At 53.8% G+C, this 137,424-nt stretch overlaps 2 protein-coding genes, 2 long non-coding RNA genes and 1 pseudogene across 7 annotated transcripts; 2 read left to right on the top strand and 3 right to left on the bottom strand.

The window, feature by feature from the left end:
- Positions 1-122: 122 nt before the first annotated feature.
- Positions 123-5,510, bottom strand: LOC144375535 (uncharacterized). The gene is made up of 2 exons (XR_013435602.1): positions 3,503-5,510; positions 123-1,223 (listed from the first exon to the last, which is right to left on the bottom strand). It is a non-coding gene; the product is annotated as an uncharacterized LOC144375535 (long non-coding RNA).
- Positions 5,511-7,650: 2,140 nt separating this feature from the next.
- Positions 7,651-9,121, top strand: LOC144366254 (uncharacterized). Its single transcript, XR_013425256.1, has 2 exons — positions 7,651-7,853; positions 8,963-9,121. It is a non-coding gene; the product is annotated as an uncharacterized LOC144366254 (long non-coding RNA).
- Positions 9,122-16,086: 6,965 nt separating this feature from the next.
- On the top strand, positions 16,087-91,140 carry Adamts14 (ADAM metallopeptidase with thrombospondin type 1 motif 14). Of its 2 annotated transcripts, none has more exons than XM_040272542.2 (22): positions 16,087-16,617; positions 18,155-18,588; positions 38,794-38,950; positions 43,069-43,259; positions 60,367-60,450; positions 61,043-61,190; positions 63,520-63,625; positions 65,131-65,274; positions 66,104-66,236; positions 67,461-67,574; positions 69,616-69,764; positions 71,417-71,592; positions 73,771-73,904; positions 74,285-74,408; positions 75,390-75,473; positions 79,787-79,950; positions 81,946-82,114; positions 82,564-82,696; positions 84,191-84,398; positions 86,568-86,697; positions 87,718-87,822; positions 89,255-91,140. In XM_040272542.2, the coding sequence occupies exons 1-22, from the start codon at positions 16,536-16,538 to the stop codon at positions 89,746-89,748; spliced, it is 3,663 nt and encodes a 1,220-aa protein (XP_040128476.2). In that variant the 5' UTR covers positions 16,087-16,535; the 3' UTR covers positions 89,749-91,140. The 2 variants fall into 2 exon arrangements, with proteins under 2 accessions (XP_040128476.2, XP_040128474.2); XM_040272540.2 differs by having other exon boundaries at positions 61,043-61,199.
- Positions 91,141-103,799: 12,659 nt separating this feature from the next.
- On the bottom strand, positions 103,800-115,273 carry Tbata (thymus, brain and testes associated). 3 transcript variants are annotated; one of them, XM_078040959.1, is made up of 9 exons: positions 115,092-115,273; positions 114,104-114,339; positions 112,474-112,629; positions 111,488-111,567; positions 109,973-110,336; positions 108,177-108,258; positions 107,353-107,497; positions 105,019-105,071; positions 103,800-104,032 (listed from the first exon to the last, which is right to left on the bottom strand). In XM_078040959.1, the coding sequence occupies exons 2-9, from the start codon at positions 114,213-114,215 to the stop codon at positions 103,831-103,833; spliced, it is 1,194 nt and encodes a 397-aa protein (XP_077897085.1). In that variant the 5' UTR covers positions 114,216-114,339; positions 115,092-115,273; the 3' UTR covers positions 103,800-103,830. The 3 variants fall into 3 exon arrangements, with proteins under 3 accessions (XP_077897085.1, XP_077897087.1, XP_077897088.1); XM_078040961.1 differs by having other exon boundaries at positions 110,163-110,336; positions 115,092-115,271; XM_078040962.1 differs by lacking the exon at positions 109,973-110,336 and having other exon boundaries at positions 115,092-115,269.
- Positions 115,274-125,212: 9,939 nt separating this feature from the next.
- On the bottom strand, positions 125,213-127,425 carry LOC101972300 (large ribosomal subunit protein eL21 pseudogene; annotated as a pseudogene).
- Positions 127,426-137,424: the final 9,999 nt, after the last annotated feature.

Raw genomic sequence — 137,424 nt, 5'->3', positions numbered from 1 at the left:
AAAGGAAATTCATTTCATAAGTGAAGGCAAACCAGAGTTGTTACCAATGCTGACCACCCCCACCCCAAACGGTCCTCTTTCCGTGCTGCAACTGTGGACCAATAAGTGAGACAGAGTTCTGGTTGAACAGAGAAGGAAGGTTTATTTTTGGCCACAGAATGGAAGCAGGAGAGACCAGCTCTCAGATCTGCTGCTGCTGCTGCTGCTGCTGCTTTTTTGGTACCAGGGATTGAACCCAGGGGTGCTTAACCCCTGAGCCCCATCCGCTGCACTTTTATATTGTATTTGGAGACAGGGTCTCACTGAGTTGCTCAGGGTCTGGCTAAGTTGCTGAGGCTGGCTTTGAACTCGCCATCCTCCTGCCTCAGCCTCCTGAGCCCCTGGGATGACAGGCATGCACCAGGGTGCCTAGTGCAGATCTGGGCAAGTGCAGGCTGGGCAAGTCCTGGAGGAGGAAGGAAGGACCGAGGGGAGGGACAGGCTAATGAAGGGGAGGAACGTTCACGTCTTTTCTGGGATGAGGCAGAGATTTTCCTGGGACTGGGTGCTACTTTTTTTTGCTTCTTTTATGCTTCTTCATGACCATTGCCAACTGTCATGGCCTGAGCGGCATGCCATCTGGCATGCAAGTGGAATTATGATGAAGTTGGAGGCTAGCTGGTGGTCACTGGTGGCCGTGTCAGATGGTCTAGCACTTGTGCAGAGGGACTCTGCCCTCAGAGATAAACAAGATCAGGGCGACAAGTCCCTCCTTTGACTTTCACTCCTCCCTCCTGAGGGGTGCTGAAGGGTGAAAGTCCATCTTCTGCCACTTTTTCAAGCTGACTTTGGGGGTCATTAGAGGGTCCCTTCGAGGAGTGAAATTTTCCTTAATTGGCCTCAAACAAGTTTTGATTACCATCTGGCCACAGGCTGAGCTGTTCATAACCCTGAGGAACTCTTGTTAGGGTTCTGATGGCCTCCAAACTCCTACTCACAAATGAGACCAAACGGTTGAGGACTAATGAACCAAGGAGCAGGAGGAGCAGCCCAGCTGCAGGGAGACCCGAGGCAGACTCCGGGTGGCGCTGGGCGAGACCCCTCCCATCAGCGTTCCAGCATCCCGAGCGGCATCTCGAGCCCGGTCCCAGCATTCCAGCATCCTCATCCTTCTGGGATCCCACTGGCGTTCACATAAAAACAGACTATGTCGGGTGTCCATCGTTGCTTCTGGGCAATATTGCCTAAAGAGAAGCCAGACATTTATTTCTGGAATAAGAAGTGTTCTCATAAACTCTAGGCAGAGCACAGGAAGGACCACCCCTGACAGGAAGCAAGGGAAGGATCTGGAAAGGGGAAGGGACATGGACCCCAGGGCCAGGGAGAGGCCCCTTTGTGACTTTGTCAACTTCACTTTCACCTGTTGAGATTGGTGACATGTAGGTCCCTTGGCAGGTGGGTTACTGTGCATATTCCTCCTGTGCTAATAAGCAGTGGAGAGTCCTCTGGTCCCTGAGAAGTACATGGCCAAGGGAGCGTGTTTAAACACAAAAACAAGAAGGATGACATCGGAATTTCTGAACAATATTCTTTTTTAAAAAAAAATTATTTGTTATTTTTAGATACACGTGACAGTAGCGTGTATTTGGACATATCATACATGCAGGGAGTAGAACTGCCCATTCTTGGGGTTGCACATGGTGTGGCGTCGCACTGGTCATGTATTCATGTTATAGGAAAGTTCTGTCCGATTCGTTCCACTGTCTTTCCCATTCCCATCCCCTCCCTTCCCTTCTCTCCCCTTTGTCTAATCCAATGAACTTCTGTCTACCCCCCACCTTGGCATCCACACATCAGAGAGAACTTCCAGCCTTTGGTTTTGGGGACTGGTTTATGTCACTCAGCATGATGGCCTCCAGCAGAACAATAGCGTCTGGCCACCACGATGAACAACAAAAGTGGCCTCAGTCTGAGGTTGGGTGGACGGTTGCCAGGCAGAGGTCCTTTTAGAAGACTCTGTACATAAGGTTAGGGCAGCCTCTGTGCAAATGTCATGTCACCGGGGGGCTGCACTGGGAGGAGAGTTGTTCTAGAGCCCAGAGTTAGGACTAGCCACTGGGTAGGAGAGAGGCTGACCTGAGATCAGGGGAGGAAACAACCGATACGTGAGAGCCGTCCTCGCACGAGGGACTTGGCATCTCCTCTCTCACCTGCAGAGCTCTGCACAGTTTACAAAGGGCTTCCCATGCAAGTAGATGCACAACAGGTGCAAGGAGGAGTTTTGTAAAAATACAGATGTTTAAAGAAGAAACGAAAGAAAAATAAAAAGACCACAAATAAAAATTTAAACAAACAAACAAACAAACAAAAAATACAGGTGCTAAACTGGACTCTGGACCTGCCAAATCTTTTTACTTGTTAACTTCAGGACACTCTTAGCATATGCTTTGCCTGTTGATGGGATGTTATCTGTTGTCCGTCTCAGAATTATGTTATATATTAAAATGATTTCCTCTGCATACAGCATGTTCATCCCATTTTATAAATAAGATGTAACCCTTCAATGACTTCCTTGAAAAAAAAAGGCTGAATCACAGTCCTTAAAGAAACTTTACTGCCCATTTATTGCCTGGCTTTGTCATCTTGATTTTCACGTCACATATTAAGCCAAAGTTGCAGGTCGGTTTCGTCGTTCTTGTTAATATTCTGGGCTGTGAAGTTGGCTACCTCACCGTGTCAGCTGGTCACAGCCACTTTCACCCTGGCTCTTGGCACAGGGACTGTGTCCAGCTCTACCCGCCAATCATCACAGAAGGTCTTGGCCATATTTGGGACGGCTTCCTCAGGAAAGCAAGATTTAGCTCTGGCTAGAGATAATGAGGGAGCCCTGGGTGTTCCGGGGGTGAGTGCCAGGGGCAGGTGCTGCCGAGCATCCCACACAGGATATTTTTACAAAGGGTGCAGGTGTCCTGGGGCCTCAGGAACCCTGTGTGTCCACCAGGAGGCTGGTCCCAATTGTACCCTCCCAGCCTGCCACGCACTGGGCCCAGACCTGCAAACACACAGGCACTGGGGCTGTTGGCTATGAGGCTGGGCCCAGGAGGGGCAGCAGCAAGGGGAGACCCAGGAAGAGCAGGTTGGTGGCCAGGAGCTGCAGATGGGGCACAAGGAGTGTAAGACAGGCCTCCCGGGCGTCTGGACTTCTTTCCCTCCCTTAACACCCAGGACTCAGCCACGCCAGCCCCCTCTCCACACCCCCACTTCCTGTGGGGAATGTGCGCAGGGCAGGTCCTTGACTACCATGGAGGTGGCGTGAGTGCCCAGCAGATGAGAGTGGCTCATTCAGGACACCCAGGGCCCTTCTGGAAGGAACAGGCTAAGTTCTGGAGCTCGTGGGCCTCAGTCAGGCTGAAAGTCAAGAACGCCCAGCAGAGGGACTTTCAGTGCTGAGCTGGGAAGTGTCCTGGTAAACCAGGAACAAATCAGTCACCCAGGCATGCACTCAGCCGACACTCACACTGACCTGTGACCTCTAGGACAGAAGCTGTCTAGATCCTGGGGACCGCCCCATTCTGGCCCCTCCATTCCTGAGACCCCGGGGCCTCTGTGGCGTGGGCTTCAGTTCTGGCTCTTTCTCTTCCTGTCCGGTGGCTGTGGGCTGAGGTCTCTTTCCACATCTGTAAACAGGGGTACGATATCCATCTGCCCAGCAAATCACAGGGGGTCGCTATGGAGGGACCAGGCGGGGACTTTGGTGGGCCTCACTCTGGTGGGAGACGCCTAGAACGTGAAGGTCAGCCTGTGGTCACCAGGGCCCTTAGCTGTGGCGCTAGCCACGGCTGTGCTGTCCGGCTTTCCGATGTTCTCTGTGTGATCCTGGTTGGATCTCCTCTCTCACTGGCAGAGCTTTGGACAGTTCACAAAGGACTTTCAAACTCATCCAAGATCTCATTGGCAAACTTTCGACTTCTCATTTGCTGAGCACAGAATCTACTGGAGCTCCCAGACATGGATGTCTGAGTACTTTGTAACCCTCACTTACAGCCATAGTACCAGCTGCCATCAGAGTAAGAAGAGGTGTGTCTTTGCCATGTCCAAGGCCCTCTGCTAAGCAATCTGCATATATTTAGCCCTCCCCAATGTCTTATAAACCAGGTCTGTGATTTTCTTTTCTTTGCACTTGGGGAAACTGAGGATCAGGAGGCTTGAGGAACATTCCCTAAGTCCCGGAGCTGCTAAGTGCTGGGACTCAAACTGACCAGACCTTCCTCAGCATTGCTCAGGGACAGGGACCGACCTGGGGCAGTGTGGGCCATCTCCCTGCCAGGGTATCTGATGCCTGGGCTGGGGCTGCAAGTCGGCTGGGGCTGGAGAGAAGTTGGAAAAAAGAAATTGGAGTTGGTTAATAGGACACCCCTGGAGGGCGTGGGTACCCTGGACAGGATGCTGAGTGCGATAGACACTGCAGGAAGGTTCAGAGGAGAAATGATTAGAGTATAAGAGCTGCAATTTAATCGCTAGATCAATCCATTTGATGCATTAATAATTGCAGTGGGTTCCTGGGTTGTCATCGTAGGCAGGTAGCAGTGGCTGGAGGAGGTCAGGCGGTGGCTGGAGGAGGTCAGAGGCTGGGACGTGCCCTTGGGAATTATACTTTGTGTCTGGCTCCTCTTTCTCTCCCGGCTTCCTGGCCTCCTTGAGCTGAGCCGCTCTCCTCACCACACCCTGCTGCCACGATGTCCCTCCTCTGTCAGGCCTAGAGCAACGGAGTTGTCGACCATGGGCTGAACCTGTGAGACCGTGAGCCAGAGTAAACTTCTCCTTCTCAAAGTTGTTTCTTGTCGGATGTTTCAGTCACAGCGGCAAAAAGCTGACTCACACGCAGGGGACCTCGGGTTGGAATGTCAGAGCTTGATTCCTCCTGCAGGGTGGCCTTGGCCAGGTCACTGTCACGTTCTGTCTTCAATTTTTCCACCAGAAAAAAAAAAAAAACAACTGTTGGGATAACAGCAGAAGAAGCCAAGGAGTCTCCAGAGCTGATGGTCCAGACGGAGCCCAGATGTCTACAGGACGGCCAGAACCCAGAGCAGGGGCACTGTCCCTCCTGAGTCTCCAGTCCAATTCTCCACGCGTGGTCACCTGGTTTGGGTGTTGCCTGTGGCTTTGTGGACCCTGAGAATGGCGCTGCTTCCTGGGGCTGCATGTCTGACCTGCCTCCGGCCCGCCCAGGTGGCACATTGAGTCACAGGGTGTGGGGCCCCCAGAGAGGGACCATCTCCTCCCAGTGCTCGCTGGGCAAGGGCTGGGTACTGTGTGGACCTATTTTGGAAACCCAGTGGAGGTCAACGGCTTCCAAGCGGGAGGACACTTCCTCTTGGCCTGTCGGGGTGGACTGTGGGAAGCACAGAGCTCGGAGGCCCTGGTTTTGCCTCTTGCAACATGCAATCTGGAGGCCATTTTTAGCGTGACCGGGCTTGGGTCTTCACACTGTACTTTAGTTCTCCCTACAGCCTGCTCTCTCCATGACCTTGTTCTCCTGCGGCTCTGGGAGCACTCCGCCCAAGGCCTCGGTGCTGGCCCTAACTAGCCATCTGGTGACTGAGTCAGGGGCCTTGGGAGGAATTTCTGACCCGGTTCCCACCCCACCAGCTCCCAGCCTCCAGTGCTGACTTGGCTAATTGATCTGGGGGCCTCGCCAAAAAAATGCACCCCCCCTTCCCCAGGCTGGAGGGCCTGGCTGCGCTCAGCTGCTCGCAGTTATAAAAAGAGCCACAGCACTTATGGTGGGCGGAGATGAGCAGCGGCTGCCGGAGATGTCACGTCTGTCAGCTGCGGGGTGAGGCCCTGTGTCTCAGCCCCCGTGGGTTCCCAAGCCCATCCTGGGGTGGCGGGACAGCCTGCCTCACCTCCCGGCCAGGCTGCGCGGGCTGCTCTGCCTCGGGCACAGGACTCAGGCGGCAGACGCTGGGTCTCCTGAGCGCTGGCGGGGGCCCAGCCCGATCCAGGCACCACACAGGCTTTGCAAAACCGGGAGGAACTGTTCTGAGGCTCACGCTCTGATGAGAAAGGATGGACCGAGTGTAAGCCCTAAGCCACAGGAGCTCGGGGAGTGGGGATTTTGGAGGCTGAAGAGCTGACTCCAACTCCCGACTCTGCGACTTGCTAGCTCTGTGACCCCGTGAAGGTCGACTTCTTTGGACCTCAGTTTGTCTTGTCTGTAAGATGGGGATAATGCCTGCCCCACAGAGCGTACGTGAGAAAGATGGTGAATCAGTTTTCACCTGATGCTGGGTCCCGGAGGAAGGAGAGGTCACCCGTGTCTGGGTCCCCCTCGGTGCCACTGTGAGCAGGATGAGCCCAGCCTGTTAGCAGCAGCCTGCGCAACCACACTGAGCTCCACAGACCTCATTCTTACCGTGATTAGGTTGGCAGCACAGCCTGCCTCCCCGGAGACCCTTTTCTTTATGCTTGGGTCCTCTTGGTCACCCTAGTGCTGCCAGGCCACCAGGAACCTCGCCTGCAGGGTCCCACATTAGAGCAAATAGAGACATTTTAGTCCTGATCTTATTGGTATGCTCTTAGAGGAACCGTTTCGCCCCCTGGAGAGGCTGCTTGCCCATCGGAGAGGATTGAGGCGGGACCACACCTCCATATGGACAGAGTAGCATATGTTAATTGAGCAGCTATTCTGTACCAGGCCCTGGTGAGGCAAAAGGTGAGCAAGAAATGGTCCCAACCCTCAAGAAAAATGTCAGAGAGGCAGCTGGGCGTGTAGCTCAGTGACAGAGCACTTGCCTAGCATGTGCAAAGCCCCAGGCTTGATCCCCATTGCTGCAAAATATAAAATAATAATTTACAAAAATGGCTGGGCACAGTGGCACATGCCTGTCATCCCAGCAGCTTGGGAAGATCGTGGGTTCAGAGCCAGCCTCAGCAACGTAGTGAGGCCCCCTGAGCAATTCAGCGAGTCCCCGTCTCTAGATGAAATATAAAAAAGAACTGGGGATGTGGCTCAGTGGTTACGTGCCTTTGGGTTCAAAAGAAAGAAAAAAAAATGTCAAAAAAGAAATGTGTAAGAGAGCCAGGCACAGTGATATGTGCCCATAGTCCCACTTACTCAGGAGACTGAGGCACGAGGGTCCCTTGTTCAGGAGATGACCAGCCTGGGCAACATAGTGAGACCCTGGCTCAAAAGAAGTTGATTCATGTATATTCTTTAAATAAGAAATGCTTCAACAAGAGACATATCTCTTTCCAGACCCTGTTAGGAATTGCCTAGCACAGCAGTAGCTTTAGAAACCATAAAGAATTAATTTGTGCATTCATTTGTGATGCACAAATATTTACAAAGACTCTGCCTTGATCCAGGCCCTGCGTCAGTCAGTAAGAGTGAACAGAGAGCCTCAGTTTGCAGCTACTCAGCCAGTAGATAAATCCAGCCCAGGAGCCCGGCTCTAGGTCTGTGTCCGAGGCACAGGCGGAGGGCAGGAGAGAGAGGACTGAATAATGTGCTGGAGGGGACGGCGCTGGTGCTCCGAGTGGGAGGAAGTGGATTTGAACGAAGCCTCTGCTCACAGGGAGACCGTGGAGAATGTCATCCCGGCGGAAGAGTCAGCCTGTGCAGGGGCCTGGGGGTGGGGTGGGGGTGGCCAAGGCTGTCGGGACTGAGAGGCACTCGGGGGTGATCTCATCCACCCACGGCTGCTTCAGATGTAGCTGCACGCAGAGGGCGGAAGGGACAGAGAGGGCTCCCCAGCTGGTTAGCAGCAGAGTTGGAACTGGAGCTTCCTCCCAGCTCCTGGCAGGACTTTTTCCTGGCTGTTCAAGGGCCAGGCATCATACACAACCCCATCTTGGCCATTTGTGGCTCCCAGGTAGGTTTGTGTTCAAGTCGTCAGCATGTAGGTCAAGGTGTGCAAATGGGAGCCGAGCTGGAAGGTCTGGCATTGGCTGAGGTCTGGGCGGTGCTGCCCACAGTGCTGGCCATATAGTAGGTGTTCAATAAATATCTGTGGCTCTCTCCATGAAAGGCCATCCCCTGCCGAGCGGATGCCACGCCACCCCTCACAAGTCCTGCAGTTCTGCAGGAACCAGAGCAGACGAGGCCCGTGCTGTTTGCATTTCTGCTTCCTCAGATTCAGAGAGCTGAGCTCAGAGAGGGACCCCGGCCCAGGTTAAGCTATTGGAGCGAAGTTGCCTTGGGCCAAAGGGAAAGTCATCACCCCTGTGGTGTGGCTTCAGGGCCTCAATATCATCAATGGCCTGTTCCCATGATGTTAAAAATGGATCGTGTGGAAGTACCCGGGCATCACCGGGAAGGCTTTTCAGACAGAGCCTGGAGGCCATCAGGGAGTGGGATTGTGTGACTCCAGCTGCTGCCCGGATGGGAACTTTGGTCACTTCCACCCCTTTGACCACAGGTCTCCGGAACAGCTGGACGATGACACAGTGCCCAGAGGCTCAAGGTGCACACCAAGGGCTGGGTGTGCAGCTTATTAGTGGAGCGCTTGCCTGGCGGGCCAGAGGCCAGGGTTCATCTCCTGCACCGGGATCAATCAATCAATCAATCAGTCAATCAGATAAAAAGAGGTTCTCAAGACTCTCACTGGGCGCAGTGGCATAAGTCTGCTGTCCCAGCTACTCAGGAGTGAGACCCGTTAAGACAAAGTCACTGGACTTCGGTGGGGTGGACGTTTCTTCTCCATTTATGCAGCCTTTTCTTTGCCTGCTTTTGGTGACCAGCCCTGTTCCTTCTTCACATTTCAACATAAGTTTCCTACGAAGGAACTTTTACTATGCTTGCCTATATAAATGTACGCTCACATCTCCCTGCTTCTTTGGAACACTGATTCAGAGTTTTGTGAAACTGTGTCTTTTTATTTTTTTTTTAAATACCAGGGATTGAACCCAGGGGTGCTTAACCACGGAGCCACATCCCCAGCCATTTTTGTAATTCTTTTTTTTTTTTTTTAATTTTGAACAGGGTCTCACTAAGTTGCTGAGGCTGGCTTGAACTTGCAATCCTCCTGCCTCAGCCTCCCGACCCTGTGGGATTACAGGAGTGTGCCACTGCACTCAGCTGAAACTGTGTCTTTTGAAACGCAATCCCTAAGACCCGAATAAAGTCCTTTTTACTTCTGCAGTTTCTGAATTTGGATGGATTGAGAAGGAAAATAGAATAATGTTCAATATTTCTTTCAAAGCCAGGTCTCTGTATAGGGTGTTTCCTTTTTGAAATATGTACATATTAAAACACATATGTCTATATTATATTTTAGATTGATATGTAAAATATTCATATATCTAATTATATATGATAGTAATAGGTTACATTAACTAATGATCATATACGCTAGAGCATACATATATCACTATAATACATAATATAATCTTTTATTATACATAATCCACAAATCTTAGAGCAAAGTAAAAATCATGTATACATCTAAGGTAGAATATGAAGATGCATTTGAAAAAAAATTTTAGCTGTAGATGGACACAATATCTTTATTTTTATTTATTTTTATGAGGATCGTACCCAGTGCCTCACAGGTGCTAGGCAAGCGCTCTGCCACTGAGCCCCAGCCCCAGCTGCATATTTTAAGATGTGCTTTACTTGAGAGGCTTCAGGAAGGCAGAGGACACTGACTACTGCTGCCTTACCAGGAAGACACCTGAAGACACCTGAAGACAGCAGTGGCAACCCCACCTGGCCAGGGTGCCTCAGGTGGCGAGGAATTTGAGAGCAGGCTGCACATCTCTGTAACTTCCTAAATCCTGGTGCTGCTCTGGCCCTATTGTGGAACCCTCCAGAGGCCTCGTCAGGGGGTCTGGTCCTCTGTGGTCTCTGGTCTCTTCTTTGTCCCCTTACCAGCCCTGTGGTTCTCTCTGCCTGAGACACCGTTCCTCCTCTCCAGGCCCAACTCCCGGCCGTCCTTCAGGCCTTGGCTGGAGCGGCCAGCATTTCCTCCGGAATCATCTTCCTGCGGCTCAAACCTGGGTTTGGCTTCTCCCAGGCCCCCACTCAGCTCTGTGCCTACCCCCGCATGTCACCACCAGCAATGCTGACACCCTGTCCTCATGTGACCCTCACCAGATGGTGAGCTCTGACACACGGCTGGCCTGCCGTGGTCATCTCCGCACCCTGGGGGTACTGCAGCGCGCAGGGAGAGGGGATACACTCAAGTGTTGGTGGAATGTTAAACACAAGTTGCGCCAGAGTGTCGCGGGGCCGAGGGTGCTGACGGTGAAAGCCCGGCGAAGAGGGCCCCCGCGGTTTGCAGGTGGCCCCGGGTTTGGAGGATGAAGCATCCTGGGTTTCCTCCCTGGAAACCATTCACCCCTTTCCTCCCCTCTGACGGAACCCAGTGTGAGAAGCAGCCCTGAGCTTCCCGGGACGGGGCTCAGCCCTCATCAGGGAGATGCTGATGTCGCAATCCCAGACCTGCAGGGTCAGGAGCGGAAATGGCAGAACCAGAGCTCAGGAGGGACAGCTGGCCTTTCTGGCCTCCATCCTTCCAAGGCTGAGGAGCCCTCCTCTCCTGCACCCCTTGCCACGCAACGATGACACACAGGGCACAAACAGCATTGTTTCTAGCTGATCTCATGGTTCAGCTGGTCTCAGGGGCATCTGCTGTTCTGTGATGCATGACAAGTCACTGTGGTTAGCTTAACCCTCGGGTCTCCTAGATACAGTCGTCAGACACTTGCCAAAAATGTGCGGAGGGAATGCTGGGGAGGAAAAGGAGGAGGCGGCTGCGGAGGAAGGCCACAAGGCATGCTCTCTCTGTGTCCATCTGGACATTCCTGGAGCTCAGAGAAGGGTCCATCCATCCCAGGCTTTGGAGGCAAGGATGGGAGATGAGTGTGGAGCCTTAATTAGGAGAAGTCACAGACGGAGCTTACTCTCAGAGTAATTTGACCCCAATTTTCAGGACTTTGCTTCCAATGGTGATTCTTAAACTTGAACATGCATCAGAGTCCCCTGGGAGCTGGTCACAGCACAGATTGCTGTCCACCCCCTTCCCCAGGGTTTCTGTTTGAGAAGCTCTGGAGGAGGACCCCAGAATTTGCATGTCTAACAAACCCCTGAGGGAAGCTGATTCTGCTGGTCACAGGGACCCTGATTTGAGAACGACTGGCTTCAAACTTCTAAAAAACTTTTATTTTTTAGTACTGGGGCTAGAACCCAGAGGGGCTTACCAACTGAGCCACCTCCCCAGCCCTTTTTTTTTTTGTATTTTATTTTGATACAGAGTTTCACTGATTTGCTTAGTGCCTCACTGAATTGCTGAGGCTGGCTTTGAACTTGTGATCCTCCTGCCTCAGCCTCCCCAGAGCTGGTCCTAGAGGTATGCACCAGGGGGTCTGGCTGTAGGACTTCTGTGCAGGACTGAGGCTCCCAGGCAGCAGGAGGTAGAGATTCAAACTCTTCCTCTTCCTTCTGGGCTGAGCCTCAAACCAACAATGGGTGACCAAAGGGCCCATGGTCCTGGGCCGGAGGAACCAGTGTCATTGACCCTTTAAGCTCATTGGACTGGAACCAGGAGGCATGGGTTGTCACTATGTGCCCTCAGTTTGCCCCTCTGTAAGATGGGCAGGTGGCACTTTTCTGGATGTATCATCATTTTCACAGCAAAAAAAAAATATTAAAAATGAGAAGGAGAAAAAAATGAGCTGGGTGAGGGCTGGGGTGTGGCTCGGTGGTGAGCACTGGCCTGGCAGGCGTAAGGCTCCAGGTTCAGTCCCCGGCCTTACAAATACAATCAAACGAAACTCCTTTAAAAAAAATGAGCGAGATGAGCTGGAAGGGGGTGGAGGTGGGGGGTCTCCGGGTGTCAGGGAGAATGACAGCTGACTAGGGCTTGAGAATGACTCTGCTGTTTAGCAGCTGCGGGTGTTGGGGAAACTGCCCCGGCTGGCAGCGCCTTGGCCTCCCCATCTGTAACCATCGAGAGAAATGCCTAAGGCATCTGGCCCACAAGTGTCAACCAGGGTGGTTGTTTCTATTTTCAAGATCTTTTCAAGGCTTACGGGAACAGGAAGTCAGTTCTTCTCCTCCCTGTGGAGACCGTGACCTTCACGTTGCTCAGAACTGCCAAGCAAGTCCCGCCCTGCAGGGTGGCACAGGCCTGTAATCCCAGGGACTTGGGAGGCTGAGGCAGGAGGATCACAAGTCTGAAGCCCTAACTAACTCAGCGAGACCCTGTCTCTAAATAAAACATAAAAAGTGGGCGGAGGATAGAGCTCAGTGGGTAGAGCGCTTGCCTCGCATGCACAAGGCCCTGGGCTCAATCCCCAGCACCACAAAGAAAAAAAAAAAAAAGGACTGGGGACGTGGCTCAGTGGTAAAGCACCCCTGGGTTCAATTCCCAATACCTAAAAATACTGCTCCCCCCAACAAAACAAAACTTCCAAGCTTGCCTCAAATTTCGCCCTGGAATGATGATCGTTCTGGGACATGCTTCATTCCCCCAATCTTCCATGCACTGTTCCTTCTCTAACGCTCACTTATTTGACGATTAACTTAATATTTATTGAGGGCCTATTATGTGCCCCAACATAAGACGGGCGCCAGGCACACAGTGAGGAAAAAGAACCCCTGAGACCTGCTCCCTGCTCCCTGTGGAACTCACAGGCTGGGGGAGAGCGGACATGAATCTGCAGATCACGCACAACAGGCTGCCGGGAAGGAGACGGAGACGGTGTAACATCAGGGGGATGAGGTCAGCCGGGGAGGCCTGGAGAGGCTTTAGGAAGGAGGATGTCTGAAGGTAGCAGCAATTGACTGTGTGAAGAGGGAGGGTGGAGGCTTCAGGCAGAGGGAACAGCCTGTGGAAAGGCCCTGGGGCAGGATAAACGTGGCACCCACAAGGAGCTAGGCTGGAGGGCCCGGGAGGCAACAGGGTGGGCAGAGGGCGTCTAGCCTTTATTCCAAGACCAACAGAGCCTGTGGAGTTCTACCAGCAGACAGGGCCAAGTGACATGAGATAGGTCTCAAATGTCTTCTCTGATGTTATTGCAAAGATTCTAGGGGACAAAGAGGACTGGGTCAATCTGTTAGGACAGGAGTATGGCAGTGTCCAGAGAAGGTTGCTGGGGCACAGCCGGGTCAGTGGGGGGCATTTGAGATGGAGGAAACCTCGCTGCATTTGGAGGATTCTTCGGGGTGGACTCCATGGGATGTGGAGGTGACGGCTCTGGTGGGTGAGAGGTGACCCAGCTGCTGGCTCCCCGACCGTCTAGGTGCTCAGTGGTGGCTTTCACTGAGCCAGGGGTGGAACTCTCCCGCGTCCTTCAGAGCCCTGTTGGTCACAGGACATGCCAGGGGCAATAGGACAAGGACCCTCTGCCTGGGTTTCGGAGTCCTTACCTCCTTCAGGTGTCGATGAATCACGTAAAGCGCTCAGCTCAGCAGCTGGTACCCAAAATGACAGCCACCTTGGTGCCCCCACCCCCAGCTGTGACAACACTGTGCCTCCGGGTCACCCACAGCAACCTCTCTGGGAGCTGTTGGCTCTTGCTACAGACACATGTACTTCCCCTGGGGGTGTCGGGGACTCCCCTTGATGTGGGGAGATTTTGTCTTAATCTCTGTCCACCTCATTCCGTCAGGGATGAGGAGGCCGGGAGCTGGGAACTGGTGGAGGCTGTGCTCTCCAAGGTGAGAGTGTGGGAGTCCCAGGTCTGTGGTCAGGGGCTCTGGCCCTACTCCAAACCAATTGTGACCAGAGGTGAGTCCCTTTTCCATTCTGGACCTCGGTTTACCTAACTGCAAAATGGAGCCAGGCATCGGATTGGAGACCGATCAGAACCCCCGTAGCTCCAAATCTCTGGGGTTCTGTCTCTGTTCAAAGCACTGCAGGCTGTTGGCCGAGACTGCCTTCCTCCTCAGTGCTGGGGTTTGGCCCTGCCTCAGCCTGCCCGTCTGATCCTTGAACTTGCTGCTGAACGCCTCAACCTTCTGGCTTCCTGAATCCACCGGTTCTAGCTGGTCCACTTTTCTTCCCCCTGCCTGGGTCGCTCACTCAACACTGGCCAACTCTTCCCTGGGCTGGGACCATCCATTCCCCAACCAGGACCCTTCCTCCTCTCCCCTCTGCTGTGGAAGCCCTGGCTCAGATCCAGCCTTTCAGAATTCCTCCCTTTGGGTCCCTTCTTTTTGGAATCCCCCTACTCCTCCCTGGTGGTCCTGTCATTCACCTGGGGACATTTCTCTAGCCCTGTCTCACCTGGTTTTCAGACTTTCTCTTGCTTGTGCCAGGTCCCCCCATTGGCTGGCTCGATGCAGCACCGACTTCCGGCTTCCCCCTGCCTCAGGGCCTTGGGCTGGGTGTTGGATGAGCGTGGGGAGACCACCCGCCAGAGAAACACCCAAGCCCTTCTCCCCTGCGCCAAGTCCCAAGGCAACCCACAACTTGCTAGTGGGGTCCCCAGCCAACGCCAGTGGACTTCTCTGCTTTGGCCCTGTCCATCAACAGAAATGGGCCACCCCGCCATTCCCCCACCTTCTGGCCCAGACTGAGTTGTTCCCCTGTGTCCCCTCTGCCTAACAAAGCGTCCTCAGTGGAGCAGAGCTGGGACGCACAATGTGTGCCAACAAAAGCAGCCATTGTAGCCCCAGGGAAGGGGGTGGGGGAGACGCAGGGTGAGGTTTTGCTTTCTGTTTGCCAACACTGGCTCCAGGGAAGGCCCCAGCCCACGGCTCATGAGTCAGACCTGGGGTCCCAGCTGCAATCTGTCCCTCTTGACTTGCCCTGCTTGAGGCAGGAAGAAGGGGGTGGAGTGGAGCCCCCACATTTTCTCTGGAATGGTCTTTCAGCAGGGAGAAAATGAGTGATCCTTATGACATGTGTCCCTTCAGTCCCCATTCTGCAGCTCGGAAAACTGAGACGGTGCAAAGGAAAGCCATTATCCCACCATGATTAAATGGGTTTGCAGAGACCCAGCGCAGGACCCTCCCATCTGGGCTCAGTCTTTCCTCCACGTGCCCCTCACCCCTGCATTCCTTCTCTGGTGGTCCTCACGCACATAGCCCTGTCTGGGTCTTGGCTTTACGGTTTTGCAGGACCAGAAGGAGGAGGAAGAGCAATTCCTTCTTCCAGAACTCCATATAAATCAGTTTGGTGGGTGGCGTTTCTAAACCGGATGCTCTGGTGTTGTTCAGAGATATAACACACTTCAGCCCTCCGATCCTACTTTAGAAATGAGCTGGCCTTTGGGCTGGGGTTGTGGCTCAGCAGTAGAGTGCTGGCCTAGCATTGCAAGGCCCTGGGTTTGATCCTCAGCACCACATAAAAAAAAAAAAAAGGGATTGAGTTCAACTACAACTAAAATATAAATATTTTAAAAAAAAAGCCAGCCCTCCAAAACCTCAGCATCAAAGATTCTTTTTATTCCATTTATAAAAACAAACCAACAAACTCCCTTTCTCCAGTTCCCATCTCTGGATCCCACCTTTGAAATATAATTTTTTTTTTCAAATTACCGGAACACATTTTCAGAATGAAGCACGAATATGGATTTTCTCTTGGATGTTGGTCTTGACCACTGACCTGGTCTCAACATCACCGCCAGACCAGCACCCACTTGCAGATCTCAGACTCTTGGATCTTTTCACTGTGGGCCATAGCAGATGCGACTGGTGCCAGGGGTGGAAATGGAGGGCACTTATTTATTGGGCATCTACTATGTGCTATGGTTAACACTCATTTTAGACATGAGGAAAATGAGGGTCAGAGCTGGGATTTCAATCAGGGCCGTCTGACTGCAAAGTCAGGGCTACCTCCTCACTTGGCTCAGTCCTGTTCTTGGCTAGGACACAGGACAGTCCGTGTACCCAGGGACCCAGGGAACTGTAGTCTGCAAAGTGGGTAGATCCAAGGGGTCCGTGGTTGGTGGGACATCAAGACCATTATGCAAGAGGGGGATGTCTTCTCCTAAGGGGCCCACCACCTCCCACCGTCCAAACGCAGTAGGACATTCCTTTGGCTCCGTGGTTCTGAGGCGGTCACAGAGAGCCAGCCCTGCGGCCGAGGCCAGGGAAAGCGGATTCGAACCGTCACTCAGGAGAGCTCTGGCTCTGAAGGGACCGTCGCCCCGTGCGCCAGGAGCCCCTGCTCCTGCTCCGCGTGGCACTTCCGATCCCGGCCTCACGCTGCGGCACTCCCCAGTCCCGCGCCCCGCCCCCGGGCGCGCGGCGCCCCCTGCTCCTACCCGCTCCTGGCCCCGCCCCGCCCGGTGTGCCCACCCCTGGCCCGCCCCGCAGCCCCCAGCCCGGCGCCCGCCGCATCCCCGAGCGCGGGCAGACGCACCGGCCGGCAGTTGGCACCCGGGGCGCTGGCGCGTCCGCCACTCCGCTCTCCCGCCGGCCGCCTCGGGCGCCGGGAGCCAGAGATCCAGGCGGCGGCGCCGTGCAGGGGTCGGCAGCGAGCGGGCGGGAGGCTGCGAGGCGGAGGCCGGCCAGCGCTCGGGCAGCCCCAGGCGCGCCCTGACCTTACCCGCACCCTGGGCTTGGGGCTCCACCGCCTGCCTGGCCCGCGACCCGGCACGGCCACATGGCTCGGCTCTGCGCGCTGCTGTCCTGCCTGCTGCCCTTGCACTGCTCGCTCTGCGCCGCTGTGGGCAGCCAGACCCCAGGTGCGTGCGGGTCGGGCGCGCGGGGACGCGTGGGGTCAGGGTGCATGCATTCAGGGTGGCCCAGGGTGCCTGAGCCACCCCAGCAGCCTGTGGGAGGAGGTGCGCACAGTCGAGGCTGAACTGCCACTCTTTTTCTCTCCAGTAATGTCACTAAAGATAGAGAGACCCCAGGAGGGGATTTAGGAACACCGAGTCTCTCCTTAGGGTGCAGATCTGTCCCTTTGTCTTTGAGGGTGTGCTTGTCTCTCTGCCTCCTCTCTCATCTCTGTCCAGTGAGTCTCTCTTTCTGAATCCGCTCCGGGTGCGCATGCATGTGAGCGTGCGTCTGGTTCACCACCCTCTCCCCCGCACAGAATCAAGCTAGCAGGTGATTTCCCTCCATCACAGAGAGCTCTGGGCACCCACACTTCTGCACAGAAACACCCCTCTAGTCCTTCGTGTAGCATTCTCAGACTCCACAGAAGCTTTCTCAGGGAAACGCCCTACATTGTCCTCACCTTGCAGTATGGGATACCTGAGCCTGAGGGGTAGGCTGTGGTCATTTCCACTCAGTGCCAAAGTGGGACTCTTCTTGCAGCCTCTTGGTGACCTCTGCTATCCTGGGGAACACTGGAAGAGAGGTAGCACTGGCTTGCCTGAAACTGTCTTGGGTGTTGGGGATTTTCAGGACGCCTCATTTTCTGTGTTTTATGGGTGCCGTGAACTGGGGAGGGAGGGGTAGAGCTGTGTAGGAATGGAAACACCTCCCAAAGTTGTACCCGTTGATCACCAGGCCTGGCAGCCAGAGCGCTGTCACTCCTGCTGGGCGCAGAGAGAGTGTAAGGATGGGGCCCTTGGGCACCGGGCCTGGAGCAGGGGACATGACCTCACACTTAATTCAGCCATGTGGGCAGGTCACCCCCTGTGTGTCCTTTTATTTTTGAAGGTCTATATTTATCCTGTTTGGGGCTGGGCCATGCAAAAATCTCAGCAGCCACTGTGTGGCTTTAAAAAGTTTGCTTTCTAACTTTGGAAAAATATAGAACCATGCGTTCCCTCCCCTGCTCTGCAGCTCCCCCTTTCTCCTTGACACGGCCTGCCATCCCCTGGGTTTCTAGGTGTGTTTGTTTTGCCAGCTGCATTCTTGGGAGCTTGGTGAGGAGGGCCTTACCCCAGGCTGGGCTGGTGACCTCAGCTCATTGAGGAAGTTTGGGCAGATCTCTTCTTTCCTCTCTTGCCCTGGGGGACTTCGGAGAATTTCAGTCCTTTCCTAGGCCGTGCCCAAGGTTGGGAGCCTTGTTACTAGAGTGACAGAACTGTTTGACATCATTTGTTTTCATCTGCTAAATTTAAAAAGGACCTGAAGGCTTCAGGGAGCATTGCATGTCCACAAAGTGCCTGAGCATCGTTCATCCAAGTGTAAGGATCCAGGAGCTCAGAAAGTGATGGGTGCAGAATGAATGAACTTGGGCTAAGGGATTCATCTCAGGTGACACTCAGGGTTGTCCCTTCGCCTGACCTCTGCCCACTGAAGTGACTCTTTGTTTACCTCTAACAGAGCTGCGCCTCTCTGGGAAGCTCAGTGACTATGGTGTGACGGTGCCCTTCAGCACAGATTTCCGGGGCCGCTTCCTCTCCCACGTGGTGTCTGGCCCAGCAGCGGCCTCCAAGGGGAGCGTGGTCATGGACGGGCCACCATTGCACTCCAGTCACCTCAGGGTGGCTCGAAGCCCCCTGCACACAGAAGGAGAGACCCTGAAGCCTGGCCAGGTGGGGCATCACTTTCTCTACTTCAACGTGACTGTTTTTGGGAAGGAGCTGCACTTGTGCCTGCGTCCCAACCGGAGGTTGGTGGTGCCGGGAGCCTCCGTGGAATGGCAAGAGGATTTTCGGGAGCTGTTCCGTCAACCCTTGCAGCAGGAGTGTGTGTACACTGGAGGTGTCACTGGAATGCCCGGGGCAGCTGTTGCCATCAGCAACTGTGATGGATTGGTAAGGGACTCACTCACTCTCCCTCTTCTGGAGCTGTAGGCTCCTCCCCCCCCCCTCCCTGGCTGCCCTGGGTTTGGGATTCCTACAGGCCTGTTGCTCAGTGTGGACAGAGTCAGGAGCTGTGCTGCCTCCAGGAGAGGTTACCGCATGCTCTTCCTGGCCACCAGGCTCCGGCTCAGCCAGATGGGAAGCTGCTGAAAGGCCCATGGCCTCACACTTCATTCAGCCAAGTGGGCAGGTCACCCCATGTATGTCCTTGGGGTGGCACCTTTATCTTGCTCGTGTCTTCACCATCCATGAACCCCCCCTGACCCAGGCATGAGCTACCTGGCTGGAACCTCTGGGCCCAGGCAGCACAGAGCTGAGGAAGCAGGCTCTGCAGTGGGAGGGCCAGGCTTGGAATCATGGCTGTGCACTCGCTAGCAATGAGGATTTGGGTACTGACATCTCTGTGGGTCCCTCCCTTGTGTGTAAAGTGGGAATTGGTTCATTTTGCAGGTATTTACTATGGTACATGACGGGGTTATGGTAGTGTCCCTGGCAGACATGGTCCCTGGCCTCACGGAGTCCATGGGCTAGTGATATCATGCGTCACGTGGTCGCTGTGTACCTGGCTCATGCTCAGGGCTCAGGGCTCAGGGGGAGTCGCTGATATGATTACCACTGTTGTTATGTAACGTCCTTATTCCTGCTCATCTCTTACCCGTCTCTCCTGTTCTGTCTCAGCCAGTCTGTTCTGTCTCTGCCGCCTTCACAGTTCCTGTCTTAGGTCCCTTGTCCTCCTCGGCAGTGTCCCTCCTGGTTGGCTCCACATTGCAAACCAGAAAGCCCTGGGTGGCTTCAAGCCGGTGCTTGTCCCTGCTGCCCGCTCCTCAGGGTGTCAAGCCCTCGTGAGCTCGCATGGTGGCCCCAGGGCCCTGGGGGCTGGCTCTTTCCAGAGTCCACACAGCCAGGTAGGAGCTGTCGGATCCTGGAAGGGATCCACGGACCCTCTGTGCTGCCTCCCAGAGAGGTCTTCAGCTTTGAGAGAGGGTGAGGGACAAGGGAGTCCTTCCTCACTAGTGGGGCTGGGGGCTTCATCCTCTCGAATTGCCATCCTCAGGGGTGTCTCGCTGCCCAGGGTCCTGGCTGCCCGCGTCCAGGCCTGTGCTTCTCAGCCTTGTTCGTTATCAGCCCCATAACAGGCCGCGTGAGATACTTTCCTCACTGTCCATGCTCCCTTCATGAAATCAGAATACCATAGGTATGGCGACATACTGTGTGGCAAACTGGGCTTTAGATATAAAAAGAGTCCTGTTTTTGGTCCTCCTTCAAACCCTGAATAAATGTTCACACCACTGCAGGCAGTAGGCCTGCCACGGAGCGCCACGGTCTAGGCACGGCTGGTTTTCAAAGCTGAGTATGTGCTAGGGTCTCCCACGCCCCTGCCAGCGCATCAGCTCTCCAGGGAGGACCGCGACACCTTCTATCAGACTCTGCAGGTGATCAGAGGCAAGGAGTCTGTAAGACAGACTCTGAGAGACCAGGTTGTAGGGTCAGCAGGAGATACTGCCCTGGTTCTGGGGTCAGCCTTGCTGGCAGCCCACACTCACCCCGAAGTCCTGTGCCACCGGCATCTTGGGTGCAGCAGCTACGCCGTGGCTACAGTTGGGTTGACAATTCTGAATGGTGCAGTGTCTGTGCAGATGGAGAGGCAGGAAGCTCTGGTGCACGCTGACAGCTGGGGCCCATAGAACCCCCTTACCTCTTCCCTTCAGCTCCCACTTCCCTGCCCTCCTGCAGTGAGGCACGGAGGAGTGGTCATCCACACACGCTGCGGACCCCCCAAAGGTGCAAGTGCACCATCATCATCATCACCACCTCCCTGGTTATTGGATGGGCTCCATGGTCTGTTGATAAGTTGCCGCTGACCGCTGGATGCTGCAGGGACAGAGCCATAAAGGGCTCTATCCAGTGCCCCATGAAGCCCCATCTCGTGGCCACGTGGGGCAGTGTGCTAGATGACACTGTGGTGCCTGGGGCTGCCGGGATGCTGGAGGTGGGGCTCTTCGGTGGGCCTGAGGCTGAGCGTTCCTGAGGTTATGTAGCTCACCTTTAGTGGCCTCTGAGTAAATGTCCTCCTTAGCTGTACGACCTTGGGTGACTTGTTCCCCACCTCCGGACTGGACTCCATGGACCCAAAGGGGGGCAGTACACGATGCCCCCTGGGGTGGGAGTTGACTCTGGGTCTTTTGCAGGAGCTGGGCCAGGTCTCAGAGACTGTCCTTGAGCGGGCCTCCAGGCCCCTGTCCTGCACCTTATACAGAATGGAGGCTCAGGGAGGGGCCTACCTCCGCCTCCCTGCCTTGGATGGGGGCAAAAATGGACCTTACTGGGCTAAGCCTCAGGCTGGGCCACCAGGCCACTGCTGTCTCCAGAAGCCTGTCCTGCGGTCCAGTGACTGGACGCCTCCCCTCCAGGCCCAGGGTAGTGCTCCCTGACTGCCTGTCCCCAGGGCCTGTCATCACGTAGCCTAGCCCTGCAGCCTCTCTGTGTGGGGGTTTCCTCACTCCCAGCCCAGGCCAGGGAAGTGCCCAGGTCCTGTGAAAGCAAGGGGCCATCTCACGGGACCCAGCAGGGCTCACCTCCAAGGCCAGCATTTCCAATGATAAGGTTAACTGCACTTGTATGTGGTCTCTGGATTTTAACCCCTTTTCCTCTAACATTTCAAAATGACAAAATGACTTTAAAAATCTGTTCTGAAATTCATTTCTGGAGCACTGGGCATGGACAAGGTCCACAGGGAGATCGTGAGGATCATAAGGAAATGACGGAGACCTGCAAAGTTAAAAGTGCCCTACCTCACAGCGTTAGGCGGAGTAACTGCCGTGCGGTCTGTGCCCAGTGCCCAGGCAGGAGGAAGGCTGGGGTGGGGCGACGGGTGCTGTCACTACTGCAAGTTCTGGTTGCAAACGAGGGTGCAGTGGCTGGTTCAGACGCCGTACTTCTCACCCGAGCAGTGAACGTGCCACATTGCTGCGTGTCTGTCCAAGAGGGCTTCCTCCAGACCCTTCTCAACTGCAGGCTTATGTGGCTGTGAGGGCCCAGCTCAGAGGCTGGCCTCTGCACCTGCAGCCCTGCCCAGGCCTGGCCCAAAGCTGCACCTGGAACCAGTCCAGAGGTAGATGACAATGGTGGGGTCACAGGGCCTGGCTTTACACTCCCTGGGCCAGGCCTGTCCCAGCTCATGAAGCACCAGCCCCAGAGCTGCACAGGGCTCCCTGGGGAGTGTTTGAATGTCATAAACGTGAACAAAAGTGCTGGGCCCTGGCCAGCAGAGCCACTCAGAGTGTCCTGAGGATGTTTGGGGCAGGAAGTAAGGAATGTGGGGAGACTGGTCCCGTTTGCAAAATGCTTCCTCTGGGGTCTGGGGCAGCTAGCCTGGGGTGCTGTCACACCTAAGAGCCCAGACTGGGAATGTGTCCAGGTGACAGTGGTGACCAAAAGGGGAGCTCCTCAGAACCACCGTTGCTCCATACCTGGGAGAAGCACAGAGGCCTGGCCTGGAGGCCAGTTCCTTGTGGGTCCTGGAGGGTCACAGAGTACAGGGATGGGGTCAGCAGGTTGGGTCCCACCTTCTTAGGTTCCTGATGCCCTGTGTTGTGTGGGCTGGGGCCTGGCCGGGCTGGGCTTCCCCTTTGCCCTGGTGCCTCTGTGAGTCAGGGCCTGGCACCGCAGTGGCCACACGTGTAAGATTTGTCACATCTGGTTCTGCTTTCCACTCCCGCCCCCAGCAGACCCTGCGTATTTGACAGGTTACTCTGAGGAGCCCTGGCAGGGTGCAGGAGCGGACGGGCGGGGGGGTGGGGGGCAGAACCCCAGCCCTGCCCCTTGCCACGCACCAAGTCCCAGAAGCACTCTGAGCTGCAGTCCTTTTGTCTTTGAAACGGACTGTATGAGGGGGTGGGCTGCTGGCTAAGGGTGAGGTCACGGGAATGCTCTAAAGTGGATCGTGGTGGTGTTCACGCCACTGTGTGCACACACCACAGACCATTGGGTTGTACATGTCGAGTAGCAAATTGTGTGACGTGTGAACTGTGTCTCAACAAGCTGTTATAGAAAGTGCCTGGCCTACAGAAGGGCCCCAGAAGGGCATAGCCAGTTCTCATTATGAGGAGGTGGTCCAGGGGATTGGGAGGTGCCGGCTCTTCAACTCTGGGGCAGACTGGCTCTGTGACCCCGAGCAAGTGGCAAAATCCCTCTGTGCGCAGGTTCCTCATCTGTAAGGAGGGGAATTCAGAAGATTAAATGAGATTATGTAATGTGTCTGGTTTATACCGGGGCCTTAAAAAGTGGGGATTCTTCCAGCAACAAAGTAACATTTGTTGCTTAGTACTTGTGGTAGTAATGATTAATAATGATAAGTACTACCACTATTGCTATATCCTTGTATTGCAATGCTATAGACATCTGGCTGTGAGGGCCAAGGGTTATCTTAGGGTTTCTTTTTTGGTACCAGGGGTTGAACCCAGGGGTGGTTAACCATTGAGCCACATCCCCAGCCCATTTTAAAAATTTTTTATTTAGAGACAGGACCACACTGAGTTGCTTAGGGCCTCACTAAGTTGCTGAGGCTGGCTTTGAACTCGCGATCCTCCTGCCTCAGCCTCCCGAGCTGCTGGGATGACAGGTGTGCGTGTACCTGGCCTAGTGTTGTCTTATGTAGGCTTGAGTCCCAGGCCACCTCTGCTTCTGAGGCTGGGCAAGCCTTGAGCCCCACCCCCACCCCACCCAGAAAGTGCTGAGGGTGCTTGCTCAGGGCCTGGGGATGAGTGTTACCACTGCTCTTAATGACCCAGAGGCCGGGACAGGCGTGCTGAGAGGTGCCCCGTGGGGCATCCTGTTAACAACCAGTGGCCCCCTGCTCAGGATCCTGAGGCTACAGGGATAAAACCCAGCCCACTGTTCCTAGATTCCGGAAGCCTGAAAATCACAGAATGTCTTAAATTTGTGCTAAGTGTGAGGCTGGGCTGCTGGGGTCAGAGGAACAGGAGGTGAGAGTTCAGATGCCCCCAGGAGTAGATGTGGAATGGGCGCGTTACAGGAGGAACCGCAGAGGCCGGGTGATGGTAGGAGCAGGCGAGATTGTGGCAAATGGGGGAGGACCTGCCCTCTCCAGTCCAGTCTGGTGTTGCTAGAGCTGTGAGTATTTTGGGAAGAAATCAGAAATAAGGATTTTAAAATAAAGTTCTAAGTTTTAAAACAGTTATGAACCACAGCAGGGCAGCTGTTAGCGGCCTTAGATTGCTATCAGAGACTTAGGCCTTGGGTGCTGCTGTCACAAACTACCGGAGACGGGACATTACAGACAGTAGAAAGGATTCCTCAGGGGTCTAGAGGCTGGGAAGCCAAGGCACCAGCAGCTCTGGTGCCTGGTGAGGGCGCCTCTCTGCTTCCAAGATGGAGCCTGGCTGCTGCGTCCTCTTGGGGGGAGGAAAGCAGAGGAGGTGGAAGTGGGGGAAGAACAAAAGAGCCTTGCTAGTTCCCTCTGGCCCGTTTTAGGGTTGCTCATCCTGTTCATGGAAACTCTGCCCTCCTGATTTAGTCACCTAAAGCCCACTTGTCATAATCCAACCCTGTTCGTGGTTAAGTTTCAACATGAATTTGGGGGGCCCAATCACACCCTAACAGTGGAGCAGTACATGCTGGGGATGCGTGTGTGACCCCTGGAATCAGGCTGCCTGGGTTGACCTGCCTGCTGTCCCACAGGGCCTCCCCTAAACTGCGGGGCCCCAGTTTGCTCCCCGGGAAAGCCTGTCGTGGTGTGAAGGTTCTGCGGTGCTCCGGACCGTCAGCCTGGCTACCGGCTTTATGGGTTGAGTCCACTAGGTCTGGGGATGGTGGCGGGAAGGAGTGGAAGTGACCAGCACCATTTATTTGTCTGACTGCTGCCCAGGGGCTCTCTGAGCCCTCAGCTGAGCAGGTGGGACCCAGCCTCGCCCCAAACTGTGTTTTTCTCAGGGTGCAGCTGGCTCCTATCCCCAGTTGTCATTCTTGCCGTGACCCTTCCCATTGGTGGTTCCCAAAGGCAGGGTGTCAGCGTGATCATCTGTGTGTCCCTTTGACCCCAGCATGGGGCCATCTACCAGGCACTCTCCAGGTGCATGTCAGGAAAGGAAAGTGGGGGCTTGTTCTCAGAGGTGACGCTGATTCCCATGTGTGTGCAGGATAGCGCCTCTGTCATCTTCTTCATGCACACCTGTCCCTGGGCCAGAGGTGACCAATGTGGCACGCACACCACCCCTTGCCCTCCTGCTCCGCAGCAGCTCCTTGTTCTCCCAGTGGTGCTCGGGGCTGTCACTCTTGTGGCCCCGTAGGCCGTGAGGGGACCCTATTTTCCTGTGCTCGGTACTCCACTGCCCAGGGACTCTCTGTCCCCAGGACTCACACCCTCTGGGCACGGGAGCTGGGTTTTCATATTCGTTGTGTAGATTTAGACAACCCGGCTGGCTCCCTGAGACTCACGGGTCTCCTGTGGAATTAAGTTTGCAGCTTTGCAGACCAGAAACGGATACTGGGGAGACATGGAGCTTCCCGTGACCCACCCCACTGTGGTGACCCTGGTCGGTGGCCTGCTTTCTGACTGTGAGCGTGTGAGGGCCTGGGCCACGGGCAGGACAGGACTCAGTATGGGGCGACTCCAGCCAGATCCCAGAATATACTGGGGAGGTAGCAGCACAGTGAACCGAGTGACTATGTGACAAAACAGCGAGGGCCGGGGAACTTCGACAGCAGCTGCTGCCCTGGCCGGGTCCTGCAGGCTGGCTGTGGGGCTCCTCTCCTGCTTGCTCCTGGACTCCAGTGTGGCTGCATTCAGCCTGATGGTGGACTGGGCCGGAGGGTCTCAGTGGGCCTCCTCAGTGCCAGTGTGTACTGGCTGTTGGTGGGTGGCCTTATTCTGTCACTTCTTGTCCCCCTGCAGGTGACTGGCTTCCTCCACTGCAGTCTGTGAGCAGCAGTCCAAGAGAGGAAGGCCCAAACGGGGGGACTCCTTAGACCCACCCTTGGGAGTTAGTTGCCTGACATGGTTCTGATCATTGTGTTGGTCAAAGTGAGTCTCAAGGCTAGGCTAGAATTTTTCCAGAATGGGGAGCTGGACTCCATCTCTTGAGGGGAAGGTAGGCAGAGAGACTCATTGCAGAGACTATGCACAAGGACAGCGGCAACCATCTTCGTAAACATTCCTCCATACTGACGCTAGGGGCAAGTAACTCGACTTCTCTGAGCCTCAGTTGTGTAAGGTGGTTGGAAATCATACTGTAGAAGTGTGTTCACAGAGCCAGGTGCGGTGGCACGTGCCTGTAATCCTGAGGCCGAGGCAGGAGGGTCACGAGTTCAAAGCCAGCCTCAGAAATTAGAGAGGCTCTAAGCAATTCAGTGAGACCCTGCCTCTAAATGAAACATAGAAAGGGCTGGGGATGTGGCTTAGTGGTTGAGCACCCCTGGGTTTATTCCCTGGCACCAAAAAAAAAAGTGGGGGGTGTGCAGTGGGGGATGTGCAGTGGGGGTGCACGGTGGATTTACCCCTGGACCCCGATGCCTATCCCAGGGCTCTTCCTCTTGCTTCCTGGAGGCCCATGCCCCGGGCTGGCCTGTTGAGGGAGGTGATGGGGCGCTGTGACTTTCCAGTCCTGAGGCTGTCTGGTCTTGCAGGCTGCTTCCCTGGCCTCCCCGTGACTGGCCTTGCTGTCTGGGATTAATAACTTATTTATGATATGGAGCAAGAGCCAGACATCACCTCACTGCTGCGCCGAGCACCTCCCCTTGCAGCGAGGGCTTGTTTGATTTTTCTTCCTGGACAGCTGTGGTGTTCCCTGGCGCTGGGGGCTGGTGAGCGTGCAGGGGCTGAGCTTGTTCTCCTCCCGTCCTGAGGGCAGAGGCCCGGGTGGGCTGTCAGCGAGTGCCCTCGGGGTTTCCCTGTTTCCCAGGCTTTAGAGTGGAAAGTTCTAAAGCCCTTCGCAGGCCCCAGCCTTCTGTTTCCAGCCCCTGGGCCTTGCCCTGCCTTCCGAGCCCTAAGAACCACCACCAGCAATGATCCCGGCAGCCCAGAGCTCCCTGTAGCACAGGCTCAGGGTGTCTGGCTCAGGGTCTTCTGCCGGCCGCAGGTCATGAAGCCTCCCTGGTGGGCTAAGGCCATCACGGTCCCACCCTCCCCCGACTCTGACCTAGTTGGAAACAGCTGTGGCTGGAAAAGGCTCGGGGGCCTCTGTGTCCCTCTTCATTTCCCAGCTGAGAGAGCGGAGGCTCAGGGGAGCCAAGGACTGGCCCAGGGTCACGCAGAGCAGGTGACCGTTCCATCAGGACTGGTGGGGCCCCACACCCCTCCCACGGCCCAATCTGAGTCAGTGGAAGAGGCCTGGTCTACGTAGTGGGGGTGCACAGTGGGGGTGGGAGCCCCTGGGTGGGACAGGGTACCCAGTGAGGTGTCTAGGAGGCTCCCCCTTCGAGGGGCTGCTCAGCTTCCCCGAGACTTGGAGGCCAGCTCAGAAGGAACAGGTGCCCACGGCCCAGTTAGTGGGATCTGAAGCACAAATGGACCCCTCTGGTGTTCCTCCACCCGAGTCACCATGGCGGCTGCTTTAACCATTTTCAAAATGTTGGGGGAGGGGGCAGGTGGCAGGGACTTGTGTGAGGTACATGTCACTTGTCATGGGACCGAAACGTCCTGAAGTGATGTGCTGCCGTGCCGCCGAGGGAGCCATAGACAGGTGCCTGGTGGAGAAAGATCTGAAGGTGAGAGCCTTTGTCAGGACTCGGCTGGTCCCCAAGCAGACTTGTCCCCAGCAGCTTGGCTTTGGAGCCACCCGCATATTTACACCTTCCCTCTGTCCAGAAAAAGCCTGTCCCCTGTCCAGGGCCCCCCACCCCCTTGAGGCTGACGGGAGCCCACCCACACTGCCCGGGCACCTCCCACGGGAAGTCTGCTGGCCTGGGGGTGTGGGACCTGGGATACCGTGTCACCATCACCCCCGAATGGGGAGGCTCTGGGTGAAATACGCTGTCCCCCAACCCACAGCCACCTGGTGGAGGCAGGTGGTGGTCTCTCCTAAGGGGCCCATGCCCAAGGGAGTCCATTTTGAAGTCTGGCCCAGAGGGTGCTTGTGTAAGGTGGCTCACCACAAAGCGGGTGGCATGAGGTGAATCAGTTCTCATCCCCCGAGAAGCTGGAACAGTACAGAGCCCCTGGGCGTGTGGAGGAGGAGCCATGGTAGGTGACAAGTGAAGGGCATCCTGGGAACTCGTAGCAGGGACAGCGGTGTGAGAACCCTGTGGACACGTGTGATTCCAGGTGTGGAACAGGACCCGGGGACGCTCCTGTGAGCCACCTCCTGTCCCCGGGGTGATAGCAATGCTCCTTACCAGACTGTCCTGTGCCTTGCAGTTTGGGCACCGTGGTAAGTGCAGGTCAGTCCTGGGGAGCAGCCAGCCGAGGCCGTCATTGTCCCTCCTTCCTGTCCTCCTTACTGCCTTCCCGGTGGGGATCCTGCTGGGCCAGGGCCTGCCTTCAGCCCCCTCTGGCTTTTGCCCCCCCCTTGACTCCCTTATTTAAATTTCAGCCTCCGTTCCCCACCCGGCCTTTGTGCCCGTTTTCTCCGGAGCTATTTCCACTTGGGGTTGGAACCAGCGGCCGAGCCAGGGAGCCTGCCCGGGTCCCAGCTCGCCCGACTGTAGAACATTCCTTTCCCATCGAAGGCTTATTTCTTGTGCTGGTGGGTGAGCGGCAGGATCTGGCCAGCTGGGATCCAGGTTCAGCCGCAGGTGACAATGCTACCGTTCGATTGTTTGAAGTCCCCTCAGCCCTCCACAGCACGGTGGCTCCACGGGAAGAGGGAGTTTGGGCTGCGTCCCCAGCACCTGGCGGGGCCTGCCCAGCTCTTCTCGGATGAGTGCGTGAAGGAAGGCACCGGGGCACGGCAGGGAGGTCGGGGAGACGGAGTGCTGTGCAGGATGAAGGCAGTGGGACCCTGGGTACAGCCAGGTGGCTTCGGGCATCTGTGTGCTGTAGCTGACCGCCGCGCTTTGGTGAGGAATCGGAGCTCTGGAAATCAGGAGCGTGTGCTTGAGGCTGGTCCCTGGCAGGATTAGGTGCTTCGCCTGCTTTTCCCACCCTCTCCTGAGGTGGTCCGGGGTCGGTGTGGGGTCAGGGCCCTGACGTGGGGCTAGAGTCAGGGGCATTGGGATTTGGGTGAATAGGCCACATCCCTTTCCCTCTCCTTTGCTTACTTGCCTTCTACAGGACACCTCCTCAGCCACCACCAAGTCCCTTCATCTGCCACTTGCTGCAGCTCTGTGTGTGTCGGACTTGGTGACAACCGTTACCTGTATGATCTCACCTGGGGCAGGCGGGGCGGGCAGCCCAGTAGCACCTGTCTGGGCCAGGCTGCTACGGGGCTGGATCAGAGGGGAGGCCTGGCTGGGACAGGGACCTCCTGGGCCCCCTCAGGCTGGCCCTCCCCTGCTGAGGGGCTGGCTGCTTCGTTTCCTGGTGCTGGCACCGGGGGAGCTGTGGGCTTCGGCTGCGGAGCCTCCGTGACAGGAGCCCTCCTCGGCCCAGGCCTGGCAGCCCGCCGCCTCCTGGCACTCACGGGCTTCTTCCTGTCTCCTCGTCCCGAAGCTACAGCCGCAGCCAGGACTTGGGGCCAAGCAGGGGGCTCGGCAGTGCTCCCGGCCGAGCATGGTGGGCTCTAATGGTGGCGCCTCCAAGCCACGTGGCTCCTAGGCACTGGGAAGTGGAAATTGGGGGTGGCTGCAGGCCCAGCGAGGCCCGCACCCTCCTGGGCTCCGGGGAAGGGTTTGCGGCTGAAGGCGAGCTTCTGAGGCCTGCAGGTGAGAGCCCTGCCTGTGCCGGGTGAGGATGGGGGTGGATGCAAAGTCACACCCCCTTCTTTAAGAACAGTCATGAAGCTTCGATGACCTGAGCCACTTATTTCTAGTTTGCTAGAGAACAGAGTTACTAGTCTCCACCATCACCGTCATTGAAAACATCAGAGGTGCCACTGATTATTGTCGTTAGAGAGCTACTGCTGAAGATTGTCCTTGCTGCCCTGTGGGCTTCCCAGCGTGGCTGGCTGTGGCATTGACTTGCCCTTGGCTACCAGGAAATCACAGCCCCTCATCCCTAACTCCTTCTGGGGTCCACCTCTCTTGTCGGGGCAATTTTGGCAAATTATTCTTCACTCACAGGAGAGTGGCACTTTGCAGGGAGGAGATGATTAGGGCTGAGATGGCACCGGGCACAGGTCCAGTGTGGTCTCAGGGCCTTGGTGGCAGCGGGAGAGGTGTGAGAACCCAGCCTGTCTGGACGCCACCCCTCCCCCTGCCCCATTCAGGGCACACATACGTGGTCCACTCATTTCCCCTCTTTCTTGTGCACTTCCTACCATACAACAGACTCATTCTGGTTGAGCCTCCACCCACCCACCCCATGCTGTCTTCTTTTTCTTTTTTCTTTTTGATCTGGGTGATTGAACCCAGGGGCCCTTAAACACGGAACCACATTCCCCAGCCCGACTTTTAAAATACTTTATTTAGAGACAGGGTCTTGCTAAGTTGCTGAGGTTGGCTTTGAACCAGTGATCCTCCTGCCTCAGCCTCCTGGGCGCTGGGATTACAAGCCTGTGCCACCATGCCCGGCTAATTCTTTCTAAGAAGAGACACAGACTGTCCCTTAGACATTCCTTTTAATGTCAGACATTTAATGTCAGAGTTTAGGCGAGTGGCTCTCGGCCCTGGCTGCACATCTGAACCCCTGGGCGTCTCCAAGAACATGCTGATGGCCAAGCCCCACCCACTGAGAGTTGATTCCACGGGTCTGGCGTCTGGCCTGGGTGACAGTTCTGCAAATTCCTCAGGTGACTTTGATGAGCATCAAGGTACCAGGACCACTGCTGTAGCCTTCCGGAAAGTAGACTGTTTGACAGAGAAACTAGGGTCACGATGTGGGGGGCAGGAGAGCCAGGCCCAGGAAGGAGGGAAAGAGAAGACTTCCTGCTGCGGCAGGCCGGGCCCAGGAGGGACGTCCCACAGGCCTTATTTCAGTTCATCCCCCAAAGCTTTGGCCTTGGATGTGGAAACCGAGGCTTGGAGAAGGCCTCAGGTGTGCCACCCATCTGGGAAGGGCCCCAGCTGGGGATGGAACCTCAGGTGTGTCACTCCCCAGCCTCTGAACCGCTTGGCGGGACAGTGGGGAACAGAAAAGGAGGATTCTGTTATGTGGGGGCTATGGGTTGAATCTGGAGCTTCCTCCAAAGGCCCGAGCTGAAGGCTTGGTGCCCAGCCTGTGGTGCTCTTGGAGCTGGTGGCACCTGGGGAGGTGTGGCCTGTAGAAGGAAGTGAGGTCACTGGGGATATTGGGACTGTGGTCCCTTCCTGTCTCTCTCTTTACTTCCTGCTGCTGTGAGGTGAGCAGCTTTGCTCCACCACATGCTCCCCACCACAGTGTTCTGCTTCGCCACAGGTCCAAGAGCCACACAGACTGGAACCACTGAAACGAAGCCAGAATAAACCTTTTCTCTTTTTAAATTCATTATCTCAGGCATTTTGTCACAGGGACAGACATTGAACACGAGTTTGTTTCCTCCCTCCCCCCCCAACCCCAAATGGTCTTAGGAAAGGGAAGTTACATAATTATTGCCCGCTCATTTCAGTAGGCAATCATTCTGTGCAGAATCGGCTTTCCTTTTGCAACAAGGAAAATATAGAAAAGTTAGATAATACCTGGAAATTTAAAGAGAAGGAAATTGCATATGATTCTGCCATCCAGGGACAACTCCCTAGCAGCTGGGTATGTCTCCACCCCACCTTTCATCTGTACATATTCTTTTTTACCTTTAAAATCACCCTCTTCCAGACTTTTCCCCTAAGCATGCTCAACCACTGGTACCCCCTCCTCCCCCAGGGATATCGTCCCATTTACTAAGCAGGCAAACCCAGGCCACATGCAGCCAGAAGTTAGGGTCAAACCCTCCTGTGGTTCCAGAGTGTTGCTTGCTCCCAGCCCTGAGCCCACTGCTCCCTTCTTGAGTGACAGGGGTTCCAAGCGTAGTTCAAGTGACGATGATGATGATCATGATGGCAAATGCAAACCCTTAACTTGTCCTGGGCGCATGGCCAGGTCCGTGCTAGGTCCCCAGGTACGATCTCTACAAGATGGTGCTGTTATGATCCCAGAGCATAGGATGTCCAGCAACTTGCCCCAGATTATTTGATTTGGACGGCAGAACCGGAATCTCAACTCTCCTGGCTCTGCCACTCGGCTCCGGGCCCTAGGGTCTGTGTTCACCCACCCACCCACCGTGTTGCCCACCCACCCACCGTGTTGCCCACCCACCATGTTGCCCACCCACCCACGGTGTTGCCTCTCCTAGAAGGAGGGATTCGAGCCACGCTGGGCTGGGCTCTGCAAGACCTCAGCAGCCTTTCACCCGGTCCCTCCCAGGGCCTGCTGAGGACATGACCCTGGGAACGGAGCCCAGTGGTCACCCCAGATGACCGCCTGCAGCTGCTGCGGCCTCGCTCTTCCCGGTGCTCCCCCCGGGTGTTGGCCCACTCTGGGAATGCTCCTGCCGCCCCTCCGGGGCATGGCAGAACATGCCGGTGGAGGGCAAGTCTGACTGTCTTGGGCCCCATCCTCCAAGGGCTCCTTGTTCCTGCCTGTCCCCTAGGGCTGCAGCTTGGTCTGAATCAGCTTGTAGACTTTCCTTGGCTGGGGCCAAGGTCTTGGCTGCCCCAGCCTCCAGCAGCGCTCCTGTGGTTGGGGCTTCCACATCAGGTTTGAATTATATGGAATCTCCGCGTCTGCGTGCTTTCAACCCAGCCACGCTGACTCACGCTGCACGGTGGCGGGTGACCTACGTGCTGGGTATGTGTCTCCCTGTGTCTCTCTTCTCCCTAATGTGCATTTTTTTGGTACCCGGGATTTAATCCAGGGGCATTTGACCATTGAGCCACATCCACAGCCCTTCTTATGTTTTATGTTGAGACAGGGTCTCACTAAATTGCTTTGGGTCTCACTAAGTTGCTGAGGCTGGCCTTGAACTCATGATCCTCCTTCCTCAGCCTCCCGGGTCGCTGGGATAACAGGCAGGTGCCACTGTCTCTGGCTATTTTTTTTTTTTTAAAAAACTACCTTAATGAGATGTAATTCATATACCATGTAACTCACCCTGTGTAAACTGTACAATTCAGTGGATTTTGTTGTATTCACTGATACATGCAACCATTCTCACAGTCAATTTTAAAAGATATTCATCAGCTCAAAAATAAATATGTGCCCTTTAGCTATCAACCCCACAACTCCTCCTTACCCAGCCCCTGGCAACCACAAACCTATTTCTGACTTCTATACATTTATATAAGTGCACTTATATATGGTCTTTGGTGTCTGGTTCTTTGAGGTGGCATAGTGTTTTCTGAGTTCATTCATGTTATGGTGTGTATCAGTACTTCATTCCTTTTCACGACTGGGTAATATTCCATAGTGCGATATGCCAGGCTTGGTTTATTTGTTATTTTATAGATGGGCATGAAGATTTCCACCTTTCAGCTGCTGGGAGTAATGCTTCTATAAACACCCACCGGCATGGTTTTGTTGTGGACATATGTTTTTGTTTCTTTGGGCTTGTTGCAAGAAGTGAAGTTTCTGGATCAGGCAGCCATTCCATTAAATCACTTGAGGAACTGCCAGACTATTTTCCAAGTGACCACACCATGTTACATTCCCACCAGCAAAGCCTGGGGTTCTGATTTCTCCACATCTTTGCTGTTATGGGACTTGGACTCTAGCCGTTCCAGTGAGCGTAAAGGGTGGTTTTGATTGGCATCACCCTGGTGACTAATGATACTGAACATTTTTTTCTTGTGCTTATTGGCCATTAAGATATATTCCTTGGAGACATGTCTATTCAGATCCCTTGCCCATTTTTAAATGGGGTTATTTGTCTTTTAATTATCAAGTTTTAAGAGTTTTTAAAATATATTCCAGATCCAAGTCCTTATTAGGAGAGCAGAGGCTGCTCTGGTGTCTTTTTGCACCCCACCCTGTCAGCCCTGGCATGCAGTAGGTGCTCTGTGCAGACGTGAGGACATGCCGGGAGAAGGGATCTGGGCCATCTGGAAGAGTCCTGGCAGGAGCCGGGTCCCAGGGTGTCGGGTGTGCAGGGTGGGGCTGCCCTCCCTGGTCCTGAACCACAGACAGCAGCCCAGCCTGACCCCTCGGGGGGTCTGCACCGTGCAGTTTACGCTGGGTGCTGTTTTCAGCTGAACCCATTTGCAGGAACCACCAGAGGTTGGGGGATTTGATCCCTGGGCTCACGTTTCCCCCTTGGTTTTGGTTTGAGCAAGCAGGAAAAGGGTAGTGCTGTTTGCAGAGTTGGGAAAGACAGGGAAAGGAGTGAGTCTGGGAGTCACACCGGTTTCCAAGGAGACCAGGACTCCACCACGGGCTGTTGGATGATCACCTAAGGACTTCCGTCAGGGCTGTGGATGTAATTTGGGAATCACCTGCGAACACCTAGTCTCTTAAGCCAGGATTGCAGCAATGCCCAGGAGAGTGTGTGGTTAGAGGAGACCAGAAAAATAAGTGATCGCTAGCTTTGGTCACGTAGTGGTCACAGGTGAGGAGCCTGCAGGAAGTAGTGGCTCTAAAAGTCACTTGGGGTGTGTAGAGGGGCACAGAGGGAGGGGGTGTGGAGGCAGGTGGTATACTGGGGTGGCAGCTGGGCAGGGACGGGGCAGGGGCAGAGGGGACAGCATGTGACGCTGGGAAGAGGGGTACTGACTACAGGAGCTGAGCCCTTGAGGAGACGAGAGGGAGGTGGCCCTGGGCACAGGGTGCAGGAGGAGGGCCCAGTGGGGGCGGGCTGTTCCTAGTCAGGTGGTGGAGCCCTGGAGTTGGGGCTGGGGCAGTGCTGGGAGTCTGGCCATTTGGGAGACTTGGAATGGACACGGACCCCAGGAATGCAGCAGGACCCCAGCCAGCGTCATGCCCACGTGCGATGTGTGGTTGGATTTCAGGTGAGAGCCGAGGATATCTGTGTGTGTCACCTCCGTCAATGTGTGACCGTCGAGTAGGGTGGTGTGGTTGGCTGGACCAGGGCAGAGGAGCTTCTCTGGGGGAGCAGGATGGGTTGGGGGAGAGAGTTATGGGTGTTCGTATGAGAATCTTGGAACTCAAGGTGTGAGGCATGGGGGAGGGGGTGAGGCCCTGGTGGGGGAGGGGGCTAGCTGTGCTGGGTCGAGTGAGCCAGGCGGTGGTGGGAAGCAAGGAGGCACTGCACTCAAGGTGGCCGAGGTTTTAGTAGTTGCAGGAGACGCATGGTCTAGGGAGAGAGTGAGGTGGAGGTGGCTGGGAGAGATGCAGGGTGCTGGGTGGGGGACATCCAGCGCCCCTCAGGAACCCGGTGGAAACCATCTCTGTTCCTCACCCCACACTCCAGCTTCCTCTCCTTTGTTCAGAGGAAGCAGCTTCAAGGCTAGATTTGCTGGAAGCTTAGAACCCGGGACAGCACCGCCAGCCCGGGGTTCCCGGTGGCAATAAGACCCTCGTGATGAAGTTTCTGGACCGAGTTCAGGAGGGATGGCTCTCCTTGGGCAGTGGTAGGATGGCAGGCTAGCAGGGAGCTTTTCCAGCTTTTTCTCTTCTGGGAGGCACAAGATAAGCCAGCCAGGCGAGGAGGAAGAGGAGGAGCCCCAGCCCACCCCGTGATTGGCTCCACGGACTGCCGTCTTGAAATGGGTCCCCTCTCTAGGTATATGGGGAAGGTTGGGGCGCCCAAGGGGACAGCAAGGGGACTCGGGACGCCCCTTCCTAGAGGGCCTATGGCTACCCTTTCAGAGCCATCTGGACCTATCTGGACTGTAGATTGTCCTTCCTCATTGTCTCTGCCCCTGAGGGCACAGTTAGAGGCCCCCGTGTCTAAGCCTGGACTTCTGGTCCATCCGACAAGGTTTCCGGTCCCCGTGGATCTCTTCCTCTGGCCTCCCTTGAGGTCTGCTGGTTGGCTCGGTGCACCCTTGCTTCCCGATTGACAAGCACGCATGTGCAGCTTTAGAAGCGAACACATCTGCGTGTACGCATGTGCACGCATGTACAGATCTCAAAATGACTTGGCTTTCACTCTGTGCTACCGTATTTGGGACTTCATTCTGCCAGTAGACATCTACTGACTGGTGGCCGATTGAATTTGCTCAGTTAGGCCCAGAGCAGGTCACAAGGGGATGTCTAAGCCAGCCCTCACCTCTCCACTGACCATGTGACCAGGTCTTCTTCAGTGCCCTGGAATTACTCCCTGGACTTGGGGCCTCCCTGAGGGGAGCCTGGAATGGAAAACCTCCGAGAGTGTGGCCCGGAGGCCTCTGGATCAAACGATGCACCAGTGACAACGGAACATTCAAACAGTCCTCCTCACCCTGACCCCCAATCAGCCACCCACCGCCCAGGAAAGACACCAAAGAACGGCCACATGAAAGGGAGTTTAGATGGAGGCTGGGGTGGCCGGGCCCGCTCATGGAGAGACTGGCTGAGGGCCGTGTGGCATGTGGCTCCATGGCATGTCATCAGTGATTTTTTTGTTTTGTTTTTATTGCATGAAGAGCCTTTCCAGGGTGTATTTCCTACTTTTGAACTGTTTGCAAAAAGTTGGTGAAAATAGATATGGCTGGCTTCTATTTTCCGGCCTACTAGAGTTTATATTCTCCCTTATTCTTGATTTCTTATCCCCAAATTTGATTTGATTTTAGTGCTTTCGAATTAACCACCACTTTTCAGAAATATAAACATCTCATGAATTGAGAGAAATGGGAGTGATTTAGTGAAGAGGCAGGGAGCCAGAAAGCGCTGCTTGCCAGTCTGTCTGCCCTGAGTGGTGCCTGGCTTCCTGGCCAGGGCAGAGATTCAAGGGAACTTGGGCCAAACCTCTCACGGTGCAGGGGGGAGCAGGGTCTGTGGGGCAGGCTGGGCCCAGGCCGCCCAGGTGGGTCACACCGAGGAGTGCTTGATGAAGTTTAGTGATGGCTGGCGCCGGGCGCCAGGGCCGACCTTGCCCAGCCGTCCTCTCCAGGACGGGCATCCCTGAGGCCCAGGGGAGCCGAACCTGGGCAAGGCCCAGGCAGGATGCACGGGCCGGACCAGGACAGTCTCTGGGAAAGGTCTGCCCTTGATCCCTGGAAAGGCTGGTAGGACACACAGTCCCAGAGGAAGTGAGAAACTCACTTCCCAGCTTGCTCGGCTCCTTTGTCCTCCACAGTCAGGGCAGGCAGTCTTCACCCTGGGGTGAGGCCTGGGGACAGGGAGGCTGGACCAGACCCAGGAGCCTGTGGAGTCCACCTGTGGAGGGGCAGAGTGAGGGACACCGGGGGCTTTGTGGGGATCAGAATCCTTTTAGGCCAAGGCCACCGAGAAGCAGGAAGGGATTGTTCCTCTTACGGGTCATGTGCTGTGGGGGGTGGGCCCGGAGCAGGAAGGCACATCCCTGTCACACAGAGGCCCGGGATCTGTAGGTGGGATTAGGGAAGGCCTGCTTCCTTGTGCCCAGTGGCCCACGAGGGCAGAAGCAGGGCCAGGGGTGACCTGAGGTCATGGAACAGAGTGGTTGAGGGCTGCACAGAGCTGGTCCTGTCCTGGTGCTGACCCTTGCTGGGTGACTTTGGGCAGATTACTTAATCTCTCTGAACGTGTTTACTCATCCACGAAATGGGCCTCACATTAGTGCCTGTGCCACAGGCCGCGCATACAACGATGGTGAGATGATCTGTGTAAACGTGAGTGGAGGGCACTACCATCAATAATAACGGTGACAGTAAGACTGTTTATAGAGGGCAGGATGTAGGGAGTGCTCTTTGGCTCAGTAAAATATGAGGAGTGACCTCATAGAGTGTGTTGTGGGAGGGAGCAAGCTCTCTGTCATGGGAGGCGTCCATGCCCCTGCTGGTTTTGTCTTTGGGGTCCGTGGGGCATTGTGGCTGGGGTTGTTGCTGGGGTGGGTGTTCAGTGGACTGGGAGGGACCTTCTGATGCAGCTCCACAACAGGCTGAGCTGGAGAAACGGGTGCAATCGAGTTGCCTAAAGTGGCTGCTTTAAAAAGAGTGTTCAGAGCCAGGAGCGGTGGTGCACACCTGTAGTCCAGCTGGGAGGCCGAGATGGGAGGACGAGGAGGTCAAGGCCAGCCTTGGCAACATGGCAACCTCCCCCATCTCAACAAAACAAAGCAAAGCAAGAAGCAGAAAGAAAAAGAAATGCAAATGGCCAGGGTCCAGTTGACTTATGGAAATTGACATGTCCCATGCCCCGAATGCTGTACGCACTCAGTGGATGTTTGTTGAATGAGTGAACAGTTCCCACACGTATTTGTTTATTAACGCCTAATCTTTTCCACGCACTGTGGTAGGTGGGCTGGTCTCACACAGTCGAGGTGTGTGTGTGCTCCTGTCTCCGCATTTGCAGGCAAACACACATATGTTAACGCACGTCTATTTCTATGTTTTATTGGCCCCTTTGATTATTGCCTTCCTTGGTGGCTAATATCACATTTGCCTGGCTTGGCCAAGATTATGTTTTTATTTCCAGAGCTGACCCCTGTTTTTTTTTTTTTTAAGGGAATATTTTGAAGCATGCAAAAAATTAGATGGAAAACAGAATGTGTGGTCTTGTGTGAAATCATTTCTCATGGGGGAGCATTAGCTGCCCCCTGCCCTGGCGTAAGTGCACACGTGCTTTACGTCTGAAACAGGGGCCCTTTACTCTGGAGTGGGGGCCACCGCCCACCGTAGGGGCGACCGGCCTTTGTTGCTAGGATTTCCCACTCTGCTCACTGGTAAGGCCAAATCCATGTGATGCCCTTGGGTTGGGACGTGGCCCTTGGTGTGTGAGCTCATCCCTTGTGACTTTCACGCTTCTGCCACTTTTAGAGCCACGGAACCTTGGTTCAAATAAAATCTTATCAGAGTCCCTCACAGTCAGCGTGGCTCTACTTTGCTCCAGGTAGGGATGGCCCCACTGGCTCCGCTTCCCACCCACTCCCTCCGCTTCCCTGACGTACGACGTCCTGGATCCCAGGCCAGGAGGCCTGCCAAAGGCCACCCGTTGGCCCTGATGGCCGCCCGCCCGTCTTGGGCCGTGTCTTCACATCTCTTCTCTTTCTTCCCTCCTGCTGGCCGCACCCCTGCCAGGCGGGCCTCATCCGCACAGACAGCTCCGACTACTTCATCGAGCCTCTGGAGCGAGGGCAGCAGGAGACGGAGGCCAGCGGGAGGACCCATGTGGTGTACCGCCGGGAAGCCGTCCAGCGGGAGTGGGCAGAGCCTCACGGGGACCTTCACAATGAAGGTAGGATGTGGGCAGGGCCCCAAACGCCACCCTGTCTGCACTTCTGGGGTAACTTCTGCCTCCATCTCTCAGTGCCTGGCCTCAGTTTTCCCACCTATAAAATGAGCCTGGGCCACACAGACCCGCAGTCCCAGTGAGAAACCGCACTGGGTTGGGGGAGCCTCTCCGACTGGCTGGAACGGGGGCCCCGGGAGCCACTCAGGTCCTGAACTCTGGGTCCTCTAGACTCGCTGAGGGGCTGGCCTTCCTCCCCAGGGCTATCTCTGAGCCAGGCGGGAGGTGGAGTGGCCCCTAACACTGATTCCACCCTGTAGAAGCTGCAGGAAGGCAGTTCTCAAGGAGCTTGGGGAAGCTGCCTGATGTCAGGCCATTGAGATCAGCTTAGCCTCCAGGGGCCCATTTCAAACTCCTGCCTCCAACTCTCTACGCTGAGACCTTTGTCAAGTTCCTGAGTGTCTCTGAGCCTCGTTTTCCTAACCAGGGAAGTGGGGACGATCGGTGTCCACCTGCTAGATATTATGTGTATTGATGAGAGTGACTACAGAAATCCCAGCACGGACTTGGCATACAGTAGGTGCTTGATAAATGGTAGCACTCATGCTTGTTCCTGGGGGTAACTACTGGCGTGTCAGGGTGGGCACCCCTGCATCCTGGTGGCCAACAGGGGCCTGCACGCGGGCGGCACTCAGGACCCATGCAGGGCTGAGTGAATGACACCAAGCGTGACGGGTGCTCGTCCTGAGCGCGTGGCCAACTTCAGGTCACACTCAGCTTTCTCGTGAAGCCCCTTTGGCCAAGAGTTGGTGACGAGACCTGGGTGGAATCTGGTCCTGGGAGGGCCACACCCTCATGCCTGGGCCCGTGAAGGAATGCCTGGAAGCCAGCTGTCCCCACATACAGTGCCTCCCTTGAAGCCCCAGCTGCTCCCTGAGTGTCACTCAGAAGAGGAACCACAGAGGGTCCTGCAGGCCTGGGGCGTGCGAGCTCCGAGGACTGGCACGGAGCTCAGGAGGCTGCTGGCGGTGGGCACTGTCCCCACCATGGCTGGGAAAGGCCATAAATCTCCCTTGGATTTTATTCGAGGCCAATTTTGAATCAATAGACCATAAATCCTCCTTCTGGGGAGAGGCCTGAGGGAAGTCCAGCCCCACTGCTGTGAACCGGAGTGAAACTCCTCATCTGCCCACTGGCCTGGCGGTGAGCGGCCAAAGTGCTGAGCTCCGGAGTCGGAGTCCAGGTGCAGGGAAACGGGGATGTGTCTCTTTAACACCTCAGGCTGAAACTCACGTGGGCAGCCCACCTGTGGCCCTTCCTCAGAAACACAAGGGACAATAGAGGACTTTCTTGCACACCTGTGACCTGATTTGAGAGCAGCCATGGGCGTGCACCCTGCCTGTGGGGACATGAGCCTGGGCCTGCCTTTCTCCATGTCCCCTGCTGGAGGGAGAGGAAAGGCTTCCTCCAGCTCTGGGTCTGCTTCTCAGCCTGGAGGGAAGGAAATGGCCCAGAGCAGGTCAGCAGCCAGCCCTTGGAGGACTTGCCCTCAGCCTGGGCAGCCCCATCTCTGCCTGTCCCCCTCCTGTCAGGTGCCCCTCCCCTAGTCCACCAGGCCCTGGAGTGCTGCTTGCCCCTTCCCCATGCAGGCCGGGAGGTCGCGGAGGACACATCCTCAGGCTCCATGGTCCCGTCATTCTGTGGCTCCTCTCCCCGTGCTGGGGAGCGGGAGGGGAGGCTCAGGGCTCCACTGGACAGGCTTGCTAGCTTAGCTGAGTCCCTGGGGGCTTCCTGCCTCCTGGGCCCCGACTTTAAAGGGGTCTTATGTATGCCCATGAACTGGGGGGCAGAGGGCACTATTCCTCTTGCACTCAGGATATGGCCTAGGCCGCTGCTTCTCTCTCTCTCTCTCTTTCTCTCTCTCACACACACACAGATGAACTTGTACACACACACTTACACCTACCTCCATGTCCACACTGTGTATACCCATTTAACCCCACACTTGCACACACACACACGGTTGCACTAGCACACCCACACACTCTCATACCCTGCATGCACTCGTGCCTGCACATGCTAACACACCCCTCTTCAGACTCACGTGCTCTCGCACGTCTTTGATAGGCCCCAAAGTAGAGGTGGGCAGTGCTCCCCTGGAGGGCTCAGTGAGAAATCCAGACCCTCCCGAGCCCAGAGTTGGGAGTTCGCTTGGCTGGACCTCTAGGTGCATAGCACCTCACTCAGACCCCTGGGACTGCCTGAGTAGTACTTTCCTTCTTCAAGCAGGGCCTGTTCTGTAACCCCGTTCCCTCCCCCAGTGCCCCCAGGAGGGAACTGGGCATGATCAGGGCGTGCAGTCTTGTGGCCCAGGCTCTGGCCCTGCCCCAGGCCTGCTGCCACCATTTGTTTATTTATCTGTGGCCCTGGGGATTGAACCCAGGAACCCAGGGGTGCCCTGGCATGGAGCTACAACCCCAGCTCTTCTTATTTGTTCATTTTGAGAGAGTCTTGCTGAGTTGCTGAGGCTGGTCTGGAACTTGCAATCCCTCTGCCTTAACCTCCTGAGTAGCTGGGATTACAGGCAGGTCCACTAGGCCCAACTCACTGCTGCTTTTTAAAAATTAAATCACAATTCACTATTTTAACTGTCTTAAAGATTCAATTCATTTTCCCCTGTATTCACAAGGTTGTCAGCCGTCACCCTCTCTGATTCCAGAACATCTCCATCACCCCATAAAAATCCCCTTTTAGTAGTCCCTTCTGTTCCTCCCCCTCCAGGTCCTGGCAACTTTCTATCTCTGTGGACTTCCTGTTCAGGATGTTCCTGCAAATGGAATCATGTAACCTGTGGCCCGTGGTGACTGGCTTCTTTTATTTAGCATGTTTTCAAGGTCCTTCCCCCTTCTGGTGGGCATTAACTCTTCACTCATTTTTATGACCGAGTGATATTCCGTTATATGAATACACCACCTTTTATGTGCCCATTCGCCAGCACAGTTGGATGGTTTCCACGCTCGGCTTTTAGGACGGTGCTTCTCTGAGTGTCTGTGTGCAAGTTTTATGTGAACATATGCTTTCGGTTCTCCTGGGTATGTACCTAGGAGTGCAATTAATGGGTCATATGGTAAGTCTAGGTCCACATTTTTGGGGGACGGCCAATTGTTCTTGCAAAGCAACTGCACCACTTTATATTCACTTGGGGCATCTTGGGTGGGCTCATTGGAGCCTCCCAGGTCTGGTGGGCCCCTGGTGTGGCCCTGAGGGCCGGATGGAGGAGGGACACATAGAAGAATGTGGGTGGGACATTTCCAGCATCTATAGCTGATGTCAGCTCCCTTTCCCTTTAATTCCCCACGTGACTGCTGGGAGGGAAGTCTGGGTGGGCCTTGGGATGGCTGGTAATGGAGGAGGGAGAGACATAGGTGTACATCTGGGCTCTTGCCTTTAACTTGCTGTGTGACTGAGGGTGAATCAGGTAACTTCTCTGAGCCTCTGTTGGACAGACCTGGAGGGTCCCAAGGATCAAGTCCAGTATTTCATTTGCAGCATTGAAATTTCCAGACTCTGCTCACATCGTGAGGTAGCCGTTATTTCTCCCCACTCCCTGGAGAGTGTACTTGCCCCTTATCCTCCCTTCTTAGGGCCTTTCCCTCTTTTTTCCTAGCAGTGTGTGTGTGTGTGTGTGTGTGTGTGTGTGAGCTGATGCACTCACTGGTGGGCAGAGCCATCAGGAGCCGTCACACTCAATTTTTGGATTCGGGATGCTCGACTGGCAAAGGCTAGATAAATATTCCAAAATCTGAAACTCTGGTCCCAAGCATTCCAATAAGGGATCATCCCCTGGTTTATTGTTCCCGTCTGACTTCTCTGCCACCTCCCCTAGGCCGTGGACTTAAAGGCAGGGCCCCCCCCCACATCACCCACCCCCATCCATCCATCTGGTGAGGGTGGGGCCCTCCTGCAGACTCACCTTGGTGCCTGCTGGGAGGGTAGTGGTGACATGGTGACCTCCCTGCCCTGGCCCCCCATCGGGGCTTCTCCCGTAACTGTGGAGAGGTGAATGTTCTTAGAAATCAGTTCCACGAGCAGCACAGCCTCACTCTCTTCCCATCTTGTTCCAGCCTTCGGCCTGGGCAACCTCCCCAACCTGCTGGGCCTGGCGGGGGCCCGGCTGGGCGACGCAGAGCGGAAGCGGCGCCATGCCAAGCCGGGCAGCTACAGCATCGAGGTGCTGCTGGCGGTGGACGACTCGGTGGTGCGCTTCCACGGCAAGGAGCACGTGCAGAACTACGTGCTCACCCTCATGAACATCGTGAGTGTCCCTGTGCCCTGGGGAGGGCGGGCCGGGCCGTCCTGCTGGCCTCTCAGGCCTGCGGTTTCCCAAGGAGGATGTGGGGGAGTCGCTGCTCGCTCCCCAGCCAGAGGGCACCCCCTCCCAGCCACGTGCTGTGACATGGCTGCCCGGCTGGCCTGACATCCGTCCCAGGCTGTGGGCACCTACCTGTGCTGAGGGGGCCCCCAGGCCATCAGCCAGGAGCCTGTGGACAGGAGGTTCTGGGCTTGGACGCTTCAGAACTTGGCCAGACATGCCTGCTCTGGAGTTGAAGGGACTTCCTCAGGTTCATCCCTTAAAACAATGCCCAGCTCTGGGCCGGGGCTGGGGCTCGGTGGTGGAGCACTTGCCTAGCATGAATGAGGCACTGGGTTCCATCCCTAGAGTCACAGAAAAATAAAAAACAACTAAAATCAAGGTATAAAAAATGCTCAACTCCTGCTGGGAGGCAGCAGAGAGCCGTCCATCTGTGGAGGGCTTCCGTCCCCAGGCAGGCTGTGATGTTCACAGGGACCCGCCAGGAAGGAGGGGGAGGCCGGCGGCAGATGGGTGGTGAGACCCTTGCCCTGTGCAAAGGGGGCTGCTGCTACTCAGTGCCACTCTGGTCCCAGCCCTTTCCGATAAGGGCTCCTCACCCTGTTTATTGTTACCATCTGATTGCTTATCTGTCACTTCTGTCCTGCAGATACGGGGCTCTGGTCACAGAAAGGCCAAGTTTTCAAGAAAAGCTAAAAATGTATTTTTTTAAAGGTATTTAAAAAAAGTTGTAATGGAAAGTTTACATCCATGTCTCTAACTGAAAATTCCCAACCTTTAAATTTTAAAATAAAAAACCACTGTGAATGCCAAACAGAACACCCCTCCGCGCCCCCTCAGCCTGCAGGCTGCGGAGCAGGGAGCAGAGAGCAAGGAGGGTCTCGGCGTTGGCGGTCCAGCTTGCGCTGCTTCTCTTCTGGGTGGGCGCCTTCATCTGGGTGCCTGTGGCCATGGCCCCGGGAAGGATGGGGACCAACCTGGTGAAGCCAGACCCCAGGTGGAAACAGTCCCAGGCAGGGCCCAGTGCTGTGGAGGGTGCAGGACCTCGGGCCCTGCTGAACGAGCCCTAGTGCAGAAGCACCAGCCGCAGCCTCTGCCCCTGAATTTTAGAGCAGCATCAGCCTGACTTACTACAGGAGGTTTCGGGGCAGATTAAATGCGGCTCACGGTGCTTAGCGTGGCCCCTCATGTAGCAGCTCTCTGTAAGTGGCTGTTGATAATGATGTGACTTCAGGGACATGAGTGGGAAGGGACGACTGAGGAGCATCACCAACTCCACGGTCATACCAGGCCTCCTGGAAACATCTGGAGGTAATAAAACTGCAGGGTGCTGCTGCTGCTGCCTGTGGTCCATAACTTGACTGCACCTTAGGCGAGGTGGCTTCTGGGAGAGTAGCCCCTAATTACCTGTGTGACCTTGAGCAAGGGACCTACCTCGATTAGGATTCTGTAGGTTGCAAGTGGTGGAAAATCAACTGGATCTAGATTAAGAAAAATAGGGTAACTTGGTGGCTCACGGGTCGAATTGCAGGAGGGACTGTTGGAGCTGGCTGAAGAGTTATTGGAAGTGGAGGCTCCCAGGGACTGTGTTTGTGTGTCTTTGTCTCTCTGTGACATCCTAATTCTCTCTGAGCAACGTTTCTACAAGACAGATTCTGGCCACTAGCAGCAGCTTGAGCCCGACTCCTATCCCCATAGCTCCCTGGCCAGAGATGAAAGAAGATTCTCCCCCAGTTCCCAGGCGAAAATTCCCAGCAGGACTCTTGTCTGACTTGGGTCACGTGCCTGCTCTTTGACCCAAATGCTATTTGTCAGTGAAAGAGACAATTTTCCAGAGGCAGGGAGGGATTGGATTCAGACTCCCCAGTTAGTGCTGTTAACGTCAATCCCCTTGACAGCTCCACTTTCCATCGTGGTATCTATTTTTGGGTTCATCATGCAGGTTAAATATGTGCACTTTTTTTTGGTACCAGGGATTAAACCCAGGTGTGCTTAACCACTGAGCCACCTCCCCAGCCTTCTTTTGTATTTTGTTTAGAGACAGGCTCTCACTGAGTTGCTTAGTGTCTCGTTTCTGCTGAGGCTGGCTTTGAACTCACGATCCTCCTGTCTCAGCCTCCAGAGCCTCTGGGATTACAGGCGTGCGCCACTGCTCTGTATACCGTTTTCGGCGTTATACCCAGCTCATCGCAAGTGCTCTGGTGATGCTGCCATCATTATCGTCAGCTATTCTATTTGTCTTTTTGTGTCTTCTGTATAAGTTGCTCTTTGCTCGAGTCTCTGAAGGTGAGTCCCTCAAGGGGAGGTACTTCTGGAATCCCAGTGGCACCCAACATGGTATCTGAGACCTGGCAGGTGAGTGATAAATGTGGAAGTGAATAGTGTCTGAGAGGAGCAGGACATGGGAAAAGAAGGCACATTTCTTTTTCCTTCGATTTAATTTCTTCCCCTCCCTTCCTCCTTCCCTCCCTTCCTTTCTTCCTTCTTCTCTCCCTCCCTCCGTCCCCCCCCCCTTTTTCTTTCTCTCGTGGTTCTGGGGATCAAACCCAGGACCTCACACACTGAACCTCACCCCCAGCCCAAGGCAGCAGATGGCAGTCCCTAGCACTGGCATGGATCAAAGGGTGGGGCTTGACATCAGCTCCAGTGACAGGGGCCTGGGGAGGGGAGTCTGGCCCTGGACACCTCTGTGTGGATGTTTATCACGTCTCCTCTGAGCCTGTGTCTGGATGCGAACAAAGGCTCCCTCAGGGAGAGGAAGAGGAAGGAGGAGATGACGGCCGCGAATGGGAACACATCGCCCCATGGATGCCCCACACCCTACAGATGGTGGGCCCAGCCCGGGACTGCATGGTGGAATCCCATTGGTGGGAGGCCAGCCTGAGAGCCAGATTGGGCCCTGCATGGAGAACAGGAGAGGCTGTGAGGACAACCTAGGGTGCCTGAGAGGGTCCAGAGCCCAGGCCCTCGGATCCAGAGCTGGGGCCCAAGACCCCAGGGTGTGAGCTGGACCCCGTCTCGGCCCGAGAGCTCTTCCGTTTCCTAGAGGATAATTCCCCAAATAAGATTAAATCATGACTGTCCTATGGAAAGAAGAAATGTGCGCTTAAGGTCTTCCTTAACCAACGAGAGAATCGGGCAGATGTTGTAAAACAAAACCCAAGAGCAGAAACAAGGATGGTGATTAGGAATTTTGAAGCAGCTACGCCAATGAACCGCACTGTGTTTGGGGTCAGGGGAGGCAGACACCTCACCCCGACGGGCCAAGAAGGGATCTGTGCAGGGAGATGTGAGTTTTGCCTGGTGGCTCTTGGTCACCTGCAAAGCCCTCTGTGTGGAGTGGCTTCCTCAGAACCTGACTCGGAGGTGGGGGTGGCGTGGCGTGAGGTGGACCCTGCCTCGTTTCCACTGAAGCTCAAGTCCTCGTTCCCTGAGTTGGAGGCCGACTAGGTGTGAGGAGCCTGGCTTGCCGTCTGGATTCCAGCTTGGGGCGGGGCCTGGAGAGTGCCAGGGCGGGAGGGAGCTCTTTCTTGGTTTTCTAAGGGACTTGCTGTTCTGGAGAGCTGGACTAGGCTTTCTGGGGCTCCACTCCCCGCCGGCCTCAGGCCTCATCTTGGTTGTCATCCATCCTGAGCCAGGTGCCTTGGTGCCTTGCTGCCTCAGTAGCCGCCCCCCCCTCCCCCCCGCGGCTGGGCAGGGTGGGGTGGGTGTTCCGGGCTCTTGTGAGAGAGGGAGTCTCCAGGGGGAGACTCAGCTCACACCCTCTTCAGCGGAAGAGGGGCCTATTGGGAGGAAGCTGCTCACATGCCCACAGTTCATGTAAGAGCTGCAGGACATGCCAGCTCTGGGGACCGTGGGACTGTAGCCTCAGGCATCCCCTCCCCTCTCTGTTCTTGGTGGAGGGAACCAACGCTCTCTCTCATGGTGGAGATGCTCACACCTCCTGCTCCTTGGACTTAGAGGCTAAAGGGACCCTCTGGTCCTCTCAGGGCACATCATGGCCATCCCTGGACTCACTGCTATCAGGACAGGGTTGACTCGAACGCACCAGGTCAGAGCCCAGCACTGCAGGTGGGAATGAGGTGGAGTCGGAGCCATTCCCAGGAAGCAAGCAGACAAAAGAAGAGTGTCTCTCGATTCAGTCACTCGTACCACCCCCCAGCACACTCAAATAGCTTGTGGAGCCCCGGCGCTCAGGGGTGGCATTGCCATGTGTCCCCGACAGTGGCCAGTGGATCGCTGCAGTAATTGTTAGAATGGTTTTCTGAGAATCGGATTCTTGATAAGCTTGAACTCACTTATTCAAGTCTCCCAAGAACCTCATGAGGGTCTGCGTGTCCTCCGGTTCTTGTAGAAACTGGGCTGCCACGGGCTGTCTGTAACTCGGGGCTCCCGTGGGCCTGGGATGGGGGTTCTGCTCTGTCCACGTAGAGCTCACCCTTCGGGGACCTCGGCCAGGTGGTGATGTCGTGGCTGACCAGGCATCGGGGGGAGGCCTTAGGTTCAGCCCTGGAGGGCCTGCTCAGTGAGTGAAGGGTGGTCTCCATTTGGGGATCCATAACTAACTTAGTAGGGAGAGAAATAGAGAGAGGAGAAGAGGCCCCCAGAAGGACAAATTGGCTTCTTTACACCAGGCAGATGGATTTTTAGGACAGAGGAGATGGGGAGGTTGTGGTGACCTTGCTTACGCAGGCTCCAGGGGTCATTCTTTATGGCATGAGGCTCCCCAAGAGGATTTCTGGGGGCCTCACTTTCTAGAACTTGCTGCTGTTAGCCAGGCGGGAGGCTCTGAGGAGACTTCTTTCTGCCTCTACTGAATTTCGAGCTTACAGTCACCTCTCTACCACTGAGGGGCCAGGTGGGTCCCCATAGTCCAGGGGCGGCCCCCAAGAAGCGCCCTTGGAGATGCATGGACCCTGGAAGGCCTTGACCCTGTGCTGGTCCCCAAGGTCACTGCTTGCAGTGGGCTGTATTTGTGGGTTCTGGGCCACTGTGTGCCCTTAGCTGTACCCGCCCCTGGCCACCAGACCCATTGACTGCTCAGGTCTGAGTCCCTCTAGAGGCCCTGAGGGGCTCAGGTGACCTGGTGGGTAGAGGCCTTGTCCTCAGGGGCTATGGCAGAAGGTGAAACCCACCTTGGGGGCGTAGGGCTGAAGGCGGAGCTGCCAGGAAGGCCGTGGGGTGGACAGGAACTTGTTCTCCAGCCGGGCGTTTGGGGGCTTCCCTTGGACAGGGGTGAAGGTCTTTGGATGGGTCACAAAAGGAGCCGTTTCTTTCCTCAGGCCAAAGAGCACTTTTGAAGATTGCCCAGACTAAACCACGACGACTCAGAAGGATCCGGAAGATCCTCAGACCTGGAGCTGTGGGGGGCTTGGACAGCCGTGGGGAAGGGTGGGAGGCTCCTCTGTCAGTCCTCCAGGGTCACGGTGCGGAGGCCAGCCACCTGTCTGTCCTTCCCCGGGCCCCGCCTCATGTCCCAGGAGCTTCACTGGGAGGAGGCTAACATGGCTCTATCCAGCTCTCTTGGCCCAATTATCCTGTTCTGGCTTTTGACCCTTGACCTCCAGCTCATGACTCACTAGCTTGGCCGGGGAGCACGCCAGCTTCCCCTAAAGACCGTGCCCTGAGGGCCTGCCCTGGAGACTGCTGTTTGGGTCGTCTGCCTGCAGGAGCAGGATGCGCAGGAGAGCAGTGGTCTTCCCAGAGCTTCCAGAGGGCTGAAGGCCAGGCGGTGGCTGCCCCTGAGAGTGGGGGAACGCGGAGCCTGCGATAGGCTGAGCCTGTTGAGCAGCACTTCCCACGGGCCCCTGATCTTCCAGGGAGAGGCTCAGGCCATCGAGACGGGCGTGGCCTTGCAGATCTGCCACTGCCACCTGGCTAAGTGGGTGGTGTGGGGTTGTGACTTCCCAGGCATAGTGGAGGGACAGCCAAACCGACTTCCCACCCTGAAGGTGAGCGGATGGACAGCCGACAGCCTCTCCCTCCCAGGGGACCCCTAGCTCATCAGTGTGTGTGGGCTTTCTTTGGCTGGAATGTGGTCAGCACCACTCCCCTTGGGACTTCACCACACCCATGGAAAGAGTGTCCCTTGGCTGGTGCCTCGTAGCTCCTGTCTGCCCATGACCCTGTCTGATCCTGCTTTGGGGGGCCAGGGCTGGCTGGGAGGGTTGGAGAGGAGCTCTGGTTCCCAGGATGGACGGCCCCATTGTGCTGACCTGGAGGAGGGCTGAAGCTGTTGGCAAGGTGCCGGTGATCACTTGACCAGGCCTGGGCACTGCTGTTGTCAGGGGCAGCTCTGAGGACGTGCCGGCGCTGGCCTGCCCTCCTGTTTTCTTTTGCATTAACTTAGAGATGGGCTGTGAATATTCACAGCTGCGCATCCCTCCGTCCATGGGTGGACCTGTCTCTGTGCCTCAGTTTGCCCATTTTACTAGGTCACTTTCCTGAGGGCTTCTAGCATTGAGTGAGTGCCCGTTGACACAGACTTCAGTTCTAGAAGCTTTGGTCTGGCTGCAGATAACCCTCAATCTGTAATAATTAGGGAACCATCGAGGACAGTGCCTAAGGGGCTTAGAGGGGGTGTGGTTCCTGCAGACTTCGAGGGAGGAGGGTCTTCTGGAGGGGTGAGAGCCAAGCCAGCCTTGGGGGAGGCAGAGAATGACTGGGGTGAGGAGAGTGCTGGCCAGGCCTCTAGGGACTCCTTGGGCAGGGCCTGGAGGCAGCCTGAGCTGCATGGGACAGGTGGCAAAAGCAAGCAGAGAGCTTTGGAGGTTGGGCTGTGGAGGGACAGTATGAGACCGCACAGGCTCAGGTGTCAAGAGCAGGAGGAAGAGTCCTGACGATGTCCCTTCTCTTGGGGAAGAGAGGGTAGCCAAGGCCAGTGGAGGGCCTGCTCCAGCCCGGTGTGGCCTGTGGAGCCCACGCTGACAGATGGAGTCCCCACCTGAGGCTTTATGTGGCCTCATCCTTTTTGCATCCTCTGAGGGTCGGGACCTGACCAAGCCCTTGCTCAGAGTCGGCACAGCTCATGAGTGACAGAGGCAGGCTTTGGGGGCCCATCTCTCTGAATCCAAAGATCATACCCCCTCTATTCTGTCGCCTTGCAGAGCTTGACCTCAAACAGCTCTCAGGACGGGGAGAAGGGAGACTCCAGCTCACAGAGGGGAGGTGGGAAGAGTGTGGTGACTTTCTAGAAGGAGGGTCTGCCTAGGATGGGTTCCCGTGGGGAGTCAGTTACCAGAGCCTCTCCCCTGGGCAGGTTCCAGTTCCTGGATCCTGGCTGTGCCTGCCAGGTGCTACCAGGACCCTCTCCTTGCCCAGGGGTGCTGCCTTGGATGTGGGGATCCAGGGCCTGGAGTTGGAGCAGAGGGAAAAGGAGAGGAGAGACAAAGAGGCCCCCTCATCCTTCCTCACCCACACAGGCTGCAGCTGGATGCTGCCAGCCTGTTCTCCCTGGGACCCCTCGCGGCAGCCCACCTGTCTCTGCCTCACCTGGCTGACAGTACAATGGGTTGGGGTCGGTTGCCTGGGAGACGTTGGCTGGTGCCTCTGCCAATCATAGTGAGCTTCCAGCTCTGTTGATCTGCTGGGACCCACCCAGGTGCCCGCTCAAAAGAGCTCCACACCCCTCCTAGACCTAGGAGGTTCACTGCCCATGGCTGTCGGACCAGGGTCTTGGTGGTCTCACCTATTAAGGTGGCATTTTTTTTGGCATGTGACATGTGTCAAATATCATGATCAAAGCTGATTTGGAGTCCCCCAAACACTGCTTCTGTGCTGAGGGAGGGTACATGAGAAACCTTTTCCTTTGGGGTGCAGGTAAACCTGCAAAGGGCCTCCTTATCCCTGACATTGGCGGGATGCAGACTTCAAATCCTCCCCTCCCTGTTTTGGTTCTTTCTGTTTTTTGTTTTTTTTTTTTTTGTCTCTTCAAATACCTTCCACGGCCTTATTAGAGGCAAAAGCACATTCACTTTAAGGCAGTGTGGGGTTCCCCCCCCCTTTTTTGGCAGTGCTCAGAATCAAACTCGGGGCCTCTAGGGTAAGTGCTCTACCTCTGAGCCACACCCCAAGCCCAAGGCACTGGTTCTTTTATTTTTTTCCTGTACCAGGAATTGAACCCAGAGGCGCTTAACCACTGAGCCACATCCCCAGCCCCTTTTTTATACTTTATTTAGAGACAGGATGTCACAGAGTAGCTTATCACCGTGCTAAGTTGCTGAGGCTGGCTTTGAATTCGAGATCCTCCTGCCTCAGCCTCCAGAGCTGCTAGGATTATGGGTGTGCACCACCATGCCTGGCTGGAGAGATTTTCATTGCTATTATTGTTGTTACAGCTGGAGGAGGGGATCTACTGGCATCTAGGGAGTAGAGGCCAGGAGTGCTGCTGAACTCCCTACGGTGGACAGGCAGCTCCCCGCTACCAACAATTATCAACCTTGTGGGTGGCGGCAAGTGGAGACCCCTGCCCTATGGTATTCACCGCAGTTGCTGTGTGCAGGTATTTACATCTTCAAAACAGTTGCTTATCCAAGAGAAAGGATGAGCTGCAGTTCTGTCACGAGAGACATTTAATAAGGAGTACTTCCAAGGGAAGGGAGTTTGATGGTCCACCAAGTGCTTCCCGGTCCTGGAGCCCACTTGTTGGAGGTGAGACTTCTGAAACTATTTCTGGGATGATCTAAAGGGCTCCCAAACTGGAAAGCAGAGTCTTAAACTAACAGAGCTTGTTGACTGAGCATGTGCTCTGGGTCAGCTCTTGCTCCAAATGATGACAGCCCTCGCCTTCCGTCCTCCATCCTTAGGTGTGTTTCCTCCACACCCACAGGTGAGTGCAGCTGGGCTCGGGGAGGTGAGCTCATGCAGCTGTGGTGGGTGGCAGAGCTCAGGCGTCCGGCCTTCAGGCTGCCTGTTTACACACAGGCCAGCTCCGCACATAAAGGCTGCCGCATTTTACAAATAGGTTGTGGGGGATAAATGCCCAGCATTGTGGACTTGTGAAAGGAACTCTGTTGGGCTGGGTGGTTCCGTCCCTGTGCCTTCTGGAGCCACCCTGCCCAAACAGCCTGGGTGTGAGGTGGACTGAGCATTTGGCTCCCAGGGGAATGGGCCAGGCCAGCCTGTAGGCTCCAGGGAGTCCTGGAGACAGCCACACCTTTCAGAAGTGTGTTGGTTAGAAGGCAGCTGACGCTGTTCGCTGTAGCCCACACCAACCCTTGGAAATACAGAGCCATGTCATGAACTTGGATGAGGGGACATGTATCAACAGGAAACAACTCAGGTGACCCAGCACCCTCCTCCTGTGGCCATGAGAGCAACCATATTCTCCAAGACCTCAGTAGTGACCATGGGGACAGGGCTGGCCAATGCGTCACAACAGGGAGTGTGGTGCCTGGTGAGGTCTGTGCTCAGACCCAGGGGAAACCTGGCCCAGCCTGGCTACAGTGTGGCTCAGCCCCCGGGCCAGTGAGGGCAGGGGTCTCAGGCCACAGACAGCAGCATATTGCTGATGCTTATCCACCACACACACACACAGAAACACACACACACACACACACACACACATTCATACACACGTGTGACATGTATGCCTGAGCACATGAACATATCTACTCGTCCACACGGGAAAAACACCTTTGGTACCTGTGTATTCCATACCAAATAAGAGGTGTGAACACAGACAGGTTCACACGTGTGTGAACACATACTTCACACATTTCATCAACTGTAAGACACGGTTGTCAGATGCCGCATTATTTTGTGCACCTAAGAAAGAAAAAAGGAAGCCGGGCACGGTAGCACATGCCTCTATTCCCAGCAGCTCGGGAGATGAAGCCAGGAGGATCTCAAGTTCAAGGTCAGCCTGGGCAACTTAGCAAGTCCCTGTCTCAAAATAAAAAAATTAAAAGCACTGAGAGTGTAGCTCAGTGGTAGAGCACCTCTGGGTTCAATCCCAAGTACGACAAAGAAAAAGAAAAAGAAAAAGAAAAAAAAATATGTGCTCCTGGTTAAACTCTGCTCTCATGCTTTACCATCCCCTAGCACGTTTCTGTCTCCTCAGAGGAGCCTCAGCCTCCCGGGGACTCAGGGTTTTGTCCTGTTATTCTTGGGAGTGTGCAGCGGTGATGGCACCAGGAGCTCAGGGTTTCCGGTTCCTTCTGCACTTTGAGGCCCACCCCTCCAGCTCCCTCTCAGCGAGCTGTTGGAGCAAGGGCTCCTCCCACAGCACAGTTGGCCGCCATCAGGAACAGGGCAGTGTGACTGCTCCACGGTCATCTCTGTGTTTTCATCTGAGCCACAGCATCCATTCTGCAAGCTTGGTGTGGGGGCCCACCTGGTCTCCCAGGGAGCTGTCCACGAGGTTTCCAGACGGCCTCCAGGACTCGCATCCCTCCTCAGAGGTTGTGGTTGCTGTGCAAAGCCACCAGACATAGGGAAGAGGTTCCGCCTTGCACAGGTGGTGACTGTCACATTGTAATGGCCACCTGTCACCCGTGATTATAAAGGCAAGAAAAGAAAGGCGTCTGAGACCAGGTGACATGCAGGGTGTCTCTGGTACCCAGGGCATCTGCAAAGTCCTTGTGTCCTGTGGTCAGGAGGGTCAGGACACAGAGACAAAGGCCTGATCTAAGGGCCTGAACCTCAACGTTGCTGTCATCTTTGTAAGCCTGAAAAAGGGCAGGAGGGATCATTGTGGCCATCCACCTGCCTTCCAGCCACGCTTCCTCCATCTGTCCTGTTCTGAGGCAGCATGTGACCGGGGAAGGTGTGAGTCCAGCCCCTATGGGTCTGGGCTTGGCCTCTGACTGTGCTTGCTGACCTTCAGCAAGCTTCGCCATCACTTGGGGCCACTTGCTTTTCAGCATGAGAATAGAGACAAGGTACCGTTCTCCTTGGAGCCTGGGAAAGGTGGGGGGGGCTCTAGAAATGGGGTGGGGGATGTACAGGAGGAGCTTGGAGTACTTTGTAGTGCCAGAAAGTAACAAAGACCCCAAAAGCCAAAAACCAAATGCACAAAAACCCCCCAAACTTTGGAGCGCTTTAAAGGTACACAGGAGTCAGTGGAAGGAGCCCCCAGTGGCCAGAACCGGGCAATTTGAACGAACAACAAGAGAAATCACTGAGCATTAAATTATAACCCAAAGTACAAAACAAATATCCCTGAGTCCATGCTGGTAAGTAGACAAATCAGGGAGATGAGATCCTCTGTGCAGAGGGGTTCTGGATAATTCATGTAGCTTCCTCACTGGTGAGGAGGTGAAGTTTAATCACTTACTCCTTTAATGTAGGCTGCGCACAGTGACTTTTTCCCTAAAGAGTTCAGTATAGAAAGAGGGAAAGAGTAACTTTACAGCAAGGAAAACCTGACCAGCACTGTCATAGGCTGGTGACCATGGTCAAACCGCAACAAGGATGTCATGCCACAGTCTGTAGCCTCGACCTGGTGTGAGGAGACAGTGCTTTACCTCGGAGATTGTCCTCTCCCGAGTCCAGAAGCCCAGTCTGACCATGAGAAGAACAGGCCCAAATGGAAGCAGAGTCCACGAAAGACCTGGCCAGTCTCCCACAAAACCACTAAGGCCGTCAAAAGCCAGGAAGGTCTAAGAAGCCACCACAGAGGAGGAACAGACCCAGGCAACCTTCAGAGACGGATCACAAAATGCAGTGTCACGTCCTGAATGGGACCCCGGAGCAAAAAAGGACATTAGGCTGGGCGTGGTGGCACACACCTGTCATCCCAGTGACTCAGGAGGCTGAGGCAGGCTCGTGTTCAAAACCAGCCTGAGCAACTTAGCGAGGCCCTAAGCAACTCAGTGAGCCCCTGTCTCTAAATAAAATATAAAAAGGGGCTGGGATGTGGCTCAGTGGTTAAATGCCCCTGGGTTCAATCCCTGGTACCTGGGGGATATGGAGGATATTAGGGAATAATTAGGGGGATTTACAGAAAGTTAACAATGTATCAGTATTGGCTCAGTAGTTGTAACAAATGCACCAGAGTTACAGGTGTTGCTAGTGGTTGCAGAGTGCATGAGCAATCTCTGTGCCAACTTTCTACGAATCTAAAGCTATTCTCAAGTTAAAGGTTTATTGCAGGTGGAAATCCTTTATCTAAGTGCTTGGGACCAGGAGTGTTTTGGGTTTTGGAATATCCACATAATGAGCTATCCTAGAGATGAGATGCATGTTTAAACATGAAATTCATTTATGTTTCAGATTCATCTTAGACACGTAACCCCAAGGTAATTTTATACAGCATTTTGAGTGCACCTGCATTTGACTATGACATGTTACAAGAAGCCAGGTGTGGAATTTTCCACTTGGAGCATCAGGCGGGTGCTCAAAAGAGTTTTGGATTTTGGAGCATTTCAGGTTTTGGATTTTCAGGTTAGGGATAATCAACCTGTAATTGAAAAGAGAAGGGTGAGTACAGCGCTCTGGGCAGGTTGTGGGGGAGGCACCCTGCAGGCTTGCCAGCCCTTGGTGTCAGTTAGTGTCCTTGCTTCTGTGTGAGCACAGGTGGTTTAATACCCCAGGGTTTCGCTTTCTTAGCGTTGTCCCCACCCGCTGTTCCCTTCTTGGTTGAGACCTGCCTTACCTGGCCACCACACAGGAGGAGGACAGGAGCAATGTTCCCTAGGAGAGAGGGAACTCTGGGTTCTCTGCCAGGCTCCCCCGGCCCCTGCTCTGCCAAGGAGCCCGGCCTTGGTGTAGGAGAGCTGCCCACTGCCTCCCTGGCGCCCCCTGGAGGCCTGGCTGCTCCCCACCACCACAAGTGAAACCCCAGCCTTAAAAGTGGCATCTGACCCTCCCTTTGGAGGAGGACGACAGGACGGAGCTCCTGGCCATGCAGGTTGCGGGGACCGGGGGGTGGGGTGCGGGTATCCTTGCCGTTTCCCTTGTCTGGCGTGTAGCCTGTTTGCTGAATGGGGAGCACCCCCCCCACACACACATTTGGAAACAAGGAGGCCTTTTTGTGATCCAGAAGTCTGTGTGCGAAGTTTTGATAGTGGGAGGAAGTGTTGGGGAGGAGATTCCAGAAAGCCCCAAGGCAGGGGATCCAGCCTGTCTCCCTGCCTGCCGTGCTGAGTTGTCCCCTGGTCCTGTTTCCCGCCCCTGGGGCGTTCTCTCCTTCCCCATCCAGGCATGTCCCCTCCACCTTGGCCTCTGTGTCGGCTGGCCCAAGGTCCCCAGGGCCCGAATCTCACATCCCTCCTCATCAACCCTCCTGTCTCAGCTGGACTGCACAGTTTTGAGGTCGGGATCTTCCTGGGTTTCCACCCTCACAGGGAGCCCCAACTTGTGGAGTAGGGCGGAGGAGACAGGGCTCGGGAGCAGTGTGCTGTGGGACAGATCGATTGAACCTATGGAGGCTGCCTGGTGGCCCCAGGCCCCTGAAGGCCTCTTTCTACCTGCTTCCTGCTGGTGCCACCGTTGGCCAAGACCAGGAGAAGGGCCTGCTTCCCTCCCAGCTCTGCTCCTCTTCTTTCCCAGGCCAGAGGAAGCCCATACTAGTCGATCTGGCCCAGAACAGCCAGGTTTGGAACATCTACTGAGTATAAATAGGGTCCACAGAACCACAGAGATCTGAGTTCAAATTCTAGCCTTTCCACTTCCCAGCTGGGAGGCCTTGGGCAAGTTACTTCACTTCCCTGAACCTCGGATATCTTGCCTATGAGGTGGGAATAATTCCTCTCTCTACAGGGTTGTTGTGAGGTTGCATTCAAAGCCACTTGGCCCAGTGCTGGCACATAGTAGGTGCTTGGGAAATATCAGCTTGCTCTTCAACCCCATCGCTCTGCTGTTGTTTCTCGGGCCAGAGTCCCGACCTTTGCTTGTTTTTCTAGTGCACACCCAGAGGCTATCTCAGGTTAATATACTGTGTCAAACCCTAACCTGGGAGGTTGGGGGGGGGTGTCCTAGCAGAGGTGACCTTGAACTTGGCTCAGGGAGGAGAGGCAAGAAAACCAGCAGCATTGTTCCTGCCCTGTGGGGGTGTCTTTTGGCTGATCTCCCCGGAGCTGGCTCCCTGGCCTTACCTCTGGCATTGTGGGGCAGCCATGGGAGGCTGTGGCTGACATGGCCAGGCCCTGGGTGCACATCCAGGCTGGAGCCCGTCAGGCAGCCTGTGAATGTGTTCCAGAGGGGCTGGGGTTCCGGGCGTCCCAGCTAGCCACACCTGGCTGTGGCGCCGTGTGCCAGCTGACCCCTGCAGTGCCCGCCAACACGGCAGCCCTGGCTGGCCACTTCCTTGGCTTGCACAAACCCCAAAACAGTTCCAGCGGAGCCAGAGCCAGGGAGGTCCCTGCTTCCAGGGTGAGCTGACAGCTGAGTGCAGTTGGGCGTGCCAGGGCTCCAGAGAGGGACCCGAGCAGGGAACTCGGAACGGCAAGGCCAACCCCACCAATAGCGGTCCTTGGCTCGAGGTGGTGGCCATTGGAACAAAGGCCACTGAAGTCCTCGATGAGTGGATTTATCCTGCTCAGGGACAGAAATGAATGACAGCCATCCCTCAGAGCTTGGGGAGGGGGACTGGGTCTAAGATCCCTGTGGAAACCAAAATCTGTGGGAGCTCAAGTTCCCTGTGTCTCCTGTGCAGTTTTTCTATGTACTTTGTCATTTCTAGGTTATACAGCCTGATGCATTTAAATGCTACATAAATAGTTATTACAGTGCACTGTTTAAGCAATAATGGCAAGAAGAAAAAAAAAAACAGGGAACATGTCAATATAGACAGTGTGTTTCAGAGATTTTCAGTCCACAGTTGATTGAACCTGTGGAGGCGGACAGTGGATATAGGGTGTCTGACAGGTGACAGGGCTCCTGGCAGCTGTCTGCATGGTCCAACCTGCTTGACGGACATGTGCAGGAAGGCAGAGACCCAGCAGATGCCCTAACCCAAGTCCCAATGACAGCTCTCCTCTGCTTCTCTCTCTTCTCTTCTGTTCCTGGTTTGTTCAGGACAGCTGGTGGGCTTTCAGGTACTAGTGAGGCATACACGGGTGCCGCAGTCTGGCTGGGCACAATTCACGAGCCACTTATCAAGCAGAAACGAAGTTTATTTTTAGAACACACACGCCACACCACACGATCTCTTCAGGAATTCCCTCAGAGCCCAACTGCCACCACCGGCTTCCCACAAGCCTCTCAACCCCCCACTCCTCCTGCTCTTGAGGCCGATTGGCTGGGTCGAATGGGCGGAGCCAAAAGAGTTCCCCAATGAGCAGCTCCATGGTCTGAAAGGGCGGGGAAACAGCCCAATGAGCATCACCGCAGAGGAGCCAATCAGCTGGCAGTTGGAAGTTTGCTGGGGCCGCTGTGAGCCAATCAGCTGGAAGTTTGCTGGGGCCCCTTTGGCTGTGGCTCTCAACACTGGGGTTGTTTTGTTAGTGGTGCATCCTTGGTCTGCTAACAGCACATCAGACCAGGGAGGACCACAACACTGACCACACCTCAGTGTGGAAGGAAGGCTAGTCCCAGCCTTGGGACGCAGGAGAGTTGGGTTTCGTGGAAAGTCACTCCACTGCAGGTGGATTATCATTTCAGCCGGCAGCCAAGCATCCTTGGGTTGGAATTCTGCTGTGTGGCTGGTGGGACCTGCAGGCCCTCCTAGGATACATCTTGGGAAGGCAGATCAAGAGGACACCATTTCTACACATTGTGGCTCTTTGTTCTCATGAGGTCTTCTCTCCTGCTGGGGAGGGCAGGAGGGTGGGAGGAGCCCTGTGCCCATTGGTCTGTCTGTCCTACCTTGTGGCGAGGAGTTGGCAGGGGCTGCCTGCCCACAGCGGGCACAAGCTTTGGTCTCATTACTCAACTGGATCCAGACATGGGCGCCAGGAAGGTTTGTGAGGAAGCCTGATGCTGGCTGCTGTGGAGTCCGCATGTTGATGAACTGGTCAGGTGCCAGTTCTGGGCACTGGGAGAGTGGGCAGGGCTGGGGCTCCGTGGTGCATGAGCTTCTGCTGCTGCAGCTCTGAGCCCACAGCCTGGCTCCAGCCTTGGCTGGCCCTGGAGGGGTGTGTCCACGGGAGCAGGTCTCCAGGTCCCCTCCAGCCTTCCCCTCCCCCATGGGACTCCCACACACATGTGGTGGGAAGCACTGTTCTTCTGTTTGGGGGACAACAGTCTCTTTGTAAGTGAGGTTTCTTTACTTATGAGTGGAAAAGAATTGATGACTGGATGGCTGGGGGAGATGGAAGTGGTAAGACTAGGCCATGAAACTCCATTTCTGCTCCTTGTGAAGCACGCCATGTGAGCAAGAGTCAGAGGCTGGCCTCCACTTCTGCCTCCATCGCTGATGGCTGACCAAGCCTCTGGGCTTATGCCACTCCTTCGTGGTTTCCAGATGTTGAGATAGCCATTATTATCCCCATTCTGCAGAAAAAGAAACAGAGGTTCTAAGGGATTCCCTGTTGTGTCCCAATCAGTGGGCTCACAAAGGGCAGGGCTGGGACTTGAACTGAGGACTCCAGGAGACACTTCATCATTGCTGTGTCTCTTCTTGAGCAAGTCATTTCTCTGTGAGTCTCTGAAGCTCCATCTGGGGAATTATTTATAGGAACGACAGCACACCCCATGCATTTATCATGCTTGTAAAGACACAGAATATTTTCCATGAAACAAGCAAAATGTGATCTCTGCCTGGCAGTAGGGGAAAAGCTGCTGCTCCAGGGGCAATTGAAAAGGCCGGGGGGCTCGAGCCAGGGTTCCCAGGCAGGGCCTCTTCAGGGATGTGGAAAGATGAGCGTCTGGTCAGGGGCTTGAGTTGGACACTGCCCACTTTCCCTCCCCACACTCGCTTTGGCATCACAGAAAGAGCTCAGCACTGGGATTGAGGGCTCCAGGACCCGACTCCCAGCTCCTGTTAGCTGTGTGTCCCTGGGCAAGTCAGGTGACCTCTCAACCTCAGTTTCCTCCCTGGTAAGGTGGGGATAGGAATGCCTGTCTGATGAGGCCATGGTGGGGTGAAGTGGGGTACCACCGGGGGATACCGGACCCAGGACCTGGCGTGTTGAAAGCTCCCGGTGAATGTGCGCTCTTGTCCTTGCAGGTGGATGAGATTTACCACGACGAGTCCCTGGGGGCCCACGTGAACATCGCCCTCGTCCGTCTGGTCATGGTCGGCTACCGCCAGGTGAGGCCCCGCCTATCAGCAGGTGGGGTTTGGAGCGAGGGTAGGAGCAGCCATGTGGGCCAGCATCCGGGAAACCAGGCTGCAGGTGTTGGGGAACCTGCCACGTCTTCGGGAGGGGAACTGACAGTCCTGGTCCCTCTTCTTGGGGAACTGAAGGGAAACTGAGGCACTGACCCAGGCAGGCCCTGACAGGCTGAGCCCCGGCTCTCCACTCTTAGGCCAGTCACTCATTCTCCATATGGGGTAACAGCTGAGCTTCCCTCCACGGGCAGCTGAGAAGACGAGAGGAGGAAGTGAATAGAGTGTCGTGTGACGCTCAGAACAGCTCCGCCTGGACGCTTAGTTGAGGGGTTGGGAATAGCATGTGTCATTCCTCAGGGACACACGCATGGGCACGGCACGGGGGTGGCTGGTGAACACCCCTGAAGCAGGGAAGGCTGTGTGCCAGGGGCAGCCACGTGCAGAGAGCTGGGGATGTCTGGAATGCGCACTGCCGTCCCCTGGGCCTTGGGGCCTCCAACATAGTGGAGGGAGAGCGGCCTCTGGCACCCGGGCTCTGACCACTCTGCTGTTGCTGCTCCTCCCCCCGCAGTCTCTGAGCCTGATCGAGCGTGGGAACCCCTCTCGCAGCCTGGAACAGGTGTGTCGCTGGGCACACTCCCAGCAGCGCCAGGACCCCGGCCACGCGGAGCACCATGACCACGTCATCTTCCTCACCCGGCAGAACTTTGGGCCCTCAGGTATGCCAGGTACCGTGGGCTGGGCCAGGGGGTGGACGGGCTTCCTGTGGGGCTTGCCCCAGGTCAGTGGGAGGGTTCAGGACCTGGGTGGACAGATGGGTGAACTTGGAGACCAGGGCGAGTCAAAGGGTCCCCGTGCAGGTGCCCATTCTTTTAGTTCAGCCTGCAGGCAGCTGGGAGTGGTCAAGCCCTGGGCCTGGTGCTTAATGTCCCAGAGCCTGGCTTCTTAAAGACCCCCCGGGTGACTTTTAAGATATTTCTGTCCACATCATGTCCTGCTATCCTTGTTGTAGATTGTGAGCACTTGGGGGACAGTTGTGTGGCCTGCAGGAAAGGCAGTCCACCCTGCTCCAAGCATCACTGCCCAGGGATCCAAGATCTCATCATCCTCTGGGTTATTCCAACTCTCAAATGGGGAGAACAGTACTCTATGTCTTCCTTCGTTCCATGGCTGCTCAAAGGGCCGTGGAAGGCATGAAATGTCCATGACAGTGTACCGGCAACTGAGCATCTGCAAACGTGTGACTTTGACCCCCGGGTTTCCCATATGGGGAAACTGAGGCAGAGCATGGAGAAGAGTCTTGCCCATGCCCCACCGCAGTTGGGAGACAGGCCTGAGCCCACACTGGCTCTCCAGGCCCTACGTTGAGGGCTTTCTAGTTTTTTCTGGTTTTAATGCTGGAAATAAGTGAGCCCACCCTGCCTATCCAAGGGTTTCTCATACGAATCACTGACAGCCCAAATGTGGCGGACAGACACATGCATGCATGCAGATGCAAGATGGAGCATGCACACCTACAGACACACATGTGGATACCCAGACCCATGTATATACCCACAGACACACACACACGCACACACACTTACGTATGTAATGACAGGGCAGGTGGCCAGTCCCAGACCTCCTTCCCACCACAGCTTTTCATTAGGCTCCCCAGACCGTGTCAAATGAGAGAGCGCTTAGCAGCTCTAGGTCAGGGGATGTTCTCTCTGCAGGCCCAGTTCCGCCTGCCCTCCCAGCCCATAACCTGGTGAGGAGTTTTTGTTTCTGTTTGGCTTGGTGGTGCTGGGGATGGAACTCAGGGCCTCATGCCTGCTAAGCACATGCTCTACCACTGAGCCCCAGCTCAGCCCCTGGGCTGGTCTTGAAAGTAGCGCCTTAGCACACAGTGGCACTTGGTAAGCGTTGCCCATCGCCATCGTTACCCAAGCCAGCCTGCTGCCTTGCCACGGTTCCTGTGTGGCCTGACTGCACCTTAGTCAGTATTTTGTGACCTCTAGAGAGTCATCTTTCCTGTCCTTTAGGCCACCTCTGCTGCCCACATGTCATTCCCTGCTCCCCTCAACCCCTGCATTGGAAGCCACTCCTTTCCCCTTCCTTCAGCTCATCCAGGACTGTCCCCACCTCTTGCTCTCTAACTCTAGCACTTCACCACCCCTCCTCCAGTCTAATCCCCGAGTCCTCCGGAAACCAGACCTCCCTTAATGGTGGGTGCTGGGGTGGGAGCAGGAGCATGGATTTGATTCTTCTCTGATTTCTCCATGATATCTAGAGAAGTTTTTTTTTTTTTTTCCCCCTGAGATGGGGTCTTGCTATGTTGCCCAGACTGGTCTCAAACTCCTGAGCTTGGCTGGGCACGGTGGCCCACGCCTCTAATCCTAGTGGCTTGGAAGGCTGAGGCAGAAGGATCGCGAGTTCAAAGCCAGCCCTGGCAACTGAGCGAGGCCCTAAGCAACTCAGAGAGACCGGTCTCTAAATAAAACTTTAAAAAGGGCTGGGGGTGTAGCTCAGTGGTTGAGTGGCCCTGAGTTCCATCCCTGGTACAAACAAAACAAAACAAAAGTCAACCAAAAAAACCCTCCTGGGCTCAAGCCATCCTCCTGCCTCAGCCTTCCAAACAGCTAGGACCTGAGGCACACACCACCGTGCCTAGCCCCCCCAATACTGTCTAACACAGTGTCACCCTCTACCTCAGCGTAGAAGGCCTCCCAAGCTTGTTTGCAGACTGACTGACTGACGCCAGGACTGGAGGGAGTCCGACTTGGAGTGTGCGCAGGCTCAGATCTGCCTGGAAATCCCGCCTCTGCTTAGAGGAAGAGGCAGCAGGAGCCCCCAGGCCAGGAGGGAGCCACCGAGCCCTAGGGTGTGGGGGCAGCTACCCAGGTCTGCTCTGCTGTGGGTAGGACTTTGGGAGCATCCTTCTTCTCTAGGGACCCTCCAGCACAGGCCAGGCTGTCCCTGAGGTGGCCAGGCTGGGCACCGACCCTGGCCTGTCCTGCCTCATGTGCCTATGACTTCTCTCTCTGCCCTCTCCCCTCTCCCTGGCAGGGTATGCGCCTGTCACTGGCATGTGTCACCCCCTGAGAAGCTGTGCCCTCAACCATGAGGATGGCTTCTCCTCTGCCTTTGTGGTGGCCCACGAGACCGGCCACGTGTAAGTGGCACCAGGAGGGTGGGCGGTACCGGTGGGTCTGTGCTGGGGGCTGGGCCATGAACGCCAGGGAATCCTGTGGGGGAAGGCTTTCCCCAGATGTGGTCCCAGCGTCCCAGGTAGACCTGTGAGGCTGGTCTACTGCTGAGGCCTGGGGTCTCAGAGTGCCCAGAGAGGGAGGCCCTGCCCTGAGGGAGAGGGAACAAGGGCCCCACAACAATTCTGGGCCTGGGGACCAGATGTGGCCCTGCCTTTGGGAAGTTCCGTGGCAGTGTCCCTGTCATAGGCTGGGGCTTGTTTTCTGGGTGGTCTCCGTCCCTGGCTTCCCTCCACCTGCCCTCGCCTCAAGGTCCTGGTGAGACCCGATCCAGCTCACATCAGGGCCCTGTGCTCACGGGAGAGCTGGCCCGAGCCCATCACAAACAGGCACACTGAAGCCCAGGCAGCAGGCCAGCAGGGGCTGGCTGTGGGCTCTGCACCGAGGTTGTTTACAGCAGATTCATTCATTCATTCAACCGGTGTTTCTTGCAGGCCCTGTTCTAGGAACAGGGCTGCAGTGGAGAGCCCGAGAGAGATACCTGAAACAGATGGACTGGAAAGAAAGAGCCACGTCCCCTGTGTCAGGTGACAATGTGCACAGGCCACGCGTCTGGGCTTCCATCCACAGAGGCACGGCTAAGGGATGCCCTTGGCTCCGTTTCTCCCACAGCAGTGGTGCCTCCTCTCCCTGGGCCTTGGTTACCTCCACTGTGACACAGGGGCTGGCACCAGCGACACGGCGGTGCCTCCCTGCTGTGGAAGCTGATGGTTGCATCTCTCTGGAGCCAGGAGTTCCTCTTCCTGGAGAGGACAGGGGCGCCCACTCTTCCTGAGCAGAGGCTCCTCCCTGTGGAGAGACAAGGATGAGCTTAGGGGGCCCATGTGTCTGCCTGGGGGTCGGGGCCAGATGCTGCCACCTGGAATTATTAAAAATATGGGGAGGTTTGGGCTTTGGCATTAAATACTAGCCACAAAGAGCAAAGTTTTAAAATTTAACTATCTTGGGCAGTACCTACCAAGCACGGAGCTCTGGGGTATGTCTGGGGTCTGGGAGAGTTTAAGGGTGGCACCTGGAGGGCTCAGGGAAAGGTCTAGATCTCCTGACCTAAGTCTGTGCCTTCAGCCTGGTGGGAGACGTACGTGGCGCTCGAGTTGATGGTGGCAGGATGGGGGGTGCTGTAGCCGACAGCCCACGGGCAGGTGGCCTGGGCTGGTGTCCTGGAGCAGCAGTGGGTGGGGCTAGCCATGGGAGATAGTGATGAGGGTGGGGTTTGAGGAGGGAGACTGGTGCTGGGAGGAGAGAACAGAGGAGCCCCAGGCAGACACAGCTTTGCACCTGGTGGCCTTGGAGAGAGAGGGCTCTGCCTCTCCAGGGCCCGCAGCCTCCTGCCTCCGGCCTGCCTGCCTGTCTTCCCTGGGGTGGGCACCCCAGCACGACTCAGGCCTCCCCTCTGTCCCCTGCCTTCCAGGCTCGGCATGGAGCACGATGGGCAGGGGAACGGCTGTGCGGACGAGACCAGCCTGGGCAGCGTCATGGCGCCCCTGGTGCAGGCTGCCTTCCACCGCTTCCACTGGTCCCGCTGCAGCAAGCTGGAGCTCAGCCGCTACCTCCCGTAGGTCACCTCTGCCCCTGGGGCTGGGGCTGGGGAGAGGGTGGCTACCTATACCCTACCTGGCCCTCTCCAGCCATCTGACATAAACACCCCCCCTCAGCATCACAGGGGGGGTGTGTGCACGGAGACGGCTTGCATTTAATTCTTATTAAAAACCCAGACCCCTGCCCCACCCAAGATGCTAATGAGAGTCAGCTGGCAGTCCTCCTGGGACTCTGGATTCACCGAGCCTGCAGGCAGTACCCAGGCTGAAGGCTGGGAGCCTCAGGCCCGGGCTGGGGTATCTCTGTCTCCCTAGAGGCCCAGAGAAGGGGCAGGCTGAGAGGGCATGTCCAGGGGCAAGGCCAGTGTTGAGATCCAGGCCTGAGAAGGGGCCGGAGTGGACAAGGTGGGCAGCTGGAGGCAGGGATGCGGTCGGGACCTCTGCAGGGAGCTGGCCAGGCTTCCCGGTGCACTTCCTGCCCAGGGGCTGGGCTTTGCCCCTCCCCTCAGGGCACAGAAAGCCCTCACGTTATCCACCAATCGAATTTAATCTTGGCCATGGTGTGCCTGTCCCTTTAACATGAGTCAAATTGGTCTCCTAGGCCAGCTGTGATGGAGTTCCTAGCCCCAGTCCTGGGTCCCTTGCCCTTCTGCTGATGGAGCCCTCCCACGCAGTCACTGGGAGAGACCAAGCCCCCGGCCAGGGCTGCTCGGGTCAGCCCTCCTCCCTGGAGGAGCGGCCTGCCATCCCTGCAGGCTGCGTGCCTGTTGGAAACCCCAGCCCCGGCAAGGAAGAGCGAGGGACCTCCTGCCTGTGGCCCGGCTCACCCCCTTGTTTCTCTGGCAGCTCCTACGACTGCCTCCTGGATGACCCCTTCGAACCCACCTGGCCGCAGCCCCCGGAGCTGCCCGGGATCGACTACTCAATGGACGAACAGTGCCGCTTTGACTTCGGCACCGGCTACCAGACCTGCTTGGCAGTGAGTATTCCCTGGGCCTCTGCAGGCCAGGGACGCCAGGGCCATGTCCTTCCATGAGCCAAGCTGTTGGTTCACAGGGTACCTTCCACCTGGACCGTCAGTCAGCCTGGTCCAGGGAGGAGCAGGGTGGACAGGTCGCAGGCCCTGCCCGGGTCGGCTTGTGGGGACAGGTATGTCAGGGGGCTTGAACAGCCTCTGCCCTGGGAAAGATGGTAGGAGTAGCCCAGGGAGGGAGGCCCTGGCTGGCTGCTCCCTGGGGGTTCACGTGGGGAGCCGTCCAGGTGTTAGATCAGGTTCTGGTCCTTGGGAGCACCTCTGTACCCGCATATCACCTCTCTCCAGGGGCGTCACATCCTTTCCCCCGCCCCCCATCCTTACGCCCGAGATTGCAGATACCAGGAGCAAAACCCTGTTCCACCCTGCAGGACAGGAAGGGAGGCCCTTAAGCCTAGAGATCAGCTCAAATCACCCGGGAAAGAACCAAACTGTGCTACCTGTGGCCCTGGCTGAGGCTCTGATAAGGTGACATCAGAGGGCAGGGCACTTTCTGAAGGGGAGGCCTGGGTGATCCAAGCGCTTTGTACCCCCCACGTAGGGTATTCAGAGCCCTCACCTGCATGGGACAGAGGCTCTCTTTGGTACCATGAGGAGCCCCTGTATGTGGTCACCTTCCCTTCTCTCCAGGCCATGCTGGGATGTGTGGTCTGACACAGCACAGCTTTGGGATGGAAGGACGGGGTGTGGGATTTCAGTGCCCAAATGCTGTGTTGGTGGGATGCTCGTCTGGTGGGTGGGGATGAGGCCCCTGGGGCTTTCCAGGACAGTCTAGAACGTACGATCACCCACCTCTGGCCTTGCTGGATGTCCACCTTAGAGGGAGATGGGGGCCTCAACCTTAGCGGTGTCCCTTCAGCATCCCCCATATGCACAGGAATCTGAGAACTCCTCAGAGCCTGAAACTCTTGTCCCAGGTCAGTGACGAGGTAGCTTCTGCAGATTAGGGAAAGATAGCCAGGAGAGGACGGCTCCTAATGGGGAGAAGAGGAGTCCTGGGAGCCAGTGGCACTTGGGGTGAGAGGAGCTTGAGGGTGTGTGAGCTCTGGTTTCCTCGAGGTTTCCTGGGCACCCACCACACCTCCCTCTCTCCACCGCCACCCCCTGCCCCCTGGACAACTTGTGAGGGCTGGAGAGTCAGCCTGGTGACCCAATCCTTTTGCCACACAGTTCAGGACCTTTGAGCCCTGCAAACAGCTGTGGTGCAGCCACCCGGACAACCCGTACTTCTGCAAGACCAAGAAGGGGCCCCCGCTGGATGGGACCGAGTGTGCGCCAGGCAAGGTAGCTGCAGGGTCTGAAGCGGAAGTGCTTCCCCGGGGGTGGGACATCCCTGGCCGGGACAGGTGCAGATCCTGGAGGCCCCAGGCCTGTGTATACGTGAAGGAGGGGCAGTGCCAAAGGACAGGGCAGCAGATCTGCCAGGAGTCTCCTGCAGCCTCCCACGCACTACGCTTCCCCTCCGCACGGGAGCCCTTCGCCTCCGCAGTCGGCCAGGTGTAGCAGGATCTCATAACCCGTCAGCAGGAATGCTTGCCCCGTTTTACAGATGAGAAAAATGAGGTCTGAGCAGGTCAAGGAATTTGTTAGGGCCATATAAGGAGTGATTAGCCTACGGGGGATTGAAGGAAGACTCCAGGCATCCACTCCCAGCCCCAAGCTGTCCCTTTCTCCCTCAGTGTTAGGTATTCCTGGTGGGTGTTTGCTCCCTTGTGCATGCCTGGGTGCCAGGGCTGCTTTGGTCAGGGGACCTCGTTCCTGGGTCTGAGGACCCTGAGCTGGGGTTCTGCTCTCTTGCTGGCCCTGCCCTGGTGTGTTGGTGACCTTGGGCCATTCATTGAACTTCTCCAGCCCTGCTGAGGCTGCTTATCCCTGACCAAGCCTTCTTCCCATGCCTCAAGATGGAGGTTATAGGGTCAGGTCAAAGCAAGTAAAGGAGCCAAGGAGAAGCAGGACGGTTCAGAGAGGTTTTTGCTTAGCATCAGCCATGAGCCCAGTGCCCTACCCCCAGCTTGCCCTCTGACCTGTGGCCTCTGCCCTAGCCAGGCTCAGCCCTCCTACTGGCCTTGCTGGGCATCTCCCAGGTTTGTGCCTTCACAGATGGATGGGGCTTCCTAGCCCTGGATGTGCCCCATGGGCTCCAAACCTGGTTGGTTCCCTTCCTAGACAGCTTTATCTACTCCAGGTCTTTCTGCTTCTTAAATTTCCCCAGGTGGTTTCAAAGTCCCAGGCCCTCCCTGGTCACAATTTCACATAAAGAGTTAATCTGTGAGTCTCAGTTTGGGCTGCATGTTGGAATCACCCAGGGAGCTTTTAAACTCCCCACCCCTAGAACAGGGAGTGACTGCACGTGGACCCAGAGGGTCTTTTGGGGGTGGTGGAAGTGTTCTGAAATTGGATTTTGGTGAAAGTTGCACGACTCCCACAATGAGTGACTTTTCTGCCTTGTAAGCCGTGCCCCACCATAGCTTCTGAGAGCCCTTTCCCCTGGGGATTTCGGCTTAGCTGGTCTGCAGGAAGCCCAGGCATCTGGAGTTTTAAGGGCCCCCCACCCCCTACCCTATGACTCCAAGATTAAGAATTGCTGAGCTCATCTCTTGAGAAAGGCCCAGAGAACTTTGCTTTGGCTCTTTCATGTTAGCCTAAAGCAAAAGAGAGGGTGTTTCCCTCCTTGGAGAGCCCAGCTCCAGCTCTGCAGGGGCTGGTGCTGCCGCTCTGCAATAGCCCTGGTGAGCAGGTGAGTGCACCCAGGCTCAGCAGGAATAGTGGCCCACCCAGTTGGTCATGGCCGAACTGGGGCTCCAGCCTGGGCCTCTGGGACTCCATGCTTCTGCTGCCCACACTGCAGGGCAGGCCCCCCTGGCCTGCTTGACTCCAGGGACACATCTGCTTGTGGCCCCAGGAAGGAAAGTCAAGTGCATAGCCAAGATCAGATCTAGATAGCCTGGGAAGGTTGGTCTCCTCCTCCTTTTATTGCTCCTGGCTGATGATTGAACTAATTGCATATTTATTAATCTCATTCAATACGCTCTGCTATTTCTGGAGCTGCGTGTGCTCCCTGCACTGAATTCTGTAGTGAGGGGCAGTTATCCCCGTGGTACTGTTGAAGATGAGGCTCAGGAAGGCGAACCCTCTGTCCGAGGTTGCTCAGCTGGTGACAGGGGTGGGACCCTGTCCACCCCCAGCTCCTCTCTCAATGTCTCTTTTTCTGGGCTCTCCCATGGTGTCCGGTGCCCAGCTGTGCCTTGTGTCCTCTTGAGTACCCACCCGAGCAGGCTCTGCTGCAGTGGTCCAGGGTGACCTCGTGCCCTCTACTTCACCCCAGTGGTGTTTCAAAGGTTACTGCATCTGGAAGTCGCCGGAGCAGATTTATGGCCAGGATGGAGGCTGGAGCTCCTGGACCAAGTTTGGGTCATGTTCTCGGTCCTGTGGGGGTGGAGTGAGATCCCGCAGCCGGAGCTGTGACAACCCTCCGTGAGTGCACTTGGTGGGTGGGCTGAGGGTCTTGGAGGGGAAGATGGTGGTGGGGGACAGAGAATGGCTCCTGTGTGTTCTATGGATGAGGACCCAAGATTGTCAGGGCTGGGGCAAGTCATTCCCCAGTGACCCATCATTTCTCACTCTTGTGAGTGTTTCGGAATTGGGATTCTCAAATTCTCATGTATAGAAGATTCTCCAGAGGGTCTGGGTGGACCCAAGACACTGTCAATCAAGTCCCCCCCTCCCCCATGAAATGTGTTGCACATGATCCCCAAGTTTATTTTCTACTGCATGGAACAGAACTTCCTTTTTCTAAACTTACCTCTTTCTAACAAGGTCCTTGTGCCCCTACCCAACCTCAGCATTCTGGAAAGATATTTGTCCCTTCTCATCCCCTCTGTGGGATCCCCTCCCCTGCTCCATGGTTTCAGAATTTCCCAGATCTTCATGGTCCCCATCTCCCAAGCCAAAGCAGCTTGCTTAGGGTAGCCTCATGAGAGATGGGGACTGGCAGAGGCTGTCTGGCGGGTCAGCTGTTCCTAGGGACCTTCACATGGACAGGGCCTGGTCCAGCTTCCTCCTGGCTCCAAGTGGTGTGATGAATACTGCCAAAGGACAGATCACAGGACCACAGTGGCTCTGGTATCCTCCTAGTTAGTGACCCCACACTCCACTGCTTCCCCGCGGGGATAGAGGCTCACCGCTTACTGAAACAGCCGTGCCTTCATAGACAGCTGTACTGACCTCCTGCAGATGGAGCCAAGGTGGACCTCCTTGTAGTCTTCACCTGTAGGAAATACAAAAGCCAAGGTGACGGGAAGGCCCAGTGGCACCCCCGCTCCATCACCTCGCAGTCATGACCTGCAGTTATCCCCTGGATCAAAGCAGCCGTCCATTGTGCTCCTTTGTAATAATAGCTGGTTTTATTTTTTGAGGCTTAAATGAAATAACATGTGCCCTCAGCACCATGCCCAGCAGAGATTAAGCACTTAATAGACACTAGCGAATATCAAGATAGTTGTTACAATTATTATTAACAGAGTACACTGAGCATTTGGTCGGGGCTAGACAGGATGCTAAGCACTTAATCGCAGACGCCCCTGTAATTCTCCAGCATCTGTGAGCAGGGTGTGATTAACCTCATGCCCTTGGATTCTTATATCAGTAGCTTTAATCCTCTTGACTTCTTATCATTTTTACAGACACCAGTAGGCAGGTACGATGGGCCCTCTTTTCAAAGGGAAATTCAGGCAAAGCCTAGTGACTTGATCAAGGTGCGTGGCCAGGACTTGGGCGCCATGCTCTTCTGATTCCAATCCAAGTCTCCTGGACCACTCTTTAGTGTATTACGAGATTAAATGGATGCGGATGCAAATAGACAGCATTGAGTTATTTATTAAGTGCCTACTGCATGGTTAGTGGGTCCTAGTGTCCATCTGCCTGCCCCCTCACCCCGGCACACAGTGGAACAGGTGACGTGTGCCCCAAGGAGGGGGAGGGAGGGTCTGGGAGGCTTAGCTCAGCGGCCGTGCTGCGGGTGGCTTGATAAGTTAGTGGAGCCCTTTGATGCTGGCTGAGCTGCCCCTGAAAGCCCCCACCTGCCCCATCAACCCGCCAGGTCACCTGGTCTCTCTGTGCCACCCTAGCCCAGCCTACGGAGGCCGCCTGTGCTCAGGGCCCTCCTTCGAGTACCAGGTCTGCAACCCCGAGGAGTGCCCCGGGCCCTACGAGGACTTCCGGGCCCAGCAGTGTGCCAAGCGGAACTCCTACTACACCCACCAGAACACCAAGCACAGCTGGCTCCCCTACGAGTCTGAGGATGGTGAGCGGCCCCGCGCCCACCCCCCGTGTCCTGGTGTCCACCGGGGCTGTGTGTTCCCAGGAAGTTCCTCCCTCAGGTGTTCCCATCCGTGGAGGTGTGGGACGTGGAGGTGCCGAAAGGGACATTGCCGTCATGAGTGTGGCCACGGATCTTCGTGCAGGCCTGTGCGTGGTGACCCTGGGGTCCCCATCTGGACCCTCCCTTGATGGCATGCTCTGATCACGGTGTCCCTGCAGATACAAGTGGCCGGGGGCGGTGGTGGGTGCCGGTGCTTTTCCCAGGGGTGCTGTAGAACCCCGCAGGCTGCAGTTGGGGCCGGTGCCTTTCAGACCTCTGGGCTTGCCTGCACGGGTGAGCATCTGTCCTAAGAATGTTCCAGAGAACACAGGAGCACTGTGCTCCCTAGGAAAAGTGAGGTTGGAGCTCACATCACTTCCTGGAATTTGTCCCTGGGGTCTCCCAGGCCTCCCCAGGGCCTCAGGTGCCTCTCGCTTCACGTGACCAGTGTCACCGGAAGCTCAGTTGTATCCCATGCCGGGTTCTTACCTGGTGCTGACCAGGTCTCCGTTCCAGCGGTCACTGGAGGTGATTTGAAAGGCAGGCAGAGGGACCCCTTCAGGCTGCCTTGGATGGTCACACGGGCCTCAGCACTCACACAGAGGGTCTGAGTTTGGGGACCGTGCTGGTGTCAGTCACTGTCTGCGTTGGGTACTCCTGTGGGGCCCATGTTCATGGCACCTTAGAGCCTTCAGGCTGGGGGGCCCTGCCCAGCCCTCGGAGCCCATCTCTTGCCCCAAGCTCCTGTGTTTCCCTGTCGGTAGATGCTGCTTGCCGTGCTGCCCTGGGCTCCAGACAGCTCCCATGAGAGTGGCCTCTCATTCCCTGAGCCCAGGGTTGACCCCAGGACCCCATGCTCCCTGGCTCATGTTTAGAATGACAGAATCCTCAAACTGGAAGGGAACTCAGGGGCCTGTCATGGCCACACCCTTTGGAGCACCCTTGCAGGGGATATCTTGGAAGTCGGCTGGCTCCCCTGGACTCCCAGACCCCTCCTGCCTGGTCGCACTGGCCAGGACCCTGCCTGACTCCCGTGCAGAGAAACCAAGGCAGTGTGTTGGGGGGGGGGCTCCAGGCTGGGGGCCTGAATGTTGGCGGCGAGTCACCGAGTGGCCTGGGAGCTCAGGGTCTGGAAGCAGGAGCCAGACAGGTTCCTTAGAAATGGGCTGTGGGAGAGAGAGGCTGGACTTGGAAGGCTTCCAGGTCTGGTCAGTAGCAAAATGGGGCAGGGAGGGGAAGGCTGGGAGGCCCTGGGCAGTTGGACTTTGGGCTTTTCCCAGGACTTCTAGACAAATTCCAGGAAGCTGGTTAAGCCCCCAGTCTCGCTTTTTCTAAGAAGCACAGCAAGTGTTTATGTTTTCTCTGGAACCTCCTTCTTAGGCCATCAGCAGCCCAGAGAGAGAACATTTTCATAGTTTGAACCAGAAAGGGCCCTCTTCCCTCCCTTTCTGCCGCTCCATTTACAAACCCCAATCCAGCCCACCACCTGCCTGGCTTGTCCACCACTTTTGAGGTGTATAAAAGTGTTCAGATGCAGGGTCAGACCACGGTGTGCTCGGCTGCTGGGGCAGGTCCTGCTGAATCACCGTGTAGCCTCTTCTCTCGGTTTCCTCCTCGGTCATTCTAGAACCTACCTCCCTGGGGTGTTGAGAGGGTTAAACGAGTCAGTTCACAAAAAGCATTTCAAGTTGTACATCAGGGTGTGCGTAGGCTTTGATACCTAGGACGCAGCCACTAAGCCTTGGCTTATTATTTTGGGTATTATTTTGTCACTTGATTTTTCTCGATATCCCGATGTGGCACTCTGCTGACCAGGGATAATGAAATAAGCTCTGAGAGGTCAAAGCACTTGCCCTGGGAGACGGAGATGTGACTAATTAGCACGCGCCAGAGCAGGGATTTTCTGCCCAGGCTCCACATACACACACACACACACACACACACACACACACACACACACACAGTGATCCCCCTGCTGTGCAGAGCCGGTGGGGGGTGGTGTACCGGGCTGTGGGGGGGCTTCTGGGCTGCACCGCAGGCTGATGGCAGGCTGATGTCGTCCTGGGCTGCCTGCTCTCTGCAAGCCCAGTGCGGGGATCACCGTGGCATTTCTCCCCACAGACACCCAGAAGTGTGAGCTCATCTGCCAGTCGGCAGACACGGGAGACGTGGTGTTCATGAACCAGGTGGTCCACGACGGGACGCGCTGCAGCTACCGGGACCCTTACAGCCTCTGTGCCCGTGGCGAGTGTGTGGTGGGTGCCCCCTCCAGGTCACCCACCTCTGCTGGTTCTTGGAGACTGGAGGGGGGCTCCGTCCCCGTCCCGTGCTCCTTAGGAAGATAAGCATGCCTGCACCTGCCGCACCCGGGACACCCCCTTGGTCCTTGACACAGCCCTGGGGTGCTAGAAGGGGTCACTTACTGTCTAGCCCATTCAAGGGGAGAGGAGATGTCAAGAATCGTCACCACACGGGGTTCAAGACCAGGTTGCATGGCGGATCTGAGGGCGACCTGTCTTTGGGTACCTTCTGCCTAGGGTTCCTCTCTAGGCCGAGGCCTGGGGACCGGGAGGGAGCCACGGGCTTCAGGGGCCGGGTGCAGGGTTCTTTCCGCTCATCTCACCTCTGGCCGCAGCCTGTTGGCTGTGACAAGGAGGTGGGGTCCATGAAGGCTGATGACAAGTGCGGGGTCTGCGGCGGTGACAACTCCCACTGCAGGACTGTGAAGGGGACTCTGGGCAAAGCTTCCAAGCAGGCAGGTGAGCTGGGCTGGGCCCTCCTCCTTGATCTGTGCCATGGTTCAGTGTGGGGTGGAGGGGCTCTGAGCCTGTCCCCAGACCTCCCCAGGCTGCCCAGGGGTTGGTGAGCCAGAAGCAGCAGCCCTCACCCCGTCTTCCGGGCACTGGGCCTGGGATCTCGGAGAAGCACCCTCCTGCTGGGTGGCGTGTCGTGCTGGGAGCCCCGCCGACTCATTGGCATCAGGGCTGTTGGTGGGGCGAGGGTCAGATAGGTCTGAAGGTGTGGCCATCTGTCTTCCTCTTCCTCTTCCTCCTCTTTCTCCTCTTCCTCCTTCTCCCCTCTCTCGTCTTCTTTCAACCTGTGGTACCTCTTGCTTTGGACTCCTGGTATCTCTGAGTTCCTTGGCTCCCCACCTCCAATCTGATCAAACTCCATGTGGAAAGGGTCAGCTGGTAGTAGTCCTTCACATGTTAGTGTGAACTAGATCTCCCTCTCGGTGTCCCCGGGGTGGGGATTTTATAGTTTCGCTTTGTCTTTCCTTGTATGTGACGGCAGAAGGTTGGCGACTCTGAGAAAGGCTTGGTTCTAGGCCTTGGAGTGGGAGGGCCACGGGGGCCCAGGACAGCCACCTGGGATCTTGTGGCCTATTTCATTGAAATCCTCCTAGTATTCTAAGGTGTGAAAAGAAGGGGAGCTGAGGCCAGAGGGGGGAAAGGAGGAGAAAGGGGAGAGTGAGAGAGCTGGGCCAAGGGAGGGGGCATAATAGCCACACCTTGCCCACGTGTTTATAGGGTGCCCGAAGCTGTGACCTGCCATTGGATCCCCTGGGGGAGCAGGTCCCATCCCTGCTTTGCCGAGGAGGACACAAGTTCAGAGAGGTTCTGGGGTGGAGTAAGATGTTCCTGATTAAGTGAGAGGTTCTACAAGTGAATAAGGTGGGGTGACAGGCAATGGGCCACCAACTCAGGGCGATTTCTGCTTTTCTGGAAACTTCTGTGCAGGAGCAGCTGCCAAACTGGTGCAGATCCCGGCAGGTGCCAGGCACATCCAGATGGAGGCGCTGGAGAAGGCCCCCCACCGCATTGGTGAGTGCTGGGTGCTGGGAGAGGTGGCAGGCCCCGGGCCCTGCCCGCAGGTCCAGGAATTCTGGGAGAACAGAGGACAGGTGGACGTCCACAGACTTGAATGATGACACAGAATCCCTTTTATTTTATTTCTAAACATATGCTGAATGGGTGACTTGTCCCTTGGTTCAAATTTCAGAAGGTCTAGAAGGAAATCTAGTTAAGAGTCCCCCTTGCACCCCTGTCACACAGAGATTGTTTTTTTCCTCAGGCGAAACCTTCTTGTCCATGTGGATGGCTTTTAAAGGAAAACCATTTTCACAGAGTGTATCTGTCAGCTTTTGCTGCATAACATATAGCCCTCAAAACAGTAGCTCCAAACAACAGTCATTTCTTAGCTCACAGTTCTATGAGTCAGTCTCAGGGCTGGGCTCAGCTGGGTGGTTCTGCTGCTGCTTAGATGGACCTGTGCAAATCCTGTCAGCTGGTAGGTCTGTTGGGGACTAGTTGGTCTAGGATGTATGAGCTGGGGTCATAAGGGTGACAGGGCCATATGTGACAACAGGCTAACTGGGATTATTCACAGCATGTTTCCAATGTCCCTTTGATCCAAGTCACACAGCCAAGCTCAGGTTCAAAGGGAAGAAAATCAGATTGTGGTTGGGAGAAATAGTCAAGTCACAGTCCAGGGGGGCCTTGCCTGTAGGAATGGGGGAAACTTGTAACATTTCTGCATTCCACCTTGGGGACCCTGAAGTTACTCCTGTTATAACAATACTTAAACACAGTCACTATGTGAGGTGTCTACCCTCCATGCTTGTCACGGTCACAGAGCTATGAAGCCAGGACAGATTAAAAATCAGAACCCTGAGAGAAATGAAAAGATTCAAATTAGTTAAAATAATTCAAACTAAGAATATTAACATAATGTAAGAGATATTTTTGTTGATTTATTTTGCTTTAGTTTTGATGAAACCAAATTGGGCAGTCAGAAAAATAAATGACTCCAGACCTTGGGGTGGGGACGTGTAGCTCAGTAGTAAAGTATGTGCTTAGCATGTGCAAGGCCCTGAGTTCCATCCCCAACAACACATGAACCAAAAGTAAAAGAATAAATCAGCGTATCTACATCCATGTAAAATAGATTTGTGGTGGCCAGGGCCCACGGGGAGGAAATGGGTAATAACTAATGGGTTTTGGGTTTCTTTGGGGGGTAATGAAAATGTTCTGGAATTGCAATGGCTGTGACTAAAGGATCTGACCAGCACAACTGGAGAGGAGGAAAAGTTTATTTGAAGGCTCTCGGTTTCAGAGTTCTTAGTCCATAGAAGCCTGGCTCCGCCAGCTCGGGGTTCAAGGGGAGGCTGACCATCATGGTGGAAGAGAGTGGCAGAGGGAAGCAGCTCACATCATGATCAGAGAGCAGAGGAGCCTCCACTTGCCAGATACAAATATATACCCCAAAGCCACGCCCCAGTTCCCACCTCCTGCAGCCACTCCCTGCCAATCATTTCTCCTCCAAACCTTCTTGCATTGTCTCACGTGTGAGCACTCGGGGGTCACCACACCTAAACCCTGACCCACGGCGATGTGGTGAATGTTCTAAAGCATCATGGAATTGCCCACTTCCTCAGGGTGGACTGTGCCACTGTGAACTCTACCTGAGATGCAGGCGTGTTGCTCCAGGGTTTGGAGCAGGGCCTGGGGGCCACCAGCAGCAGGTAGCAGGTGGGCTCTCCTCTGAACACGTGCCTGCGTTCAGAGCCCTCACAGAGGGCCCAAGCACTGCAATGTCACCTTGGTTTGTCACAGAGGCTCCTCTGTTCTATTATGCCCCTAGGTCGCACTGCGTGGCACCTTCTCCATCATAAACACTAACACGAAACATTTCTGGGTGAGCTCAGATATCATGAAAATGCCAACAGCCAGATTTTTAGATTATTGTTAATATAATGCTATAAAAATTTTAAAAATTTTCCTGGAGAACTTGCGTTCCCTGGAGAAGATGTTTGCCTCACCTGCTCTGGGAGGCCCCCCGAAAGGACACGGTACACACAGGCCATAGGCACGAATGGACACTCAGGCCCTCTGTGTGCTCCAGTTAGCCCAGGAGTGGGGGCAGAGCCAGTCTGGGTCTGTGCTATAGCATGAGCTTTGGGGACAGTTCAGAGATCTCCTGCAGGATGTAGGGGTGGGCTGGGGCAGGGGGGAGGCACGTTTTCCCCAGATGCCTCTCCTGCCTCCCTGCAGATGAGGCTGCGTTAGCAGTCAGCCCCTCTACCCTGCAGAAGTCTAGGTCCTTGACCCCCACAGGTGGGGAACAGTCCATGTGGCTGAGCTGTTCTTATGGGACCAGGCAAAGGGTGGGAACATTCTGGGATCCTGGAGGGAGCAGGAGCAGGGCGACCTTAGAGATGAGATGTATTTGTGTCAAGCACTTATGTGTGTAGGTTCATGGTGGCCCTCAGTAGGTACGCGAGTGAGAATAGGTACGTGCGTGTGTGTGCGCGTGCATGCACATGGCCTGCAGGGCGTGTGCTCTCTGCAGAAGCCGGGGACAGGTAGCAGCCTCTGCACTGAAGGCCAAGGCTCTGTCCAAACTTGAACCCTCTTTCTTCCATTATCTTATGTGAGCCTCACGACAATCTAGGAAGGCAACTGTGACCCCATTTTTACAGTTGAGGAAATAGGCTCAGAAAGGTTAGGTAGTGGCTGGTGGTGACAAGAAGCTCCGGGGCAGAGCTGGGTCTGGGTGGTGGAGTCACGCTGGCCCAACCTCACCCCTGGAATGAGAAATTACAGCCAGGTGACCGTGACAGTGGCCATGAGCTGCAGGAGTGGCCGAGGGCAGTGGGGAACTCGGGCTGAACCTGGCCTGAGGTGCTGCCCAGCACTAGGGCAGGCAGTCTGAGGGCAGAGGGACTGGGCAGCCGTGGAAGAGGCCCTGGAGGGAAGGAGGTGAGGGGCAGCTCCCAGGAAGGGGAGACTCTGCTCCCCTCCCCCTTCCCTGTGGTTGCTGCCTCCCCTCCCGCCAGGGCAGACCCCGGCCCCAGGGAGCCTCAGATCCCCTGTGTGGATTGTTGTAGCCTGGCCCTTAGGGTCTCAGCAAGGGGTCACCTGAAGAGCTAGCAGAGTGACCGGCTCCTGGTTAGCTCTTAGGTTGCAACTACCCTCTTATTATTTTTGTTATTATTTTTTGGTACTGGGGACTGAACCCCAGGGTACTTAACTCTGATCCACACCCCAGCCCTATTTTGTATTTTATTTAGAGACAGGGTCTCACTGAGTTGCTTAGTGCCTTGCTAAGTTGCCGAGGCTGGCTTTGAACTCGAGATCCTCCTGCCTCAGGCTTGGGAGCTGCTGGGACCTGTGCCACCGTGCGCGGCTTGATCATCCTCATTTTAACCTAGATGATGGGGCTCAAAAGGGCCTCCCATCTGGACACCCCAGGGCGCCAATCCTTTGCTCCCCTCTCGCTCTTCGGCTAAGGGGCTGGGGTCCCATGTTTCTACCCTTCCCCTACCTTGGTTGCTCCTAGGGTGGCCAAGGGAACACCCACGGGCCTTGGCTGGGCCTCTGCTTGGGCATGACTCCACCCACCTGCCACTCAGCCTCTTTAGTAACAAGTTCCTCACTGACTGGGACATATAGGGATAGAAATTCATGGATATTCTCAAACCTCCTGCTCCCTGTGGCCCTGGGCTGGGCGGGAGCTGGCGCTGTGCTGTCAGGCTGCTGGGCAGGGCGAGGCGTCTGTGATAACCCACAGCCTGTGAAGCCCCCAGGGCCTGGGCACGTGCCTCCTCTGCCAGGGCTCCTGCACCTGTGAACCCCTTCCCTGCCCAGCAGCCCCACAGGGGGTGGGGTATGCTAGTATCCGCCTGGGATGGCAGCCCGTGGAGTGGGGTGGATCACCAGTCCCGTCTCACAGGTGGAGAGGTGGAGGCAGCATCCAGGCGTGCTGCATGACTTCCCCCTGGTCCGTCTGGCTCCAGAACCTGGGCCCAGCCTCTGCTCTGCTGCAGAAGCTTCAGAGAGGGCCGTGTCCCTGAGCCAGGCTATCTGAGGAGGGGGTTATGCTGGGCCTTGGTGGTGGGCAGAAGTGAGTTAGTCAGGATGCAGGGAAGGCAGCGAAGGGGAGCCGTGGTGCAGCAGGGTCCAGAGGCAGAGACAGCGCATGCAGGGGGCACTGGGTTGACCTGTGTACAGAGGGCTCAGGTGGGAGGCGGGGCAGCTGGACAGGAGCCCCGAGGGCCCCATGGGAAGGCCTTGACTGGCAGGCACTGGCCCCGTAGCAGGGGATAGAAATCTGTGTGACCCTCTCCCCCGGCCAGTGGTGAAGAACCAGGTCACGGGCAGCTTCATCTTCAACCCCAAGGGCAAGGAGGCCACAGGCCGGACCTTCACCGCCCTGGGCCTGGAGTGGGAGCACACGGTGGAGGACGCCAAAGACAGCCTCAAGACCAGTGGGCCTCTGCCCGAAGCCATCGCTGTCCTGGTGAGCCCCGCTCCCTGAGGTGGCCCCTGCCCGCTCCTTGTACCCCATCACCGTCTCCACTCCACCAGTCCAGAGGAAAGAGCCCACTCCTGTGTCTGCAGGAGGCCACGGCACCCTCTGTTCTGGAGACAGCTCCTCATTTGTGCTTAAAAGCTGTCAGGGTGAGCGGGGCCCAGTGGGATATCCCTGTAATCCCGGCTTCTCAGGAGGCTGAGGCAGGAGGATCCAAAGTAAAGGCCAGCCTCCACCTCTAACTCTCAAAATAAAAGATAAAAAGAGCTGAGGGTGTAGCAGAGTGGGAGAGCACGTACGTGAACACACTCACACACAAGCTGGCAGGATGACAAGTGAGGAGGGAAAAGGAAATGGTTGTCCCCTCAATGTCACACCCCAGGAGGTCACACGCAGGAAGTCTGTTTTTTATAGCAGCATTGGAAAGGGTTCTGGTCAGAGGCGTGTGGTGAGGGCCGGGCTGGCTCCCAGGTCACCTGGCTTCATTGAGAGTCAGCATGCACACGGCATGGTCAGTACATGAGTCCTGACATTGCTTTCTCAGGACTTGAAGGCAGCTGACCAGGGGGTGCTATGTGGCAGTGTTGGCCTCCTAAAAAGGGGACATGGGGGCTGGGATTGTGGCTCAGTGGTAGAGCGCTCGCCTAACATGCATGAGGCACTGGGTTCCATCCTCAGCCCCACATAAATGTAAAATAAAGATATGGTGTCCACCTAAAAAAAAAATCTAAAAAATAAATATTAAAAAAAGGGGGGGACATGGCCATTGTCCTGGATGGGGCCCATCTCTGCCCACACGTCCTTCCTAGGCCTGGGCCAGGGCTTGTGGACCAGGCATTGTTAGGCCAGCAGATTGGCCCACAAGACCTCTGAGCACGTGCCCTTGGGTTTCGGGGAGAAACCTTGGGTGGCGGGGAGACCCTGGGTGGGCTTCTTCCTGTGCGGCCCCCTCCTGTCGGGGAAGCTGGAGGGCAGGCTTGGCCCGTGTCGGTGTCGGCGTGGAGATTCCACCCAACACAGTACTTTTCAGTTTGTTTTTATGGACCAGCCATTGATCTAGGCCAGCTGGTTTTCAAGGGCACAAAGGCTGTTCAAGGAGAAAAAAAAAATAGTCTCTTCAACAAAGGGTGGTGAGACCACTGGACATTCACATGCTGAAGGACAGAGTTGTACCTCCACCTCACCCCTCGGGGGCAGCTATTAGCTCAAAATAGATCCAAATAGATCAAAGAGCGAAATGGGAGGCCGAAACCAGACAGCTCTGAGAAGAAAGCAGAGGGGTAAATCTCCATGACCTTGGGTCCTCCTCGGCGTCCAAAGCACAAACCACAAAAGAAGACCTAGATGAATTGGACTTCATCAAAATTAAACGCTTACAGTTTATAGCTGGGCGCAGTGGCACACGCCTGTAATCCCTGTGGCTCGGGAGGCTGAGACAGGAGGACTGAGAGTTCAAAGCCAGCCTCAGCAATGGCGAGGCCCTAAGCAACTCAGCGAGACCCTGTCTCTAAATAAAATACAAAATAGGGCTGGGGAGGGGGCTCAGAGGTCAAGTGCCCCTGAGTTCAATCCCCAGTACCTACCCCCTCCAAAAAATTAAACACTATGTGCATCAAAGAAAGGAAAAGACCAGCCACGAGATGGGAGAAAGCATTTGCAATCCATTATTTGATAAGGATTTGGCATCGGCTGGCCATCTTCTGGGGTCAGCCAGGGAGCAGGTCCTGCCCACTAGAACCCAGGGAGGGAAAAGCACGCAGAGCCCTGCATGGGCTGCTCTAGGGCCTGACACACAGCAGGTGCTTAGTTTGGGGGCAGAAGTTTGTCACTTGGCTGCTGGTGTGAATCCTGCCCGTCTGCCGGTCCCAGAGCCGACCCCTCCCAATCCTGACCCTGTCCTTCTCTTTGGCCCCTTCACCCCCTCTACCAGCCCTGCCTCTCTCTCTGGTTCTGTGCCACCTCCTCCTTCTCGTCTCCCTTTAGGTACTGCCCCCCACTGAGGGTGGCCCCCGCGGCAGCCTGGCCTACAAGTATGTCATCCACGAGGACCTGCTGCCGCTCATCGGGAGCAACAACGTCCTTCTAGAGGAGACGGACACCTATGAGTGGGCGCTCAAGAGCTGGGCGCCCTGCACCAAGGCCTGCGGAGGAGGTACCAGCCCCCTGACCCTCCAGCTCCTGGTGGGGGGAGGAGTGGGGAGGCAGAGTGTGGGGGTGATGTTTCCACTGGACGTTTGACGCGTCCCTCCTCATGCCTCAGTTTCTCCTTAAAGATCTCCAGTGTGTGGAAACGTTCTGGGCAGGGCTTTGGGGCGGGGACCAGGGGCTGCTGGAACAGTCTGCAGGCCGGGGACCCTGCCTGGAAGAGCTTCCCCTCAGCGGGACAGGTGGCATCCAAAGCCACTTCCCCAGCAGCCCTTCTTGGGAGTGTGGGAGACCCATCAAGGAGGGTATTCTGCAGAAAGCAGCTCAGGCCGGAGGGGCTGTGGGGCCCAGAGGGAGGTAGGAGGAGTCTCCAGCGTCTCCAGAAGGTCCCCTCCTGAGGACTCGGACAGGCCAGTGGGAGCCTGGAGCAGACTCACAGCAGCCTGCCCTCCACAGGCATCCAGTTCACCAAATATGGATGCCGGCGAAGACGCGATCACCACACGGTGCAGAGACACCTGTGTGACCACAGGAAGCGACCCAAGCCCATCCGCCGGCGCTGCAACCAGCACCCGTGCTCCCAGCCTGTGTGAGTGCTCAGGGACGCTGGGAGCCCGGCCCTGCACTGCCTCCCGGGGACAGCCTGTGGCCAGGTCTCCCAGGGAGAGAGCAGCCCGTGCAGCGGGTTCTGCCCCTCTGTGCCTGGCCATGTACTCTGGGCTTTCAGAATCACTGACTTCCCCTCCGTGACAAGTTTTCAGTGCCTCCAGGCCCCTGGCTCTGGTCACGGTGGTGTCCACCATCTCAGTCTGGTCATCAGGAGTCCAGGGACACCTGCCAGCCCCAACATGGCCCAGCCTGATTAAGATTCCCTAGCCTGAGGGCACAGGCCCTTCTGAGCACAAGGTCATGCCCTTCGGGTTATTTGGAGGGACCTTCAGGGAGAGGTTAGTGCAGTGGTTTTTGGAGGACTCAGGCCCAGACCTTGGATCCAGCCTCAGGACCTCCTCAGCTCTACCTGGTGTCCCTGTGCCCCCACGCAGGACCGAGGGCAGCTGCCCATAGGGAGGTACAGAGGGCCTTGTCCATCATTCTCCTTTCCCCCCCCCGGGACGACTGGGGCAGGGTGGGGGTGCTGGCCGAGGCTCCACACTAGAGCCACTCCTGTACCCTTGGGCTGGACATGCCATCAGGGGCCAGGGCAGGAGCTGGGTGGCTGGCACTAGAGTCTGCTGTGGCTGTCCTGTGCCAGGGACAGCCTCATCACCAGCCCCTGTGCTTCCCTTCCACTTGTCCCTTTACACTGTCACTCAGACCACTGTCCCACAAATGTGGTGCTCACAGGGCCTGCATGCACGGTGAACCGGCCTGGGGTCCTGGGTGGGCTGTCCCCTCCCCCCAAATCTTGAGTCTTTTTTTTTTTTTTTTAAAGAAAGGGGTTGACTTTGAATATGTGCTTTAAAGAGCTCTAGTTGACTAAAAGAGACCTCAGGAAACCCAGGGGAGAAGGTGTCGGGCGGCCCTCCCCCATCCCCACCCAGCGGTTTGGCTTTTGTCTGTCTCCTCCGATGATGGCCATGGCCGCTTGAGATGCTGGTGGAAGTTGCTTTGCTGCTCCGAGATGTTTGCAGACCACCCGTGGAGCTGCGGGTGCTGCCCCCCTGAGGGTGGTGATGACGTACTACACACTTGCTCTTGTGTGGAAGTACGTCTTTGGTCTGTTTTAAGCACTACTCTGTCTCAGGACCCAGAACGGTACCTCGAATATTTATGGGATACTGAAATATCGTGACGTAAAGATGGGGTGTCACTAAGCTTATGGCCTTAGCAGCTGACCCCAGGACATGCGGGGTGCAGAATTTAAATATGCCTCTTTCTGGTTTTGCCAATGAGGAGACAGAGCAGTGGAGAAGAGTGGCCTCCCTGAGGTCACCCAGCCAGGCAGCTGCAGAGCAGGTGGAGGGTCATTTGAAGCTCACACCCACCCTGCACCCCTTCTGTGTGGCCTTCTTGGCGTGGGAGGTGACACCTGGAGGGAAGCATTCCCTTGGTCCCCTTCCCTCCGCCTCTTGCCCCCTCTCAGGTGGGTGACCGACGAGTGGAGTACCTGCAGCCGGAGCTGCGGGAAGCTGGGGGTGCAGACCCGGGAGGTGCACTGCTTTCTGCCCCTCTCCAATGGCACTCGCAAAGCCCTGCCAGCCAAGGTGTGCCCTGGTGATCGTCCCGAGGCCCGGAGGCCCTGCCTTCGCGTGCCCTGCCCAGCCCAGTGGCGGACAGGAGCCTGGTCCCAGGTGAGTTGGCCTCAGGAGGCTGGCCATGCTTGGGAAGGGGGGAGCCAGAGTGGAGAGGCTCCAAGGGCCTTGCTGGGGCTCCCTGGAGGCAGAGAGCTTCTGTCTGCACCTCTCCTGGCATCTGATGCTGTTTCTCTCAAAACAAAATGGAATGGCTCCCACACACAGGGACGCGGCTCTATGTGGGGCGTGTCCCTTTCCTTTAAGGCTCACAAAGCATCAAGAGGCACGGGTCCATGTCCCCAAGTCCCAGATGAGCAAATGAATGCATATTCTTACATGCTGAGTGCCAACTGCATGCTAGGCATGGTACAAGGAATGCCGGGAACAGAGCACCAGGCAAGATCCTTGCTCTCCTGGAGCTCACCGTCCAGATGGGGGACAGAGTAGACAAAGGTCGAGAGTACAGATCCAGGTGGAGCTGTGCAGGGTGACAGGGAATGTGACCCAGGACAAGGACAGAGGGTGGTCAGGGAGGGCCTACGTGAAAGAGTATTAACCGGGTCTTCTTAAAGAGTCCAATCCCACCAGGCATGGCTGTGCACACCTGTAATCCCAGAGGCTCAGGAGGCTGAGGCAGGAGGATGGCAAGCTCAGAGGCAGCCTCAGTAACTTAGCAAAACCCTAAGCAATTCAGCAAGACCCCATCTCTAAGTAAAATATAAAAAGGGCTGAGAATATAGCACAGTGGTTACGCCCCCCAGTTTCAATCCCCGGTACCAAAAGAAAAAGAGAGTCCAACCCTCCCACTACCCAGGGCTGGGGTGCAGCTCAGTGGAAGAGTACTTGCCCAGCATGTAAGGGCCTCTGAGTGCCAGCCCCAGTACCAATACAAATAAAAAGCAAAAGTAAATAAAAGGCAAAAATCCCTACTGGTGCAGATTTTATATTTATCTCCATAATATACAGCTTCATTCATTTTGATATAAAATAAAGATTGCTAGTCCTCCAAGGCCCCAGAGAGAAAACGGATGGTGAGCCTGGTGAACACTCAGGTCTGGAGGCTGCTCTTGGTCATTGTTCATCCTGGGGGGAGGAGCCACGTTCGTCCCGTGGTTGTCTGTGGCCCCGGGACCCTTGTGCCTCACCCAGCGGTCACACGCTCCAGGATGAGAAGTCAGCTCTGCAAGCTCTCCCGTGCCCTGCGCTAGGAGGATGTGGTCAGTGCCCAAAATGTGACCTGATTGGGCAGCCTTGTTCCCTGGGGGCCTGCCCCTTCACCCCGGAACTCCCCCCACCCCGTGACCCATTTATCAGAGTAGGAAGTGTGTCCGACCCAGAGGTGGCGTGTGTGACAGCCCGAGCCCCTGATACCTGTTACCTCTGCTCCTGGCACTCATGCCTGCGGGGAAGGAGACATTGGGCAGACCTCTGCAAGTGGGGTAAACTGAGTCACAAGATCATGGCATGTCAGAGCTAGAAGGGGCCAGAGAGACCCTGTCCCTTAGGTCTCTTGATTGACAGAGTTGGGAACTGAACTGACAAGGCTGCTAGTTAAGGCTCCTACGTGTCCTTAACAAGGTGCCATCGAGTGAATCATCCTGCCTGGGTCACACCATGGGGTGGGCTGCAGGGGAGCTTGCTAGGGGGATACACAAAATATTTGAGAACCCAGGCACAGGGCTGGGGCTGGGGCTCAGGGTTAGAGCACTTTCCTGGCCTGTGTGAGGCCCTGGGTTCGATTCTCAGCACCACATAAAAATAAATAAATAAAATAAAGGTGTTGTGTCCAACTACAACTAAAAATATTAAAAAAGAAGAAGAAGGAGGTGGAGGAGGAGGAGGAGGAGGAGGAGGACTAGGACTAGGAGGAGCATAGACCAGGCTCAATGGACACAGGTGGTAATAGCTGGAAGGGGGTCCCCGAAGTCCCCTCCTGAGATGAGAATTTACCGTGGAGATTGTGGGAGGGTCTTTGGAGTCCCAAGCTCAGGGCAGTTGCTCTTCATCACTGATTAAGGACAATCTGACAATGGTGTGGTGGCTGGGTGCGGTTCCTTAGAAGCCGTCCTTGCAAGTCCCTTTGGTCAGGTGAAGGCATGGCACCCTCCTTTGTACCTTTCTGTCCTTGGGCTTTAGCTGGATTCTGAGCTCACTGGTCCTCCCTCTGTCTCTCCTTCCACCTGTCCTGCCTGGCGCTGTCCTGGCCCCCCCGCCCTTTCCTGGCAGTGCTCGGCCACCTGCGGAGAGGGCATCCAGCAGCGGCAGGTGGTGTGCCGGACCAACACCAACAGCCTTGGCCAGTGTGAGGGGGACAAGCCAGACACTGTCCAGGTCTGCAGCCTGCCAGCCTGTGGAGGTGAGCCGGGGATGGGGAGGCCTGGCCCAGCAAGGCCTTGACCTTGCACCCAGACCTGCCTTGGATTGTGGCCTTTAGGAATCCCAGATATAGGCTAAGCATCCCTAATCCAAAAATATGAAATCCAAAGTGCTGTAAAATCCAAAACGTTTTGAGTGCTGGCATGATGCCACAGTAGAAAAGTCCATATCTAACCTCATGGGGCAAGCTATGGTCAAAACTCAGATGCACAGCTTGGCACGGTGGCACACACCTATAACCCCAGCCACTGAGGAGGCTGAGGCAGGAGGATCAAAAATTCAGGGCCAGCCTCAGCAACTTAGTGAGGCCATAAGCAACTTAGCAAGATCCAGCTTCAAAATAAATAAATAAATAAATAAATTTTTAAAGGGGGTTAAGGATGTGGCTCCATGGTTAGGTGCCCATGGGTTTAATCCCTGGACCAAACAAACAAAAAACAACCAAGTTCAGGGCTGAGGTTGTGGCTCGGTGGTGGAGTGCTCGCCTAGCATGTGCGAGGCCCTGGGTTCGTTCCTCAGCACCAAGTAGAAATAAATAAACAAAGATAAAAAGCAAACAAAAAACCAAAACAACCAAGTTTGAGGCCAGCCTGGGAAACTTGGTGAGACCCTGTCTCAAATAAAAGTTAAAAGGGCTGGGGAGCTGTGGATGTAGCTCAGTGATGGAGTACCTGGGCTCAATCCTCGGTGCTGCAAAAATAAAACATACATACAAATAAAAAATTCCTATGTAGAACATAGCATCCTCAAGGGGAATGTGATACACAAACTTTCATTCCCCAAATTATCTTTAAAATATCGTGTAAAGTTACCCTCTCACCATGTGTACACGGAGCAAGTGAATCTCGTGTTTAGACTTGTGTGTTCACCAATATATTTCATTATGTGCATGAAAATATTGAAAAATCTGAAATCATCTACACTGTGAACTATTTCTGGTCTCGAGCATTTTGGATAAGGGGTGCTCACCTGTACTAGAGCTGCTTCTCCTTGCTCCCAGGAAATCTCCGGAACTCCACAGTGAAGGCCCAGGAGCCTGTGACTCCAGAGGGGCAGTGGGTACCACAGTCAGGGCCGTTGCCTGCCACGAACAAGATAGCATCAGGTAAGTGACTGAACAGACTCCTCCCTCCCTCCCTCCCCAAACCTTTTGGGGGGCCCAGGCATCTAAGCATGGGCCATGCATGTAGCAAAGCGGACCCAGCCTGTCATCTGTCTTGTGATCTCAGCTTCTTGAGCCTCCAAGTCTGCAGCTGGGAAGTGGGATGGTCCTGTACTGGTCCATAACCTCCTGTCTGGGATTCCAAAATGCTTAGGAACAGCTGGGCACACACCTGCAATCCCAGGGGCTCGGGAGGCTGAGGCAGGAGGATCGTGAATTCAAAGCCAGCCCAACTCAGTGAGACCTGTCTCTAGATAAAGTACAAAAAATCACTAGGGATGTGGCTCAGTGGTTAAGCGCTCCTGGATTCAATCCCCAATACAACCCACACATAAACAAACTTAGAAAAGTTCGCTTCCCAAAATCGAAGAGGAAGGTCCTGGAACTTGGGCGCCATCTAGAGGCTACTGGGCTTCCGTTTTCTGTGATCTGTTCCCGTAGCCTACCCACCACCCCCGGTGTTCTCTGGCCGAAATTAGTAGCCCTCTCTGCTCTTGTCTTCCTATTCTGCCCAGAGACACCTGCCTGGATTAATCACAGAAACATTCGAGATGCCACTTAAAGCAAAGCAAATTAGGATGGGGAGCGCCCCTCCGTGCCAGGTGTTTATTATAATGCAGTGTTGTCATTCACTGGGACGGGGCAGGTGGAGAACCAGGCTTGGGGAATTTAAGGGATTTTCCCCAAGGTTTCACCGCTGTTAAGTGGCAGAGCCTGGATTTGAGCCTGGATTTGCCTCACTCCAGAGTCAGTGGTAGAGAGCTTAACGACCCAGCTGTCCCGGATGTGGCCGAATGTCCATCTGCTTGTTCCAGGTGTGAGCTCCCTGGACTCTAGCCTGGCCACTCCTGGAGGGGTCGGAGTCCTCTGGGTTGACTAGCAGGCAGGGGTGTAGAGTCCCACTTCCATCCAGAATGGGGCTCTCACGCTCTGCTGCAGGTTGGAAGCGCCTCTGTGCCCAGGTTTTCTGGGAAGGGCGCAGGCAGGGCTGTCTGTGAGGCTCCCCTCGATTCTGCTGGACGGCCTGTGATGAATGGCGCTGAGCACGGCTCTCGGGTCCCCCATCAGAGTCCCTGGAGGGTTCTGTTAAAGCATTGCAGGGGCTCAGAGTTCCTGGTGGGCCTGATGGTTTATCTGGCCACCCAGTGCCAGGGGAGGCCCATGCTGTGTGCAGGGGGCACACGTTGAGATCACCATTCCAGCCCACCAATTAGGGCTCTCTCCTATCTGGGGACCCGTGGTGGCCCCTCTAGGAAAAGCCCTGTAGTGAGTCTGGAGGGCAGGCAGGTGTGGGTGAGTGGGAGGTGGGGCCCTGTGGCAGGGTCGCCTGGCTGACAGGCACGCCCCGACCTTGGTCCTTGTGCCGTGTATGCAGTGGAGCCCTGTGCGGGGGACAGGTCCATCTTCTGCCACCTGGAAGTGCTCGGTCGCTACTGCACCATCCCTGGCTACCACCGCCTGTGCTGCGAATCCTGCACCAAGAAGGCCTCCGGCCCCGCCACTAGCCCGGACCCCATCCTGGCCTCGCCTCCTCCGTTCTCCACTCCTGGGACCTCCTTACCAGAACCCAAGGCCACTCCGGAGGCTGTGGAGCCCACCAGGGGGCCAGGAGAGTTGGATGGCCATCAGCAAGGCCGACCCACTCAGCTCCCGGGACCATGGGACAGGGGCTCCTCAGTGGCCCAGCTCCACATGGCCTCCCAGACTCTGAGCCCTAGAACATTTGGGGGCACCTCCCCTACCACTCCTCAGGGACCACCTTGGGGCTGGACCCAGCCACCTGTGCCAGCCTCTGAGGGCCAAGGGCAGCCCAGGGAGGACCCAGGGCATCCAGGCACGGGCCTTCCTGCCACCTCCCCGGTGACATGAGCCATGCCACACCCCTCCGGCCAGTCGTGTTTACACTCTGTGTGCTGCTCCCGTGTCCCCAGCTCAGGACACCCACTGAGGGACAGGGGTGAGCGCAGGCTTCCTTTTTAAGTTATTTGCCTTTTTGTTCTTGTTTGGGGCCGTGAGGCTCTTTCCCCCACGTTGGGGGATGGGATACCTCGGCCAGCCGGGCCCAGACGGGACCTCTCAGGGCCACCTGCGGTGGCTCCACCAGGACTGAGGGTTGGTAACGGCCTCCCCACAGCCCTGGGCCCAGGCAGGACCGAAGCCGTGCTGGGAGCTGTAGGGCTTCTGCTTTCCTAGGGCTGGGGGGCCCCCCCGCGCAGGCCCCAGAAAGGCAGAGTGGGGCCGAGGGAAGTTGGGGGGCTCCCCCGAGGACAGGCTGAGGAAGGGGCCAGGGTGGGCCTGGCGGGAGGCTCCCTGCTGCAGGGTGGCAGGCGACAAGTGCGTTGGTCTCAGGTCCAGCTCCCCTGGCTGAGGCCAGGACGGAGGCCCCTCACCTTTGCCAACTGGAGAGCAGCACTTGTGGCCACACTCTGCCCCTGCGGATGTCACTTCTATTTCTGGTGACTCCAGGTTAGATATTGGCCTTGCAATTGCAGACCCAGATGTCCAGAGAAGAGGGCCCAGGGCACCCTGACCCCACGTCCTCGTCAGGAGTCTCCAAACTGGTGCTTGATCCCTGGCGAGACCAGGAATGGCCACTTCAGTTCTTTCTCCAGGGTTTGGGGGGCCTGGCTTGGGACACGGGGAGATGTGATTTCCTAGGCCCTGTCCCTCAGTCTGCACCCTCCGTCAGAGTCCACTCCTGCTGGAGTCGGGGTCTCTCCCACCTGACTGGAGCCAGAGGCCTGGTGCTCCAAGGGACTCCCAGGCAGAGAGAGTCCACCCAGCCAGGCTCTGGGGATGACAAGACCAGGATGCCAGCCTCTGTCCCATGCTCGGGTGGGGGGACACATTGACCCATGGTGCTCTAGAGCCTCAGTCAGGTCAGCAGCCTCCTGGCCACCTCCAAGGGGCAGGCACCAGTCCTCGGCCCCTTGGCTCTCAGGTTTTCAGGCTGTTCCTGGGGGTCCTCACTCCAAGGTGCTGGAGGGTCTGTCTCAGACCCTTCACAGGGAAGAGGTGCTTGTGGTTCATGCCTTCCTGGGCTGGTGGGAGGGGAGCCCTGGGCCCTGACCTTGGACCTCCTGGAGAACAGAAGCTCTGGGGGGTCCCTTCCATAGACTGCTGGGCACACACGGAACATTCCTGTGAGAGCCAGCTGGGCCTGGGTTGGGGAGGTGAGCCCCTGGCCTGGGAGGTCAGGTCTTTTCAGTGTCGTGTATTTATTAACATTGCTCTTGGTGATTTGTTTTAACCTCCCACAAAGTGCTGGTGTGTGTGTGCTTTTTTTCTGTGTTTTGGAGGAAGGAGACAGTGAAGCCAGCTCTGAGGCTGGGCTTGTGGCAAGATCTGGGGGCGGAGACAGTCAGGGAGGGGACCTGATGGAGCTGCGCAGCCCTGGGCAAAGCACCACTCAGAGGGTGGCGATGCCTGGGAGGTGGTTTGGGGCTGCACAGTGAGAAAAGTATTTAAATGGCCAGAGCTTTCCAAACCTGCGTGAGGCGGCTTCCTTAAAGGTGATGCACACTCTTTCCTTGGGAGGGATCCCGGCAGGACTGGATTCCAGGTGGTAGGAAGGAATTCGGTATGTCTTATTGGACAAGGAGGGCTGATTGGGAGCCCGCTATGCAATTTAAAAGTGCCCATCCCACCTCACCCCCCCCTCCTGTCCGTGTCAGACATCACTAATCAATCACCACACTGTTTCACTGCACACACACAGTTCCCTTCTTAACACTTCACTCTAACTCTTGATCCAAAGAGTTCCCAGAGCACATGCTCCTTCTCTTCCCACCTCCAAGGACTGAACGTGTGTGTGTGGACAACCCAGCCCTCATGGCCAAGTGCCATTTACATCCTTCAGAAGACTGCCCCTCCTTGAGAGCTACCTGTTTGCAAATGGCGGCCACATGAGCCTCAGAGAACGCATGTGGTGACCCAGTCACACCCCAAGGGGACTGACGTTGAGGCTGCCTCAGAATGGCTGCGGCAGGAAATTCTGTGGGGCTGCTAAGATGGAGAGCATGGGCCCGGGATGGGAGTGTCCCTTGGCCCAGTACAATTTCTGCCATAAGAGGTCGTATGGGTGGATGGTGCCCCTGTAGCCCAGCTCTAACAGCAGTGCTGGTCCATTGCATGGGCAGGGACAACACATGGAAACCCGATGCTGATGTGTCTCCCCATCTTGTGCCCAAGGCAGACATTGCCAATCCATCACTGCGTTCTTCCCTCCCGAGCCAGATTCCCCTGAGAATCCTTTTTTCCCGTAGTGACCACTGATCTTGCTATTGTAGGGACAAGGAGCAGGGGTGGTGGGTCAGAAATTTATATTTTAGAGCACTGGAAACCCTCACTAATCAGCATCTCCAGCAGAAGCTTAATATCTAGAAGCAGAGCTGCAACATGGGCGTGGAGGAAGAAGGTTCTAGAAGCCATCCTGAGGAACCGCCATGGAGCTCCGGGGCCCACGGAGCCCAGTACGGGGAGGAGACATTGCCTGCGAACTTCAGGACTCTAGCATTTGTCCCATACTCGGGTGGGGGGACACATTGACCCTCTGTTCATCCAAAAGAGAAGAATGAAAGCATTTATTTCCTTGCCTCTCTGTGGAAGAACCAAGATAGAGCGACAGCTAATGCAGGCTATTATGGTGTCGTGGGTGCCTTCTGGGGTGGGATGGATCATTGGGTTTTCCTAAATAGGGATTGCGCGGATCAAATCACCTTGGGGATAGGGGAGCTTGTCCCAGAGCCCCTGACCTCAGCCTGTGGGGTCCTCTCCCTTCTCCAATCTCTCTTTGGTCCCCCTCTCTGCAGCTCCAAGGTGTTGGGCAGGCAGCCTGGGCCTTGGGACTCTGATGGCAGGTTTCCTACACCCTGCCTGAGGGCAGGGGGTGTGGCTCAGCTGCTGAGCGTGGACCTAGCGTGCACAAGGACCTGTGTGTCCACCCCTAGCACTGAGAAAAAACAAAACAAAACAAACAAAAAAACCCTCACTCCTCACTCTACCTTAATAATGAACAAAACCTGATAACCTACAGAGTTCTCTTTGAGTCCCTCAGAACTGAGGTTGTAAAGCCAGCAAGCTAACTGAATTCCAAAGGGTGACCAGGACACAGGCAGTGTTGCCCTGCCCTACGAGGTCTGCACGCTATTATGATGTTTCTTACCTGCCTTAAGAACAGGTAAGAAAAGCCACCTGAAATGTTGATAAGGTTTAATAGTGAATGTGGCCTTTAGAGGCATTGGCAGCCCCCGCCATGAGAGGAGTCTGTGTCCAACCGTGGCTCTCCTCTGCAGGCCTGCACGGATGTGCCTAAGAAAAATGTAAGTCAGGACAGGAACCCCAGGACAGCCCTGGCCTTCTTGAGACCCTGACCAAGTTTCAGAGGGAAAGTTTAAAAAGCAAAATCCATTTCCAGGAGCACCACGAACAGCAGACACGGGTATACCTGAATCTCTGCAGCATCACAGAGAACACTGAACTTAAGGGTGTGATTGTCTACATGACAGTAGACCGTGTTCGTAAGTCAGCAGCCCTGCCGTTGTTAAGATGCCACGCTTCCCCAGGTGATCTGGGTGCAGAATGGGCCTCCCTTACCGGGCCTCCACTAAGGCTGTCTTTGTCCAGCAGGCTTCTTTGGGACTTGGGCCTGTGACTTCATTTGGGTCTCAGCTAACAAGACCTGTGGGCTCTTGGTGGGAGAGGATGGGAAGGGCTGGAGCTCAGCGAGGACTCGCCTTCCCTTTCCTCCAGTGGGGGAAGACGGGCCGCTGAGCCTTGTCCTGTTCCTGGGGGGCAGCCTGGTCTCCACGGGGCAGTTTGGCCTCTGGACTCTTTCTTTTTGCAAACCACTGGGTTTGGTGGCAGGGGAAGCGGGGACAGCACAGAGTCTGCGTCACCTGATCTGGAACTCTGTGGGCTCTTCTTAGAAGCCCCTACTCCCTACCTGGCTTCAGGTGCCTGAGGCTTGGGCAAAGGTGGAGACACCCAGGGTGGAGGGATGAGGAAGAGAAAGGACAGGTAAGAACATAGCTGGTCAGTACTGTCACTAACTTGATATCTCCTGGGCCTGCCCCCCCCCACCTTCTTCTCTCTTTTAAAAAAATTATGAAAAAATTACATATTTGTGGCTGAACGTGGTGGTGGCATATACCCATAATCCCAGCAGCTCTGGAGGCTGAGGCAGGAGGATAGTAAGTTCAAAACCAGCCTCAGCATCTGAGCAAGATCCTAAGCAACTTAGCGAGCCCCTGTCTCAAAACAAAAAAATTTTTTAAAGAACTGGAGATGTGGCTCAATGGTTAAGCACCCCTGGGTTCAATCTCTGGTACCAAAACAACAACAAAAGCCCAGGGAAAAAATTATATGTTTATTATTGACAAAATTTAAAACTTGATGATAAAAAAATCCATTTTTTAATATAGCAAAAACCACATTAACAATTTGATCACCCTTTTAGATACATGTGCTTAGGTGTATATTCTCACACACACACACACACACACACACACACACACACACACACACACACACACAGACACCAACCAGCTATTAAGGCCATCAGCAACTTGTCCCCTCCCCCCACCACTGCACAACAATATAAGGACATATTTTCACCCTGAAACATGTCGAGCTGCATCTGCAATTCTAATGACCACACAGTACCTTACCCTATGGCTAAGTGATCATTTATTTAACCCAATCCCCTAGCACTGTCAATTTTGGTTATGTCTCAATTTTGGTATCATAAACAGCGGGGTAGGGAAAACTTTTATCACACCTAAGGAGAGTTCACCGGGTGCAGAATGCACCAAAACTGCATCTCAAAATTACTCCATACGCGTTTCCAAACTGCCTCCTACAAATTGTTGCGATAACCCCAAACATGGAAAAGTTTTATTTTTATCTTCTCTCAAAACACCTACAGAAGAAGACCTAGGCATCCGAACAGATGCTATTTCCAAAACCTTGTGAATTTGCCATCTGCATGGCAAGAATTGGCATTCATGGCCATGTCCCCATGAGCTGGGACATTCCTGGGCTTTCTGAATCGTCAGCATCAGCTGAGCTCCCCACGTGTGTTGGGCAGGATGCAGGGGTGGAGCACCGTCTGGGCAGGAGGCCATGGCTGCCTTCAAACCTGCAAGACGGGGGACAACCACCTCTGGCCTGATCTCCAGCCGTGAAGGTGGAGGTGGCTGTGACAGCCTTGGTAAAGGTCCCCTGTCCCCTGTATAACAAGTTGTCAGGAAGGTGGCGTGGTACTAGTAACGTGGCTTTTGTTCTAGATTAATTCCAGCACTGGGGAACACATGCTGATGTTGTATTCAGCAGAGACTTGTGCCAGGCACTATGTTATGCCCTTGACCTAATGTTTCACTAGATTCTCACCATAACCCTAGAAGTTGGTATTCTTATTGTCCCCATTTCCCAGATGAAGAAACTGAGGCTCAGAGAGATTGGGTCACTTATCTAAAGTTACACAGCCAGAAGAGCACAGAGCTAATCTCCATATAGGCAGCTGGGGAGAGACCACACAGCTGACAAAATACACACCTGGAACTCTGTACGGAGGACAGCCCCTGCTACCTAGGAAGTGACAGGGTTTGCAAAAAGAGAAAAAAGAACAAGACCTGAGGCTCCCAGGACAGAAGACAGGGCCAATTCTAATGTTCTGGCTGGAAACAGCTCCAAGAGAAGAGGGAGTAGCCGAGCCTGGCTCTGGAGCCATGGAGTCTGCCCTCCTTCCCGTTGGCCAAGGAACTACAGCACTGGCCACTAGACAAAAGCTGAGCCGTCACCAGACACTTTTTGCAATGGCTGAATTGGATCCCCTGCTCATTTCCTGTGACTTACAACGAAATAAAACACAGTTCACAGATCACCCTGCTGTGAGTGCAGGCAAAACCCTTCCCCTGGCCGGGGCCCAGCTGCTTCTATAAAACAGTGATTGACTGGAGGCTCCCTGGGCCACGGGTCCAGCAGGGACAAGGTGGGAAGCACTTGAGCTGCCTGGGTGGGGCCTGGGGGCCAGGGTGCGCGAGGGCAGCCGGCAGGGAAAGGGTGTGGGGCGGGGGGGGGGAGCGGGGCTGGGCACACCGGGGCCTGCTGGGGAGGGCAGGTCGGCCAGCAAGGCTCTCCAACACCAGCGACCTTGTAAATGAGGATGGGGACTGTGGGGTCCACCTCGGCTGAGGCCTTGAGGAGCAAGGACCCAGTGTTTCTGAGGCTTTGATGGAAGACCCAGCTACTGATTTTCTTCTTTTTTTTTAATTAACTTTTTAATTTGTTTTGATTAGTCATATATGACAGTAGAATGCATTTATGCACTTTGATGAATCATACGTAGATGGGATATGATTTCTCATTTTCTGAGTGTAGATGTGGCAGAATCATATGGGTCATGCAGTCACATGTGTACATACAGTTATCATGTCTGTGTCATTCTACTATCTCTCCTATCCCCACATCCCCTCCCCTTCCCTCCCATCACATCCCTCTACCTAATCTAAGTGCCTCCACCTTATTGTGAATCAGCATCTGCCTATTAAAGAGAACATTCGGCCTTTGATTTTGTGGGATTGGCTTATTTCACTTAGCATGATATTCTCCAACTCCAACCATTTACTGGCAAATGCCATAATTTCACTCTTCTTTAAAGCTGAGTATATGTACCACATTTTCTTTATCCATTCACCTATTGAAGGGCATCTAGGTTGGTTCCACAGTTTAGCTATTGTGAATTGAGCTGCTATAAACATTGATGTGGCTGCGTCACTGTAGTATGCTGATTTTAAGTCCTTTGGGTATAAACCGAGGAGTGGGATAGCTGGGTCAAATGGTGGTTCCATTCCCAGGTTTCTGAGGAATCTCCATACTGCTTTCCAGAGTGGTTGCACCAATTTGCAGTCCCACCAGCAGTGTATGAGTGTGCCTTTCCCCCCACTTCCTTGCCAACATTCATTGTTTCCTGTATTATTGATGATTGCCATTCTGACAGGAGTGAGATGAAATCCTAGTGCCAACTACTGATTTTCAAATTCTCAAAAACAAATACTCCATCTAGGCACAGTGGCGCACACCTGTAATCCCAGTGGCTCAGGAGGCTGAGGCAGGAGGATCGTGAGTTCAAAGCCAGCTTCAGCAACTTAGCAAAGCCCTGAGCAACTCAGTGAGACCCTGTCTCTAAATAAAATGCAAAAAGGGCTGGGGATATGGCTCAGGGGTTGAGAACCCTGGATTCAATCCCTGGTACCATAGATAGATAGATAGTTACCAAAACAACAACTACAAAAACCTCCAAAGGTCACAGCAAACCTATCAATGCTCTGGATTTGGTCTGTGGCTTTGGTAAGCCATCTCTGGGCTGCTGAGCTGCTGAAGAGAAGATGGCCTGCCGGACTGGGTGGGCCTGGTCCCCCAGAGCCTCCAACAAAGGAGCATCTTACCTGGGAGCCCCTCCCCCATCCTCCTTGGCCTGGCCTTGGCTTCCAAGTCCCAAGTGGGCAGGTCCAGGTCAGTCTGTTTTAAAGGGTCAGGCTCTTGGAAGGGGTGTTGCTGGCCACTCTGGAAAGAGTGGGAGGCTGAGAGAGGGTATTGGACTAGGAAGCCAAGACACTTGGGTTCTGGTGGTATGGCTGAGGGGAATCACATCTCTCTCTATGCCTTGGTTTCTTTTTGATTTCTCTGTGACACTTAAGGAAGCAGTGAGCTGTGCCAATTAAATGCATAGGTGTCACTTGCTAGCTGCACATCAAATCACTTAACCTCTCTCTGCTTCACCTTCCTTATCAAAAATGAGTGTAATTGTATTAGTCAGCTTTTCATTGCTATAACAAAATACCTGAGGAAAAAAAATGAAATATTGATTTTGGTGCACAGTGTCAGAGTTTTCAGCCCATGGTTGGTTGACTGCACTGCTCTGGGCCTGAGGTGAGCAGAGCATTATGACAGAAGACTGTGGTACAAGAAAGCTGCTCACTTCCTTGCAGCCAGAAAGCAGAGAGAGGCCAGGGACAAGATACAATCCCCAAGGACACACTCCCAAAGTTCTCTCCCTCCAACGAGGTTCCACCTCTTAGGTTTCCACCGCCTCCCATTGGTTGCTCAGAGCCCTCACGATCCAGTCACTTTCCAGCGAAGTACCAAGGTTGACTTTCCCCCTCAGAACACTGGTGCCCTGTGGATCAAGCCTTTGGGGACGTGTCAGACTAAACTGTAACAATAATAAACAACATTTAATCTCTTTGCTATGAGGACTAAGTGGGAAAATCTGTATACAATGCTAAGCCTCGTGTCGGGAACATAGAAAGCATGAAACAAATCCTAGTGATTTTTACTTCTGGGAACCCCACATGATTCTGGAGTTTGAATTTAGAATCACAGATTTTCCACCTTTTAAGAAGGGGCATGGCTGAGTGGCAGACTAAGGCTCAAAGAGAGAAGATACTTGCTCAGGGACAAACGGGAGGGAATTCAGAGGCAGGGTGAGGTGACCACTGTCCCTGGCGGGGCTTTGGGAGTGGCTCTGCAGTGTACGCTGATCATCAGCCCTTTACCCAAGTGCTGTCCGACGTCTGGGCTGGACAATTGTCCACAATCCTGCATGGGCAACGAAACTGTCAAATGCCAGCATTTTTAGTGGTCCACCCCTATCATGGAAATGACCAGATTGAGAAAGGAGCTCACAGGTGCCATATTTTTCTTTTGCAGCCCCGGGGAGGGGGGATAGGAGGTGCCAGGGATTGAACTCAGGGACTTTCAACCACTGAGCCACACCCCCAGCCCTATTTTGCATTTTATTTAGAGACAGGGTCTCACTGAGTTGCTTAGTGCCTTGCTTTTTGCTGAGGCTGGCTTTGAACTCACGATCCTCCTGCCTCAGCCTCCTGAGCTGCTGGGATCACAGATGTGTGCCACCACACCCAGCAACAGGCGTGATTTTTGTCCTGCTTCCTGCTGCAGGAAGACAAGCCTGAGCAATTGCAACCCTGGGTTCATGATCTAACCGCCATCAAATCTTAGCTGGATGGACAAAATGCACCGGCGGCCAAAGAGAGCAGGGCTCCACAGAGGCCACACCAACTATTAAAGTCCAATCAGCCAAGGGCATCGGAGTTCAATCTAATGTGTTGACTTGCTGGACGGCCAAGAGGGAGGCGGGAGTGTGTCTTCCAGGGTCCGTTGAGGCAGGCTGCAGAGGTTCCCAGAGAGGCAGGATCGGCTCCGGGTTGGATGGCCTGGGAGGGAGAGTCAGAGCTGCGTGGATTAACTAGGGGCTGGGAACCGCAAAGGGGGCCAAGTCCCTGGGGAGCCACAGGAATGCCTGGAGATAGTCACGGTGGCTCTGGGGGCCGCACTGGCAAGACCAGTAGTTACTTGGAGAGAGGGTGATTATGGCATTCGACAGCTGCCAGGAGGGACCACATTTCCTGTTAGCTTTGCAGCTGGCCGTGTCCCTCCCTGTCTGTCCCCAGCTTGGGGAACGGCAGGGCTGCTGTTGTGTTTTCCTGGTCCGGGTTGATTTCCGTGCTTCCGGTCCTGTTCAGATTTTCACTCCTTCCCCATCGGGCGGTGACGATGAAAGCGCAATCATGGCCACAGCGTCTCTGTGGGATCTCACTGCCTTTCGCCTGTGGGATTGACTCCAGGGACAGACGCAGAGCACGGCTCCCATCGCTCAGAGTGTCAATCAAAAGCACCTGCTGTGTAAGGAGTCAAGGAGAAGGAACGGCTGAGACCCAGTGGGGCGGGGACTCCAGGGTGCCCCGGAGACTGGTTCCCCAAAGCGGTGCGAGGAGAGCAGTGGGCAGACCCTTGTGGTTTGGTGGGAAAAGAGTGGTGGGTTTGGGGAGCCCAGGGAAAAGATGGGCCCCAGGACTCCTGCCACTCCTCTCCCACTAGGGATGAAGAGCCTCTCAAATAGTGATAGAGAAACGGCTCATGTGCACTATTGTCTTCGCCCCGGCTGGCAGGAAGAAGGTAAGCAGGCAGTCATTACCCTGTATTAATAATCTCCCATTATTGACCCTAGCAGGCTGGAGGTCAGAGCAAACAAAAACACCAGGTCCTCGTACCAACATGTCCGACGAGCTTTCCTTTGGGGGCTAGAAAGTCCAGCAAAATGGAGCATCCTCATGGGCCACACAGGAGTTTTACTTATAAAAACACGATTATATCTAAATAGCTGTTTCTCCAAAGCAGATCACAAATGGCCACTAAAGTTCATGGAAAGAAACTCAACATCATCATCATTATTATTACTACCAGGTATTTCACCCAGGGGTGCTTCACCACTAAGTCACATCCCCAGCCCTTTTTTTTCTTTTTTTTTGGGGGGGGGAGGTGGGGGTACCAGGGATTGAACTCAGGGGCACTTGACCACTGAGCCACATCCCCAGCCCGATTTTGTATTTTATTTAGAGACAGGGTCTCAGTGAGTTGCTGAGGCTGGCTTTGAACTTGCGATCCTCCTGCCTCAGCCTCCCAAGTTGCTGGGATTGCAGGCGTGTGCCAGCTCAGCATCATCAACCAGGTCAACCTCCTTAACCATCAGGGGAATGCAGATCAGAACAACAATACTCCACTCTGTGCTCACGAGGACGGTTGTAATTTGAAAGCTAGATAATGACAGGTATTGGCAGGATGTAGATCCAAAACTCATGCCTGCTGATGGGAGTTAAAATGGTGTAGTCACTTTGGGAAATGGTCTGGAAGTTCCTCAAAAAGTTAAAAGTAGAGTTATCATATGACCCAATAATCTACTTCTAGGTAGATACTTGAGAATTGAAAATGTGTCTTCACATGCACACACACACACACACACACACACACACACACACACACACATACACACACAGAAAAGCTTGTACACGAAATGTTCCTAGCAACATTATTCACAATAGCTGAAAGGTGAAAACAAGCCAAAATCCATTGGCTGATGAGTGGATAAACAAACTGTGGTCTGTCCATGCTTGGAATATTACTCAGCCTTAAAAAGTGAAGTAGTAATAGCACACTGCGACGTGGATGGACCCTGACAGTATCATGCTGAATCTAGGAAGCCAGACACAAAAGACTGCATGATTCCATTTACAGCCAAAATAGGCAAAGTGACAGAGGCAAGAAAACATCAGTGGTTTCCAGGGCAAAGGGAGCTTGCAGGGAAGAGGGGAGTGACAGCTGAAGCAGAATTCTTCTTGGAGCCATGAGAATGTTCTGGAATTGTGAATACTGAAGCCATTGAGTCATACACTTGAAATGGGTGGATGTTACAGAGTGTGGATTATGTCTCCATAGAACTATTATATTAAAAATAAAAAGGGCAATGGAGTGAGGGAGTAGGTGGGCATTCTCTACTTTCACAAAGCTTCTATCAACCTAAACCTGTTCAAAATTTTAGGTTTTTAAAAAATAAAAAATGAAGAGAGTGGATGCCCCTTCATTTACTGGCTTCCCCGGACCCAGTCTTCCCCAGCTCCTCTGTCCCAGGCTGCTGAAGTTGAAACTCAGAACGGGAGCCAGGAGCCCTTGGCCCTCGGGCACGTTTCCGTGGGCCGTCGCGGGAGCCCGGCAAAGTGACGGCAGAAGCCACCCTTCTGTGTCAACGGGCCTGGGCAGCAGTGCTCTGGATCCAGGGTGGGAACGACAGGAGATTGGGCCACAGCTCTGCGACCTCCTCGGGACAGGAGCAGCATGCTCTGGTGGGAGTGGGACCCCAGAGTTCACGTGCTGGGGGCCTAGACCCCGGCACAGCAGGGCTGAGAGGTGGGACCTCCCGGGTGTGGATGTCGGCGAGGGCTGAGCCCTTGGAAATGGGTCAACACGTCGTCTCTGCCGCGGGTTCCTGGTGAAAGGACGGCGGGCTCCCCCCCCTTCTCTCACTTGTGCCTGCGCTTGACCTTCGCCTTCTGCTCTGGAACGGCACAGCAAGAAGCCCTTGCCAGATGTGGGCCCCTCGACCTGGGGCTGCCGGGCTTCGGAACCCCAGGCAGGAATCTCTACCCTTTCTACACTGTCCAGCCTCCGGAATCTGAGAGCCGGGCGGTGGCACCCACCTGTGACCCCGGCAGCTTGGATGAGGCGGTGGAACGCACGGGTAAGAGAGTGGGCCCCCTGTGCTGACCCCACATCCTTTCTTTCCCAAGAATCAGTTTACCTGCAGCCCTGCCCGGCCTCAGTGGACAGGACAGTCACATTCCTCAGCAAACGGCCTGCTACCTGCAGGAGAAACGCAGGCCCCAGATAATGTCCATACGAGGAACCCGTTACCCTCAAGGGGGAGACCTTTGAATCTAGATCCTGAAACTCTGGGAGATAAGGATTGTCCCCCCAACCATAAAATCTGTAGGAATATATGGGGACTTGAAAGTCTGATGTCACCTGCTGTCAATCAACAGCCAAGAAGTGGGCCAGGGCAGAACTCTCTGGAAATTTCTCTGGGGTCCCCAATAAAACTGGAGTGCGGGAGAGGCATAGGGTCCCTCTCTTCTCTGAAAGGACTCACCCTCTCCCTTGAGAGTGTCCCCTTCCCCTTTCCTAACCCTTCAATAAACTCATGCCTGTTACCTGGGTGACACGTCAGATCTGATTTGATGGCAAGAATCGGGGTTTGAAGTGGGGTCTTCACACTGCCCCAGTTTCTCAGAAGCCCCCCGCTTCGTAACAACAGCAAGTTTAATGCCTTTGAACTGTGACCTTAAAAATGATGGTAAATTCCCTTACACACACACACACACACACACACACACACACACACACACACACATCATGGAATACCTATATTACAATTTTTTTAAAACTGGAAGGAAAATGTGGGCTTTCTGGGGACAAACTTGTGGCAGGGGTGAGGATAAAGCCAGGGAGGTGACAAGGGCATAGTAAAAGAGTGACCAAGGACTTTAAAAACAAGGCGGTTAGGTGGTTCAAGGCCAGCCTTGGGAATTTGCCCCTGAACTCCGTCCCCAGGTGGATGGATTAACAGCGTTGGACAGTGAATGTGAAGCTGTTTGCCAGATTCACTGCAAATCCCCTTCCACCCGCTGATCCTGATTGAAGCCCCCTGCACAGGAAGTCCTGTGGGGTATTTGGGAAGGCTGGGGGTGGGCGTGGCAGCAGCATCCCCCTGAGCCTGCGGGGGAGCAGCCCAGCGGCTTGGAAGTCACCTCGAGCACATGAACTTGGCCCAGGAACTAGTGTGCGGAGCAGGAGTTCAGAGCCACAGGGGACCATGACCCTCCTCACCCACCCACCCCGGCTTTCCAGGGAATTCGCAGACACTCCCCAGCGTCTCCAGACCTCAAAAGGTAGAGACATCTCAGCTACCACCTGAGTGACATTTATATAATGTCCCTTTCCTCCTTGATTTTGCCAACTGCCATTTAGTGAATGCTTTATGCTCTTCAGGAGTGTGACCATGGCTTTGGTGACAGTAGAGGGCAAGGGTTCTGAGCTGGGATTCTAGAACCCAACTTCTAGGGTCCTAGCCTCAGTTTATTCATCTACAAAATGGAGCAATGATATCAATATCCGGCCTCGTGGTGCTTGGGGAGAATCGAATACAGCACTGCATATGAACTAGGGAGGACAGCTCACACGGTGCTATCAGCCGTCCTGTCGCTGCCTCTGTGCCCGGGACATGGTAGAAACTCAACCATGGTAATGGCCGTTCTCAGGGGGCCTGTAGGTTCCCTGACCTCTGGGCTAAGCACCCACAGCACTGTGTGCGCTGGCCCCAGGCAGGACAGACCCCCTTCCTCAGGCCACCCCAGGTCTCTGCCCTTCAGGTCTCCAGACAGAAGAACCGGGTCAGCCCCATGGAGGCAGCAGCAGCGGTGCCTGGGCTCCAGGTGGGAGGGGGATTCAGCGCAGCCCTCCCCCCTCTGAACCAACCCCCCAGCACACAGCCGCTGCGGGGAGGAGAGTGCACTGCCCTCTGGCAGGGAGGCCAGGGTTTTATTGAGTAGACTGTTTATGGTAGGAAAGCCGGGGCTGCTGTTGAGGTGCAGGCTCTGAACCTGGGGGGCTGCACTTGAACCGGAAAGATAGGGTCTTCTGACTCCGCTGGAGGCCCCTCTGCGCTCTGCCTTCAGCGGGGGCGCCTTCTCTGTGTCCTCTCACGAGTACACCCGGAGGACTTGGGCTTTTCCCACGTGATCTGGGGGACAGGGAGAGAGGGCAGCAGGAGAGAACGTGGAGGGCCGGGCCTCCCAAGCAGCTGCCCGAGAGTCCAGGGCAGACCCCTCCTCTGGAAAGGGCCTCAGTTGACTGCATGAGCGCACGTAGGGAGGGAGGGAGGGAGGCCGGGGTCAGGCCCAGCCTCCGCTCTTGGTTGTGCTGGGACCTGGCACTCTGAGCCTCACCACCTCCCTCTCTTCTTTCAACGCCAGGTAACATTGTCGGTTAAGTGCTTGCTGTATGCCACACCATTCCAGGCCCTCAAGGCCAAGGGACATGGAGGTTGAGTGTCCCCCTGTCTCCCCTCTAGCCCACCCATCCCCTCCCCTGGTCTCAGGCACCAGGATGGTGTGGCAGCCCCTGCCCTGATTTCCCTCTCGTCTCCCACCGTCCACCCCACTCCAGGCAGTCAGAGGGACACACCCCACCCTGTCTATAACCCTCCAGAGCGCCCCCTGCCCTCTTTGTGACACCACACACCTGTTGTCTGACAGCACAGCCCTGCCTGCCTGGGTCCTATTACCTCTTGCCACTGTCACCCATGCCTAGGCCCCAGCCACCCTGGCCTGCTTGTTCCCCACCCAGGCACCAGGTCACGGCTGGGTTCTGCTAGCGGCTCTTCGTGGAGCTGAGCAGGGCTGGGTCCTGCCTGTGGTGCAGCTCAGGGAACCCTCCCATCCCCAGTCCTCCCCACCTGCTGCATCCACCCTACAGTGAGCACCCCCCCCCTCAGGCGTCTGTACCCCTCACTAAGGTGCAAGCCCAGGGTGCAGGAATTCTTCTCCAGTGGCTCCCCAGAGCCCAGCACATAGTAGGTGCTCAATAAATATAGATTAAATGAATGGGGTGAAATGAGCAGCTTCCCTGGGCAGGGACCCGTCCTCACGCTGCCTTGACCGCCCTGAGGAATCCAGCCAGACTCGGCCTCCGTGAGCCCCCAGAACGCCTCGCTGCCTGGAATCTCACCTGGGTTTCCGGTTCTCAGTCCCCGTGATGTTCTCATTGCCTTCAGAAGTTGACTATAAACATAAACAAAGGAGAGGCTAGGGAGGCAGGCCCCAGAGGGGGTGGGTGGCGGGGAGGTGGGTGACACAGGTGCACTGAGCCGCATGCTCTGGAGACAGGGAAACCGCGTCTCCTGGGGGGCTGGAAGTGGACTGTCCGTGGCTGGGCCCAGGCAGCCTGCCTGCCTCCCTCCCCCAAGCAGGACTCAGGTGATGCCATCCCATGCCTGCTGTGGCCACTGGGAACCGTGCCCTCCTATCCCTGAAGTTGTGGGATGGTGCCACGGTAGGTGGCCCCTGGCTCAGCCCCTGTTTCATGTGGCTTTACGCAGTCCCAACCTCTTGGGCAGACTGTCATTTCCCCACTGTGACTCCAGGGAGGGCAGAGAGAGGGTGAAACAGCCACTCATAGGGGTCGCTCGGCCAAGGCCACAGTGCGCCTCCCTTTCTCACTGTGGTGTTCCTCCCCTGGACGCTCCACAAGGCAAAGCAAACCAAGTTCAGGGCCAGTGACAAAACCCAGGCCCGCGACAAGCCTCAGCCCTCTCTCTAGCGCTGTCTCCTGCCCAAGCCCACACACCGGGGCTCCAGCCATCCCAAGCTTCACCTCCCGGGAAATCTGTGCATTCCGGGAAGTGCATGCATTCTTGACATCCCCGCCATCACCGGGCTCCTCCCTCTCCCTGAGATGGCCTTTCCCCATCCTTTGATTTGCTCATTCAAATGCCATTAGTGTTCCTAGTCTCTGCCAAAAATACTTGGGTGATTAGTAAAAATACAGCTTCCCATTCCTCAGAAAACTAGGAATGGAACCACTGTTTGACCCACTTATGCTACTCCTCGACATAAAACAGCATACTACAGGGACACAGCCATCACTGTTTACAGCAGCTCAATTCACAATAGCTAAGCTATGGAACCAAACTAGGTGCCCTTCAACAGATGAATGGGTGAAGAAATTGTGGCATATATATATACAACAAAATATTACTCAGCCTTAAAAAAGAATGAAATCATGGCATTTGCTGGTAAATGGATGGAACTGGAGATTATCATGCTAAGTGAAATAAGCCAGTCCCAAAAAAACCAAAGGCCGAATGTTCTCTCTGATGTGCAGGTGCTGATTCACAGTAAGGATGGAGGGAGGGAAGACTGGGAGTTCTTTGGGTCAGACAAAGGGAAACGAAAGGAAGGGGAATGGGAAAGACAGTAGAATGAATCAGACATCAATTTCCTTTGCTCATATATGAATACAAACCAGTGAATCTCCACATCATGTTCAACCCCAAGAATGGGAAGTTATGCCCCATGGATGTATGGTACATCAAAATACACTCTACTGTCATGTGTATCTAAAAAGAACAACCATTTTTTTTTTCAAATACAGCCTGCTTCCTTCACCCACATGCTGCTGTATTAGAATCTCCAAGGATCTGCCCTTTTCTTTTCTACAGAGCTGGAGATTGAACCTGGGCCTTGGTGCGGGCCAAACACGCTGCTGCTGAGCTAGTGCCTTTTTAACAAGCTCCCTGGATGAATCTGGGTGCTCCTGGGCTGGTGGTCAGACAGGCCTGAGGCTGAACCCCAGCTCTTCTGCTGACTAGCCAGGTGACTTCGGGCACATTATTCAAATGTTCCTAAGCCCATTTTCTCATTTGTGAAATGGAGATGATACTGCCTCTGTGGGTTGTTGTTAAACTCAAGATGTGTAAGATGTCAGTAGCTTCAGGCAAATGTGCCCTCCACCTTGCTGGTGGCCTCCCTGAATGCAGACTCCAGCCACCTGCTTTGTGGGTCCTTCCCTAATTCCTGATTCATCCCTTTTTCCTCCTGCCATTGGGGACTGGAGTGTGTGCCACTACCCCCAGGCAGCCTTCAGAGTTCTAGACTAGAAGGGTCACCTAAATACCTCCTAGATACCCCAACCTTTCCAGCTTCCCATTAACTTATTCTTTCCAAGCCAGCCCCAAGTCAATACACATCAGCATTAATACACCCCGTCAGCTGCTCCAGTAAAATTCTGAACATTTACTTTAGCCTGCCCGCCCTGCCTTGGGACCCATTCCTCCCCACACACAGCAGGCAGCCGAGTCTAGGCCGACTGGACCTCCAGACAGCTCGGCTACCACCACCGCAGGGTCCCTCCTGGGGGAGGGGCTCTTGCTCCAGGACGGTCACCGTCAGCCCAGGCCAACGCCAAGCTCCCGTCTCTGGGCCTTGCAGGCCTCACCCCGGAGGCCAGCTGCTGAGCCTGAGGAAGCAGTTCTGGGAACAGAAGGGCAGGTGTGGGGCCCACCTGGAGGGTGAGTGCGGCTTCTCTTGAGGTGCTTCTTGAATTTGCTGAGGCTGGTTCCAGAGTCTTTCTGCTGGAGGGGAGGCTGAGGGCTGAGGGAGAAGCTGAGACACCGCCCTCTGCAGGAGCGCCAGAGCAAGGTCCTTCTCTGAAAGCACAGCACAGGCAGAGTGTCGGGTGTCTAGCGGCAAGGACAAGGGCAGCGTTCTGCCCACGGGTCCCTGCAGAGGAGGCCCCCACCTCTCCCGTCTTGGGAAGCACTTAGTCCTTCCACGTCTGTCTCTGCCTCGATCCCCGCTCCATCCTGCCCACCCCCCTCCTGGGCCACCATCCTCCCCTGGGGGTCCTCCTCCTTCCCGTCCCCCTCTCCCACCCAGGAAGTCTTCTCCGTCTCACAGCTCTCCCCAATCCTCACCTTGCCCCTGAGAGGCGCCCTCCGTCCACTGTCCCAATCTGTGTCTGGAGTGTATTTGTACTCTCTTGTGAGTGCACAAGTGTTCTTGTATTTGCACGTGTGTGTGTGTGTGTGCACGTGTGTGTTTCCCACTGTGATGTGTGAAGGACTGTGTCTGCTAAGTGTGATCTTTGAATGTTTCCCTCCTTGCTTAGCCCTGGGGTCAGCTCGAAGGAGGGGTCAACTCCAAGTTGGCCACAGAAACCTGCTGCGAGGCAGGGACGAGGGGAAGGCTACTTTGTTGCTGCAGAAAATTGGAGGGAAGGCCCTGGGGCGGGAGCTCTGGGACATCTGAGTCCTGCAGAGCCCAAGAAGAAGGGCGGGGCCTTGGCAGTGTCCACTCAGGCAGGGGGCCCTGTGGCCAGGTCCTCACCCGTGGGGGTGGCATACAGCAGCCAGTACTGGACGGCACTCAGCGAATCCGTCTGAAGGATCTGACAGAGGAGCTCCAGGATCTGCAGGCGGAGGACGGGCCTGGTTCAGGCCCAGCCAGGAGTGCGGACAGGTGTGGACTCGGGCACCAAGGGCTCCTCCCCCTGCAGTGGGCTCCCAGAGCCACAAGCTGGTCCCAAACCAGCAAGAGGTTTTTGTCTGCCTCTTATGGAGGACTTCCTCTCACAACGCCATGCATTCCTTTTTTTCCAAACCTAGGGCCTCACACCTGCTAGGCAAGTGCTCTACCACTGAGTCACCCCCCTAGTCCCCTGGAGGGAGATTCTTAACCTCCTCCGTGGACAGGGAAGGACTCCAAGGCCTGGAGAGAGGAAGACCCCCGACAGGGAGTCTGGCGGAGGGAAGCCTCACACATCAGCTCCCTGCACACCTCATTCCCAGAGCCTCGCTGGGCCGGCTGTACCCCAGGGTCCCTCCCTGGGAAGGCACAGGCAGAGCTGGCCAGTCACCTCCTCAGAGACGCACTGAGTCCCACAAGCCCGGGTCCGTTATCTGGGAATTCCGGGTACCCCAGAGGCCATCCCACCCCGAGCTCTCAGTGCCTGAAGGTGATATCAAAGTGGTGGGGAGTTGGCGGTGGGCAGCCTGAGGGTCGGGGCAGGCTGGTTCTGCAAGCTGCTCAGCGTGGGACTCCTTCCTGCCGGTCAGTGGGCACCCAGGGCTCATCCCCGCATCCTCAGCCTCTGGCATCTTTGCCACTTCGGGGCCCTTTTTCCCCTGCGCTCGCCAGCCAGGTAGCATCAGGAGAAGCTCCACCTCGGCCTCGGATGAGACCCAGGTGCTTCCTCGGCCGAGCGGTTTACGGCGGAAGTGGCTGTGGCAGACTGGAGTTTGGGCCCATGGAGGGAGATGGAGCCCCTGGAGTCCTAGGAAACGTGGGTTCCCTCGGTAGTTGGCGGGCAGTCTCCTGGGGCCTCTCAGACCCCAGCAGGTCTGTCTTGTCCTTGGCAGAATGGGAAATGGGCTGGACCCCTCCCCAGGCCTCTGCCTGCTTGGGTGCCCACCCTCACACCCCCAAGACCTACTTGTGTATGACCCACCCTGATCTGCCCCTGGGCCCTTCTCCGGGCTCCGCATCCAACTTACCTGCCCTGTGCCCCCTCCCCACAGGACCTGAGAACCTAACTCCAGGCGCGGTGGGGCCGCCCTGCGGTGGAGAAAGTGCTGGTTCTAGTACCGCCTAGGCTGCCCCTTCTTTGGGGATCTGGGCCACAGAACCCACTTGGCAAGGCCTCAGCAGCCACTTCCCCCCATCTGTGGAATGGGGATCCCCGGCCCTGTCTGCTGTGTCCACGGTGCTAGACAGTCAGAAGGCCCCAAAGGCCCGGCCTGCCTGAGTACCCTGGTGGCAGGAAGGTGACGAGATGCTACGGTCTGACCTTTCCTGGAAGACATAGGTCAGCGTCCCAGGGACCTGCAGTGTGCTGACCCCCCGGATGAGGCAAGGACTCATCTCAGCTGTGATGGTAAACTTGAGCGTGGAGAAGGGGGCTCTGAGCCGGCTAAACCCCTCTCAGTGGGGTCTGCAGGCTGCAAGACTCAGCCTCCAGGGGGATCTGCCAGTGCCCCAGGCAGGACCTCCACCTGCAGGGGTCTCAGTCCTCCACCCCTGCAGCGGCCTTCATGAACAGCCTAAGGCACCTTCCGTGGGAACGTGCGCCTGCGCCCAGTTTGGATGCATCCTGTAACCAAGGCCCAGAAGAGGGAAGGACTTACACAGAACGGGACAGGGTCCTCCAGAGGCAGAGGGCCCTGGAGCCCAGGCTGCTGACTCCCAGGGTGGGGGTTTTCCTGACAGTTGCTGGAGTGGGCATTCCCAGGACAGGCCATGCCCTAAAGCAGTCTGGAAGAGTGGTAGCCTGGGGACAGGGACTTCGACAGTCTCTGCCCCCAGAGTGGGGCTCACCAGCAGCTCCTGGTTCTGCAAGACAGAGGTCTGGACGCCTCTATCTCTGCTGGGAAGGTGGCTCCGCTGGCCCTGCTGGGAGCCATGGCGACTGAGAGCTTGGGCGGAAGCCGGGATGAGCCTACCCGTCTCCGCTGAGTACCTTGCTCCCTGCTCCCTCGAAGGCTCCTCTTTCTGCTGGGACAAAAGTGACCAGAGACTCCAGGAGCCAGTGAGAGGGTAGGGAGAGGACAGAGGGGACAAGAGGAGGAGGCCAGTTCACACTTCTTGGGTGCTACCTGCCTCCCCAAATCCCAGTGTCACAGCATTGCTGGGGACTCAGGATGCCAGCTAGGCCACGCCCACCCTGTCCTAGATCCCAGGCTCGGCCCCAGGGAGCCCTTCACCGCAGGGCTCAACCTTGCAGAGCCTTTCTTCCCGGAAACGCGGTATCTAAGATTGGCAGCTGGGACACCCAGTGGCTCTGCTTCTTCCTCTCAGGCCGGACCTCCTGGCTGCCCCTCCCCTCAGCCCATCAGAGATTGGAACACAGCACCCTGCATCAAGGACCCTCTGCCCACCTCCATTCATAGCTCAGACACCTCCAGTCAGGCCCCTCAGCTTGCCACTCTCTGTCTCGGACAGTCAGGCCTCTGGGCACAAGGCCTGGGGCCTCCTTCCCTTAAAATTTCAGCTAAGTCTTGTAGTATCCATCTCCCCGTTTTAAAGATAAGAAAGGGAGGCCCAGACCGCTCAGTTGCCCTGAATGAGTGCACTCAGTGTAGGAAGCAGAAGCCAGGCCCCGGCCTTTCCACTCTGGTTGCCCAAGACAAGGGTCAGGGCCAGCCTCAGCTGCAAGAGTCCCAGCCTCTGCTGCAAGAGTCCAGGCCTGTCCTCGGACCACCTTCAGCTGCCTTTGAATTGTCTCTGCCATTTTATCAAACGTACCCACGAGGTCACCCCACCTGGTCTGAAGCCTTCCCATGATTCTCTGCTCCTCGTGAGGTCAGACCCTCCAAGCTGGGAAGTGAAGCGCTCCCCACATTCAAAGTCAGGCTCCTCCTCCCCTATCGCTGCCCACTCCTTCCCTGCCCTCCAGCTCCTGGTGTCTAGAGAGGTCCTGCAGCTGCCAGCGTCTGAGATCTTGCTCAGAAACGCCCACTTCTCAGGGAGCCCTGCTTGGGTCTCCCCAGGAGGTCTGTTCCCGCCCTCCTCTGACCCTCACCCCCCTCCTAGTGCCTGGCCCCTTCTCCCAGGGCCTCCAGCCAGGCTCTGAAGGAACTTCTGTACAAAGGCGCGGATCGACTTCCTGTCGCCCTCGCCTGGCACTGTTGTTCCGCACCCACCTCTTTGTTGTTCTGCTCTGTCTCCTTGGTGAACATGACCACCCTTGAAGTCAGCTCCTTCAGCTCCTTCTTCCAGGCCTCTGAGAGGAGGGGAGAAGATCCTGGGCCCCTGCTCCTCCCCTGGGGGCCCCAGGGCTGGGAGGGTGAGGAAGGTTCTAGGTGGAAGAGTTCCCCACTCCTTTCCAGGCTTCCCTGCCCAGTCTCAAGGGAGAGGGGGGGTGGGGTCCTGGAGGAGGAGCATTAGGAATTGCCCCACAGCTGGGAGGTGTGTGGTCACTTCACTTCTACAGGGGACTGATGATGTTGGTTGTCCTGCCTGCGGCATTGCTGGGAGGTCCAAGTGACACTGGGCCACTGCGACTACATACCTGTGGTCTGTCTAGCTGTGCCTCCTGGGGAACCTGAGGCCAGGACTGAGATTCGGGAGGTATGCCGAGCCAGTTATTAAGACCCCAAGCAACTCTGAGAGGGGTGGGCATACAGCTCTGCAGCCAGCCCTCCAAGCCTGTCTGGCCAGCCCTTTCCCCAGACCCCCCCCCACTAACCTGACTCTCCCACCCCGCAGTAGCAGAGGGAGGGCGGGCTTGGCAGGGGGAAGCCGCGGAGTGCTGCTCTAGCACCCAGGTGGTTGGCTCGGATGGGCTGGGGCCTGTGCGTATTTGAAATACTAAATATTTGAAATGTCATTCCTGTCTGTAGCTGTCGGTCACATGACTTTGCCAGTCTCAACTTGTCTTCTGCTTTTTATTATTCGACAACCACCTCAAATCCAAGCAGGGGCGCCTCTCTGAGGACTAGGACCTGGGGCTGAGGTGGGGATACAGAGATGAGGCCCACCAAGAAAGTGGGGGGAAGCAGGGTCCTCCTGATGGACTCTGCTGACCTCAGAGAAATGGCCCTCTCCTTCTCAGACATCCACCCAAGTGAGGCAGCCCTGGGGGACAGGTGGGAGCCCCCAAGGAGAAGGGTGTGGCCCAAGTACCCACCATAGGAAAGCTGGGGGTTCCGATTGGACTGTGGGTCCCCGATGGGGACAGAGATGCTGGGTATCACCTTCAGACACTGGGATAAGATTGAGGAACGAGGCAAGGGGCTTGCAGAGAGCTTGTTCCTGACGATACAGACAGGCCTCCCCGTGAAATCTGTGAAGAGTTAGAGGGTCTGAGTGGACCCTGGGAACTCCGGGAGGCCAGAGGAAGGCTGTGGGGCAGGGGGAGCTCTGGCTCCATCGCTCGTCAGAGGCAGGAGGGCCCCTGCAACCCCCGGAACCAACCACCGCCTCATCCACAGGACACTGAGAATGGCTGGGGGTCGGGGAGACCTGCTCAGGGTCATGCAGCGAGTTGGGCAGAGGCGAGACAAGATCCCAGCCTTCGTGGGACCCGGGTCCTGGGGTCCTTCTGGCTTCTATGGCAGGGCCATGGATCCACAGGGAAAGAGATGGAGAGACCCTCTGGAGAGAACTTCTCTCAGTCTGGAGATGGGGAGGGGTGGCTCACGGGTGGAGAACCTGTCCCCCTAGAGTGCAGGTGACTGTGACTTCACACACCAGCTGTCCTCTCATGGCCGTCACATTTACACCTCCCTCTGACTTCCATCAGCTTCCACCTGGACCAACCTCCCCCTGATGTCTGAACGCCACCTGGCATTTCACTTCTCTCCTGCCCAGGGCCCACACCAGTTCCTCCCCACCCTCCCCAGGCCTCACCTCTTTGTTTAATTTTCTACTTTGTGCAGCCTGGGGGCAACCACTGAGCTACCTCCCCGGCCCTTTTTATTTTTAAATTTTGAGCCAAGGTCTTGCCAAGTTCTGAGGCTGGCCTCCAACTCGCCATCCCACCTCAGCTCCTGAGTGGCAGGGATGATGACAGGCTTATGCCACTGTGCCCAGAAAAATATCTCACTTCCTTCACTTCTGTACACCGAGCGGTATGGAGATGCCATCTGATGCAGCCAGGTGGCTTAATGGTGAACCCAGTGGCCGGCAAGGCCCACCTGATCTGGCCCTGCTGCCCTCTGGTGTCATTTCATCTCCCTGTCCTTCCTCTGCTGTGGTCACAGCGGGGACTTCTCCTGGCTGTCCCTTGGGCACAGCCAGGGTGTTCTGGCCTCGGGGCTTCTGTATGTGCTGATCCCTCCGCCTGGGGCATGCTTGTCCCTGATATGCACACAGTCCCCACACTTCTTTCCTTTGGTTCCTGACTCAATGTCTGGTTATTGGCCTGGTCTTGCCTGACACCTTTTAAAAATGGCACTTGCCCCCGACCTGCTTCCGACCCTTTCCCTTCTGGGTGCCAGCTCCAGGGCAGCAGCCCCTGTGCCTGTTTTATCCTCAGGACCTCGAAAGCATCATCCTCTAGTTCATACCCAGTCAATGCTGGGGGCGGGCAGGCGGGTGGCCGAGGGCCTGTGCTAGAGAGCAGTGAGGGAACCCCATGGGGGACCCCAGGGCTGCCTTGGGAGCCTGTGCTTCGCTCATCCTGGCTTGGTCACTGGCCAGGCCCCTGCTCTCTGGGCCTGGGCCTGGAAGTGGGCTGGACTCAGTCCTCAGGGTCAATGAGTGGTCTCCCCAATCATCCCCCCACCCCCAGCCAGACCCAGCTGACCTGGCCCTACCTGGGATGTGGGTCACGTGATGGGGGTGGGGGTGGTGCCGGGAGAAGAAGGAGTGGTGGCTCAGCCGGCCAAAGCGGTAGGTGCCAGAGGGCGTGGCCTTGGGGCTCCTCATCTTCTCTCGGGTCAGCTCCAAATCCACAATGCCCGGGACCACCGACTCTTTCTGTGGCCCACTGTCCCCTAGGCTCTGTGGCCAGTGCCTTGGCTTCTTCTCGAGGTTCAGCTCAGCCTTTGGACTGGAGGAGAGTGTTTAAAGAGAAATGAACAGCGCCCCCTCCTGGCAGCAGGGCCCACCCAAACCCAGTGCTGCAAGCTCATCCTGGAGCCCACTCCCCAGACACTCAGAAATCAAACCTCTCCCCCCACCCATGGCATCCAGCTTAGCTCCCCCAGAGCCTTTCCCAATGGTGCAATCCAGTCCTGGGAAGCCTCTGTCTTCCTAAGGTGCCTCCGCAGGGAACTAGGATCCATTTGAGAGAGCTCAGAGGAAATCTCTCAAGACCCCAGTTTTCTCCCAGAGATCAAATCTAAAACCAGAAAGAGAAGCCTCAGACCCACCCGGTTTTCCAGACAGCTGGGATGGAGCCGCAGGCCCCTTATGTACACCCACCGGGGTAGGGGGGCTGGCCCCAGCAAGGGCCTCTCCCCAAGCCAAACTGTTGGCAGCTCCAGAGAAGCCAGCTGCAGGCTGTCATCCTCCCCCAGGCTCTCAGGGACAGTCCTGGCCCAGACCCAGCGTCCAGGGACAAGATCTGAAGTCAGGCAAGCCCCTGCCCCCCATTAGGGCCCCTTCCCAGGAGACGCAGAGCTGATGGGCACATGTCAGGGCTGTGACACTGCAGGGAAGCCTCCCACAGGCTCTCACTGGACTCGGCTAAAGGCCAGCCTCTTAGGTCCCTGCACCCTGCCACTTCTGGAGGAGCTCTCTCTGCCCCAGAGGAGGAGGTCAAGGTCAGTTCAGCAAGGATCCAAAGCGGGCCACTCCCACCTGCCTGATGGTTGTCTGCATTTCCTTCTCCAGGTGTCCCTGGCCGAAGAAAGTCCCTCTGGGGGCGTGTAGGTGGACCCTGGATATGTTCAGCAGGTCTGGATGTCCTTGGGCCCTCCCAGGAGGACGTTGGTGTCTGGGCCCCTGCGTTTCCTGTCCCATTCTTGATTTGCTTCTATAGTATCTGAGAGTTAAAGAAATAAAGCAAACCTTCTCTGAAAGCCACAGCTGCTTCCTCTGTCCCAGAAGCCGCCTCCTGAAGTCCCCACATGCCAGTGATCAGCGTACTGCCTCTTGTTAATGTCTTCTCCCTGTCTGGTGGCAGCTGGGGCAGGGGCATGTGGTGGGGTGCCTGCACCCTGTGTTCACTTAGCTGATGGCCTCAGAAGACAAGGGGGGCTGCCTCTCTTGGAGCCCCACTCTGCAGAGTTTCCCCCAGGGCAGCCTTGGTCATCCACCTGCCCTGCGCTGCCCCCACTCCTCAGTCTGCAGGTGACAATTCAGGGCTTTACCTCAGTGGCTGTTCATCCAGAGACCTCACCTCCGTGGCCATTGTAAGATTTCTAATGGGTAAGCCCGGCGTGCCAGATGGTTAACCGGAGCTCTCATGGACTAGCGGCAGGAGGGAGAAACAGAACCAAAGTGGACAATATCTTGTGAAATTGAACCTTGACTTCTATATCACCCAGCCATTTCTTTCCCAGATAGGAGAGAAAGTCTTGCAGGTGTGCTGCGGCGACTATTCTTAAGAATATTACTTACATTGTCTCAAATAGCAAAGACCCGCATCAACCCAAGAGTACAACGACAGGAGAGTGAACTAATAGGCTGTGTTACCTTCAGACCAGGGAACATTCTGTTGCTATGGAAAATAAGAGAACCATGGCTACACATGACGTAGCTTTTAAATATAATGCTAGGCCGGGTGCGGTGGCGCACACCTGTCATACCGGTGGCTCGGGAGGCTGAGGCAGGAGGTTGTGAATTCAAAGCCAGCCTCAGCAATGACAAGCCACTCACACAACTCATTGAGACCCTGTCTCTAAATAAAATACAAAATAGAGCTGGGGAATGTGGCTCAGTGGTCGAGTGCCCCTGAGCTCAATCCCCAACACGCCCGACCCCCAAAATATACAATGCTAGGTTGAGGAAAGTATGTTTCAGAAGACCTTGAAGCACAAAAGGCTTTCTATACATAGAAGTTCAAAGGCAAGCAAAATGATCATAAATTTGATCAAATGACAAAACAAAAGCAAAAAAAAAAAAAAAAAAAAAGAAAATGTAAAATTCCCAGTGCGGCTATTTCTGGGTAGGGAAAGAGCGGAGATGTCCAGTGCAGACATTCTAGTCCTTGGTGTGGGCACTACATTGACGGGCGCTTGCTCGACTATTAAATAAACTAAGTGAGGGGGAGAGGAAAGATGGCAGAGGTTGAAACCAAAAATTATGATCTAGCTAAATCTATTGACCTGAAAAATAAATAAATATATCCCAAAGTGCTAGGGATGGGGTTGGGTTAGGAGATCAGCATATTCTGAAAATGGACCCCAGAGAACCGCCCCAGTGCCCGCCTCTGCTGGGTTAGGGTACAATGGGCTGGCCTTATCTGAGATCACGGAAGGGAAAGACTTGCTGAGGCCACATAGCCAGGGGACCAGAGTCCAGGGGACTGTCAGACCTCTCATCTTCCTTTTAAGGAAGGCTTGGGCATCCTGAGGACAGGAGGCGGCCCTGGCACATGAGATGCTGATGCTTGAGGAGGGGGTGTTTGGAAGCCCCGAATCCACCTGCCTACCAAAAAAAGGGTCTCTTTGTAACAGAGACTTCCCAATCCTTTTGCCCACGAGGACAGGAAGAAATTCATCTTTCCATCAAGATTCGATTCACACACCTGTGTGTGTGTGTGTGTGTGTGTGTGTGTGTGTGTGTGTGTACACTTGTGTGTGCATGTGAAACTGAAGCCAGACTATCCCGACGCAAGACGTTCTCGGGACACACACTGATTTTTGTTTTTCTTGGTGACTATTAGACATGGCTCATTAAAGTGCTTCAACAAGATACTGATGAATCCCTACCCACAGCTGCTTCAGAGAGGTCAGCTGGGACCCAGGCCAGGTCTGCCATCTCCAGGGCGGCACAGGGGGGACCACTGTGGCCAGTGTCTGCCCTGTCCTGCCTCTGTCCCTGGGCTCCCGAGAGCCAGCCACAAGGCTTCTACCGATCCAGCCATAGGACTCCCCCACCACCTCTGTCCCTCCCCTGGGTCCTCCCTGGGTCCCCGTCTGGGGCTCCAGGATCTGTTTCCTCTGGGAAAGGTCCCTGGACTCACCGGGGAAGATGGCTGCTATAGCATGTGAGCAAGAAGCCTCTGCTTACCGAGCAGGGGGAGCACGAGGACAAGCCAGGAGTGGGTTTTGTCGGTCTGTGGGCAAGTCTGTGCTTTGTGACTCCGTGAGTCTGGTGGTTGCTAGGTTACCCCTCCCCACAACTCCAGAGGCACTCCCCAGAACCCCTCGCCCTCACCACCCACCAGCTCCTCTTTCCCTCTTGCTCTCCTCCCTCTCCGCTTCTCCTCCACCTCCCATCAAAGCTTCCCATGGGGACCCCTCCAACCCCCTGGGATGGAATATCTGGTTCAGCACCGGGGCCCCGGGCAGGCTGAGGAAGTCTGGCCAAGGATGCTGGCTGGGCGGGGGCCCAGCCTTGTCAACCCAACCCAGCCCGGTGCTGCCACGTACAGCTCTGCCTCTGTGCACGAGGTTCTGGGGATGCACGCCCAAGGGATGTCACTTAGAGAACAGGAAACCGACAGAGAGCTCCAGAGTGTCCCCTGCAGTCTCACTCCATAGCTGGGTGAAGAGACTGAGTTTTCAACTAGGCCAAGGTTCCATCAGAGTCCTACACCTCTGAGATGTGTCACCTGGGTAAGGTGCCTGTACCGCCAGAGATGAGGGACAGTGGGGAGAACACTCTGCTTAAATGCCCTTTCTGCTCCTCCCTAGCTGTGTGGTCCCAGACAGTTTACATAATGTCTCTGAGCTCCAGTTCCCCTGCCTCTGAAACAGAGATGACACTCCCACTTATTCTCTCTTGGAATTGTTAAGTGAGTCGATACACGTTAAAGCGTTTAGAATAGTACGTGTGGCACTGACTAGGATCTCTGGCTAGTGTTAGCTCATCGGGGCCTGTAAAACGGGGCCTCCGCCTACTCCAGGTTTGTTCTGAAGAGCTAATGGAAGTGAAGTACCTAGTTATTAGCCTGGTACATAAGAGATGCCTACCAAAGATGATCATTATTATTGTTATGGTAACTTGATGAAGACAGGATTATACAAGCAGAATGAGTCTTTATGTGGCGGAGATACCAGACTCAATTATAAATGAAATTATCAGAACATTATGATAAAGGATCAATGCCTGGGGAGAGGGTTCATTGGCCCTGTCCCCAGGCCAGCCTCTCTTCAGAGAGCCTAATTAACCGTGGGTCCCTACCTATTGGGTTGTAAGTAGCTATCTCAAGGAGACTGACCACTTTCCCTGCATAACTTAACATCTCTGAGACAGGATTTCAAGGCCAGAGATGCCACAGATGCCCGTGAAGTTTCTTCTCCTACTCTGTAAACCTTCTGGGAATGTAGCTACATCACTTAATGGTTAGCATAATTTTTAGGTCATTATGCCAATTAACTGCCATCTGAACTGTAACTGCATAGGCTTAGTTCTTAGAAACAGAGCTCTTAGGGAGATAAACTCAAGTCATCTTGAGTAGCTGCTGCCGGTGGAAAAGGACACTTCATGATGACACTCGAAAATGTTCTGGTACCCACCCCCACCCCCCCAAAAAAAGCAAAACAAAACAAACAAAAATGCTTTGCCATCTTTGTTCTGCGCCTGTGAACTACTTATTGTAGAATTTCTGTACATAGTCCTTGATCCTAAGGTCAAGAACTCTAACCCACCAACGCTGTAATGGTTAAGGACTGATGTCGAGTTTCCTATAGACAGCGCCCCATAACCCCAGCTCCTGACTCAGAACTTCAGAGCACTAGCTCATCTGGGTCCCTCGGTGTAAACAAACCCTCCGAGTGGCGCTTGGTCTCTTGCCGAGTGGGATTTTCCATAACACTTAGTGGGAACCACCTTGGGTGATTCACTTGATTTCTGAAGCTCAGTGAGGACTCCTCTGTAGAAAGGGGGTAAGGACAACCCCTGGCCCACGGGGCTGTGATGAGATCAGAGGCCGTGCGGGGTGCCACAGGCTGTGTACACTACAGAAGGTTAGCAGATGGTGCTGGCCCGGGAATGAGGCTGCTGGCCCTCAAAACTGGTGGGGCTGGGACTGAATATTCAAGGGGCTTGGTTCTCAGCACCTGGGGCTTCAGACCAGCACCTTGAGGAGTCTGATTCTCTGGCTAACCCCTGGGAAGCAAGGAAAGGAAGGTGGGCCGCTGGAGGCAAACCCAAGCTCTTCTAAAGTTCTGTTCCTCCCAGCCAGGAAGGGAGGGTGGCCTCTGGTCTTGGCCTTGCTCCGAATGCTTCTCCATCCACCCAGGGCAGAATGTTCCCTGAATTTTGACTTCCTGGGCCAGTCTGCCCAGGATTGAGGTGACCTTTTAGAAATCATTCGGAAAACCCCCTCTTGCATTGCTTTTGGGTATCCTAGTGACTATTGAGATAAATAATATTGGGTTTGAAAGAAAAGAAGCTTTCTTCCTTGTGACCAGTCCCTCTCTGTGGCTTTCAGTTCTCTGGGGGAATTTCCACCTTGTGAGCTGACACACCTGGATGCAATACCCCCACTCCCATCCTCCCGGGGGCCGCCTCTGATGGCTTCCCTTGTGTTCAGAGCTGAACGGGGAGTCTGCAAGCCAGCTGCAGCTGAGGGGGAGGGAGGGGTGCCGAAAGACCCTTCTTTAACCCTGGAAGAGCTGAAGAACCCTCTGAGGTTCTTCTTTGCAGAACACCAGGAACAGGAGAGAGATCTGTCCACTTGGGAATGGTTTGGGGGTACAGTCCTTTGCTTCAATGCCTCAGTTGTAAGAGGAGCAATGTGAAACTTTGAGAGGCATTTCCTTTGTACCAAGCACTGTGCTAAGCCTTCAGGTGGATTATCTCGTCTAATCCTACAGATGAGGAAACTGATGATCAGAGGAATCCTTGGCTCTATGTTGCTACTGTAGTCTCCACCTGTGACTTGTTCTTTGGTCTCAATTGCAATTTCCTGAGAAAGATAAATTTCTAATTTCAGTATAGCCCAATTTATTAACCTTGTCCTTAATAGTTAATGGGTCATGTGTTCTACTTAAGAGATCTTTGCCTACTTGAGTTTATGAAGACAGTTCCCATATTGTTTTCTAGAAGATTCATTGTTTGACCTTTCAAATTTATATCTATGATCAATTGGAAATAGGTTTTTGAGTATGGTGTAAAATAGGGGTCAAGATTCATATTTTTTCCACACAAATGTTCTTTTAACCCAGCATTATTATTTAAAACACTATCATTGTCCTGCTTTCCTGTAGTACCATCTTCAACCAAATTCAAGGGTCCATATATCTGTGGGACTGGACTTCACCTGTCATTGCACCAATACTATACTCTCTTAATTACCGTACCTATAAATACATCTTGATATTGGTGGTGTAAGACCTCCATCTTTGTTTTTCAAGATTATCTGACTATTCTATTTCCTTTGCCTTTCCGTATAAATTTTAGAGTGATCATATCAATATCTACAACAAATTTTACTGGATTTTGCTTTTGCTTTTGTTTTGCAGTGCTGGGATTGAACCCAGGGGCATTCTCCAACTAAGCTGTATCCCTGGCCCTTATTTATTATTTTATTTTGAGACAGGGTTCACTAAATTGCCCAAGCTGACCTTGAACTTGTCATCCTCCTGCCTTAGCCTCCTGAGTACTTGGAATTATAGGCATATGCCACCATGCCTAGGACTTTGCTGGAATTTTAATAGGTAGTTGGGTTAATCCTGTGCATCTATTTGAGAAGAATTAAAGTCTTTACTATATTGAATCTTTCAGTCCGTGAACATGGTAGGTTGCCATTTATTTATTGGTGCTAGGGATTGAACTCGGCCCTATTCATGCTAAATACGCACTCTACCACTGAACTACACACCAGCCCCTATTTATTTCAATCTTCTTTGCTTTCTTCGGTCAATGTTGTGTAGTTTTCGTAATATAAACCACATGAGATTTTTACCTATTTCAAGTACTTTTATGATTGTAAATGGTATTCAATTTTTATTTTGATGTCCATGTGTACATTGTTAGTATATGAAAATACAATTGATTTTTGTATATTAGTTTTGTATCCTATTATCTGACTGAACTCATTTATTAATTCTGGGAGATGGGTTGTAGATTCACTGAGATTTTAGATGTAAATAATAATATCATCTGCAAATAGAAATAATTTCATTTCTTTCTTTCTAATCTATATGCTTTTAGTTCCCCTTTCTTGCCTTATTGAACTCCTACAGCTTCTAATACTGTGTTGAATAAGTGGTGAAAGTGGACATCATTGCCTTCCTCCTAATCTCAGGAGGTAAGCATTAAGTCTTAATCACTAAATATCATGGTAATTTTAGGATTTTTGCAAATGTTTTGTATCAAATTGAAGAAATTCCCTTCTTGTTCCATTTTTCTGATAATTTTTTGTCATGAACAAGTATTAAATTTTGTCAAGTACTTTTTCTGCATCAGTTTATATGATTATTTGATTTTTCTTCTTTAACCTATTATTGTGATTGATTACAGATATTCAAATAGTGAACCAGTCTTGTATCCCTGGAATAAATCCCAAATGGTCATGGTGTATAATATCTTTTATATTTTTCAGAATTCTATTTGCTAATATTTTCTTAAGGATTATAGAATTTATGTACCGACTTTGTCTCATTTTGATATTAGAGTAATTCTAGCTTCATAAAATGAATTGAGAAGTTTTCTATTTTCTGAAAGAAGTTTGTGCAATATTTGTGTTAATTCCTCTTTAAAAACATTTGTTAGATTTCTTCGGCAAAACCATCTGGGTCTGGAGATTTATTTGAGGGAAATGTTAAAATTATAAATTCATTTGCTTGTTATATTACTCGTCCAATGATCTACTTCGTATCAAGTGAGTTGTAACAGTTTGTGTTTTTCAAGGACGTGGTCCATTACTCCTAAATCATCAAATTTTTTCATGTAGGATAAAGGAGTTACACTTTTTCTTTTTAATGTATGCATTTAACACTCTAAAATTCCCTCCTGACCCTGCTTTAGTAATGTGTCACAAATTTGGATATGTGCTATCTTCATTTTTCATTCAGTTCAATGTATATTTTAAATTCCTTTGAAACTTCCTCTTTGACCCATGAGTTGTTTAGAAGTCTATTATTTTATCTTCAAATATTTGGAGATTACCCTGTTATCACCCTACTATTGGTTTCTAGTTTGATTCCACTAGAATTTGAATTATTTTAATTCTTTTTAATTTGTTGAGGTTTGGATATGGTCTATATTAATATACATTCTATAGAATATTCTACATGTTCTTGAAGGAATGTGTATTATGCTGTTTCTGGGTAAAGTTTTCTATAATGCTGATTAGATCTATTGACTGGTCATGTTATTGGGTTCTTCTACACCCTTGCTGAATTTCTGGCTGGTTCTATCAAGTAGTGAGAGACGTTAGGAACTTCCAACTGTAATTGTGAATATGTCTACTTAGTTCTCTTTTCATTTTTATCATTTTTTTCTTTTATGACTCTTTTTTGGTGCCTACACATTTAGAAATTTTTTGTATTTTTAGTGGGTTGGCACTCATCATTATATGATTTCCCCTCTGTCTCCAGTGATTTTCTTTGCTCTGAAGTTTACTTTATCTGATATTAACATAGCCATTCCTATTTTCCTTTATTAATGTTTGCATGATTCATCTTGTTCCATCATTTTACTTTCAACCTATCTATATTTTTTCTTCAATGTTCTTTTATTTTTTAATTAATTAATTAATTTTAATTAGGTATATATGACAGCAGAATGCGTTTTGATTCATTGTACACAACTGCAGCACCACTTTTCATTTATCTGGTTGTACATGATGTAGTGTCACTTCATATGTGCAGTCATACATGTACCTAGGGTGATGATGTCCATCTCATTCCACCATCTTTCCTGCCCCATACCCCCTCTTCTCCCCTTCCTCTCCTTTGCCCAAAGTTCCTCCATTTTTCTCATGCCCCATCCCCCTCATTATAGATTATTATCCACTTATCAGAGAGAACATTCAGCCTTTGGTTTGGGGGGATTGGCATACTTTGCTTAGTATGATATTCTCCAACTCCATCCATTTACCTGCAAATGCCATAATTTTATTCTCTTTTAATGCTGAGCAATATTCCATTGTGTATATATATACCACATTTTATTTACCCATTCGTCTATTGAAGGGCATCTATATTGATAATATTAAATGAGTTTCTTATAGACAGTGTATATAGGTTTTTAGATTCACTTAACCAATTTTTTTGTTTTATTTTTCCTGCTTTCCTGTGGATTATTTGGACTTTTTGAAGAATCATATTTTGATTTATCTATAATGTTTTTGAGCATATCTCTTTGTGTAGTTACTGGTGATTGCATTAGGTATTATATGCATATAATTTATCACAGACCATTAGTACTCTTGCTTTACCAGTTCAAGTGAATTATAGAGGCTTACTTCTCTTTATGTCTCTTTAGCCTTCCCTGTTTATAAATATATATATATATATATATATATATATATATATATATCATATATATTTAGAGCCATATTAGGCACAGCAGTAATTTTAAAACATCAAGAGAAGGAAAGCCTATGGGATTTTTTAGGGTTTTTTCAGTTATACATTCGTCCATTTAGATGTAATTATTCAACTATGGAATATATCTTATTCTAAATAGGACCCCAGTCTTGTGGATGTACACTATGGTGAGATTCACTGTGGTGTATTTATATATGTACATAAGAAATTTATGTCCAATTAATTCCACTGTCTTTTCTTTTCCTATTCCCTTCCCTTCCCGTTATTCCCCTTTGTCTAATCCACTGAATTTCCATTCTCTCCCACTCCTCTTACTGTGGGTTAGCTTCCACATATCAGAGAAAACATTGGACCTTTGGTGTTTGGGATTGGCTTATCTCACTTAGCATGATAATCTCCAGGTCCATCCATTTACTGGTGAATGTCATAAAGCCATTCTTTAGGTCTGAGTAATATTCCTCTGTGTATATAAACCACATTTTCTTCATCCATTCATCTATTTGAAGGGCATGTAGGTTGGCTCCATAACTTAGCTATTGTGAATTGAACTTCTATAAACAGTGATGTGGCTATATCACTGTAGTATGCTGATTTAAAATCCTTTGGATATATACTGAGGAGTGGGATAACTGGGTCAAATGGTAGTTCCATTCGTAATTTTTTGAGGAATCTCAAACTTTTACTTACCAAGTTCTTTCTTCCTTCTTAATGTTCTTCTATTATTGTGTCCTTTGTACTTAAGAGAATTTCCTTTACCATATATATATATATATATATATATATATATATATATGTATACACGTATATATACATTCATTCATACATACATACATATGAGGATATGAGGGATTGAACCCACAGGCACTTGCTTAACCACTGAGGCGCATCCCCAGCCTTTTTAAAAAATATTTTATTTAGAGACAGGGTCTTGCTGAGTTGCTTAGGGCCTCACTAAGTTGCTGACTGGCTTTGAGCTTGTGATCTTCCTCTCGGCCTCCTGAGCTGCTGGGATTCCAGACATGCGCCACCGTGCTGGACCTTGATGGATATTTTTAATTAGGGTTAGGATGCTGGGTTGACTGTTCTGAACAATGTCCCACCACTTCCTTTTAACTGCCAAGATTTCTTATTTGAAAAAAAAAAAATTGTTGTCAATCTAGTTTATTTTCTCCTCTTAGTTAAGGTCTCAATTCTTCTCTGACTATTTTCAAGAATTTTTTTCTTTTATTTTCCCCTTTGTCTTTAGTTGTCAGACATATAATAATGATGCATCTTTTTTTTTTAAGAAAATCATTTTTATAGTCCATGTGCCTTTAATTTTTTTTTTTTTTACATTTATTATGCCGTGAATTCATCGGGAATAGGTTCCAGCAGTTCGGGCTCCTTTCCATTTGTTCTTACAAACTTCTCTGGGTGGGGCAGGCTGGCGCTTCAGCTGAACCCAGGTACCTTTCTCTCTGGCTTCCTTCTTTTTCTGATCATTTTCCTTCACACGTTTCAGGAAGCGGTCTCGGCTCTTAGATGCTTAATATGCTCAGAATGCACATTAATTCTCTTGGCAAGGATCTTGCCCTTAACTTGCTTATTCGCAACAATGCCAACTGCATGCTGGGTACCATTGTAGACTCTTCCAGTTTTGCCATGATAACATTTGTGGGGCATTTCTTTTTGAACGGTATCCATTCCCTTGATGTCTACAACATCACCCTTCTTGTAGATTCACATCTATGTGGCCAAAGGAACAACTCCAGGTTTTCTGAAAGGCCTAGAGAACATATATCGGGTTCCTCTCCTCTTTCCTTTGTATTCGTCATTTTGGCAAATTATTGGAAGATGCTGTCCCGGCCGAAGCTAATAATGATGCATCTTGATGTGGATTTCTTTGGATTTATTCTGTTGGGTTTGCTCATCTTCTTAAATCTGTAGGTTTATGTCTTTCCCCAAATTGGGGGAGTTTTCAACCTTTACTTTAAGTACTTTATCAGCCTGGTCTGTTTCTCTTATTCTTCTGGGACATTTCTGATGACATAAATGTTAGAAATCACCAAGGCTCTGTTCATCTTTTATCTTTTTGCTGTAAGTCTCTGTTTTTCAGGCTGTTTTCCAGTTCACTGATTTCTTCCTCTGCCTCCTCCATTCTTCTTTGGTTGAGCCCATGTATGGAGATTTTTTACTTCAGTTTTTGTATTTTTCAGTCCTAAAATTTCAAATTCATTCTTTACCTCTTCTATTTCTTTCTTTCTTTATTTTTTTCCTCCTCCTTCTTTTTCCTCTCCCCTTCCCCCTCATCATTTTTCCTTTTTTTTTCTTTCTTTTTCTTTTTTACTTGTGTGTGTGTGTGTGTGTGTGTGTGTGTGTGTGTGTGTGTTACTGGGGATTGACCCCAGAGTGCTTTACCAAGAACTACATCCTCAGCCCTTTTAAATTTTTATTTTGAAACAGGGTCTCACTAAGTTGCCAAGTCTGGCTTTGAACTTGTGACTCTTCTGCTTCAGCCTCCTAAGTCACCTGGATTCCAGGTGTGCAGCACTATGATGACGATACCTTCAATTTCTTTGTTGAGATTTTCCCTTTTTTTTCTTTCATTTGTGTTCCTAAGTGCTCATTGGAGTTTTTCTTTTTTTAAAAGAAACCATAGCTGCTATAACATTTATGTCAGATAATTCTAACATCTCTGTCATTTCAGTGTTTGTATATATTATGTTTTTTTCCTAGGATTTTTCCATATCAAGTATATTTTCAAATTTATTGTTATAGAGGCCATATTTGTAATGTTTCTAGGAATTATAATAATAATGTTTTTTTTTCATGCCCAATGTTGGACTGAATTTGTCTCCTCCCCCCTCCTTTCCTTTTTTAATCCTGCAAGGGGTTATTATTTTTTATTAATTATTTTTTCAAAGAACCAATGTTTTGCTCTGTTTGTCCTCTTAATTATTATCATTTTTCTACTCTCCTTGGATTTAGTTTGCTGTTCTTTTCATAGCTTCTTGAGATGGATATTTAAGTCATTGTTTTTAGTTATCTTCTTTTCAAATATATTATATCTTTAGGGCCATAGTTATTGGAGAAACTTATTGGCCAAACTTATTGGAGACAAATGCTACATCAGTATGGCTTTAATTTGCATTTCTTTGATGAGTGAAGTTAAGCATCTTTTCATATGTGAAAGTGCCATTTGTATAGTTTTTGTTACCTGTTCATTAGTCTTACATGGACAGATGGATTTACGTATTAGAGAGATTATCCTCTTGTAATATGAGTAATAATTTTTTCTGGTTTCCTTATGCTATAAATTCATATTCCAGATGCTTCTCCTGCTAAACTGCTACTCCAGTGGGGATGCACTTAGCTTTGGAGCTCAGAGAGGAGATCTCACGTCAACTCAGTGTGTTTTATTGGGCTCTCATTTAACCCCATGAAAATTTCCTCACTACAGAGCCCCAAAACACAGATCCAGAGAGACACAGGCACCCATTCTCCAGCTAGTGACTGTAGGTAAATTTTGATTTACCTGCAACCATGGGGCTTTTTGATGATTAAATAGGAAGAAAGGGGAAGGGAGTAGGAAAGACAGTAGAATGAATCAGATATAACTTTCCTATGTTCATATATGAATGCACAACCAGTAAAACTCCACATCAACACAACCACAAGAATGGGATCCTGGTTAGAATACGTTATACCCCGTGTATGTATAATATGTCAAAATACACTGTAGTGTCTGTCATGTGTGTCTAAAAAGAACAACAACAACAGCACAGAGCTAGTGCCTATCTGATCACCTAGCACAGAGCCTGGGCCACAGTAAAGGCACAATGTAAGGTATTTGTTTTTGATTACTGTTCCCAGAAATGGAACAAGGGTTTCCCGAGTGGCTCTTGTATTTTGATGTTATTCCCTGCAGTGTGGAGGAGAAAATCCCGAGAGCACATTCTCCTGGCTCATCTTGACGTCTTTCCTCCTCCCTGTTGGATTGCAACCAGTTCCGATGGGTGCTCTGATGAGGGCTGGCTGCTCTGAGGCTGAGTCTTTGCCAGGCTCTTGAGGTGCACCTACCATGGCATTTCCTGTGCCTTTATTGTCCCAAGGTCTGTGCGACGAGTCGGGCGAGTCTGCCAGACTTTCAGAGAAGGAGGGAGGAAAGAAGGGGCCCTGGCTAAAGACCCCACACAGCTCAACCCTCTGTCTCCCCTGGGATGACCACGGTTGCCTGGTTACCTGTCATCTGAGGACAGGGGCAGACTGCTCTAATCCAGCACTTAGGAAGGTCAGTGGACTGGAAGAGCAGGCAGAGCAGAGACAAGCCCCGAGCTCTCCAGAAAGTCCCAGGTCAGGAACCGAATGAGCTTCTTAACCTGTATCGCTTTCCAACTTAAGTGTCTTCTCCCTCCACTCCTCCTTCTGCCTTCGCACTGCCTGTTGATTCTTATAATTATATGTGTCTCTTCTGCAGGCCTGTGAGCTTCCAGAGGTCAGAGGCCACACTGATCTGGTTTAGCACCAAGCGTAGGACCTCGATACGTGCGGTGGTTTCATGGGTGTGTCTGTTTTGCACTAACTCATCAAGTTCCTGGTACAGTGCCTGGTGCCCAGTATTCACTGAATAAGGGAAAAGTGAACGACTGAAGTAATGAATCAATCAATCCTAGAGTCTTAGGTATTTACCCCAAACCATTTGTCTCCTGCATCCTCAAACCCTGGCTGCATTCTTACCAAGGGTTTGCTGGTATTGACCAATACATGACCCCTCGTGACAGAGCTCTGATCTGCCCCAGGCTTTCTCTTCATTTTATGTATAGTTTTGTTCACTGGAAAGTTGTTAATATTGAGGTGAAATGTATTTCCTTGGGACCTTCAGTGGCTATTCTTGTTCTAGTCTTTATGGCCACACAAATCAAATAGAGGCCTTCGTGAGATGAAAACACTCCTGATGTTGGAAGTTAGTTCTCGCACCCACCTCTTCTCCAGGATAATCACAAAATCATTTATTAGACATGTATTTGTTGAGCATCTACAACCAGAATAAGTTAGAGAGTACAAAGGTGAAAAAATATAATACCTGAGTTAGTAGTTACTGGCCTTCTGGGGAATCAACGAAACTGAGATAGACAGTGATTAAGTGTTAGGAAAATAGGGAAAGAGAGTCTAAGCCCCTCCTAGGAGCCTTAGAGAGGCCCCACCAAGGAGTGGGCTACAGAACTTACTACAAGTAGGCCAGAAAGGGGGTGGATAAGCCAAGAAAAGAGAATAGCATATGCAAAAATACGGGGTTGTAAAAGCCTGTGGCATATTATGGGACTTCTAAGTAGTTCCACATGGCTGGAGACACCAGATTTCCAAGGTTTCTCAGAGTCGTCTGATTCATGACTCTTGTCCCAGAAAACTTAAGGATCTGTCTTCAGTCTCAAAAGTTCTCAGACTGGATGAAAAATTGTAGGGTCACTATAAGTTTGGTTGGGTCACAAAGTGTAAGGGTGAGGTGGGAACGGAAGAGAAGAAGGTGGAGAGAGGCAGAGGCGGATCCTAAGGGGCCTTGTGTGTGTACCAAGTTCAATAAAAACACTTTATTAACTGGGCTTTGTATGGAGTCCTTCCCTTCACTGTGACCCGATTCACAGGGATCTCCACCGTCCACTGACAGATGATCACGGCTATGAGCTGCTGCTGAAGGACAGCTTACAGGTGGGTGCTTTCCACATGGCTTGGGGTGAGGCCCAGGCAAGCTCTGCTGACCCTTGTTGGTGCATGTGCTGGAACTGATTCTCTGTGTTGTAGTCAGCTTTTGGGTTGCGGTGACTAGAAGACCTGACAAGAGCAATTTTAGAGCAGGAAAAGGTTATTTGGGGGCTCACGGTTTCAGAGGTCTCAGTCCATAGAGAGCTGGCTCCATTCCTCAGGGTTCGAGGTGAGGCAGGACATCATGGCAGAAGAGTGTGGCAGAGGGAAGCAGCTCACGTTATGGTCAGGAAGCAGAGAGAGACTCCATTCTCCAGATACAAAATAGGTACCCCAAAGGCACGTCCCCAGTGCCCACCACCTCCAGTCACACCCCATCCACCTTCAGTCACCACTCAGTTCATCCCATCAGGCATTCATTCACTGTTGGGTGAAGGCTCTCGACACCCAGTCATTTCTCCTCTGCACTTTCTTGCAAAGTCTCACATATGAAGACTTTTGGGGGACACCTCACATCTAAACCATTATGCTCTGCCAACAGACCTTAGGTTTTGATTTGTTTTTACCATTGTAAGTTTGAGTCCAGGAAACAACACTGGGTAATATCTAAACGGCCTTCTGCTCCCAGCTAGAACTTTGTAAAGAGGGCAGCTGGGGTCAGAAGTAGGCCTACTAGCTATAAAAAATTGTTTTAAAGAATGTTAGGCAGTGTCACACACCTGTCATCTCAGCTACTCAGAAGGCTAAGGAAGGGGAATTGCAAGTTCAAGGCCAATCTGGGCAACACAGAGACATAAGAATAATGACCAAAAATTTATTGGCTGATGATTCTGGAAGCTGAAAAGTCCAAGATTGGGGACAGGCATCTGGCAGAGTTGTTCTTATTTATTTAATTTTAATTTGTTCTTTGAAGATATATATGACGGTTGAGTGGGTTTGACATATTATACATACATGGAATATAACTTATTCTAATTAGAGTCCCATTCTTGTGGGTGTACATGGTGTGGAGTTACACTGGTCGTGTGTTCATGTGTGAACATAGGAAACTTGTGTCGGATTCATTCTACTGTCGTTCTCATTCCCATCCCCCTCCCTTTCCCTTCATTCCCCTTTGTCTAATCCAATGAACTTCTATTATTACTTCTTCCTCCATTGTTGTGTGTTAGCACCCACATATCAGAGAGAACATTCTGCCTTGGTGTTTGGGCACTGGCTTATTTCACTTAACATGATAGTCTCCGGTTCCACTCATTTACCAGCAAATGCTATGATTTCATCCTTCCTTAAGGCTGAGTAATATTCCATTATGTTATATATGCCACAATTTCTTCATCCATTCATCTTGTAGGGCATCTGGGTTGGTTCCATAGCTTAGCTATTGAGAACTGAGCTGCTATAAACATTGATGTGGCCCTGTCACTATGGTATGCTGATTTTAAGTTCTTTGGGTATACACCAAGGAGTGGGGCAACTGGGTCAAAGGGTGGTTCCATTCCAAGTTTTCTGAGGAATCTCCATACTCCTTTCCAGAGTGGTTGCACCAACTTGCAGTGGCAATTTGCAATTTACTGTGTCCTCCCACAGTGGAAGGGCAAGGGGGCAAGAGAGGACAAGAGGGGACCAAACTCGTCCTTTCGTCAAGACTCCACTTCTGCGATGATGATAATGGCATCATTAATCCATGTGTGAAGCAGAGCCCTGGTGCCCTGCTGGTTCCCTCTAAGGCTCCACCTCCCAACACAGCTGCATGGGGGATCCAATTTCCAACACTTGAATTTTGAGGACACACTCAAACCATGGCAGGTAAGTTTGTACACCTAGGTACATTTGTTGATTTAAAGTGCTATCAACGGTGAACAACAGAAATTGACTGCCTCACCCTTCTGGAGCCTGGAAGTCTGAGACGGTGTTCGCAAGGTGGGTTCTTCCTGAGGGCCGAGAGAGGGGCATACCTGCGTCTCTGCCCTCGCTGCGGGGTCTGATGGCGACCCCGTGTGTGCTCTGCCTTCTAAAACCATCATCCCAACTCTGCCTCCCAGCTTCAGGACTGTCCTAATTTCTCCTCTTGATTAGGGCACCACCCTGTTCCAGGACCACATCCTGACTAATTACATCTGCAATGATCTATTTCCAAATACAATCACGTGGGGCTGGGGATGTGGCTCAAGCGGTAGGGCGCTCAACCGACATGCAGTGCAGCCCGGGTTCGATCCTCAGCACCACATACAAACAAAGATGTTGTATCCGCCGATAACTAAAAAAAAAAAAATAAACATTAAAATTCTCAAAAAAAAAAAAAAAAAAAATACAATCACGTTCTGGGAAACGGGGGTTTAGGAGTTCGACACAGGAACTGTTGGGGAATATAATTCCAATCATCACACTCAAGGTGGATGGGGATAGCACAGCACTATTCGTTACTGTTGCAAACAGCTCTACTTTATGGGAAACCATGAGTCAGAAAGAGTCTTATAGTTGAGGAAGAGACACCCCAATTCTACTGCAGCATGTTAAAGGCAGAGCCACAAGGTGAGTGGGCTCCTTTACCTTGAGCCACATGTGTGACTTCTGCCTCACCCCTTATTCTTGGCTGGAGGGCACAGATGGGAGCCTGCTTTTTAGGCATGGGGTGACCCGTGGCTTGGGAGTGTTGTCTCACTCTGTTGTCTCACTTTCCAGGGTTTCATCTTCTGAGCTGGTACAGTTGAATCTGTTGGAACCTGATCCCTGCCACTCTCTGCCAGGACCCAGCTACTTTCTTTCTTTACCTGGGCAAATGCAAAAAGCCTCTTCACTGGTCTTCTCATGTGGATCCTCTCCCAGCCACTCTCCAAGCTGTGCAGAGGGACCCTTTTAAAACACATAAGTGATACTGTAGCCCCTTGATGCAAATGATCCCAATGGTTACTTGTGGCTCTTTGGCTGAAGATCAAAACACTGTGTCCTGTGGGACCCTGACAGGAGGCTTGCCGCCCACTCCTGCCTCAGTTGCATCTATTGAAAAAAAAAATTGAACTGGTGATGTTTCTTTTTTTCCTTTCTTTTTTTTTTTTTTTTTTTAAAGAGAGAGTGAGAGACAGAGGGGGACAGAGAGAGAGAGAGAGAATTTTAACATTTATTTATTTTTTTCTTAGTTCTTGGCGGACACAACATCTTTGTTGGTATGTGGTGCTGCTGAGGATCGAACCCGGGCCGCACGCATGCTAGGCGAGCGCGCTACCGCTTGAGCCACATCCCCAGCCCTCTTTTTTTCCTTTCATGGGGGGGGGGTGCTTCTAGATCTGGGTGGGGCTGAACGATGGTGTTCGCTCAGTGAATATTCATATAACTCTACCCTTGGGAGTGTTGTGCAGACACGTCTGCACATGTGTATGTTGCAATTCAAAATACAAAAACAAAACAAAACTTCAAAACAATCAAAGGAGATGCCCAAAGTTCTGGAAATTCCTTGGTGAAGCTCTGCCTTATAATCTTTTGGATCTCTTTGGACAATCAATGAGAGACTCCCCCACCCCCCACCCCCACACCTCCATTTTGGGGATAAACCAAAGACAGGATTAAAAAAAACAGAAGTGATTCATTCAATAACATCATGGTCACAAGATAAACTCTGCATATTGCAACAAGAAAACAATATGGTCAAAATCCTGTGCTCTTTTTGTCCAGAAATTGTGCTGACGGGCAGTTTCCTGTTGCTAACTGAGAATCAAGCACTCTTCCGCCCGACCCAGTGCTCAGAGGACATGAAGGAGGTACATCTTTCTTCTGCTACGGGGACATCATTCCCCATGGAAGCAACAGTCCTGTCTTCCCGACAAAGCTTGGGTGAGCAGAGGGCTGCAGGAAACCTCTCTGCATCTGCCACCAAAATACAGGCGCTCTGGGCAGCCGGGGCAGATGGAAAAAAGGAAGTCCTCCTCACAGTCGGCTGAAGGCCTGTGAGTCAGGGACAGCCCTTGAAGTACTGAAACTGCTTCCATTGTTTAACATAAAGAACCCAACTCTGGGCTGGGGACTCAGCTCAGCTGGTAGAGTGCTTGTCTCACAGGCACAAGGCCCTGGGTTCAATCCCTAGTACCAAAAACCAAACCCAAACCAACCGAACAAAAAACCCACCAAGTAGGCCCCACAAAGAGAAGAGAATGAGAATCCTCCCGGGCTCTCCTAGGCTCCCAGGACATCACAATATTAAAACCCAGAGAGGGCTTGGGGTGGAGCTCAGAGTATTGGCCTAGCACGCGGGTTTGACCTACTCACTTCCAAAAATAAAATAAATTTTTAAAATTAGGAGAACTTAACACCCCTTCAACGATTTCTGTCTTGGAAAACTGAAGGTCGGGCCTCCTCTACCGCTGTACTGAAATCGGCAGCACCCATGACGTCCAGCCGAGCCCCTCCTCTCTGTGCCCTGTGCTCTGCTGGCTTCTTAGTGGTCCTCAGGACCTGCTCATGGCCCTAGAGTTGACTTATTTGTTATGATTATTTATCTGTCTCCTGCCATGGGGTGTCAGCTGTGTGGGGCAGGGCGCTTTGATTTGCTTAGTGATCATCCCATGCCCTAGCATTTAATATGGCAACCTCGCCTTTCATAGCTGAATGAGTGAAGGAATGAAGGAGCCCGAGGTCTCTCTTCCCAAATGGCAAGCGGATTCTCTGCTGGGCCACTGAAGTCAGTGCATGTGCCACACCTTCACCTCTGCCCTTCACCTCTGCTCTCGCCGACCTGCATGCCAGGCCTTCCCTCCCTGGCTGCGCTGGCCTCCCTGCCCCCATAGTTGGCTGGGCAGGTACCTTTGATCCCATGAACCTGATCCCTGCCACTCTCTGCCTGGTTAACTCCTGCCTGCCTGCACTCCCCGCTCAGACCGTCCTGCATCCTTCTGCCTAGGTCAACCCCCCTAAGCAAGGAGGAGAACTCTGCCTTTAGAGTTTCAAACCTACTAAAGTAGGTTTTTAAAGACATAAACGTCTTCTCGTCCTTTGTGGACAGGGCCTCCCCACTCCCTCCCCTGACCTCTGAGCTGGGGCTGTAGGTGCTGCCCAGCCCCCCAAAGGCCTGGCCCTCTGAGTCAGCCCTGGGTTCTGCAGGGCCAGGCAAGGAGAAACCGTGCTCCAAGGCTGGTAATCACCCCATTGATCCTCTGTTTACCCAGGACTTATTTCACCTTGGGCCGCTTCATTAGGCCCCATCTGTGTCAACAAAGCAGAGAGCCCGCCTGGCCTCCCAGGGCATTCTGGCTCATCCTCACAGCAGGAACAGGACAGACACCCTCCCCAACCAAATAACCTTGTGACAGATGGCCCTTCCTGGGAAACTGCAGAGAGAGAGAGAGAGAGAGAGAGAGAGAGAGAGAGAGGTAAAGTTACCAACAAGGGCTTCTGGGAAGCAAACCCAGTGGGGCCCAGAGAATTCTAGACTGATCGAGGTGGACAGTAGTTTCCTCTCTCTTCCAAACTTTGAGATGACAAAATTGTAGTTTAGAGATAGTAAGGAGGGTACCCAAACCCACACAGCATAGGAGTCTCAAAGTCACTGCAAGAAACCATAAATTTCACTACATTTTCTGAGTGTGGGCTTTTGGAGCTGGAATACTGGGAGATCTAGGTTCAGTCTCTTCCAGTTGCAGTACTAAAGCCTAGAAATAGATGAAATTAGAATTAACAGGTGTTTTCCAGGAGTGCACTATATACAGATGTCTAGGCCCCATGATCCCCTCAGTCCGCAAGAGAGCTCCAACATGGGAATTTGGAAAATCTCCTCGCAGATTCTGGTATTCAGTGCTAGACAACAAACACAGGCCTGGAGGGTGCTTCGGTCCTTTTGGGCTTGATGAATATCCAGCTGGGGTATATTCCTGAGGTCAGCTTGCAATGGCGTCCTCAGTGGGGCCCTCTGGCTTCCAGAGAGCATCCTGGGAATGAAAAAATGTCTGGTGGTCTCGAGGGTGTGAACCCTCTGGCCCTCGGTGCTGGGACACAGCTCCGCACAGTGAAAAGCTGTCTGGAGACCTGTACCTCTTCCATCCTGCCAGGGCACTCACCTGCATGAAAAGCCAGTTCGTAGGCACAGGAGCCAAAATCTTGACTTTACATACAAAAAGTGCAGTTTTGTTTTCGTAAACTACAGGTTTTTTTTTTTTAATAAATTAATTCATTTTATTTTTTATACAGATGGAACACAACTTGTCATTTCCCTGGTTGTACATGACGTAGAGTCGCACCATTCATGCAATCATATCCATACATAGGGGTGATAATGTCCATCTCATTCCACCATCTACCTCCCCACCCTCCCCACTGCTCAATCCAAAGTTCTTCTATTCTTCCCTTGCCCCCCTGTCCCATTATGGATCAGCATCCTCTTATCAGAGAAAACTCTTGGCCTTTGGTTTTTAGAGATTGGCTTATTTTGCTTAGCATGGTATTCTCCAACTCCGCCTATTTACCCATAAATGCCATAATTTCATTCTTCGTGTATATATACCACAGTTTCTTTATCCAGTTATCTATTTGAAGGGCACCTAGGTTGGGTCCATAGTTTAGCTATTGAGAATTGAGCTGCTGTAGACATTGAGGTGGCTACGTCACTGTTGCATGCTGATTTTAAGTCCTTTGAGTATAGACTGGAGAGTGAGGATAGCTGAGTCAAATGATGGTTTAATTCCAGGTTTTGTAAGGAATCTCCATACTGCTTTCCTAAGTGGTAGCACAGTTTTATTCCAGGCACTTTCTAGAGCACAATTACCACGTGAAAAGTTGCATGTACACTATTCTTCATTGTGTTTAGAACTTCATCAGCTCAACCATAGTGTTGGACAATAATATCACTTGTGGCAAAAATGCTCACATGATAATTGAGTCACCGAGACACCTCCTCTTTCCTGATCTGCTTGGTCAGCTTCCCATTCATGGTGATTGTGCATGCTGTTTGACATTCTGATCTAGTTCTTAATGCTCTGGTATTCGAACTAAAGGACCAAGGTCTCTCTGACCTTCTCCTGCCCTCCTCTCTTGCCCTTCTTTCTCCTCTGAAGTATAAAAAGAGACTTTCTGCAAATTTCCCTTATGCACTTGACAGATCCTACTACAAGTAACTCAACTGCTATGCACCCCCCTCAGCAATCTCATCAACCAGGGAAAAAGAACTAATTGTGTCACAGGAGAAGACACTGGAGGTGACACCATCAACTCTGTCACAGGCTAGCACTTGTACTTGTTTTTGAGGTGGGGTACTAGGGATTGAACCCCGGGGGTGCATTAGCACTGAGCTACATCGCCAGTTAATTTGCTGAGGCTGGCCTCGAGCTTGCAATCCTCCTGCCTCAGTCTCCCGCGAGACACTGGAATGACAGACATGTGCCACTGTGCCTGGCACAGGCACCTATACTTCTGAGAGTTGTTAGGCCACCTTTACTACCTGAGAAAGATATATTTATCTATATACTAAGACAAGCTTTACTTACCATAGATGTCCCCATACCTTGTGTCCCCCACCATCCCCCCAGAAGCCCCAAGCCCCTCTTCCTTTCTGTAACTCAGGATGCTATATAAACTTCAACCATGTGGCTCTCCTTGAGCCTCATAATTTTGTGGGGCTTCTGTGTCTATGCCCATAACCAACATGCTTCCCCTCCTGTTAATCTGTCAGTTTATTCATAGACAAATTATCAAACCTTTAGAAGATAGAAAGAAAGTATTTTCTCCTCTGTAGTTATAGGAATTTGATTTTAGAACAATGAAAGGGAATCAGCCCGAAACAGTGGTGCATGCCTGTAACTCCAGCTACTCAGGAGGCTGAGGTGGGAGGATCTCAAGTTCCTGGTCATGTTGGGCAAATTAGC

The sequence above is a fragment of the Ictidomys tridecemlineatus genome, chromosome 1 (genome assembly GCF_052094955.1).
Source record: "Ictidomys tridecemlineatus isolate mIctTri1 chromosome 1, mIctTri1.hap1, whole genome shotgun sequence".
Classification (NCBI taxonomy): Eukaryota; Metazoa; Chordata; class Mammalia; order Rodentia; family Sciuridae; genus Ictidomys; species Ictidomys tridecemlineatus.
The sequence above is the reverse complement of the archived record's forward strand: the minus strand, read 5'-3'. Positions and strand labels throughout refer to the sequence as shown.

Excerpts from the sequence above, each read along its gene's own strand:
- Adamts14 (XM_040272540.2), top strand. The coding sequence starts at position 16,536 with ATGGCTCGGCTCTGCGCGCTGCTGTCCTGCCTGCTGCCCTTGCACTGC. Across the intron at positions 69,765-71,416 it reads CGGAGCTGTGACAACCCTCC|CCCAGCCTACGGAGGCCGCC; the intron begins GTGAGTGCACTT and ends GTGCCACCCTAG. Across the intron at positions 82,115-82,563 it reads CACCAAGGCCTGCGGAGGAG|GCATCCAGTTCACCAAATAT; the intron begins GTACCAGCCCCC and ends TGCCCTCCACAG.
- Tbata (XM_078040959.1), bottom strand. The coding sequence starts at position 114,215 with ATGAGGAGCCCCAAGGCCACGCCCTCTGGCACCTACCGCTTTGGCCGG. Across the intron at positions 108,259-109,972 it reads AGGACCCTGTCCCGTTCTGT|ATCCTGGAGCTCCTCTGTCA; the intron begins GTAAGTCCTTCC and ends CTCCGCCTGCAG. Across the intron at positions 105,072-107,352 it reads AAGCCGCACTCACCCTCCAG|TCAACTTCTGAAGGCAATGA; the intron begins GTGGGCCCCACA and ends TTATGTTTATAG.